Genomic DNA, 144179 nt, shown 5'->3' with positions numbered 1-144179 from the left:
GAGTCTGCCTGACATCCTCCCTGCTCATTTGGGGTTTTTTTGACAGAAAGGCAGGCCGGTAAACTTTGCACTCAACCAGATTGTCCACAAGGAACCCTTTGTCGACCATTATTGCCATGTCTGGTGTGAGCAGGCTCACGATGCCAGACAGCTTGAAAATCTCCCGGTCACTCATAGATCCTGCATACAGGCCAGACACAAATGTAATGGCACCATGTGGTGCCATGCCGATCATGGCCTTGAATGTAGCATGAGACTTGTATGTTGAAAACACCTCACTCTGCAGCAGGAGAGATGATGGAGTCTGGCAGAATACTTCAGTGCAGTCAAGCACCACTTGTGTGTCAGGGAAAGCTGAAAACTCTGGTGGAAGGTGAGCTCTGACAACTTTGCGTGGGATCCACAGACGTTGGCTTCCAAGCAGTTGGTACAGGAAGTGTGTCCAGGTGGAAATAATTCTGCTGACTGGTGCCGTGAATGCCAAACCGTTCTGCTAGATCCCTCAGATGTAGGCCCACTGACAGGTGCATGAGGAACAGCAGCAGCTCATCTATGGGTGGAAGTTTCTGTGAAAACAAATAAGTGTTAGGCATACTGTAGATACTGTTATAGGGAGACCGGGTACAGTTGTAACACATTTTCCGTGTGTGTGTGTGTGTGTGTGTGTGTGTGTGTGTGTGTGTGTGTGTGTGTGTGTGTGTGTGTGTGGAATGTGTGTGTGTTGTGTGAGTGATGTGATGCACTTGTTAAACGGTGGTATAGTGCGCAGCGTGCATAATTATTAATATACATCCATGCTTGTATGCTGCATACCGTTGTTGTTGGTTGAGAGGAATCCGAGCTGCTGGCAGAGGATGCCTTGGCGTTGGTGATCCGCACCATCTTGGTGTTGGCTGCTGGCTCCACCAATTTCCAAAAGGCAAGGAAATGCTTGTATGTGGCAAATCTAAGAATGTAATATTGTTCATGTTAGACATTGTTTTGTTTCTTAAATTAGCTTCCCCAAATGAAAGGTGTTTTTCAAACTAGTGGCCATAACAACATCCTGATAGCCTTATAAACAAACCTGGTGTAGAAACGAATGTCCTCGTCCGACCCTGCCAGGCGTTGTATCCCGAAATGAGATCGCAGTTGTAACACTTCCAGCTGGTGTTGGAGCTCCCTAACCTGCATTTTCAAGGCTTCGTTCTCGTCGGCCACCTGATTTGCCATCACTGCCGTCGCTGGATTTAAACAGTACTCATGATCAGGCAGCGCAACTGTTTCCACCTCGTACTCAGCTGTCAAGTCCGGGGTGGGGCTCTCTGCCCTCGGCCGACGCTCCCAAACATTACGTCTTGGTGTAGGTAGCTCGTAGTTATTCCATGCAAAGAGAACAGGTGTAGCTCCTTTCTGTACTCTGTGCAGTCCTCCCGCTGTGACCAATAAGTCTCCTGGTCGAAAATGCCTACTGCACACACGGGTATTTTTTGTGGGGCTGAAATTGTCCCTACGGACCTTGATCAGCCACTGAGCCTTTACCTCAGCATCAATGGGAAATGCATGAAAACTTATCTCCCGATTATAACGGGCCGAATTCGTACACAGTGGCACACAGCAATGTAGTGCCGACTTTCTTACCCGCTGGAAGGCCAATCGCTTTTCTTTACCCCGAAATCCGCTCATTCTTGCTCTTGGTGTGTCATAAGAAACTGTCAAACTGTCAAACTGTCAAGCTGTAAAAACTCTGTACTCAAACCGGAAGTACTCGCCCCCACACCCACCCGCCGGAAGTTGCTAGACGCCATCTTGTGCACAGAGCCTATAAGAGTTGTGTCTAGCAGCTCTCTCTCTCTCTCTCTCTGCTCGGGAACAGCTGATCGCCCTCCCTCCCTCAAGGTGTGTGTGGGTGTGTCTGTGTGTCTCATTCAATGTCCCTCAGGTTGTAGCATGTTTCGATTGCCAGTTTGTGGCTTGTATGTCTTGTGAACGCAACGCTGGCATGATGTGATGTGGCCTGCTGACATGGCCTCTAATAAACACACAGGACTAAAATAATACGTGTTTAATTCAGCCCAGATGCGGTGACTGCAGGCCAAATCAATTAATGCGGCATATATTGAAGGTGTTCAAAGTTGCACCGGTATGAAGCGCAGTGAGAACCACGCACCTGTTGTTGGAGTAGAACACTTTTCTGGTGGCTGAATAGCCCCACTCTCCGCGCCGTTCGTTGGATGAGGCTGGATCTCTATTAAATTAAGAAAGGAATTGAAAACACCGGAATCAAAGTTATAACAAATTATCTGAGTTTACTTCTAGTAGGAAACCAAACACATATACAAGTTATACAGAGTACTCGAGCACTCCGGACTTTCAGGTTTGTGATGCGATGCGGATAAATGCGTCAGGATCAAACCACTCATCAAACCAAAAAGAAATTGGACTTCAGGTTTGTGATGCGATGCGGATACAGTTATCAGGACCTGCCAACTCACCAAACCCAAAAGCATTTTTACACACACAAACATCAGTATTCATATCTGTCCTTGGGGCGGAGATGGGTCATCTCTTCCTTCCCACTTTACTCCCAAGCGAATCAGAGAGCCCCTGGGGAGGAGCTGTTTAAACTGACCACCTCCCCCAAGTGCCCTGACTGGCTGGATTCGCTTCTGGCCGGGTTCAATCAGAGGTCTGACCAGAGAATGAGATCCCAAGCCACCCCAGGTCAAAAGTCAATGTTTATCTTTACCTTATCTTACTCTACATTCCTTTCCCAGGGGATATTTTCACCTAAACTATCCTCCTTCAGACATTTAAACTCTTCTCCACCTATTTAACGATGTCTTTTAACGACTTAATGACCGCATCTGGCTTTTATGGATGATAAGAAGGATGTTGGTGTGTTGAAACACAGAATCTCTGGATCAGTGAGTTTGAAAGTAAGAATAACATTCCTATTCTAAGTGACTTATCAAAACCCGTTTGTGATTACCTAAAACAGTTCAAACAATACATGTTTACTTCAATACAGTGTAGAATCATATCTTTTTACTTCAATCCCTCTTTTGATCTCACCTCACGAGATCAACATATAGCATTTGAAACATTACCACTGTCAATTTTCTTCTTACTGTGTCTGTCCCAACATTTATATAAACCCATCAGAAGTTGGGATATAGAGCACTTTAAACCTTTAGGAACAGTCCACAACAACAACTTATGACAGTGGAGGGAGAATAAAATATGTCTAAAAAGCAAAGTCCTTGTCAGCTGAGTCATCTTTACTCTACCCTCAATGGTGGAACTGATGAGTCTAATGAGCAGATACAAGGCACACAACAACAACCACATGTCACTAAAATGGCAATAAAAGTAGCCACAGAAATTAGAAAAGACATTATCATACTTTTCCCTCTTTTGGTAACACATAGTTCTGTAGAATAAAAAATACCAATCCCTTAAATTGTGGGATATAAAAATAAAGTTGAAAGTTCCTCCGAAAAATGGATTGTTCAGACAAAGTTCCACACCGGCTATATCAACCTGTTTCAGCGGGAAATGGAGTTCCCTGTGCCGTCTTGGTTTGCCATGTCTTCGTCCCCCCAGCCCGCTGACGGCGGCTTCTGGGGTGCCTGCTAGAGAGATGTGGCCTGATTGTCCTCCCCCGGCCCGCTGATGGCGGCTTCCGGGTCGATGCTGGAGAGATGTCCCGATCCTCCTCCTCCGGCCCGCTGATGGCGCCTCCTGGGTCGACTGCCTTGACGAGAGCCAGATCTGTTCTGATGTCGTCTAGGGTCCTCGCGACGAGGGCCAACTCTGTCCTGATGTCGTCTAGGGTCCTCGCAGCTGTTTTTCCCGACCGCACAATGGCTCCAGTGGTACCAGTTGTCTCCCTTTCCATCTAGGCGAACGGCATGGGAGGTCCCCTCCAACCAGACGTAATCTGCTGTGTTGGCCTTGTGTTTCTCGGGTCCCCCTTTTAGCGTCAGCAGCCTGTGTGGAGAAGTCTCATACCAAGCCCTTAAGTTGCTGGAAATATGGTTTTGAAATCATCTTTTCTACTTCTTTAGTGTTTATTGGCGGCACCAACTAGACTGGAGTGTGGACAAGAGACTATGCAGAAAATAATAAACAAAAAATAAAAATAAAAAATAAAAAAAATAAAAAATAAAAAATAAAAAATAAAAAATAAAAATAGAACAAAAATAAAAATAAAACAAAAAAGGAACAAACTAACAAAACAAAAAATAACCAAAGCTAGATTATTTTAAATGTATCAATTTCTCTTAAAAGCAACAAATAAAACAAAACAAAAAATACCATAACTAGTATTTTAAATTGATAAATTTCTCCTAAAAACGTAATAATCTCACATACATATTGTCTGATGTATATCCTATCCTTTTCCCCCTTTTACTGAAATAGAACGCCGTTAACGGTGTTCCTATTTTCAGAAATATCGAGCCTTATACATCAGTTATTTAATATCAGCTATATATTTATTATTACTATTACTTATATATCAGGCATTAAATGTCAGCCTTCTTCCATGATTGACCTCGTCTACATTATCTGACTTATATTGATACGTGTCTGTTTGTATTTATTTAATATACTGGGCAATTTATTGATAACTTTTTGAATCTCCCTCTTTTCTTAACAACTGGAGCTATGGCTACTTTGAAATCTGACTTGGTTAAGAGATGATTTGTTTATTGGTGAGAGGCACACTCTTGCCCTCGTGATTGGGTGGGGGTGGGTAGTTAGGGAGAGTTCCTTACAATCTCCAGATCTTCCTCTCTAGAGGTCATGCCTGTCTCTGACCCTTTGTGCTGCTGTGAATCTGCAGTACCTCAGGAGTAGAGAAAGGGGGAGATCTCTTCCCAAAAGTGTAAGCTCCCACATGAGCAACATAGCTCCACATTTAACTCTCCCTGATTTGTTTGTAAAGCGTTCTTTAACCTGTTTCACACCTTCCCCCCGGTACCGGGCGGATAAACGCGTCATTTGCAGGAAACAACGTCTAAGGAATCTTAATATTGAATAAAACTATGAATGTGTTATATCCATGTAACGGGAAGAAACTCAGCTAACTGATCTTTTTAATTTTTTTTTTCAAAAAAACCCCACAATGCTAGCACTCAGCCTCTGAATTAGCCTCGACGAAAAAACGTAACCTACAAAGGCACATAAACTCACTCAGAACTCCCTTATTACTTATCCTAGATGCACAACCAAACACTCTTTTTTGGTGTCCTGGAGACACTGAATCTAACGGTGCCCTCCTCAACACTCAGTGATAAACATTCGCGACGCTCTAAACGAAAGCGTACATCATCACATGTGGAGCTAAGAAGCTAAACAGTAAATATGGCTTACCTTGGTCAAAAGTGGTCTTCAATGGCATTAAAACGATAAAAAAACGATGCTGCAGTTAATCCATAGGTTCATCCTATGTGTCTGTGCCTTCTTTGAAATTATTTCTGATAATCCATAAGCAATACAACTGCGTTTTAGTTTCCAAACTCCAGAAGGAGACATTCCTCTACTTTGGTTTCGTTTTCCACACGCGAAGCAACCACATTTTTTCTTTACAACCTGTCTGGGTGGGAGCCTCCCCCTTCGATTCTATTGGCTCTAACGGTCACAAGGGTATGTCAACCAACCAAATCGAGCAAGGGGGGCCAGAGATAGGTCAAATCCACCCAAATGACCCCAGATGGCCCAGTTTTTGGCTAAATCTCTCTAAAAAGGTCAAATTTCACTTGTTTTGCATCAATCTTGATACAGGGTACTTATTATATGTTGTACTTTGGATTCCTAAAGCTTTTAGTCTACTAACCCATCATCCAAGGGTAGTTTTCACTATCTGTAAAAAATAATTTTTGGACGGACACTATAATTTACAGTTTTTTACTATGTAAAATCTGAATTTTCTTTAAAATAAAAAACATTTATATTGATTCTGACACTTCTACATCCAACTCACAGGTTTATCATTACTTTGAGAACAAAGATTATTAATTTAACCCTTTTAGAAGGGAAGATATGGTCATTTGTTCTGGGAATGTCATTTTCGAGCCTGAGACCTGAAAAACAGGCTCAGAGTGGAACAGGTTAAGGCCTGAATTGAGTCTTCTGTTGTGTAACGGAAAATCCCATTTCCAAAAAGGGTCAGTTTAATAGTCCTTATCATATTATCGCTCTGTGCTTGCATGCTAGGACCTATTGTCTTTGCCAGAGCTGCTGCTATTCTTTCTACATGTATTAGCTCCATATTAGCAGGGTTCACTAACATGGTTGGTTGATCCAGTTTAAGATTTTCAATATCTTCCATTACTATTTCCAACATTCCTTTTCCCTGAATATCAGGTCTAACAATGTGTTTTCTTTTAGGAGTATTAGATGGGACACTCATAAGTGGCATTTGTGAGCTATTATCTCCGTAGGGTGGAGGTAGGGTCTCAGACATTATACCACCTTCTTGTTGCTCTCTGTGTCTATGTCTTCTGCAATTCTTTACCCACAGTTCTTTTTACTGGATTTGTCTCTCAAGTATTACACAGATTTGACTTAAAAAAAAAAAAAAATCACACAGAGCTTTTCATACCTTATCATATCACAGTCAGGCAAATTTTTATTGTGCGATGTTTATTTCAACAGATAGCGTGACTTCCAGAAGCAAGCTTCTACAATCTCCTCATGGTGATTGCGACTTCAGGTCAAGAGTTAAAACTCAGTCAACAAAATCTCTTTATCGTCACGTTTAATGAGCCTGATTATCCCCACAACAGTTTTGTGATGAGATACGGTCGTTCCAAATAATTAGTTGGAGGTCGCGTCTCTCTCCTCCTCTATCACCCACCATATAACAATTACAGACATTTTATACATTTAAAGCACCACGAAAGGTAACCGCATTAATCACCCTCGTAGTCTCTAATAGAAGCACTGCAAAGTAACCGTATTAATCAATGTTATTTTGACTTACGGGGAATTTAACCTATACTTCTTTTACCGCCTTACAGTCTTCGTATTTAGTGAGTGAAGGGTCGGGACTAATCTACCCGCCTCTCTCAAACACTATTTTTGCTCTAGATCCAGGACTGAATACCCTTCTCTAAGCACTTCCCCAATATCCCCAACTTGTAACATGTATTGTATTTCCCACCGTGACTAAGAACAGTGAGAATGCTGCTGACAACTCTAAAGTTTTAGTATAATCAATCACAGATTTTTGATATTCAAAACAGGTGTCTGCTCAGCTTTTGTGTATAGCGCGCTTGCAGTTGTCAACAGTGTCTCTCTGTCCTCCCCCTGGACTGGATTCTGTCCCCTGGCTGTCGGCGTCCCTTTCTAGAGATCAGCTCACAAACGTCGGGGTCACCACTTGTTGGAGTAGAACACTTCTGCTACGCGCCGTTCGTTGGATGAGGCTGGATCTCTATTAAATTAAGAAAGGAATTGAAAACACCGGAATCAAAGTTATAACAAATTATCTGAGTTTACTTCTAGTAGGAAACCAAACACATATACAAGTTATACAGAGTACTCGAGCACTCCGGACTTTCAGGTTTGTGATGCGATGCGGATAAATGCGTCAGGATCAAACCACTCATCAAACCAAAAAGAAATTGGACTTCAGGTTTGTGATGCGATGCGGATACAGTTATCAGGACCTGCCAACTCACCAAACCCAAAAGCATTTTTACACACACAAACATCAGTATTCATATCTGTCCTTGGGACGGAGATGGGTCATCTCTTCCTTCCCACTTTACTCCCAAGCGAATCAGAGAGCCCCTGGGGAGGAGCTGTTTAAACTGACCACCTCCCCCAAGTGCCCTGACTGGCTGGATTCGCTTCTGGCCGGGTTCAATCAGAGGTCTGACCAGAGAATGAGATCCCAAGCCACCCCAGGTCAAAAGTCAATGTTTATCTTTACCTTATCTTACTCTACATTCCTTTCCCAGGGGATATTTTCACCTAAACTATCCTCCTTCAGACATTTAAACTCTTCTCCACCTATTTAACGATGTCTTTTAACGACTTAATGACCGCATCTGGCTTTTATGGATGATAAGAAGGATGTTGGTGTGTTGAAACACAGAATCTCTGGATCAGTGAGTTTGAAAGTAAGAATAACATTCCTATTCTAAGTGACTTATCAAAACCCGTTTGTGATTACCTAAAACAGTTCAAACAATACATGTTTACTTCAATACAGTGTAGAATCATATCTTTTTACTTCACTGTCAGACCAGACCTTTATATATACAGTCTATGTGTCAGACTAGCGAATGGGCACATTTCAATTTCAGGAGAATAATGAAGATGTGATTGGTTGTTCCACTCTCCGTTTCTCACGAGACCAGCGCGCTGCTGTTTACATTAGTGTGGACTGGACCGACTGAAACTGACGGCAAGGTTAATTATTGTGGAAGGATGGACCCCCATCCTGCAACAAAAGTCAGCGAAATGTGCTAAAATCAATGATTTATTCAGAACCCCCTGTATGGTATAGAATGATGAAGCAGAAAGTAAGTGAGCGAACATTATGAGCCACTATTCTTTCTATATTGTAGCCTGATGTGCACATCGACTGTCAACAAAACAGTTTCTCAGTCCAATGCTAAGTTAGTGGCAGGCCCTGTGTGACTGGAGACTATAATGGCACGTTTCCACTACACGGCCTCGCTCGGCCTCGCTTGGCCTCGTTAGGACCAGCTCACTTTATGGCGCGTTTCCATTACAGTTTAGGAACTGGGGTAGTATCTATAGTAACGCAGTGTAGGCGGAGCGACGCTGCTTAAAACTGCCGTGACGTCATCTTCAATGCGACAATGCGACACAACACACAACAATGGAGGATGTGGAAAAGATCGTTTGCTTGTTGCTTGCTGTGTGGTTTATTATCACAAGAAATAGGCAAGAGATGTTTCGAAAGAGGCGACTTGTAGCAAGACGAGGTATAGAAGAAGCTGATGCGAGAGTTCGGGCAGCCCTACGCCGCAGAGACTACAGGACGACTCGAACTACTACTACTAATACTTCTTCTTCTAGACTACAATGCTACTTGGTAAGCTAACGTTCGCTAACTAGCAATGTGTTTAGGCTCACGCTCCCTATACGACCAAAGTATTTCAAGTATTTAATTAATTGTAGCTACCACTTTTACGTATTAAAATATGTATGCTTTTGTTTGTGTATTTCAGAAGTTACGTCGCCGCCCTAGACCATGTGTTTGGATGCTCGACCGAGCTACCGAGTGGTGGAATGTGATTGTTCCATCTTTCACACACACTCAGTGGGTGGAGAACTTCAGGATGTCTGAGGAAACCTACGTCTACCTGTGCAACAAACTGCGGCCAGCGATGGAGTGACAGGACACACCATTCCGCGAGTGTATACCTTTAAAGAAGAGAGTGGCCATCGCACTGTGGAAGCTTGCTACCGGCTCAGAGTACAGAAGCATAGGACATCTTTTCGGAGTGAGCAAGACAACTGTGTGCCGGTGTGTGCAAGACTTCTGTGCTGCTGCAGAGACTTTGTTAGTACCGGAACTAATTCGTTCACCAGACCGGGAGAAATTTGCAGAAATGGCTGCCTACACTGAGAACAGGTGGGGGCTCCCTCCAACCCAGTCTCACGGCATTTTGTGTTATAGTCACGAAATTAATTTAATCTATTGATTCGTGTTCACCAACACGATTTTCACATTTTTTTCGTGTCACACAGAACGATTTTAAATGCAATGTATTTCTATTGGTAGTATGTTTCGTGCCTGCAACACGTATTTTTGTCCGGTCGGGTCTTGGAAGACCAGAAGCTGTGTGGTTCATAAACACATTTTCTTACTCAATATCTTACCCTAAGCCTAACCCTATCCCTTTTATTTTAAATTGTATAATGTCTGAGTTTTTTTGCCGTCCGCGAGGAAAATAAATGGGGCTCAGAGCCTCAGAATACTGAAATCTGTATTTTTTGTCATCTTTTTTTCCTTCTAATTTGTTATTATTTGGTGCAGGCACGAAACATACTACCAATAGAAATACATTGCTTCTAAAAATCGTTCGGTGTCAGAATACTGAAATCTGTTTTTCCTTCTAATTTGTTATTATTACATTGCTTTTAAAAATCGTTCTGGGTGACACGAAAAAAATGGCGAAATCGTGTTGGTGAACACGAATCAATAGATTAATTTCGTGACTATACCACGAAATGCCGTGAGACTGTGTTGCTCCCTCAGTGTGTAGGTGCTATTGATGGGTCACACACACCCATCTTGGCACCACAGGAATACCACTGTGACTATTTCAACCGTAAAGGCTGGCACTCCATCATCCTTCAAGGAGTTGTAGATGGAAAGGGACATTTCTGGAATGTGTTTGCAGGAATGCCTGGGAGCTTGCATGATGCTCGGGTTTTGAGACTGTCCACATTTTGGGAGTTGGCCAGTCGTGGCAACTACTTTCCAGCTTGCACCAGGAACATTGGTGGGGTGAATGCTGGCTATTACATCCTGGGAGACAATGCCTATCCCTTGCAAAACTGGCTCTTAAAACCCTTCCCTGACACTGGACGGCTAACAGAAGAACATGTGACATACAACAAGAAGATTTGCAGAGCACGGGTAGTGGTAGAAAACGCTTTTGGTAGACTGAAGGGAAGGTGGCGTTGCCTCATGAAAAGAAATGACTGTGATGTGAAACTTGTGAAATCAATGGTGCTGACATGCTGTGCTCTGCATAACCTCTGCGAGAGTCATGGAGAAACCTATGATGATGGGTGGGATGCACCAGCAGCAGCAGAGCCAGGGGTAGCAGTGGCACAAGGTGCAGAGGAGGAGGGCAGGGACATACGAGAGGGTCTGATGCGCTACCTGAATACCTAAATATTCATTGTATGGTATTGAACATAAATAAATCTTTTTTTTTTCACATACATGTGTTTGTCAAATTATTTAAACCCAAAACATGTTATCAGAATTGACTATTTAGTAAATATTTGAATTTCAAGCACCAGTACTTACTGCCCCATAATAATAATAATCTAAAAAATTAAGCAAATATCAAAGCAAACTATAAACATAAATACAAAAGTGTAAAACACAGCAGAACTATATTCAGCCTCAAGGTTCAAGGTTTTGTATTGTGTCATACGAACATAGCAACAGTGTAGTTATGACAATGACAATCTTAGGTCACAGGCTCCTCCAACAGTGCAACACAATAACCCAGATAAACAGAAATATAGTGCAAGTAAATATTAAGCGCTGTGCACCGCTCTCTTTGTATAGGCGTTTTCTTTTGTTCTCTTCTCTTTTAAATATATAAGCAATGTGTTTGAGTCTAGCACAACGAGGGTATTACAATTGAGCAATTTTTACTACATGTATTATTTATTTATCATGTATTCTTAATACCATTACAAAATATGTAATGTTCTGTTTTAGAGGAGGACCTCAAGCTAGCAAACTCAATTTCAAACAGTATGCAGAGTTGTCCTGCTAAAGACTTCAAATGTATTATTTAACCAAGTATTTATTCTCTTATTTGCTTTAATTGCAACAGATAAAGGTTTCACTGCACAGTGCTTTGTGGACGATGATGGTGTTTATGATATTTCTGACTGCAGAGGGATGCCTAGATGATGCCATCTTTCTGTGTGATCGCTGTTGGGTGCAATTATTTATCAACAAGCAATAAGATAAGTCAAAGAAGTACTTTATTTAACACAATTTGGGAAGTGTTTTCTTGCAGCAGCATAAAAAGACATGGCATTGATTGTAAAAATAAACATATTTTTTTAAAGATAAAAAATAAACAAGAAAGTACAAATGTAAATAAACAATATCATCTCAGCCAGAGGTTATTTGTTGGATCACAGAGGCGGAGGAGACGGGGCTCGTTGGCTGCCCGTTCCCACTAGCACCTGGTAGTGATGTGACGTTCGCGAACGATCCGATTCTTTTGAACGGCTCTTTGGTACGAACGAAGGGAACCGAGTCGTACTTGGTGAGAGCCGTTCTTTTTATCGTTGGTTCGCTGCCTGCTATAAATCCACTCGCCTTTACGGGAACTTGCTTTCCTGAATGTAAATGTTCCGTAGATGATGATGGCATAACGCATGCTGCTTGAGTAGTAGTTTGGCTGACAGAGATGCAAGTTATACATTTTCTGTGAGTAAAAGAAGATTTCTGGCAATACAGTCAATCATTATCCTGGTGATTATTTTGCAGATAAATCTATTAACCCCGCGCCCTTAAAAAAAACTCTTTTGAACGGCTCTCGGAAAGGAACGGAGCCATAAGATCCGGCTCCCTTCAAAGAGCCGTAATTCCCATCACTAGCACCTGGCAAAGAGTGCGCAGGAAGGATACATTAAAGCTCTCTGCGTGAGCGATCTCCTCCCTTCTCAAGGCTGCTTCCAACAGCCTCGCCTCCACCAAGGTCTGGTTCATGTGCTGAGCCTGCAGGGCCCGGTCTTCCTTTTGCTGGGCCCGGTCTTCCCTCTGCTGGGCCAGGTTCTGCTCCTGGTGTTCCTTCTGCTGGGCCAGTTGCCGTTCCAGCAGGGCCAGATCCTCTCCTCCTCGGTTCCTCTTGCCTGGGTGACAAGATAATTATATAAATAATAATTAGCAATAAGAATGAAAAAACACAGGACAGGTACAGGTCACACAAGGATATAAGAATAAAATGTATAAACAGAACAACAGTAAGGATGAATTAAAGAAAGTTCTGGCCCTAGATACTAGCTGCTTACTAGCTAGTTACTTTACTTGTAACAGAGCATTCCCACACAGTGGTACAGCTTATTTTACTTACTGACGATGGATGGTCTAAAGTTTTTTTTAAAAGTCACAATTCTAGCCTATTTCTTACCTAGAACCACACGCAGCGGTGTCGAGCTGGCACTCGGCGTTGGTGTCTGTGCTCGTGTTGGTGTCTGTGTCTGTGGTCGAGCTGGAGTTTGTGCTGTTGATATGGAGGATGTCGATGCAGAGGACGTTGTTGGGAACGGTTCCTCCTCGCTAGTCCCAATGTAATCATCTAGAACAGAAACATGACTTGTTAATTCCACAAACTACTGCAGCACAATACTATAAATAGCAACAACAACTATAGAAAAGACAAACTGAACGTAAACAATGGCATATATGGTGTTAGCAAACAATAGCTCTAGCTAATGCTATCTGCCTTAGCTAGCTAGCTAGCCTTCGGGGCTCCATAAAAGCATGGGTTGTCGAACATAAATGTAAGGATAAAATAGACTTATTTGTTAGAAGTGAGCTTTAGAACAGATAGGGACACAAAGCTTTACAATACAGACATTGCAGCACATCGTTTCACGTCTTTGTACAGCCTTTCTCAGCATTAAAGTGCAATGTGTTGGCGAACCTTTGTTTCCTCCTGACCAGCTCATACTGACAGTATACCTTAAAGGTATACTAAATTCAATTCAATAGCTTTATTAGCATGACCTCAGTTACATATAGTATTGCCAAAGCTCTGTATAGTTGCAACATCTATACAAAATATATATATATACAATAACAGGGATGCAAACTTGTCACCTTTCGGCGAAATTCGCCGTTTTGAATCCAAAATAGGTAGTTTGTGTGATTCATGTAGATCTGCAATAAAAATATTTTTGGGGTATGGGGGGGGTCTGGGACCTGGAGTAATCTGCGGCCACGAGCTGTTATGTGCCATCATGACACGCATGGTGTTCTTTTTTTATATATTATAATGAAGCGTGAGCTGTGTGCTCGAGTCTTCCTGCCTGTCGGCTCTGCTCATGGATGTATAATAAGGCTCTGCTGCTCTGCGATGATGGTCTAGCTTCAGCAGCTACATTACCTACGGGTGCGTTCGTTAATATTAACTGTGCGGTCCGGAGTCACTGTGGCACAGACTGGACCGCTGGTGAACAGCTGTTAGAACGGGCCGTTCAGGTGTTCAGATCAGAGCTCCTTGTCGGAGCGGCAGAGTGTGATGTGCACTGAAAAGTGTTCCTGTCGCAATATTATCGTTGAGCTAGCTAACTAGCATACATTGTCACTATCTGCTAACGTTAGCTTTAGCCTTCGTTTTCAAATAGTTTTTTTCATAGGCTATAAACGGAGGTGGTATAAGTATATATCTTGTACTTGAGTAAAAGTAGAAGCACTCAGATCTTGTACTAGAGTAAAAGTAGAAGTACTCAGATCTTGTACTAGAGTAAAAGTAGAAGTACTCAGGTCTTGTTCGTAAAAGTAGAAGTACTCAGATCTTGTACTTGAGTAAAAGTAGAAGTACTCAGGTCTTGTACTTGAGTAAAAGTAGAAGTACTCAGGTCTTGTACTTGAGTAAAAGTAGAAGTACTCAGGTCTTGTACTTGAGTAAAAGTAGAAGTACTCAGGTCTTGTACTTGAGTAAAAGTAGAAGTCCTGCATTCAAAATGTTCCTCAAGTAAAAGTAGAAAAGTATTCTCATCAAAATATAGTTAAAGTAGCGACAGTAAAAGTAGTCGTTGTGCAGATTGGTCCATTTCAGAATAATATATATGATATGTTTTATAATGATTGATCATTAAAGTGTTCTCAAAGCTGGTAAAGGTGCAGCTAGTTTGAATGACTTTGTATACTGCAGGGTAGCTTGTGAATTTACTCCAGGTGGAACTAAAGTCCGATTTAACACTTGATTATATTTCACATCATTCATCCACATCTGTAAAGTAACTAAAGCTATTAAATACATGTAGTGGAGTAGAAGTACACCATTTACCTCTGAACTGTAGTGGAGTAGAAGAACAAAGTAGCAACACATTGAAATACTTAAATAAAGTACAAGTATCTCAAAATTGTACCCAAGTATAGTACTTGTTGAGTTTATGAACTTAGTTACTTTACACCACTGGCTATACAGATAGAAAGACTAAGCCTTGCACAGAGGCATGAAAATACATTTTCAAAATGCTCAACAGTGCTGCCAAAATTATAAACTGACTGCTACACAATTCAAATAAATGCTTTTATATATTTCTATTAGATGTGACTCTTTGGCGTTTCTGTTATTAACTGCTTTAGTTGTTCTGACTGCTAAAATCCTCTGTTATTCCTCATTTTAAAGCCGATATTCCGTGGGGTCGGGGGGCTCGGATCCTTGTCACCTTTTTCACGGACCGTCTCCACAGCAGCGTTAAAAAAATCTTGGAGGTGGGCGTATCTGAGGCTTGGGGATTTTTTTGCGATCAATCAATCACATGAATCTCCCACCCGCGACATACGAAGCCAAAAAGCCCGAAGTAAACTGGATATAAACTCCCCAAAACAGGCGAAAACATACCACTGTCTCTGCCACCTCCCTCCATGCCTGGCTCCTCCGGTTTATATCCCGGTAGGTCTGGTCATAAAGCACCGGGTGATTGATTCGCTACCGCTAATTTCTCCTCCATTTTTTGGAATATGAGGAAATGACCTGTCTCTCCCAGCATACACGCCGTTTGATTGGCTAGAGCTTGAACTGCCAGATTTGCGTACACGGGATTTGATTGGCTGACGCTTCCTCCTCAGCTTCAAAAGTTGAACATTGTTCAACTTTGGATCTTGAAAATCCTGAGAATCTCCGCTCGCCTGCCCACAATGCATTTCGGCGAAAGCGAAAAAAAGTGACGTCACCCCATTCAAAGTGAATGGGCAGAAGCGTTTCAAGATTTTTTAACGCTGCCGTGGAGACGGCCCGTCATACCTGATGAGTTTGCATCCCTGAATATATATATATATATATATATATATATATATATACTCCCCCTTGTGGCCCAAGGGGGACACAACTCTTGTCTTCAGATGTATGCTTGAGTGTAGCAAAATGTAGCACATCAACTAAACATCATAAAACAATACATATTTTGTAAACGGGACATTATAATCTCCGCACATTAACTCTATATTTGCCTCTGCCATGGTGCCAAAATGAAATGAAATAAACAATATATATTCTCTGAACTTCTATGTATACTGCATCCCTCCAAATCAAATCAACCATAAACAAATACATAAAGTCGTGTTCACTGCAGCGATCTATTTCACACACAAAACTATATGAAAACTTGGTGATATACAGTGGCGTTTTCTCCTGGAGACCAAGGGAAGACAGGCTTCTCCTGTTTTTTCAGCCTTTGTTATCATTTTGATAATTAAAAATATATATTCTTGTCTGTGGTTGTTTTTGCATTCAGGGCATACAAGAGGTGTAACATTATTTTAATACCAAAACTATATTGAAATAGAGTCTAGCTTGAACAGCAACGTAGCTGTAACATTACTGGGTTATTTGGTGATAACTACCAAAGTAAAGTAACTTCAGACGCAGACGTCACGTAGCTTCTCAGACGAGAGGGGTGGCGACGAGAGTGTCACGTTACTTCTCTCGCGGCATAGTTCACGGCATGGTAGGCGACGATCGACATGATTGTCTGCTCAGTGAGTTCGTTCATTGGCACAAATCACACCTCATAGTGTTCGTTCATTGGCACAAATCACACCTCATATGTGTCCGGCATCACGTCTTCCTGGTCTCCAGCCTGCTCTCCGTCGCCTTGGGTGAGTTCAACTCAGGCCGGAGAGCTCAGTGCAACTTTAGAAAGAGTTTTAACCAGTGGCGGCTGGTGGTCTTTTATTTTGGTGGGGCTCTTGACGTACCGGAAGTGACCTGCCGGAAGTGACCTACCGGGGGGGTCCGGGGGGTTTACCCCCCCGGAAAAAAAATTCGAGAAATGACCCCTTAAATTATGACTTCTGGTGATGTTAGAGGGGTGGGGAAAGGAGAAATCGAGGCTTAAAAATATGAGAAGACTGATCAATACCTCCATAATCTTCAGTGTGGAAAATATTATTTATCAACCTGAACATCTAATACTTTACCAGGAATTTGTATTCTCAGAACTGGTCCGCATTTTTCTTTCTTAAAACTGTTCATGTTTTATGAACCAACACCTCCACCAAGTGGCTTTACAGTGAACTGCATGTGGGATATAAAATTAATAGCATATTTTCAGTAGCATTAATTATAAATATTTAAGTGGTTCAATACAAGTCACTACAGCATTTCAAACTGAACTGTGAATAAATGCAATTTAAAAAAAATAACCACAGCACAAAATGTCATAAATTGTGTTTTTTCTTTGTTTCTCTGAGGATTATTTACAAACAGGTTTATTTACATATAGCAATAACTCAGAAATGAAAAAGCTACATCGTCTAACACGAACAACCAGTTAGCATAATGATAATATATGTGTTATGTACAATGTAACTGGCAAGGCTAGAGCAAGAAAGAACATAAAGTTTGCAAAAGGTTTAAATAACTTCAAGTATCTGTCTTCAGATTACGTGGAGGTTTTAGTCCGATGGGAAGCAGATTTTAAGCGACACCGAAGATAAACCAAAGATGTGGTGGAGCTGCAAACCGTGTAGTGTTGCTGGGACAGGAGCTATAACCGTTGGAAAATACATCACAGACAATGCAACAAACGTGGAGACAGAACAATCACTTCTGTGATAAATGCCCACTTATTAATAAACTTCTAACAACCATGGGAAACCTACTCTCTACATATAAAGTGATATCCAGCTTATTGGCCTATAGCACCTTTTTTACTGCTTTGAATAACAAAATGTGCAACAGGCAGAAAAAAGACAAAAGGAAACAAGAAACAACTGTTCCTCTGGGGAAAATGAGTCGAACGCAACAGGTTTCCAAACAGTACTCATGTTCCTGGACTTTGTGGTTGAACAAAACATCTTAGGTATCCAAAAGTAACTTCACAACATTCTGCATTAATTATGCATTAACATTAATTGTCTCTCTAATGAAACGCATTTTTTTAAGGGTCGGCCATCTGTGTTTGCTGCGAGAGCTTGTGTGTGTGTGTGTGTGTGTGTGTGTGTGTGTGTGTGTGTGTCTATTTGTAGAGGAATTTTGCCCTTCTCTCCTTCTGAGTGGCAAACCTCTCAATGACTCTGGTGTTGAAGTCAGGAATGCTCCTAATGAGTTTTTTCTCAATTGACAGCATAGCCAGAGCATTCAGGCGATCCTGTGTCATGCTGTTCCTCAAGAAAGTCTTTATCCTTTTCAGAGTGGAAAAGCACCTCTCTGCCTCAGCCGTAGCCATGGGTGTGGTTACAAGAACCTTCAGAAGACTGACAGTCTCTGTAAATGTCTCCTGCAGATTATTGTCAAGGAAGAACTGGAGCAGAGTAACAGCACCACTGCAAGCCCTGAACTGGTCATTGTCATAGACGAGGGACAGTTCCGTCTTGAGCTTTGCCTTGTCCAGTAGAGGGTAGGCCTCCACAGTTGTTTCCAGCGCTGCTTCAGGGAATGTTCGGCTGTGCTGCTGGAACAGGTCTCCTTGCAGGAGGGTGGAGCTGATGAGGTGTTTGGTGAAGGAAAATCTCTCCTTTGCGTGACTCAGTATGGTATCACATACCTATGAAATAATGCACAATGAAAAAATCAAGACATAATAAATAACAGAATCACCTTTTCACATCTATCAGTCATAATGTCATTAGTGTCCCCTATAAGATGTGTAACAAACAAAGAGCTTTCTTGTGAATGGAACCTATCAGAATAACAGGACATCTATCTGAGCATCAACAGAACAATATTACTGTTTAAAATTAAGTCACTACAATATATACATTTAATGACTATGTTTACACTTCATTCATTTATTGTTGGGCCCTTTCTGTCCACTGTGGTTGCTTCTGGAAGCCTAAACCTTTTCTGATCTGTCTTGATCCCCTTTGAAATGTAGAGACTGTGGGACACTTTTTGCAGTTTAGGCCTTGTTAAGTGTATACAATTCAGAATGTAATAAGCAATAGGCCTTTCCATGTAGATATTTTAACTAGCCTACCTATTTATTTAATTTACAGAAAATGGGCTTTCTTGTGAAATGTATCATTATTGTGATATGAAATGACCTATATTATGAAAGGAGCTTTTAGTCATAGAACACGTTCCTATTACTGCTTACCTCTCTAGCCAACAGCTGTTGCTCTTCATGTCCAAGTCCCCTCCGTTTCTTTGTGGGCAGCTGCTGAGATCCACTGCTTTCACCAGAAGGAATGGAGTCCCTGATCCAAACCACAAGTAACCATGTACAATTACTCATTGTGGCAAGAATTGACAAATTAACTTGACTATTTGAAATAGTAGTCAGAGATACACCTTATAAACGTTATATAATATATACATTTCCAGTAAGCCTGTTTAAGATATTTAAACAAGTATGTGTGAGTTGGTCTATTGTGTTCAGCTAAATCACATTTAGGTTTCACAGATTTCCTATAATAAGCACATCTCAGCCATTGTAAATAATGATTTACCTGATTGTTTGTATGCTGCTGGTGAACCTCTTGATGAGTCCTGTGATGTAGACAGAGTCGATGTTCCTCTTCTGCAGTTGGCTAAACAGCATGTCTACATGTGGCATGATCTTGTGGAACAATGTCAGGAAAAAGCAAAAAACTTCATCTTCCATCATTCGCACAAAGCCCCCGGCTTCTCTCACTGTTATGGGATCAAAGTCACCTGAGTCTCTGATCGTCTGGAAACACCTCAGGATGTTCTCCTTGTGCTCATATACAGTGTTAACAGCACGACTGTGAAAGTTCCATCTTGTTGTGGAAGTGCCAGGAAGTCTGTGTGCCACCACTTGATCCAGGATCGCAGTTCGCTTGAATGACCTGGAGAAAAATGCAGCAAATCCACCAAGGTCTGAAAAAAATGTTCTTATCTTGGGGATGTGGGATGTTGCCTGCTGCATAATTAGGTTCAGCTGATGCGCATAGCAGTGGATGTAGTGCGCACTACTGTACACATCCTTCACTTTCCGCTGAACTCCACCTTTAGCTCCCCTCATCACCGCTGCACCGTCATAGGCTTGGGCGATTAGTTTGCCCTGTTGTCCATCGGGGAGGATAGTGCCCAGCCTCTCCATCAGCGCGGTGGCAACTGTGTCAGCATTCGCATTCTGAAGAGGAATGAACTCAAAAAAACGCTCCTGGACGTTGTTATGCGGGTCGATGTAGCGTAGCACAAGCACTAACTGGCAGTGGGTGGAAATGTCAGTTGTCTCATCCGCCTGAATAGCTAAATAACTGGCATTTTTTACTTCCTCCAGAATGTAGTCTTTACAAACTGATAACATGCAGTCCAAAAGTTCATTTTGCACCGTCTTTGAGGTGCCTTTGAAAACCGTAGCCGTTTTAAGGTGATCCTCCAACACGCTATCTAACGAGGCCAGTAGATTAACTAAACCCAGAAAAACGCCGGGGTTGTCGGATGTGTCAGCCTCGTCGTGGCCACGCAAAGCCAGGTCAAAGCCCCCACAAAATTTCACACAATCAATTATTTTAGACAAGACGTGCCTATTCTTGTCCACTTCTTCATTGTGCTTTTTCACCGAGATCTTGTACCCTTGATCTAGCTGTGCGGCTATGTTAGCTTTGCCTAGCATGGCTAGCTTAAAGGTGTTTGTCATGTGTGCCTTAGTGCACTCGTGCTTTTTAATTTTGTTGGACAAATGCTTCATATCGTTTACTCCTATCACAGTCCACGGGCACATTGTATCTGTCCCCGGCTGTTTGAAGAGCAAGCATGGGAAACAAAAGACAGCATTTACCTGTTTGCATCCAGCTAGCCAAGCCTTTCTTGTGTACCAGCTACTTGTGAAGCCTCGTGTATAAATTTTGTCTTTTTCACGAGATTGCTGCGATATATTCAAATCGGGTTGATCCGGTCCAAGGTCTTTAAGCAACAATTTATCTGCCAAACTTCTCCTTTCGAAAGGATTGGAGATTAGCTCTTGAACAGAATTAGGCGAGGACCGAGGTCCGGAGACTCCACCTGCACACGAAGCCATCCTCATCAACTACTGCGTCAACCGGATACGAGTCACTGTCCAAACTACTCCCAGACTGCACTGGGCGCTGACATTGGCGCCCGGTGACCGTCATCTTTGACGACGCTGATTGGCTGAAATTATATTTTCGCGGCATAGTTTACACGTTACAGATAGCAACAGTCAGCTGCTGGTGGCTGCTGCTGCACTGGTTGAAGGCTCCTCTCTTAGCGCCCAGACGAGAGAAGGTGCATGGGCAAGGCCAGGCAGGAAACATGTGACTTATCAGTAACTTTAGACATCGTAACACAATTTTAAACGAGATTTTATTGTAGATTATACATTTTACTGATACCAATTATATAATATTTACCTTGTTCATTAAAAATAAAAATAAAAACATATATTTTTTTAAACATATTTTTTTTTTAATTTTAATTTTAATTATTATTATTATTATTTTTTTTCAATATGGGAAGAGGTGGGGCGGCGCCCCTAGCGCCCCTATGGACCGGCCGCCACTGGTTTTAACTGAATTATAAAACTGCTCTTTCAACGTTTTAAAACTGGCTTACACACTTTAGCGGTGTCTTGTTTTATGCTCATTTTAACTCGTTGTTTAGCTGACTTCGGTTGCTTGTTGTATGTCTTATCGTTGGTTTTCTTGGTATTTAATTTCAGTTTCTTTGTTACTAATCGTGATGGGTATTAAGCGCAGTTAAACTAAATGAACGGTATATTTGTTTTATTTCCAATAAGAAACATACTCAATTTCATTGTAATTAAGTAGCCTACATGCACTCAATTACTGTACTAAAAAGTAAGTTATTATAGGTTAAAGGAGGTGGGGTAGGTAAGTTTGAGAAACCGGCTCGAGATCGCTAGAATTTGAAAATACACGACCGGAGAAAATCTGCCACTTCCTTATAGAGCCCCTCCTCCAACACACACGAACGCGCACATGACCAATGAGGTCACGAGATAAGTTTGTGCACAGATGGAAGGCTGACAGGCAGGTAGGCCATCCAGTTATTTTAGCCGGGCCGGCTAAAATGATTGGTCGTGCTTTTTACAGTATTACGGCTTCCACAGATGACATTTTTAAGATTCTTAAGATATTCATTGCTATCGGGATGTTAAGAGCATTCCGTGGAATATAACAAAAAGTGTATCTCGAGCCGGTTTCTCAAACTTACCTACCCTACCTTTAAGTTAGCCAGTAGTAAAACAAAAGTAATTAAAACTGCGGTCACAGGAGTGTGCGCAGTGATGAGCGGGCCCTCGCGTCCGTGCGCCTGTCGGGGAGGGCGGCCAGTCCTCCCGGCGTCAAGCAGACGTGCGCGAGTCCTGGGAAATGAGCCGTTTGTCATTTCTCTCATTTTCGCGTCCCAGGGTCCTTCTCAGGTCGATTAAATGGAATCCTTGCGTCCCTCACTTGCGTCGTTTCCCTGCGTTTAGTCCCTTCCACCAGGGAAGCATGGAGAGACGCAAGGAAACCACAAGAAGCAGGGAAATGAGTTTTAACTTTTAAGAGCAATGGAACGTCCTTTCCTCTGGAGCGCCACGTGAAGCGACGTCCGTTTGTGATGACGCCGCACAGCTGTTCGTCTGACAGCAGCCAGCTCTGTCCCCGTTATTTTCACAAACACCCCCGCCTCTGTTAGTACACATTAGGCTTGTTTGAGACAAGCGAGACCTGCGCAGACCTGCGCAATTGAGATCAACGTCTTGCTAGTGCGTTGCATGATGGTTAGTCATTTTGTCCGACTTGCTCTGGAGGCTCGCCTACATGAGACGTTGAAATCTCGCGGGACAAAGACGCCCGCAGACTTGAGAGCGAGGCGCGGCGAGGCGGCGCAGTTTCTCTCCACGGGCTGCGGAAGCGAAATGCTTGATGGGAAACGACCAAGCCCCCAGGAAGTGCGCCGGACTATGATGAAAATATTCGTGCTGGCCAAACGGCGGTACTACACTTCCTTTTGGTTGCCAGGCCCGGAAACACTTTTTCCCATTGACTTACATGGGGAAAGAGTGGTCTGTAAATCGTTGGATAATTTTTTTTAAACTAAATAAACTACCCAGTATGAACACTTGTATAGCCCTTATTAAAAACATTCGTTCCTCAAGTTGTAAAAATGTGCTAATAACGTTATTCTGCAAGTTATTTCCCTCTGCATTATGAACGCGCATCTAACCCACGGGACCGCGCCGCCTGGCACGTTCATGTTACGTGTTCAGCACTACATGCGTTTATCTTTACCCATGGATGCACAATAAGAACGGACCCATATCGCCTTACTGCCAGCCCACGGAGCTGTAATAATGGATATATTGCACATGTTTGCTGTAATTCATCATTTGTAAAATATTATACTACATGGGCTGTATGATTAAATCTTGTACCGTAAATGTTGTATTAAATAAAGTTAATATTACCGACGTAGATTAACGTCCCTGTAGCTTCTTATTGCACTAAGAAGCTTATTGCACTGTGTGTGTATATATATATATATATATATATATATATATATATATATATATATATATATATATATATATATATATATATATATATATATAATATATTATACTATATATATATATATATATATATATATATATCATATATCTATATATATATATATATATATAGATATATGATATATATATATATATATATAGATATATGATATATATGACATGTGTTGTTGACCAGAGATGTAGTTCATTGAGCGTTTCACACAAACAAATGTGTTACTTCACAGTTTTACGACACATTTTTTTTTTTTTTTACTTGCAAAATTATCTTTTAAATTGACAAACATCATATGTGTAATTCATGGCACAATTCAAACGGGATCGAAAGATACGTTTTCTCTCCCCATTGACTTCAATGCATAATTTTTCCGAAATAAGGTCCCATTACCCGGAAGTAAGTGGGCGTGACTTCGCCACTCTATTATACATCCATGGAAACGACTTGCTGGTATCTCGAGCTGAGCGCTCATTGGTGGGTTTTACCCCGTGCTGGGGATGAAACTCTCCATTGGCTCGGCAAAAGTGTGTTGTTTTGTGTCAGTTTTACGTCGCCACTTCCATTCACATTATTCATCATTGTTCCACAATGTTTATCATCATTAAATTAATATCTATATATTTGTATACTATACTTGCACTGCTTACCGTTGTCATACTTTATATATCTTAGCATATTCATACAACACACTGTTCATACTGCTCATAGACTACTGTGTATAGTGTATTCATACCCCTCACTGTTTATTCATCATTCAATTCATTCTATATTTTATTCTGTAGATTGTGTACATTACTTTTCACTTTACTGCTTTATGCACTCCTGGTTAGAAGCTAAACTGCATTTCGTTGTCTCAGTACCTGTAATCTGTGCAATAACAATAAAGTTGAATCTAATCTTGAGCAGGAACAAATGTATTTACTTAGTACATATCTGACATTAACGATTAAACACATTTGTCCATTCTTTATCAATCAATCAATGTTTATTTATATAGCCCAATATCACAAATGTTACATTTGTCTCAGTGGACTTCACAGTTTGTACAGAATATCAGTATGACAATACGACACCCTCTGTCCTTACGTTTCACATCATACAAGGAAAAACTTCCAGAGAAAAACCCACAGTTTAAAGGGGAAATGGGAGAAACCTCAGGGAGAGCAACAGAGGAGGGATCCCTCTCCCAGGACGGACAGACGTGCAATAGATGCCGTGTGCATTTATAAATGCAAACCGAGTCAAGCCGACTCCGGAGGTGGCGGTATGCACCTTAAAGTTGTTTGAAATCCGCCAAAAAACCGAGAGAAGAAGAAGAAGAAGAAGAAGAAGAAGCCGACTCCGAGCTGTCCGACTTCAGGCGAGCTTTTTGAGACCTCCCCCGGCTGCGATCGGCTATTCTCGTCTACTTTCGAGGCAAGCCGCAGCTCGTCTCAAACAAGCCTATGTACTGACACAAACATTTGTATCATCTGTTGTAGACCCAAATAAATAAAATCAAATAAGAACTCATTCTCAAAAAAGATAAACGCCATTCTTAAAATGTATAAACGAACATTAGTTAGATTAATATTGATTAGAGTGCACAATAGAAATAAAATAATTCAGAGAAGAAAAAGAGATGTTATCTATCAAAACCCAGTTAGATTAACATTCATTGGATTGCACACTTTGTTTGTGTGGATATGTAGCAAATTAACATTTTAAATAGTACTTAATGACTGACTGAATGGAAATGACAATAAATGAAAATGTAAAACGAAAAAGCGATCATGAAAATGTTTCCAATAAATGAATAAAATAATTTTTGACCACTTTGTTGTTCAGATATATCACATATTTGTAACTGAATGATGCATTAATTGAAACAAAACACAGTATAAACTGAGGAGTGAGTCCCGCAGGGTCTCTCATGTCTTTGCTTACGGGAGGGGGGTCTTTAATGTCCCCAAATATGGGATCTGTAGCAATTTTTACTTGCCTTTCAAGGAATTCGACAATATCCTTGAAGGCAGCTCTTTGGTGGTGTTTTTCCTGGATGTCACATGCTACAGTTCTCCATAAATCCCTCAGCCTATATGGAAGTTTCTTTAAAATGGCTAGCATGTTTGCTGGAATGTTGAGCTCAAACATGTAGTTGACATCTTCCATCGCATTGCAACATCCTCTAAGGTAGACCGTGTATGCCTGTAGAGCCCTTGTGTCCTCAGCCCTTATTAATGACCATGAAAGAGCTCTTTCCATGTATGCTGTAGCAATTTTATGTTCATTGCCAAAGTTCTGTTGTAGTAACCATTTGGCCTTGCTGAATCCACTGTCTGAGGCCATATGTTGGCAACTCCGTACAAGGTCTCTGGGCAGTCCTGTTGTATATTGCTCCAGGTAGTAGAGGCAGTCTCTGGGGTTATTGTTTTTGCTTTCAATATTGAATTCGAAAGATCTCACAAATGTTTGGTACTGAAGTGGGTCACCATTAAACACTGGAATGTCTTTCTTGGGCATGGATGATAGACACTGTTGCTGGATTAATAAAGCGGTTATTTCATTTTGTTTTTCCATGACTGAAAATATATTGCACTTGTCACTGTTGCTTGTGGCAGTTACTGGATCTGGAGATGTTACACGTAGATGTTCATCTAGATTCCTGCATTGGGTGTTAGGGGAGCTGTATCAATGTTAGTGACAGCTCTGTCTGTGGTGGTTATGATTGGTTGTTTTAATGTTACAAACTGTATTTCCCTTTGTCCCGTTTCAAAATATGACTGCATGCCATTGGATGATATAGAACAATTAGCTGATCCCCTGGGGGCTGCTAACACTTTCATTTTTGCAATGGTGGCAGCAATGTTTCCTTCTAATTCCATTTGCTCCTTTTTCCTCCTCAATTCCTGCTTTTTCCTCCTCAATTCCTGCTCCTGTGCTTCCAGGACATGTTTGTCCTTTAGGAGTTTTTGGAGTACTTTCATGGCTGCCACTTCGGCCTCAGCTTTTATGTGTGCAGATGCGGTGCTGGAAACTCTTGATCTTGAGCTTTGCCTGCTTTTTGTGCTACCAATGTTTGATATGCTGTCACCAGGTTGTATATCATCTTGTGTGCATGATGTAGCCTTCATGTTTGACGGGGGAAAGAGAACGTCCTGCTGAGCCTCAGTGTGTTCAAATTGCTCCTTTACATTGGCAGGTGCCTCGTCTGGTAGAATGAGAGGAATATCTGTGTTTGCAGCGATTGGTTCATTGGCAGTCACATGACCTGTTTGCAGAAAGGGCCTCCTCCCAGTTTCCAAGAGCCATTGTTGTACATCCTCCATAACATAATTGTTATGTTTTGTTATTTGTTGAAACCAGTTATTTTGTATTTCCAGGTCGTCTTCGGAAAGCAACATAATAACTGATTCATGTGCTGTTTTTGCATTTTCATATTGATGAATTCATTTGTCCAGTTTGAGTTTAACATCCTTTGCATTTTCATCATTTTTCATTAGATGTTTGATTTCCTGTGTACGTCCTTTAATCTTCTGCACGTTTGACTGACATTCTTTTTGCAGTTGTTCGATTTTGCAAGCCAAGGCTTTACTAGTAAGCTTGACAGTCCTTTTTTCCATTCCATCGTTTGTGTCACTCATATTTGATGCTGTTGAATTATGAAATGTAATATATGAATTCTGTTTATTTAGTACTCTTATACTAATCACTTCCTGTATTCCCGTGATAAAAGGGACATGCGCAATAAAACGTGTCACTTCCGATTGAAGCACAGCTGATGGTATACGTGTGTATTTATTCCTCTGTCACGTTAAACTATGTTCACGGTATTCCTGCTCTAAGATCATGGCATCGCTAACAGGTTATGGGCCCAGGAGGGACCATGGAAGCCGGTGGAACCGTTTGTGTTTCGACGGAGATGAGAAGAACTACGAGTTATGGGAGACAAAGTTTTTGGGTCACCTGCGACTGCTAGGATTGAAGGCTGCCATCCTAGAGGAGCCAGGTGTAGAGGATGAGGCTGATGATGAGAAAAACGAAGAAGCCTATGCGGAATTGATCCAGGTACTGGACGATAAAAGCCTTTCACTGATCATGAGAGAAGCAGCGGACAACGGAAGAAAAGCGTTACAAATACTGAGGGACCACTACGCTGGGAAAGGGAAACCACGGGTGATCAGCCTCTACACTGAACTAACGTCGCTGCAGAAAGCCGCTAATGAGAGCGTCACTGACTATATTATTCGTGCCGAAACGGCAATTACAGCACTGAGAAATGCTGAAGAGACTCTTAGCGACGGGCTGCTGATAGCCATGATTTTAAAGGGGACTGCCAATCTGTTTTAGGGCCGTTTGCCATCCACATTACACAAGGGGATGAGAAGCTAACTTTTGGTGAGTTCAAAACAAAGTTGAGGAGCTATGAAAGCACAGAAAAATACAATGCCAACTTGAGTGAGGAATCTGATAATATTATGAAAGCGAGTGGCTGGGTGAAGTGGAGAGATGGCCCCAATATCACCTGCTACAACTGCGGTCAGAAAGGACACCGGGCTCGTGAGTGTCGAAGTGCGAGTAGCAGCAACAGCAAAGACCAGAGACAGTGGTGCAGTTTTTGCAAAAATTCCACACATATGGATGCAAACTGCAGACGCAAAGAGAGAGACAATGCTAAACAAGCAACTGACGTTGAGGACCACTCATTTGTTTTTAAAGTACGTGACAGTCCAGTAACCGGAGTTACACATAAAGGGCTGATGGTCGACACCGGAGCAACGTCACACATAATAACGAACATCGACAAGTTTAAAAGGTTCGATGAGACTTTTCAACCGAAAGACCACTTTGTTGAATTGGCTGACGGGACAAGAACAAGTGGTGTCGCTTTGAAGAAAGGAGAGGCGGAGGTCTGCCTGCAAGACACGGAGGGACGACGAGTGACAGCGATGCTGAAGGACGCGCTCTATATACCGTCCTATCCACAAGACATTTTCTCTGTTAAAGCAGCGACAGCCAACGGAGCATCAGTGAACTTTCGTCAGGGTTGTAACCAGCTGATTCACCAGAGAGGTAAAATATTTGACATCAAGGAATATGATAGACTTTATTTTTTAAACACTGTGGACTGTGAAGCTGAGGACGATGCATGTTATGGATGTTATGACATTCAAACATGGCATGAAATACTTGGTCACTGTAACTATGATGATGTGTCACAACTGGAAAAAGTCACTGAGGGGATGAAAATTAAGGGTGGGATTGATAAATCTAACCTTAACTGTGAAGTGTGTACTCGAGGTAAATTTGCTCAGAGTAGGAACAGACAACCAGATGCAAGAGCTAAAGCAGCGCTCAATCTTGTGCACACTGATTTAGCAGGTCCCATTGAGCCAGAGGCTAAGGAGGGATTCAGATACACATTGGCTTTTACAGATGACTTTTCAGGGGCAGTATTTGTGTATTTCCTAAAAGCTAAAAGTGATACTTTCAAAGCCACAGAGAAATTCATTGCTGATGTCGCACCTTATGGTAAAATCAAATGTATAAGGTCTGATAATGGTACAGAATTCACCGGGACAAACTTTCAATCGCTCCTTAGACAACATGCAATACGACATGAAACTTCAGCACCTTACTCACCCCATCAAAATGGGACAGCTGAGAGAAACTGGAGAACACTTTTTGAAATGGCAAGATGCATGCTTCTTGAGAGCAATTTACCAAAGAAGCTATGGACATATGCCGTCATGACTGCAGCTGTAATACGTAACAGATGTTACAACAGACGTGTAGGACAGACACCTTATTATATGCTGACAGGACGTAAGCCGAACCTCTCGAAAATGAATATATTTGGATCTGTATGCTATGCATACAAGCAGGAAAAGAAAAAGTTAGACTCGAGGTGTGAGAAGGGTATTTTTGTAGGGTATGATAAAAACAGCCCAGCATACCTAGTCTACAACCCAGACACTGGTAGTGTTCGAAAACACAGGCAAGTGAAGTTTGTCACAAAAAGTATAGTCGAGCGACATACAGACTGATTTTGAGGCAAGTGATGACGATTTTTATGAGAAAAGGTTTGTATCCATCAAGCCAGAAACCCAGGGGACTGACTCGTGTCCAAAAGAGACACAGGAGGCTCGAACTGAGACAGATGACACAAACTCTCAGACAGGAAAGGGAGCAGAAGGTCAAAATAGAAGCTATCCCCAAAGAGAAAGGAGGAGACCTCAGTATTTAGAGGACTATGAATGTAAAGTACAGTGTGACGACCAGAAGTATGTAAATATTGACTACTGCTACAGAGTAATGTGTAATGTACCAAACACCTTTAAAGAGGCCATGAATTCAGCAGAGTCAAAACTCTGGACTGATGCTATGCAGGAGGAAATGAATTCTCTTAAGGAAAATGACACATTCACATTGACCACACTACCAGAGGGCAAAAATGCAGTGGGGGGTAGATGGGTCTATACAATCAAAGAAAACACAGAAAAGACTGAGATATATAAAGCCAGATATGTTGCAAAGGGATATAGTCAAGTGGCAGGAATAGACTATAAGGAGACATTTTCCCCGACTGCAAACATGACATCAGTACGAAGCTTGATGCAATTGGCAGCTCAACATGACTTACACCTACATCAGATGGATGTTAAAACTGCGTATTTACACGCTCCAATTGATTGTGAGCTCTATGTACAGCAACCTGAAGGTTTTGAGGTCAAGTCAGACACAGATGAAAAGCTAGTCTGCAAGCTGAATAAATCACTGTATGGGTTAAAACAATCTGGAAGAAACTGGAATAAAATGTTGCATGATCATCTCTGTGAGAACGGTTTTGCACAAAACCCAGCTGATCACTGTGTCTACAGTAAAGGAATAGAAAATGAGAGGATCATTCTGATTATTTGGGTGGATGACTTAGTTATCGCAGCTAATGATATTCACACAATTAATACTGTGAAAGAAATGTTGAGCACAAAATTCAAAATGAAGGATCTTGGGAAACTTAAACATTTCCTAGGCATTGACTTTACTCAGGAAAAAGGAGAAATAAAGATGGGTCAAAAGAAATTCATTACAAAAATACTGGAAAAGTTTGGTATGAATGACTGTAAGCCAAGGTCCACCCCATGTGAACAGAAACACAACTTTGATGATGATGGTGAAGCTGTTGATGCAACACAATATCGTGAAGTGGTAGGCAGCTTAATATATTTAATGACATCTACACGGCCTGATCTAAGTTGGATAGTCCGTAAACTGTCACAGCATTTTTCAGAGCCAAAAGAACAACACTGGTTAACTGCTAAACATGTATTGAGGTACTTAAAGGGCACAATTAATCAGGAGCTATGTTTTAAACAACAAGATGAAAAACTGAAACTTGTTGCATACTGTGATGCGGATTGGGCAACAGACCAAAATGACAGACGGAGTATAACAGGGTACTGTTTTAGTCTAACTAGCAATGGGCCTGTTATTTCTTGGAGATCAAAGAAACAGCAAACAGTAGCTTTGTCGACATGTGAGGCAGAGTACATGGCACTGGCTGCCACAGCACAAGAGAGTTTGTATCTTGTGCAGCTAATAGAGAGCATGGATAGTGAGGGTCAATATACTCCTGTGAAAATCTTTGAAGATAACCAGGGTGCAATTGCTCTATCCAAGAACCCAGTATGTCGTCAACGATGTAAACATGTGGATGTCAAGTATCATTTTGTTCGAACTGTACTGAGTGATAACATGATAACCATTGACTATTGCCCTACAGCTGATATGGTTGCTGATATTTTCACTAAGCCTGCAACAAAGGTCAAAAGTGAGAAATTTGTAAAGTATTTGTTTGGAATGTAAATAACCCCAGAAGTTTCAAACACTGTGTTATTGTGCAGGTGTATAAGGTGTTTACATTTGAATTCATGTTGAGAAATTGTGCAGTATAAGAGTAAGTGGGGGTGTTGAATTATGAAATGTAATATATGAATTCTGTTTATTTAGTACTCTTATACTAATCACTTCCTGTATTCCCGTGATAAAAGGGACATGCGCAATAAAACGTGTCACTTCCGATTGAAGCACAGCTGATGGTATACGTGTGTATTTATTCCTCTGTCACGTTAAACTATGTTCACGGTATTCCTGCCCTAAGATCATGGCATCGCTAACAGATGCAATATGTGTGGTGCCTTAGCATTTAAAGTAACACGACAGTGTTCACTGGTATGAAACTTAAACCAGCGGGGCCCGCCCGCCACAGCAAAACAAACAATTCGAAAACTTCCGCCGCTCACGGCATAACAAGCACACACAACCGCCGCTAACGGCACAACAAGCGCACAACAAAAGCCAAAGTCCCCAATGGACAAACGGTCACGCTTCCCAAACTGTGTCCAGCAAAAATACACAAGAAAGGATATAATCGTGCCTACCGCTTTCAGCTTGTTGTGCGCTGCAGTCAATGAGTGTCCATCAGTGAGTCCTCGTGGCTACTCCAATCCATATCGATTTGGGAAAAACGGTCCGAAGGTTCCAAAGGTACAGAATGTTAAGTCCGTTATCCGAAGCGTCCAAGCGATCCGTAAGCTTAGGAAGCCGGCCGGTCCGTCCAGTTCAGTCTCTGATGCGAATCACCGTTTTTTCTGTTGACTTAATGTGGCGGCTCAATCCCCAGTTGCGTTTGAGTCGCCGAGAGGCTAAACTTGGCTATAAACTGTGACGCGTTTTCGAAGAGAAAGTCCATAGTGAAGCAAGATAGTTTTTGGGATATTTAATAAACAAAATCATAACATGGACAAAACGGTCAACAGAAAAAATGACAGCACAAGCTCACCCTCTGTCATCCGCACTCGACATGAAACAGGTGACTTAAATACACAAACCACACCCATGTGACAATTACCGGAAGTACTCAACAAACAAATAAAAGTGATGTAAACAAATAATAATACAAATAATGAACTTGGGCTAAGTAGCATTATGGCACCTACACCTTTTATATTACGCTGTAACAGGATCTAGTGATATCCAAGCAACAGAGCTTCATTTAGCATGAAAGAATTATTGCACTGTATATATATATATATATATGTATATATATATACACAGTGCAATAAGCTTCTTAGTGCAATAAGAAGCTACAGGGACGTTAATCTACGTCGGTAATATTAACTTTATTTAATACAACATTTACGGTACAAGATTTAATCATACAGCCCATGTAGTATAATATTTTACAAATGATGAATTACAGCAAACATGTGCAATATATCCATTATTACAGCTCCGTGGGCTGGCAGTAAGGCGATATGGGTCCGTTATTGTGCATCCATGGGTAAAGATAAACGCATGTAGTGCTGAACACGTAACATGAACGTGCCGGGCGGCGCGGTCCCGTGGGTTAGATGCGCGTTCATAATGCAGAGGGAAATAACTCACAGAATAACGTTATTAGCACATTTTTACAACTTGAGGAACGAATGTTTTTAATAAGGGCTATACAAGTGTTCATACTGGGTAGTTTATTTAGTTTAAAAAAAATTATCCAACGATTTACAGACCACTCTTTCCCCATGTAAGTCAATGGGAAAAAGTGTTTCCGGGCCTGGCAACCAAAAGGAAGTGTAGTACCGCCGTTTGGCCAGCACAAATATTTTCATCTGAGTCCGGCGCACTTCCTGGGGGCTTGGCTAGAAAGGGAAAAGCGCTGGTGTGAAAGCCGCATTAGTGGAGGAAAACAATTGTGACATCACTTACTCTGGGATTTGTAGTCTTTCTAGTTGCGTATTTTTCATAGTCTTAAATTTCAACAGTTTTACGACAAACTGTGACTTTTTTGACATGGAAATGATTTTTTAAGATTGACAAACATCATATGTGTAATTCATGGCACAATTCAAACGGGATCGAAAGATAAGTTTTCTCTCTCCATTGACTTCAATACATTATTTTTCCGAAATAAGGTCCCATGGGGCGGAAGTAGATGGGCGTGACTTCGCCACTCTATACAGCGGACTACAACATGGATGTTTAATAAGAACGAGGGACTACTGTAAACTCATCTAGAGACTCTGCACCGTGCTCTGATGCTGTTGTTGTATGCTTTATGAACGGGGACAACAGAGAAACATATTCTTCATGACCAAAGTTGGAATTGAAATAAAAAAGGAAAGTGAAACTTATGCTCGTCACCCTCTCCCTCCGGTCCTCATTAATACAAATGATCCCAATACGTATGATTGCATGAAAAGATCTTAAAATCAATACAAATGTATTTATTATAAACGTTAGTCCTTAACATCTATCACTGTGTATATCACCATTCAAACATCTTTTAAAAGTTGAACAAACCCCACACAGCTCAGTAAAGACTGTGAAATGTTGACTTTATTTGATCATTTCAGTAAAAACTAACGTTCATATTTCTCTTTTTGATTATAACACTGATGAACGTTCAAAACAAAGCACTTTGGCAACTTACCACATACGTTTTAAAATGCTTAATAAGCACCGTAACTTTCATGATATCATTTCTCGTTCATAATCGGTTGTTTCCGTGAACGGCCGACTGTTGTGTGACGGCAAATGCCGCGGCCGCAAGGCATTGTGGGGCAGCATTTTCTCCTCTCCTTTCGGTTAGGGAGGTCCAGTGGTTCCTAGGCTAAAGGAGGTTATAAAGGAAGTTTGAAACCTCCTTTCCTTTTAATTTAGAGAATTCGAACGGCACTTATCATGGCTGCCACTGAGGGACTTGAGCTGCCCGGATTATAACAGACAAAGACTCATTCTGAAAACTGCACTGGAACAACTCAACATCAAGGACATGGATTTCAAGTCAATATACGAAAGTAAATCAAGAAATGAAGCAAACAAGCTGATCTTCAAATTCCTCAAAAGCACTGGTCTGAGGACAAGGATTTAATATGAACATTTAATAAATCAACAGTAGGTGGCGATATATGCTCCAAGTGGAAGCGATTCGCCATTAAATAAAAGAAGAAGAAGAAGAAGAAGAAGAAGAAGAAGAAGAAGAAATGTCACATGTGCCAACCAACCTCTAAAGCACTGCTGAATTTGCATCCATCTAGTTGCTTTTAGGTAAATAATGTTTTAAGAAAAGCGTGAGGAAATTTATAAACGAGCAATAAGTCATGAATCGGTGTTGTTTTTTTTTAATGACCGTGGCTTATTTATAATGAATACGGTCCATTTGAAGCTCAGGACCTTTACACTTGTGTGTATTAAAGGCAAAGCTCTGTCTGCGGCTGTCACTCGCTGTGAGTTTACTCTCCACCGGACTTTCTTCCAGTTATTCCGCACAATGGCTACGAATCATAGTAACACCCCGGAGACGAGGCAGCTGCTGGGACCGAAGAAAGCCAAGCATTTGGGCAAACTGGGCGCTCACGGACCGTCCACCGTGTACCTGCAGGTGGTCGGGGCTGGGAGCAGAGACAACGCTGCCTCCCTGTATGTGTTCTCCGATTACAACAGGTACTGTACACACTAACATGTCAGCAGTTAGCCATGTTGTTATTTTGAAACCAGGGCTGTGTAAGCATCCTAAAACACATATCTGTAATTACAAAGTGGTCAGAGGTTGGAGAAGTACTAGAGTAGAAATACCAGAGTGTAGAAATACTCTGTTACAAGTTAAAGTCCTGCATTCGCCATGTTACTAAAATAAAAGTACAAAAGTATTAGCATCAAAATATACTTAAAGTACCGAAAGTAAAAGTACTCATTATGCAGATTGGTCCATTACAGAATAATATGATATGGTTTGAGTATAATGATTGATCATTAAAGTGTTATCAAAGCTGTTAAAGGGGCAGCTAGTTTGAATGACTTTGTATACTTCAGGGTAGCTTGTGAATTTACTCCAGGTGGAACTAAAGTCTGATTTAAGACTTGATTATATTTGACATCATTAATCCAAACAAAATAATACAAAAAGTTGTTTGGATTATTTGAAGCTAATGCACCTGCAGCATTCTTGCTGTTCTGAATTCTTAATCTCAAAGTGAGTGAATGTATAGTATCTTCGGATAAAAGATTTAGTAAAACAAAATGTAACATAATGATGTATAGGACCACATAATGCAAAATGACATTACATTACATATCAATTAATTGAAGCTTTTGTTCAAAGCGATTTACAATAAGTCAAAAAACCATGAAGAATCAAACTCCGAACAACAAGGAAAGTGAAGATATATTCACTTCAAGCAAGATCATATCATATTAATTGCTGGTGAATTAGTTACAAGACCTTTTTTTCCCAGAAATAATTTAATTGCTAAGGTACAGTCAAAATAGATGCGTTTCAGTTTGCGACGGAATATATGCAGAGTTTCTGCTGTCCTGATGTCAATGGCGAGCTCATTCCACCATTTAGGAGCCAGGATAGCAAACAGGCATGATTTTGAGGGGTACCTGGGTCCCACTCGCAGTGATGGAGTAGCAAGCCGATTGGCTGACGGCAAGCATAGTGCATGTGCTGGAGTACATGGTTTAACCAAGGCCTGGATGTAGGAAGAAGCTGTTCCCTTCACAGCTCTGTAGGCCAGCACCTGTGTCTTGAAGCGGATTCTTGCATCCACTCGCAGCCAGTGGAGGGAGCAAAGGAGTGGTCTAGTGTAGTTTAGAGTGCTTTACATGTAAAAAAAAAAAAAATGTGCAGATAAATATAGATATATCCATACACCGATTCCCTGATGGAATACTACTCTGATAGATAACCTTGATAACAGCAATCAATTAATCTTAGAAGCTCTGCCAGAGTGATATAAAGATGCATAACACGTGCAAACTGATGGAGTGCCCCCCCCCCCTCTCTCTACTGCAGATACCTGTTCAACTGTGGAGAAGGAACACAGAGACTGATGCAGGAACACAAGTAAGTAACACATTTTATACTGTCCATAGGTTAAACAGATGTTGTTTATCTAAATAAGTCTGATGGGTGAGGTCAAACATAGTAAATATTGTTGTGTTTTCCTCTGACAGACTGAAAGCTGCTCGACTGGACAACATCTTCCTCACCAGGATGAGCTGGGAGAATGTGGGGGGGTTATCAGGTCAGTACCAGCCCTCAGCCTTACAGAGCTTTAGAGTGACTTTTTTTTGTTCATCCATCTTGCATGTTACTTTACTCTGCCATACTATATCACCAAACATTCATAATCAATGATTATGTTTGTACTGCTTGATGTGTGGATAAGCAACTTGAAGAGCAACACACAATTGCAAAAGTTTGACCTTTTTATAGTAATATTCTTTAAAAAAGTATTTTGCGGTTTCAATTAATGCAAGCAAATTAATACTTCTAAATTGAATGCTTATTTTAATCACTTTAATCTTACATTTTAATTTATTCAGATATTATGTCTTGCATGTCCATTATAACATTGAACAAATATTTTCTTGAGTAATCGTGTGGTCTATTAAATGTGTCAGAAAATATTGAAAAGTGTGCATCCCAGTTACAATACATTATGGAACCGAGGAAAGCAGGGACATTAAATATTGGAAAAAAACGTGTTATATTTGCAGCGATTTAAACTTTTAACCCTTTATCAAAACAATTATTGTTTACAGTTGCACCTCTATAGTGTAAAGGATTTCCTATTCCTGTTTTGAGTGATGAAGACACATCAGAGACTGAACATTTTCATTAAATGTTTTTCTTTCCGCTGCAGGGCTGATATTAACTCTAAAGGACACAGGTGTGCCAGAGTGTGTTCTCTCTGGACCTCCACAGCTGGTGAGAAACTCAACCCTGCAGTATGTAGGGCTGAGAAATATGAATAAATCATATATCAAAAAATGTATGACCAAATACCTCAATATCCAAATTGTAACCATACTAATTCACACATTTTGATAAATAATCATGCATCTTCTTCGCTGCCTTTTTCCGTCACAGGAGAACTATGTGAAAGCCATCAAGTCGTTTTCTGGACCACTGGAGGACATCAAGCTGTGTATGTTACATATCCAAACTTATTAGCGTTATTTATTATCATGTGAGTCCTGTTTGATGTTGACTGTATTATACACTCCTAGCTGTGCGACCGTACACCGAAGAGATGTACACGGATGAAACGATGACAGTTTATCAAGTGCCAATATTTGGTGAGTCCTTCCTGATCCTTTTGATGTTCACTTACACTTCCTCTTAAGTGCTTTTGGGTTTGCAGCTAACCCGTTCCTGTCTTCACTCTGCAGCGCAGTTGAAGGGTGACGACAGATCGTTCTCCCCCAAATCAGGGAGGAGCAGCCCGTCCCACAGCCCTCCCTCCCCTAGGAGAGACGACTCCTACAGCAACAGCCGTGGAGACAGTCCAGGTGAGGCCAGGAGACTAAAACGCTAACATTAGCATGCGAAAGTATGGATGTTTTGCAGGTATATTGCTTAACGTTTACATTAGCCTATTAGCAGTGAACAAAAATACAGCTGAGGTTGATACCTAAGAAGGTTTTGGTTCTTAAATTGATGTACTGGACAGCATTTTACCCAATAATTGTACTACATAAGAGTCAGAGGATGGCCAGAGTTATTACGAATCATCATGAGGGGAGCATTGATGTGAGTTTCACATTTTCTAGCTGCTAACATGACTTGAAAAGATTCTAAATATGTCCACGTTTACGATTTTATTTGGTCTGATATCAGGCTAGTAAAGGGCTGCAACCAACGATTATTACATTATTGTCTTATTGTACTACTTCTAAACAACTTGACATTTAAAATAAACGTTAGCCTCTGCACTTTGCTTTGCTGTTTTGTTAGTCAATGTTTCAAATGCTGGAAAAGAGGCATCGTCATTTCCTGTAATTCATGATGTGAGCTATACAAGGTCCTATCATAGAAGACATGAGTCATAACATAAAGCCCACCAATGGATAACGAAAACTCATTGCCAACATCTTTGATAATCGATGAGTTGATGTTGCAGCCCTAGTATAATAGGAAGTCTCAAATCATTAATTGGGTGTTGATGGACGCTGTTGTCCCACAATGCAATGCAGGGTGGGAATAAATAAGCTGAATTCAGCTGGAATTAACTGATATTTCAGTGATATCAGTGATGTGTGACTTTTGTTTCTTCTAATGTCTTGTAGGTGAAAGACGAAAAGCTACTAGAGACACGTCTTTGGTTGTTTCCTACGTCTGCAAGGTAGGAAACTTCAGAAATGATGTGTGAAGTTCACAGCAGGGAAAGTTGTATCTGACTTTCTCCTTTCCATCCACAGCTTCATCCAAAGAAAGGAAACTTCTTAGTCGCTCAAGCCAGGGAGCTGGGTTTGCCTGTGTGAGTGGACTTTAAAAAAAATACAAAGTCAACAGAACAGATGATTGATCTGTTAATAAGGGTACTATGCAGACATATGGGTGCATTTTCACAGATTTGATTTATTTCAATATTAACAAAAGCTATAAATACAAAAAGCTTGAACTCAGTGGATAGCGATCCGATCTTACTTCTTAAACACTAATATTAATAATAATAATAACAACAACACATTTGTTAACAGCTGTATAGAAGTTTATCACGACGCACTTTTCCCCCTGATTTTATGGTTTTGTCAAACTGAACAATACTGAATATTGTTATTATTTACCATAGCACTTTATAGCCACATTTGTTTAATCATCCATTCATGTGACTACAAATTATAAATGTTGTATTCATCTGCCGACTCTTTTTACATTAATCAATTAACTGTTTGATGTAGGGCTGTGCGATTATGGCAAAAATCATAATCACGATTATTTTGGTCAATAATTGATATCACGATTATTAAAAACGATTATCCATTTACTTTGAAAACATCCATTTATTGAAAAATAAAATTGGAACAGTATGTTTTTAACAGTTGATTACCCTGAACTTAAAGTATAATTCAACTGAAAAACCAATAAAAAAAATATTTAAAAAAAAAATAATTACATTTTTTTTTTTTTTTTTAATAAAAATAATAATCATTTTATTTCGATTACGTTGTTTTCGTAATCGTTGCAGGCCAAAATCGTAATCGAGATTAAAATACGATTAATTGCACAGCCCTAGTTTGATGCATGAAATGTCAGAAATTGTCCAGTTACCTATTCAAAACCCTCAAATATTTAATTTCTGATCTTTTAAAACAGAAACAAGTTGTATAATTTAAAATCCTGAACAATAATTCTGTATTTCACAAAGTTTCTTTAAACTTTAAATAACTATTATGAAATCTTTTTTCCCCACAGTGGCACAAGAGTGATTGGTCCTCTCATAGCATCTTTGAAGTGCGGGAAAAGCGTCATGTACGAAGGCAAAGAGGTGCTGTATACAGATGCTCTGTCTGATATGAAATACAATGTTTTATCCTGTATCTATAAACTATTTCGGGTCACTTATTCCTCTCTGTTGTCTTTAGATCCGGCCGGAGCAGGTCTGCACTCCTGCTGACCCGGGACCGACCTTTATTATCGTAGAGTGTCCGTCTGAGGACTTCATCGAGGCGGTTTGCTCCAATCAGCAGCTGAGAAGGTTATAATCAGTCAAATTGATTTTGAAAACTCAGTAATGCTCGTTTCTTTATGTGAAATAAAAGTATTTAAATGTTGTCTCTAGATACCAGACAGGAGGGACAGAGGACTCTGCAGTGATGGTCGTCCACATGACTCCAGAATGTGTTTTGAAAACAGATCAATACAGGAAGTGGATGGAGAGGTTTGTGATGCCGCACTATAAAGCCAGACTCCATTAAGCTGTTGTGCTTTTTTTTAACATTCAGTTAAGGCGAGATAATAAAAACCCATTATGGTGCACTTTTACATTTTGACAGTTTCTGCTTCCATGACATGTTTTTATTTCAGACTAGTTGAATATCTAAACTATGTGTTTGTAGATTTCTACTAAATTCATTAAACGTTTGCATTAGCATATTAAACTCGTATTATTGTATTACAGGTTATGAACTGGGGACATTTCTTGAAGATATATAACTCCATTTACCTTTAGGGTCTTGCAAATTGTATGAATTTCACAATATATTTGAAGGCAATCTAAACTCTTAATATTTTAACTCTAATATGTCAGCAAATTTAACTAGAATGTTGAACCTGACTTTATCCAATGTTCACATTTCTGTTTGAGCTTGATTTAAGTATTTAAAATAACATTTTAAAAATATTGTTGTACAAAGAAAAGTGTCTGAATGTAAGTCATTAATTGGGGAAGTTCATGGAGATATCTATTAGTTAAAAGACCCCATTCACCTGAAGCCTCCCCCCCCCCCTTTAACAGTTTCCTGTGTTTCTGCAGATTCCCCTCCACCACTGAACATCTGATCCTTAATGAACACAATCGCACGGTCCACAACGTTAGAAGTCACAAAATCCAAGCCCAGCTGAACATGATCCACCCGGAGATCTTTCCAGAGCTCAAGACTTTCAAAACAAAGGTAACACAAAACAATACGCATTGTTTTATTACGCAGAAATTAGTGGGCATTTATCAAGATTCACTGTTTCCAGCTTCTCTAATATTTACATTAACTTATTTTCTGTGTTTTATACCTATATATTTTATAGACTAAATTGGACAAAAAAATAAGAATATACAAACATAAAGGATAAAAAATATATATTTGTAAATGTCTCCATGGAGTCTAATAACGGGGTAATTAATATGAATTAATTGTAACCCTAGTTCAATAAGCACAGACGGAGCCCTCTACTGGACTCTATGGGTACTACTCTCATCAATAATACGCAAGCGTTCACACACTGAAGTTGTATAAACGTAGCCGGCCAATCAGGGCGAGCCTACCTGAATGCGCGCGCAGGCACACAGTATATAAGGCGGCCACGCCTCCTGACTGTCATCCTACACCCTCTTCAGCGAGCATAGGAAAGACAGGGCCCCTAGGTAGAGGGCTCCGCCTGTGCTTATATAACTAGGGTTACAATACGTAACCCCCCGTTATATCTCACACAGGCTCCGCCCTCTACTGGACTCTATGGGTACAGTGGGTGGAGCCCCGATGGATAAACGCCCTGTCGTCTACAACACCGACCCATCACACTGCCCCTGACCGACCTTTGGTTAACAGCCACCGCACCCCAACTTCCTCTCATCCGGTTGTGACCGTGGAGAAGTCGGGACCGCAGCATACTTCGCTGGGTAGAGCCTAATTGGTCTGAATAAGCCCATAGCTCCACCCTGCAGGTGCCAGCGCAAGTGACTAACACTGCACACTACGTTTCCCAGGTCCCTAAGGAGCATGGGGAGAACTTAAGTGCACCATGTCCCCCACACTCACACACGCTTACCTCGTGTAGAGTGTGCATGGACGATAGTGGGGAAGGCTCTCCCCGCCATGGGGCTTACTGCGCACCATGTTTCCCTGGGTCCCTAAGGAGCATGGGAAAACATAAGTGCATTATGTCCAGGGGGGGGGTCAGATACCTACTGTCCTACAAGCCCCCCCCCCCCCCCCCCTCACCAGTCCTGTGTTGCCCCAGCAAGCACAGACGATGAATAGGAGCCAGACATGTCCAAAAGATAAAACCTTATGAAGGTGCCTGGCGTAGACCAAGACGCCACCATGCATATGTCCTCCACACTCACGCCGTTGAACAAGGCTGTTGATACAGCCATACCACGTGTAGAGTGTGCATGGACCCCAGTGGGGAAGGCTCTCCCCGCCTGTCCATAGGCATGTGAAATGCACTCGCAGAGCCATCCTGTCAGGCGTTTCTTGGGCAGAGCTTTACCGGCCACACCATCACCAAAGCACACAAACAGCTGTTCAGTGCGCCCAGTGGCGTTTTTATATGTACAAAAGTGGTGGGGCACAAAAAACGTAGATGTCTATATATAAGCTTCTGCAGTGACGTGCAGTGAGGTTCATGGCTGGTGAGGCACTGGCACTGACTCTTCAGGTTTACAAATATTATATTTTGACCTAAACCAAAATATAATATTATTTTCAAAAGCTTTTTTTGTCTGATGCTTCGATTAATTTTAAACAGACAGTTCAACAAAAGGATACCCAAAAAATGTAATTTTATCATTTAAATATTGAATTGTTCTCTCTTAGTAAGATCCCATTTTCAATCAAATTGCGGTCTTACCTTGACTTGAAGATGAAGTCCATTTGCCTATCCTTCTGGACAAAAATGTCTATAACTTTTTTGTAAAAGTCCTCCTTATGTTCTTGTAGTTTCAAAAGTCTATCATAAATCTAATCCATAGATTTATGATAAAAAAATTATAAAAGTAGGGTAGACATGTGGATGTTATCCGGCTGATCAAAACGTGCATTTATCTAACAGGTACGTTTCCCACAGATCTTATTTCCAGCTATTTTCTAAAATCCTCTGGAGAAATCTCATTGCTTTTTTGTCGAGGGAAGCCATGCGCAGCTTACTTCCTGGTTTTAGGACGCGTCACTGCAGCTCTCTCGTCTCCTCTTCACACACCACACTTTTCGCGGCACACGTACTTACAGCCAATCAGCTCTGAATGATTTGAGATGACGTATGGTGGGGATGGTAGCTCCATGCCCCTCTGGTCATTATTTTTTTGCCACACACATTTCATTACAAAATACTCTGAGCATGCGCAGTGTAGTTTTTACAGTCACGTTCACTTCACAGCGAGAGGAAGGGGCATAATCAGGTTTTGTCCCACATGGCTCTAAACAGCTCAATAGGCACACACTGTGACTGTAGACACACTAATTAGAAGAACACAGACTAAAACAGCAATGTACAGACGAATCAGATGATTAAACATGATCTTAAAATATATTTTATATATTTTTTTATTTATTTTTTTGCATTTTTGTAATCATTATTTGTAATACTTTCTGCTGACACTAGGTGGGGCTGTGCCCCACCTGCCCCTAATGACCAGTCGCCACTGAGTGCGCCTAATGGGAGCCGTGCGCCCTATTTAACATGCCAGCGCACGCACCGGGCAGAGGAAGTGCAATTTAGCCTCCATGTCCCCAATATGGGGTGGAAGACTAAAGCCGTCTAGCTGTATAGCCCTCAACCTGAACGAACTCCTTTGGTTCTTGGGAACAAAGGAGGGGTTCGGTCTGAGTGTCGCCCCGCTACGGTCACCCCGAATCAAAAGGCAACTCGGGTGCACCAACAGAGCGGTCAGCTCGCACACTCTCTTCGCCGAAGTCAAGGCAAGCAGCAAGGTTGTTTTCAATGATAGTGCCTTCAGGGAGGAGAGCTCAAATGGTTCTGTGACCAGAGCCTCAAGCACCAACGGCAGATCCCATTGCGGGGCGGAGGCGTGCACCACTGGGCGCTGTCTCCTGACCCCCTGCAAAAAACGTGCCATAAGCGGTTGACTAAAGGCTGACCTGCCGCCAAATCCCTCATGGCAGGACGAGATGGCTGCTGCATACACCTTAATTGTGGAATGGGCAAGCCCCCTGTCCACCAGTATCTGTAAATAGGACAGAATAGAGCCCAACGTACATGATAGAGTCTCTAGACTCCTTTTTTCACTCCACAGCTGGAATCCCAACCACTTCGTCCTGTAACAGGCTGTGGTGGATCCTGCTCTTGCTGCCTGGATAGTCTGAATAACCTTGTCAGACAGTCCCTCCCGTCTCAGCCTGTCCCTCTCAGGAGCCAAGCCTGGAGAGGTTGGCCCAGAGTGGGACTGGGCCAACTTGCTTCCTGAGACAACACCCCTCAGACCTGAGGAACCGCCCAGTGCTGGCCCACCATCATCTGTGTCACCTCTGCGTACCACGGTGCCGAGCGGCGACCTGGGGCTGTAGTCTGTAGTCTGCCTGCATCGAGCAAAATCCCCAGATATTCCACCTGCTGGTGAGGTATGGGACTGCTCTTCTTCCAATTGACCGCAATCCACTTGGATCAATTGGGCTGTGTTTGCCCCTTCCCTGGACCTGGCCATGACTATGAGGTCGTATTAGAAAACCCTCATGCCATGGTCGCGAAGCGGCTGAAGCGCTGTGGCCACACATTTGCTGAACGTGCGTGGGGATAGGGAGTAGCCAAACAGTAGTCTGTTGTACTCGTAGGCTACACCCTGGAAGGCAAAACGCAAATTCTTTCTGTGCTTTGGAGCAATTTTCGACATGAAAGTAAGCGTCCTTCAGGTCGATGGTTGTGAACCAATCGCCCGGCTGCCCTAGTTCCAGTAATTTGTTTACATATGGAACTTTTTGCATGCAATGTGCTGATTCAGGCTGCGAAGATCCAGAATGGGTCTGAATTCTGCTGTGTTCTTGGGAACCAGGAAGTACATGGAGTAAAGCCCCTTTTCTCTGTCCTGAGAGTGCACAACAGACACAGCCTGTTTTTGCAACAGGGCCTGAATCTCTGTTGAAAGGAAACCTATTTTCTCCTGGGATGATAGATTTGCCTCTCTTATGCCCCTGAATGGAGGAGGGACGCTGCAAAACTGGATTGAGTACCCCAGTTTCAGTGTCCTGTCCATCCATTCTGTCAGTACACAGCTGAGCTTCCATTCCCCATAAAACTGTGTTAGGGGACCTGCAAGCAGCTGGTGGCCCACTCCGCCGCCAAACCTTCCATAAAAGGAAGATTGGCCCATAGGGGGCTGACACAGAAAGGGCCGATTTTCTACTGAGGTCCGTGAACGCACCGCGGCACGCTCTCGGGGGGCCGCGCGCCCCGTCATAATGCCGTCTTCACACAGACGGGGAAATGCATCAATCGGAGCTATTACACTAGACGAGGTGTGTTTTCTGACAACACGCCGGCCATAATGTCCCTGCACCCGCATAGTGCTTTGACAGCACTTCCCGCGGTTTATCACACTCACATGAGCGCGCCCACTGGCTGCCTCATTTACTGGAGTTACAACTGAGGCGGCGAGTGGGGAATCGTGTCTCATAATGGGTGCCCAATTAACATCGTATGAAACGGATCTTGCCGATTTCAACGAGACATTATGGGGAAATGTGGAATTGTGGAGAGAGATGACTCTTACTCTGGGATAAATGCAATAGTTTTTATTGAATGCATTTTTCACACACACATCACTCTAGAACTAGGGTTACAATACGTAACCCACCGTTCTTGCAACAGGGCCTGAATTTCTGTTGAAAGGAAACCTATCTCCTCCTAGGATGATAGATTTGCCTCTCTTACACCCCTGAATGGAAGAGGGACGCTGCAGAACTGGAGTGAGTAACCCAGTCGCAGTATCCTGTCCACCCCTTCTGTCAGTAAACAGCTGAGCTTCCATTCCCCATAAAACTGTGTTTTAGGAGACATGCAAGGAGCTGTGGAGCCGCAGATAAGAAGCTGTGGTACTCTCTGGTGGCCCTCTCCTCCGCCAAACCTTCCAAAGGGCCGATTTTCTGCGGAGGTCCTTGAAAGCACTCTCGCTTTGCCGCGCGCCTTCGTATTGACGCTGTGTTTCACATTAACGCTGTGTTTCACATTAACAGTGAAATGCATTAATCGGAGCTATTATACCAGACAAGGTGTGTTTAGCGGGGCAGAGGTTCTCTCCGCCGCCATGGTCATCACCAGGGGGAAGTCCTGGCGGACAGACCTAGGCGGTGGACTTCCATGGACGCCGGACCCGGAAGTGCCCGACAACGAGAAGTACTCCTCATCCTCCTCCCCGGCAAACAGAGCCATCCGCCCCGCTGTAATTAGACCCTCCAGAAAAACGTGATTATGCGATCGCATAATTTACCGCATAATCAGCAAAATGGCGCAGATTTTTAAAAGGGCACATATTTATTAAAAGGGCGCATAATCCCCACATTTTTCCACACAAAATTGAGAAAAAAAAAAGTGAACTCGTCTTGACGTGAAGTAGTGATGATGATGATGATGACGCAACGTCATCAGCTCGTGCATCACAGAAGGTAAACGACACCGTAGAGTGAACGTGTGGAACTCACACGAGAGAGAACACACCAAGATGAAAAAATCTAATCCATCTCATTTACCGACGAACATTTCTGCTAAAGACCGGGCAAAGCAGTACCCCGATGTCTTGCACGAAAGTGGGGGGAAACTATTCTGCACCCCGTGCAACTGTGTGTTGGAGCATAAGAGAAAATTGACGGTGACGACCCACTTTGATTCATTCAAACATTCGAAAATGCTTTCTGCTGCTGCGGACAAGAAAGCCAAACGACTCGCGTTCACCGAGGCATCAACCTCCAAAACCCTTTCGAGGGCTACAAGAAACGAGGTGAGTAGCCTACAAGATTGAAGCTGGTCAGATAACGAACGAGTAAAGGAAAACAGGTGTGTGTGTGTGTGTGTGTGTGTGTGTGAATACATAAATAACACTTTCTGTGATGTAGCTTGCTTCTAGTATGCTTGTTTATCATAGGAACTCTTTAAAAGGGCTCACTTTCATTCAGTAGTAGCCTAGTAACAGGGTGTGGGAGAAGAATCACCTTTTTTCCGCTTCCCGTATATTTCGCAACTTCCCGCAATTTCACCGCATAAAATCACATAAAAACCCTGCATGTTTAATCGCATAATCAAGGATTTTTGCCCGCGTTTTTCTGGAGGGTCTATGGAATGGCGAACGTGAATGGCACCGCCTCGGCCATATCCTGGTCCCCCAAACACTTGAAGCAGAGGTGGTAGGGATCGGCGCCCGCTATTAAGCCAGGCCAGGAAGGACAGGCCCGGGTCTCTAGACATGGCGACTCCATGAGTCTTCTTCTTTCAAATGTTTTACTTTTCTCTGTCAGGTGTTGTCCTGCTCGCTGAAGAGAAAAGGATGACAGTCAGGAGGCGTGGCTGCGTTATATACTGTGTGCCTGCGCGGGCATTCAGGTAGGCTCGCCCTGATTGGCCGGCTACGTTTATACAACTTCAGTGTGTGAACGCTCGCGTGTCATTGATGAGAGTAGTACCCATAGAGCCCAGTAGAGGGCGGAGCCTGTGTGAGATATAACTTCTGCATTTTATTATTTTCTGCCATTTTTTCAAGACATTGATTGGAAAATAATTGGTAGAGTAAGATGTATCCCTTTTAGTGTTCTGCTGAACTGTCTGTAAAGCACAATTTGAGGAACTACATTTATTTAAAAACGTGTTGAACTCAACTTAACCGATTGGAGCCATCTCTCCCCCTGGGTTTAGGTATGTTATTTGAAATAAATCCACTAGATGTAGCTGTGTCTACATATGAGTTTTTGTAAATTGGTAAAAGGGAGTGATGTTATTTGATAATTAAAGGAATGCTTGATTGCAGCTATAATACATTTAAGTCACGGTGAAAATGATTTATATAAAATGACCCAAAAATGATGATGATTTCTTTACTTCAGCAAAATCTGCTCTCATTTGAAAATAAATAGTATCATATTTTAGGTTTTGACCATTGTAAATATTTAATTTCTTTTATCTCAGTTTTGTTATGGAAATGGGTTTTTCAATGGCTGATGGCAATATTCAGAGAGGAGTGTTATTTATTTTGCTCATATTATTAATAATACTAAATGTCACAAAATGGCTGCATTTAAATGAACATTCATTTAGGAGGTTATCGTCTCTGTCTGCTTCAATAGCTCTTCACTTAATTTGCATTAATGCACTTTTTGTTAATGTATCAACTGAATAGTTTTCTGCACATCATCAAAAAAGATTGCAAACAATGAACAACCTATTTAGGCAAACTAAATATTTTAAGTGTTCTTAGCAACAGCATTTATCAGCCGAAATACTAATAAATATATATAAAGTTTCAGGACAGGATTTACTGCAGTGGCTTTCGATAACTATTTTCCCTATGGCTTTGAAAGCAGCCTTCACAAAGGGATAACTCAAGTATGGTCCATAAAAAGTAGTTTATAAGAAAACATGAAAAGCTTTGGTCTCATCCCCAGGAGGCCGAGGCAGCGCTGCACGTCTCCAGCGTCAGAGCCCAGTGTCTGCTCAAGTTCCAGCTCAGACCCGTAGTGGAGTGGCAAAGGTCAGTCTGTCCTTCAATCCCCCCAATTTAGCCGACATTACTCTGCTGCCTTGTCACAGAAAACAATCTGGAATGGACCATTGCACTCGGCCGCTCTCTTCTTCTTTCTTCTTCACCTCGTCTTCCAAGTGTCAGTGTTTTCTCCTCGCTGTTTCTGTCAAGTTCTGTAGAGGCGCATCAAGGTCAGGAAGAATCCCCTGCCAGTGTTGTTGCAGGCAGTGGTGTGTGTCTTCCTCCTCCTCCTCACTCTGTTTCTCATTTGTTAGAGACGCCATCCCCTCGTGCAACACGGAGGAGTTTGTGAAAGAGGCGTCGGAGGTCCCAAACTTTCTGGAGGAAGTGGACAAGTGCAGGGAGATTTGCTCCACTGCCGCTGCTCAGCGTTCTGGTGAGTTCTCCTCTCTAAAAGCCCAGAAGGGATGTTTCTTACTTCAAAGCCTGACAAACTGTTTCCTACTTTTTAAGTGGATGGTCTTGGCGGAAAAAAAGAGTTTAATTGCGTATCTTTTTCTATCTGCAGGGCAAAGAGAGAAATCCTTCGAGGTGGTTTTCTTGGGAACAGGATCCGCTATTCCGCAGAAGATCAGAAACGTCAGTGGCACTTTAGTGAATATCAGGTATTGATCACAGGTTATAAAATAATGTACTTTTAATATTTGAACTTGGATTGCACCTGCAAATCATCCCATTATGTCCAACCTTTCATCCGGCACACAAACATCCACTTGGCCCTGACTAAAGCTATAACACGCTTCATATGATTATTTCAGAGAAATTGCATAAAATGATTGTCATTTTAGCTTATGTGCACAATTTATTATTTCCTTCCCTTGGTGTGAACATTTCCTCAACGAGAACATGACAAAAAATGTCCTTCAACAACCTTTCTTTCCACGACTAAGACGAGACCATGAAAAAAAAAATCAACATTCAATATAGTTATCAAAACAAAAGACCAAAACAAAGTTTTAAAATAAACCATATCACTTTATTTTCACAACCTCCCTTCTCTCTTTCTCACAAACACACACCTATCAGCCTGAGTCTCAGTCCTCAGTCTTATAATGTAGCAGCAGTCAAAACTCAGTAGTGCTTTGTGTCGCTTCTGTTTTTCATTATAATGGTTCTGCATATGTGGATTTTTCAAACATGTAAAAAAGTGGCCTTTTCACAAAGGAAAGGCGTACACTTTGACTGTACACACCTAAAAAGTTAGTTTCCCCTGTTCACATGGCAACACTATTCCACTCACTCCATTTTCTGAGACATAAAAGAGGCCAAAGCAGATCGAAAAGCTATGCTTACAGAAATAGTGCTGTAGGTAGGGATAAGGCCTTAAAGGTGACGCAATGTAATGAATTTTGGTCGACTTTGAATAAAAAAACGATACATCTTCCGTTGCAGGAGTAACTCCACAATGGCAGCAAAAACAAACGCTCTCCTCATGTCCTCTCTCTGTGTAGCCCGAGTCAGTCCCTGATGCTGGACTGTGGGGAGGGGACCTTCGGGCAGCTCTGCAGACACTACGGAGACGCCGTGGACCAAGCTCTGTCCAAGATCTCCACCGTCTTCATCTCACACCTGCACGCCGACCACCACACGGTAAGCAGCTGCGCGTTAATACATGTCAGAAGGGATGTGTTCGCACTTCTACATCTTATCCCTTGGATTTTATATCCATGAATAAAATCAGTCAATCATCTCTATCCTCTTAGGGGCTGCTAATGTTGCTGTATCAGAGGGAAAGAGCACTGGTATGTAAAGGAAAAAAACGCAATGAGTCCTAAAACATGGTTTACTTTTGGTCATTTAATGTTTTAGAATAACTTGAAACAATGTTTTTGTGCTTCAGAAAGCGCTGGGGAAGCCGTTCACCCCCGTGTTCCTGGTGGCCCCGCTGCAGATCATGTACTGGCTCAACCAGTACCACGACTACTGCCAGGAGATCCTGCACCACATCAAGTATGTGCACACAAAGACTCCAAATATAACAATATAAACTTTACCTTTTTATGATTCGAGACCATGGATGTGTGTGTCGGCAACATTTAGTTTGGTCTCTGGTTTTTTCTCGCTACCTATGGCCATTTCCATTTTTGGAAAAATGTACAAAGTTGCACCGTAACTCTGAATGACCTGACATTTTCTTTTAATTAGCATAATTTTAAAAACAGTGAAATATTAACTTAAATTTCAATTTTTAGTTTTTCAACACCAAACTTAGTATACAGCATCGTTGGAGGGTCAGATGAGCATGTTCAGTCGATAAATATGGCCGCCATTAATCAAAACGTATTCGCAAAAAGGCGAGAAAGAAATGCTCATAACTCATCAACAATGCATCCAAATATCACAGATTTTGGTGGATAGGTTCAGTCTGTCTTGGGGAATAGGCACACCAAAGCATTTTCTATTTGGACAATAGGGGGCGCCAAAAACACCACAAATGTATAACTCAAGAACAGATGGACGAAATAATTTTTTTTAAGACATACTCTGGAGGTGAGTATGCACTTATATTTAAAGTGTCGCAACGAATGACGAATGTGGGCGTGGCCTGTACTTTTTTTTTTATGATGTGCTAAAATGTGCTTTGGAACACAAAACTTGGGACGTCACAGCCCACAACCTTTTCGAGAATGTAAAAAACAAAGAAATCTTAATTTTTTTTGTTAAAACAGCTCAGTAGCGCCCCCTATTGTGTGGTAGTCACATATAGTTTCTCCGAACTTCATGAATTTTGGCACAGACATTCCTCATGGAATTGCGGACATATTTCTAATTGGGGTAGAATAAGATCACATCTGGATTCAAATCATCACGGCTGCTTTCCTTTGTAATATGATATGATGTTCACTCAATATTGATGCCCTGGGTAAGTATCTTGAGTTTATATAGATATAAAGAAAGGAATTAATAAATATAATATTTATTATAAATAATTCAAGTTTATTTATGTTCTGCGAAAACCATGTACTGATGCATGTTCCTGTTTCTATGGTTCCCCTATGTTTTAAGTAGAAACACGTATATGAAATGAATCACTACAACCCCTCTGTTTCTTGTTTCAGCCTCATCCCGAACACATATCTCTGTGCCGGTGCTGAGATGCCCAAGCAGGAGGTAAAGTCGTTCATCCAAGCGCTGCTGAGGAAGAACGATCTGGATAAGGTGTGTTACCGCTGCATTTTCCAATATAAAAAGCTGCCCAGTTTATTTGAAATATACTCATATTTTGTGTTTTGTGTTTCTCAGTTCCAGACGTGCACAGTGCATCACTGTAAGAACTCCTTCGCCTGCAGCTTCACACACACGTCAGGCTGGAAGCTGGCCTTCTCTGGCGACACCATGCCCTGCAACGCCTTCGTGCAGACCGGTCAGTGACACTCAGAGAAACCACTGCACGAGGGGGGAAATATGCCATAATGTTGTAAAATTGTTGGATAAATAGACATAAATCAAAGGGGTCTTATTATGCTCTTTGGGGTTCCCCCTTTCCTGTAGTGTGTCCTATCTCTGTGTTCCCACAAAATACAAATGTGAACCTGAAAATGACGATTATAGGGCCCCTTTAAAGTGTCCTTGGATCAGCTGCTTTTACTATAAAAAAAAATAGTTTTCATAATGTTAGCCATGTCTTTCTTAAAACAAATAGGGCACCAATTAAAAACATAGAAAATCATAGATTTTTCTACTGATACTTTCTTTAAACTAATTAAAGAAAGTGAAAAAATAATTAAGAAAATATTCTAATAAATAAAAAGGCAAATCACAAAACCAGAACGAACACACAAAAAAGTTAGAGGCAGCAACATAAGGCGACAAGAGTCCAAACCCAACATTTCCTAAGTTTTGAACTTACAGCCCAAAAATGTAAGGGCACGACCACATAACATGGCCATATGTCCTACAGCTATAATGATGCATGATATTAAAGTTTCACTGAGGTGCATCCACAGCGACCTACGGTATGTAAGAGCAAATTGAGCGTATGCTTTCAATATCCCAGAGATATAAGGTTATCTAGCTGAAGCTTGACTACACGGGTTGGGTCTGAATAATTGATCAGATATTTCTTAATGCTTTCGATCACTCTCGCAGCTGGCAGCCTCCCTAATGGCTCCCGCGGGATCCTTCTTCATTGACTCTTCTTAAATTGCTTGACTGGATTCCGTCCAAGCAAAGCCTCCGATACGTCCCACGCCTGTTCATTACAGACGGCGCGGCAAACAGGGCGCGCCCATGTCTTGATTACGCCCGAGTACCTGATTGATTTCCTGCGGGACAGGAAGTTCTTCTCTGTGATGCAGGCACTCTGATTGGTTTGTTTTGATTTTGCAGGAAAGGATGCAACCTTGCTGATCCACGAGGCCACGCTGGAAGACGGGATGGAGGAGGAGGCCGTGGATAAAAGACATAGGTGAGAGAAACAAAGTCTCACAAACTGCCTCTGCAGGGCTTTAATGGTGTTTTTATAAATGAATAAAAAGGCAGTTAGTCAGGCAACATAATAAAAGCACCTAGTTGACTCAGTTTTGAGTGCAATGTCAAACTTCTCCACTTTCCACAGAAATTGACATTGATGTTTGCAAAAATGTCTTTATGTCCGATAGAAAAGCAATATTCCCATGGTCAGTTTCCCCCTGCAGCTCTTGAGTTCCAGCTTCAGTGAGGAGGCAGTACATCTCTGACTCTCTGCTCCATGTTCTCTGACAGCACCACCTCCCAGGCCATCGGCATCGGCATGAGGATGAACGCTGAGTTCATCATGCTGAACCACTTCAGCCAGCGCTACGCCAAGATCCCTCTCTTCAGCGAGGACTTCGGCGACAGGGTGGGGATCTCCTTCGACCACATGAGGGTACGTGTCACTGTACAACACCATGGTGTTCATTATAATCATTATAGTCATGCACACGAGGCAGCGTTCCCCCTTTGTGTGTGGAAGAGGAGCAGTTATTTTGGATTGTATTTAAAAACAAAAATATTTAAACATTCAATTTCACATTCTTTTTGAAACCTTATTGCTAATAATAATTCCTTATAGCGCTTTTTCCATGACCCAAAGCGCTTTACAGATACACATTACACATACATACATGTAACGGTCATGTACTGTGGACAATACCCACAGGAGCAAATTCAGGTGAAGTGTCTTGCCCAAGGACACAACGGCTTTACAGACTCGGGTTTCGCCCCCTTGATCTGATGATCAATGCACAGCCCACTGCGCCACACCGCCCATCTTCACACCTCAAAGTCATCAAGGCGCTTTACAAGTACACATTAATATCATACATGTACTGTGGACAATACCCACAGGAGCAAATTCGGGTGAAGTGTCTTGCCCAAGGACACAACGGCCTGACGCAGTGGCGGCGGGAGCGGGTTTCGAACTGGAGTTCCCCAACGCCCCCTTGATCTGATGATCAAACGCACAGCCCGCTGCGCCACTCCGCCCCGGAGTGTAATAATACAATACAATACTAAGGGGGTTTGTTGGCATGACCACATTTGAAACATAGTATTGTCAAAGCATTCCGCACAAGGCGTTATAATGTTAACTGCTAATATGTGTACAAAAAGCCAAAGCAAAAACTCCCCACAACAATGGAACAATTTGAAATAATAAAGTAGCACAATATACTTTTTACTCCTTTACGTCTTATTTTTTTGTATTGTTTATTTAATTATTTGTTTGTTATTATAGTTGCAACTAATCACAATGATGGCAGGACACACCCTGCATGTTATATCTTAGTTAAGCCCGGATTGGATGTCTCTCATCTATGCTTTGTGTCTTTAAAAAAAAAACATGACAGCCATCTACTGCACTGAATCACACATTCATTTCAGAGTTGAGAAGTGTTTTTCTGGTCCAAATTATTGCACCTGAATGCATCATTTTAATAGTATTTAGTCAAAGTTTTCAGTTGTTTATATTCAACAGAGGTACAGTATCTTCGTATTGTAATACAAAACAGATTCTCTCTGTTGCACAAGTATCAAAAACGTTTTAAACCGGTATCCAAAGGGGAGATTCCCATTCTTGTTATTTCTAATCTAAAATCAGGAAACTTTGCTAGTTTTAAACATGAATAAGTTTAAATATGCAAACACAAGTTCTGAGTTGTATTATCCTCAAACTAAGAACACAAATAAATACAATATATGAAATACTGTGGGAGCACTTTTCCATTCTCTCTGGCTTCACAATTATACCTCCATAAATGTGTTCCTTGAGTGAATCATCGCTTATCAGTCGACATAATAAATACCTTGTAGAATACACAAGCATTAATACAAAACATCCACAATAATATACAGTGTTTGTTTAAACAGTTGAAGGTATATTCTAACTAAAGCATTTGCACACAGCCAGTTTATTTTTATAGCGCCACTGCCAAACTAAGTCAGAAAATGTCAAACAAGATATGACGCGATAAACGGTCAATTAGACAATAATACACTGTGGACCATAGCAATGACGGTACGGTAAAAGCTATGCTAGTGCTAAATATGATGTATTAAAAAGGCAACAAGAAAAGTTTTGAGCCTCGATTTAAAGGGGACCTATCATGCAAAATGTACTTTTGTACGTCTTTTATACATGAATATGTGTCCCCGGTGTTCTAGGGAACTCACCAAGTGTCAGAAAACACAACCCTCTCTATTTTCCTCCATACCCAAATCTCTAAAAAAGGGGCTGCAACGGATCTGATAAAAACTGATCCAGATTTGAACACTGTCCTGACGTCAGGACAGTGGCGCTACGGCTATTGGGCCAACTCTCCACCTATCAGGGGAATGTGGGGTTGGGCCATGGCCGGCCATTGCCGCTCGAAAGCGCTGGAGACGCTGTAGTACATATGCCAGGCCTGTAAGTGGCGCTGTAGTCTGCCACAAAAGCAGCGAAGAAGACTTCCCGTGCATGGTTGCCATGGTTACCCTTCTGTTTATTCTCCGCTGTGGCTTTTTTTCTCCCTCCCCGAGGCAAGCGTTTGCTCCCGCTGCTTTAATTCAATGCAATCCCTCCCCGTCGAGGCAAGCACTGTAATTCTCTCCGGTTAGTCCACCAGCAGATGACAAACACCCACCTCTCCGCCTCTTCCAAGGAACGAGGGGACCGTGCGGCAGAGTTTCAGTTAGGTTTTCTTTCGCCGGTCAAGATGTCCGTTAAAGTTTAAATCTTCCGGACAAAATTTGAAAAGTGCCGGTCAAAGGTCTTCTTTGTTATTTATTGAGCTTTAAAACAAATGAATAACGACTCTATAGGCCTATAACAATATAATAAAACACGGAGGACGAAGATCTATTTTTCTCCCCCTCTTCTGACTTGATCAGAGCACGCTCCCCTCTCCTGCAGGGGCGCGTGGTCAGCTGCAGCTCACAGAATCAGCCCCCTGCAAAAACAGGGCTGGAGAACAGCAAATAGAGCGAAATGAGGCATGGCTAAAATGCATGATCTGTTTGGTATTTTGAAAACGGAAACGTATAAATATACCTTATATAGGTATGGCCCGACAATATATCATTTAAATATAGCATGATTGGTGTCCTTTAAGAATCTCACACAATAAATTGTCTGCAGACAGTTTGCTTGCACTCCTGAGCTTTATATTGTTTTCTTCCACTGCTGAGTCCCCTTCCTCAAGTACATGAAGATGCTTTCCTTTGTTAAAAGCCACCGGAGTTATATTTCACCCCATTTACTTTATCCACTTTCTTTTTGTTTAGATGCGCTTTGAGGACTTTAAAATCCTTCCCAGGCTCATCCCAGCTCTGAAAACCCTCTTCGCCGATGTCATCGGTGAGATGGAGGAGAAGAGAGAGAGGAGGGAGCTGAGAAACCTGAGAGGAAGCAGCTCCGAGGCTTCCGGCGAGCAGAAGATGGCCGACGAGGGCCGAGGTGCCAAAAGAGACCAGGAGGAGGCAGCGCCGCGCAGCGTGGAGACCAAGAGGCTGAAGACCGTCTGAGGCTGAGGGATCAACTAACACTTTCCCTGAGAGAACTCTTGAGTTTTTTTATTTAAATCAATTTGAGTTTTTGTGTGCTTGTGTGGTTTAATTCGAGAAAATCATGTATATTTCCTGCAATGCAGTGTATAAAGCTAAGCTACAAATATAGTTTTTGTTTTTCATTTAATTAAATAAAGTGATACCACACAATCTGTAGTTTTCAGGGGCCTCATTTATAAAGGGATATACCCTCAAAAAATGGCGTACGCCAGTTTCTACGCAATGACCAGCTTGCCCGCCAGGTGAGCAGAGAAATCCTGGATGTGAGGGACCGGGTAGCGGTCTGGCGTAGTGGCGTCGTTAAGGCGGCGGTAGTCGCCACACGGTCGCCAGCCACCGGCTGCTTTAGGGACCATGTGAAGCGGCGAAGCCCAAGGGCTGCCTGAGCGGCGGATGATGCCCAGACGCTCCATGTTGACGAACTCCGACTTGGCGACTGCCAGCATGTCAGGGTTGAGCCGCCGGGCCCTAGCGTATACTGGAGGGCCCACAGTGTCAATGTGGTGCTCTACCCCGTGCTTGGCGGTGGCAGCGGAAAAGGTGGGCTGCGTCAAGTCGGGAAACTCACTGAGAAGGTGCTGAAACTTGTCACCCTGCGAGAGTGAGCTGGAGAGCCCGCAGAATGACGCCTCGCCGCGGGTACATGTGAACGAGGCAAATGTCATTGCGTCCACCAGGCGGTTGTTCTTGACGTCCACCAGCAGCCCGTGAGCGCACAGGAAGTCTGCGCCGAGGAGGGCGAAGGAGATGTCAGCCGTGACGAAATCCCACCTAAACTGCTGACCCTCGAAGCACAGGTCCACTGTCTTTGTGCCATAGGTGCGAATAGGGGTGTCGTTAGCGGATGTCAAAGGCGGGCCGTGACCCCCACCGGCGGCGTCCTCCACGGTAGCCGGCAGGACGCTTCGCTGGGCTCCTGTGTCACAAAGGAGTCTGCGACCAGAGAGGGTGTCCCTGATGAACAGGAGCCGGTTGGACGTACCCACGCTCGCGGCCACTACCGAGCGCAGGCCTTGGCGTTTCCCGCTACCTTGTAGGTGCAGGGGGGACGGCACATCTTCGCTTTCGCCCCGTAGCGTGCATGGTAATAGCACAGGCCAGGGCTGGAGTCGCTGACGTCGGCCCTGGAGCTCCTGCTAGGCGGCATGCCTGTACCCGGGAAGGCGCCGTTGTGTGTCGGGGCCAGCACCTCAGGGGTAAAACGCTGGGTCGCCAGGAAGAACCGGTCAGCCTCCTCGGCCAAAGCGCGGGGCTCGGTAATAGCTGTATTAGCGAGCGCTGTCTGCACATGCGGCGGCATGTGCCGAAGAAACAGTTCGATAAACAAAAAATTAGGCTCCTCCGTACCCAGCAGGCTGAGCATCATCTCCATATGGTCGGAAGGCTTGTTGTCCCCCAGGCCATGAATAGCAAGTAGGCGTCGGGCCCGCTCCGACCGTGACAGCTCGAACGTCTTTAGCAGGAAAGCCTTGAACGCTGCATATTTATCCTGGGCAGGGGGAGATGTGATAAAACCCACCGTCCGGGTCGCAGTGGAGCTCCCCAGCGCCGAAACAACGTGAAAATAGCGTGCTGCGTCATCAGCAACTCCGCGGAGGGCGAACTGAGCCTCCGCCTGAGCGAACCATGCAGCCGCAGATGTCTCCCAAAACTCCGGCAGTTTGAAAAAAACGGCGTTATTTGCCATGTTCTGAACAGTCTCGGATCCTTCAACGAGACTTTCGTCGGGGTCACCAATGTGGTGCCGAGAGACGGGAGTCGGAGGCGGTGTATCGAATGAACAAGCTAGACCTTTATTTTGCATCTGAACTTCATGTCACAACAACATGCACGAGGAGAAGAATACCGGCGGAAACCCTAAGTCCGCCTCACTCAAATGTCCGTGTGAAACAACACAGTACAGTAGATCTGTGGGTGGATAATGTCAATCACCACAGCATCATCTTAAATAACTTTACTATTATACAGTATATTTCTACCAAACTCACTATTTGCATTGTTGTTGTTAGCATATGGTTAGCTAGCTGCGCTAACGGATATTAGAAGCTGTTTCTAAAACAAGGAGAGAGAGCTCTCTGCTGTCAGACTGAGAGAGATAACTACAGCTCTGTGAGGTACAGTGGCGACTGGTCATTAGGGGCAGGTGCCCCACCTAGTGTCAGCAGAAAGTATTACACATGATTACAAAAAATGCAAAGAGATGCAAAAATATATTTTAAGGTCATGTTTAATCATCTGATTCGTCTGTACATTGCTGTTTTAGTCTGTGTTCTTCTAATTAGTGTCTACAGTGCCGTTTTGAGCCATGTGGGACAAAACCTGATCGTGCCCCTCCCTCTCACTGTCAAAGTGAACGGTGACTGTTAAAACTACACTGCGCATGCTCAGAGTATTTTTCACTCTGTGGCAAAAAAAAAAAGACCAAAGGGGCACAGAGCTGCCATCCCCACTATACGTCATCTCACATCATTCAGAGCTGATTGGCTGTAAGTACGTGTGCCGCGAAAAGTGTGGTGTGTGAAGAGCATGGATGTATAATAAGAGGAGACGAGAGCTGCAGTGACGCGTCCTAAAACCTGGAAGTAAGCTGCAAAAAAGCAATGAGGTTTCTCCATAGAATTTTAGAAAATAGCTGTAAATAAGATCTGTGGGAAACGTACCTGTTAGATAAATGCACGTTTTGTTCAGCCGGATAACATCCACATGTCTACCCTACTTATATAATTTTTTTATCATAAATCTATCGATTAGATTTATGATAGACTTTTGAAACTACAAGAAGATAAGGAGGACTTTTACAAAAAAGTTATAGAAATTTTTGTCCAGAAGGATAGGCAAATGGACTTCATCTTCAAGTCAAGGTAAGACCGCAATTTTTTGAAAATGGGATCTTACTAAGAGAGAACAATTCAATATTTAAATGATAAAATTAAATTTTTTGGGTATCCTTTTGTTGAACTGTCTGTTTAAAATTAATCGAAGCATCAGACAAAAAAAGCTTTTGAAAATAATATTATATTTTGGTTTAGGTCAAAATATAATATTTGTAAACCTGAAGAGTCAGTGCCAGTGCCTCAGCAGCCATGAACCTCACTGCACGTCACTGCAGAAGCTTATATATAGACATCTACGTTTTTTGTGCCCCACCACTTTTGTACATATAAAAACGCCACTGGTGAGGTAAGGGTGATATACTTTGAATCTGGATGTAGCTCAAGTTGATGGTATCCAGCATTCAGATCCAGCTTGGAGAATACTACAGCTCCATTCAGGTTGTGGATGAGGTCATCTACAGTTGGTGTGATGTGGCGCTCTCGCTGTATTGCTGTGTTCGGCAGGCGCATATCCACACAGATGCGAACTTTGTCAGGGTTCTTTGGTTTTGGTGTAGCAACTATCGGAGACACCCATGGCGTTGGGCCGCTGATTCTCTCGATGACCCCTTTTTCCTGTAGCTGGTTTAATTCTGATTCCACTCTTTTTCTCATGTGGAAAGGAATCCTCCTGTGTGGCTGTGTCACAGGTTGCACTGACTCATCAATGTGTAGCTTCACTTGAAAATATTTGAGTTATCCTATGCCTTGAAATATGTCTTGGTACTCATGGAGGAGCTGGTTTGGGGATGAAATAGGCATTTCTGTGGACATAGAGTTTACAACTTTCAGAAGTCCTAGTTCTGTTGCTGTCTTTCGACTCAGCAGTGAGCCATGGTCACCCTGTATCACATAGAATGTAGCTGCATTCACTGTTGAAGTAGTTGAATGGACTGCAGCTTTACATTTTCCTCTCAAAGGAAGAGCAGTGGATGAGCCATAAGGATAGATCTTGGCAGCAGATGGTTGCAGTTCACAACTGGCTTTTAGCTCTTCATAGGAAACATCATCTAATATGTTCACTGTCGCACCAGAGTCAACAATAACATTTATTACTGTGTCCACAATTTGTATTTGTGTACGTTTGTGTTCTGCTTTGTCTTGCAGTGTGCATACAACATACACATAGTCATCTTCTGCTGAGCTGTCTGGAGTGTCTGGTCTCTGTGTCTTTTGCTCAGTTTGTTTCTGCACCTGATGCACTTTGTATTTTGGTCGGTAATGTTGTTGTTTTTCTGCAGCTTTAGGGGTATAATCTTTGTTTTGTGATCTGCAGCATCTTTGGAAATGATTTAATTGTCCACATGCTTTACAATCTTTCCCCTTTGCTGGGCAGTTTGCTTGTCCTCCCTCATGAGGAAAATGTCCACCACAGTTGTTGCAGGTTTTGTATTCATGCTTCACATTATTATATTTATTGAATTGTTTATGACTTTGGAAGCTTTTCTTTTGTACAGCATGCACTGGGAATTCTTTTTGTGATCTTCCTGTCTCCATACCTGCAGCTTGTTTGTCTGACAGTTTTTGAGCTCTGCCTGCATCCAGTAGTTTTTGAAGTGTCATATCGCTGTCCTTTAGCGCCGCCATGCGGAGGCGCACGGAACTGCAGCTTAGAATAATCTGTGACTTTATTTCCTTATCAGTGTCGGTAAAGTCACATGTTGACGCCAACTGTCTCAGTCGCGTGTGGAAAGCATCCAATGTCTCACTGTCATTTTGCCTGGCTTGTCTGAAAATATAGATCTCATATTCAGTGTTTACTTTGGGGCAGAAATAGGTTTGCATGCTCGCTATGGCCGTATCGTAATCATCAGTGTCTCCCGTTCCTGGCAGCGTGTCAAATATGTCATACACGTCTGATCCAGCATAGTGCAGCAATAGCGCACGTTTTTGTGTATCCTCCTTTATGTCTAATGCCACTAGGAAGTTGGTGAATCGTTGAATCCACCTTTTCCACCTCGAGCCTACAGAGCTGGGTTCAGTGTGCACATCAAACTGCGGGAAATGTGGGAGATTGGCCATGGTGCGTCTCGTGGATGGCTTGGCTAGCTTGTTAGCCTTATGTGTTAGCCAGCGTAGTTCGCTTACCGCTTATCCAGAACATTCTGCGATGTGTTGCGGTATCCTCGTCGCCAGTTATAGTGTTGTCCTTTTGTATGTGTATCTTGCTTTATTATAGACAACTCAGGAGACAGTGAGTATCGTTAGCTGTGCTTTATTCACGCTCTACATCATAACTGGTGTCACTCATAACATTCCGGGTATTCACAACTCCGGACCAAAGAGTATGTCACAACATTACAGTCAGTAAGTCAGAGATGTGCAACTATTTTTTACTTTTTGTTTTAAATTTTTTTTTTATAATTTATTATGGGAAGTGCCCTTTTTCTCACTTGAGCTCCTGCCCCCCAAAATGTCTGTGCACGTCCCTGGCCCGAGGTGATGGGCTGTCTCCGGGGAGAGTTTGTGGAGCACTGGATTTGTTTTGACCCAGTTTAAGCAGGAACACCTGATTCTTTATTGTTATGTAGTCTGGAACCAAAGGACTGACATTAAAAAAATACATTTCCTCATTAGAATTGTTAAAAATGACCTCACTTGTGTTAGGCTATATACATGTTGATGTGAACTGAACCTAAAATATCCAAAATATTTCAGCATTTTTTTAACCCAGAGAAATCCGTAATTATAATCAAGGTATTGGTACGTTTAATTTGTTATCCTGTGATGGCGTCGTTTCTCTTTCGAGCATGCGACAACATTGTCTGCCACAGCTCACGTAGACTAACTTTCTATCTAGTTTTCCCTTTTTATATGATCTTTGAATCTTTTTCTTTACTAGATGAAGGATTTTTGTCACGGGCATTTGGATTTTGAGTAATTGGAGAAACAAGCTGAGCGAATTTCAGAAAAACACAGATTTCTTGAGTGAAACTGCTTTATTCAGTTTTATTTTTACTGGTTTTAAGCACTGAGTTTGTTTGTCTACATAACAATGTACATACATATCCTCATGGGCTTTGAAATGCAACACTTTTCACATCACAAAACCCGTAATCTTATTAACAACATATCATATCTCATGAGGTTGTTTTTGTTCAGCTTTATACTTCCCTTTTTTTTAAGGATGAAAAGATGTGGAGGTTTCTGTTAATGCTGAGAAAGTATTTGAGGCTTTAAATTCAACACACAGTGACATCTGGTGGTTTGCTAAACGTACAGCAGCACTTCACATCACCAGTTATCTAATATACTGTATGTGCCGTAAAAATACCTTTTACAGTAGGATATTACTACATGTACATGTGATGTACAAAAAGCCTAAATATAGAATAGACATTGTTTTTGTTATTGCACAAAGTTTATTGACATGTTGTACTGGTGGTACATTCACACATATCAAACAGTAGGACAAAATAAAGGAGAATACAAAATGAAGTTGCAAACTGAAGCATAATTTCAACATTTGTACATGGGGATTTAAGCCTAAGCATGTTGGTTAACCCTTAGATGCATAAGTGGGTCTTTTTTGACCTGGTGAGGTGGTTTTCTTAGAGTATCTTTGTAATTACATTTTTTTATCATTTCATATTCCAGCTATTCTTCAAAAAACATGTTTTGGATATCATGCCATTCTCATTTTAAATTTACATTTTAAGAAAATGTAGTTTTTGTATTACTACCCCAAGCTTCCATAAGTGGGTCTTTTTTGACCCGGTGAGGTGGTTTTCTTGAAGTATCTTTGTAATTACATTTTTTTTAATAATTTCATATTCCAGCTATTCCTCAAAAAACATGTTTTGGATATCATGCCATTCAAATTTTAAATTGACATTTTAAGAAATTGTAGTTTTTGTATTACTACCCCAAACTTCCATAAGTGGGTCAAAAATGACCGGCATGCATTTTCTATGGAATCCTATGGGAAAATGTTTTTTTCAAAATGTAAAAATATTTCTAAAATTATAAATAGTGAAACATTTAATATAACATATTTCTAGTGTGAACCAAAATATAATACTAAATATTATACAAGTGATTTTTCTTAACCAAAATGACAAAAATGGCATAAAAACACATATTATTCTAATGCGGGTCCTTTTTGACCCACTTATGGAAGAGTGTAGGGTCCAGTCACTCGTGCATCTAAGGGTTAAAGTGTCATCTGTTTCCTGTTTGGTTTTCAGCCCGAGCGAATAGACCCCAGTGCATCCAGGCAGGGCTACGACATCCGCTCAGACGTCTGGAGTTTGGGAATCACACTGGTGAGTCTTCACTTCACACTCATGGAGTCAAATCATAAATAAATAAGATAGAAAAATAATAAAAATAGCTTTAAGCTCTACCATCTAAGGTGCCTCATACACTTGGATACCCATTACTCCTAAACGATTAATTAAGATTGAGGAAAACTGTGTACATTTTAAAGATGATTTAACATCAAAGTTTGTAAAAAGAAAATGTCCTTATTGCTCAGTATTGACAATCACAATGTATGCTTCATTAACTAGTTTCATATCATTGTAAACAACATGCATCAATTTATATACTGTTTTCATTATAATCAAGTACTATAGTAAAGTAACATAACTGTATGCTAGAATTTACATATTGTAAGGAAGTAGGGTCTCTAATAGTGAAAAAGCAGGAAATGTTTCTGTTATAGTGTACAATAAAAGGAGTTTTGGAATAACTTCAAAGGTTGTCTTCCTGTCAAGAACCAACCATTATTATTTTACACCTGCTTTGTATCTGCAGTTTTCCTTGTATACCATATGTAATGGCTATGTTGTGTTTCTGTACGAGCTGACCACAGGCAGGTTCCCCTACCCGAAGTGGAACAGTGTGTTTGACCAGCTGACCCAGGTGGCGAGGGGAGACCCCCCACAGCTCTGCAACTCTGAGGAGAGGCGCTTCTCTCCCAAATTCATCTCCTTTGTCAACGTGTCGTGAGGAAACACTGCTGGGAACACATTTTGCACAAATCTGTTTAGGGCTGTACTGAAGAGTTAGAAGCTTTTAAGCTTTGTTAATAACTTTGATTTACTAGAAGTACCATAAATAACATTTAAAGAACCACATTTTGTATTTATGTGACCAGAAATCTACATTTAGAGGACTGATAACGTCATAAAATAGGATGACGGACATTCAAAGCTTCATTTGAAAACCTCCTTAGCATTTCAAATTGTAAAAAATGTGTTACAGTTGTAAAAATTGAAGAAGTTTTGAATGTAAATTATGTAAATTATGTTTTAATGTCAGGGTATTGAACATGTTTTGGCTCCAGCTGTACCGTATGTCTCCCTGGTGAACATGGCTGAACTGTACCCTCTTTCTGTTAACACTTTTTATATTTGTCATCCTTCCTCTAGCCTTACAAAGGACGAGTCAAAAAGGCCAAAGTACAAAGAGCTACTGGTATGTTCTGTATACTGTACATTCATGAAGTTCTAGAGATGAAGGTTTAGAAATGCATTTTTATTGACTTAAATCCAGTTTCTTTTTGTACATAGTCTTACAAATTTGGAAAAAACTTAACTTGAAGGTATAAAGGTTAGAAATATGCTTTAATTCGCACAAACATCCTGAAAAAATCTTGAATTTCAACTAAATCTGTAGTTGCACCAACACATCACTGGTATAATAATAGTATAATCTATTTGTTATATTTGGCAACTCAGCAACATAAAAAAAAGCATTTTTGAATCAAAGTCATTATGAACAGCTGGTAAAATAAACAAAGTGATATGATATATTGACTGCTAAAGAGGGGTGCTGTAAACAATTGAAAATACATTTATATATGTATTATATTTATATTAACAATTTATATTTGACTTTCGAATTAATAGGTAAATTAATACATTAAGTTGAAATAAACATAACAATTCAAACATGTTTTTAAACTATTTAAATTATTATTATTTATAATAAACAAATTCATTCAATTAAAGTCTTTAAGAATCTGTACATTTTTAGATTAGTAACCTTGAAAGTGCTTGAAATGTACTGAGTCTGAATAAATACGAACCCTGGTGGTCGTTATTTTTATTTTATGTTTTGTAGGAGGTGGTATTTATCTATATCTCCTCTTGTTTCCCTGTCCACTGCAGAAAGATCCGTTCATCCAGATGTACGAGGAGCGCTCGGTGGACGTGGCGAGTTACGTGTGCCGGCTCATGGATCAGATGCCGACGTCTCCCAGCTCACCGATGTATATGGACTGATGGCACGACAAGACACACAAACACATCACTAAATATTCACCATGCAGTCTGCAACAATAGAAGCATTAAAAAAAAAAAGAAGAAAACAAAACAAATCCTTGTGTACATTTGCTTGGTCCCCTTATTGCAGTGTTAAAAGAGAATTGTAAAGCCTAAAAAAAACAACACACCATTTGCAATAACAGTGGTGTTATGTCTGTATAATATATCAACACTTCTGTTTCTCTCTTGTTCACAAATACAGTTATGTAAGTATGATAGCAGCTGAATCAAACAATCATCTAAATGAGGAAACATCTCAGTGGTTAGTATAAGGAAATAATAATAATAATGTGGAACTTGTATTTATATTTGATTTGGAGATTCTTCAACATACTGGAATCATGCTCTTTTGTGAATTGTCGCACCTCTTCCATGTACGTAACTGAAAGCATTGTGTTTGGTATGTTAATGAAACTTTGTTTCTCTGGGTATAAAGCAGTTTAAAGCGTGTTGGTGGGCAGAATCGTGTTAGACCTGCAGTCCGTGCTGAGGGGCTGCAGCCCTCGCTGTACAGTGGACTATATGCTGATATATATGAATAAAGACGGAGAGTGGAGGTGTGTGTTCTGTCTCGTGTTTTTCCCCATTCATTGAACATAAATAGTTAAGGCTTTATATCATTTTGTTTAACTTACAGCAATGCATTATTGTAGAGATTTGATTTTTAACTTGGTACTTCGTGAGGTTTCAGTTCCCTCCTGGGCACTGCCAGGGGCCATTGAGCAAGGCACTTGGCCCCCACTGCTCCCCAGGCTCCTGGTAACTTGTTAACTGATTTGAACTGGAAAGGAAGGGTATGAAAAAGATGTAATCTGAAAAATAACTAAAGCTACCAGAAAAGTAACATAATATAGAAATGTTGAATAAATAATATAAAAAAACATATTTGTCTCTATTCGCATTGTTTTTTTTTTATTATAAAAAAATGTATAATTATTTGCTTTTTTGTTATCAGCTCTCTACTAATACATATTTTAAATAGGTAATTTCATGATACACTTTGTTGATGTCAGCTCCTGAATTGTGCTGTGTATTTGCCTGAATTCTTAGCCTGGAATGATTCATATTTATTTATCTTTAGCAAAATTAGGTTTTCATTTTGTTTCAATAACAAATGACGGAAGGGAGTTGATAACAACTACAAATATAGACGCATATTTAAACAGGAAAGTGCAATGAGGGAGAAATAAATAATCTTAACCAAAACAGTTGATAATGTTGAATTTAGAACGCATTATATTGCCATGGTTACTCCATTCAAACGTGGTTTTGAAGCATAACGGCCGAACGTTGGTGAATATTGACAAAAAAAGTATCTCATAACAGTTCAGCTTTCTTGATAGTTTATCTTTCTATAAAGTGAGTGAAGATGGAGGAAGCCCCGGAGCAGGCAGTGAACGACAGCAGCAGCAGCAGCAGCGTCAAAGGGAACGCTTTCGGCCACTACGTCCGGCATCATGTCTTCTTGCTCTCCAGCCTGCTCTCCGTCGCCTTGGGTGAGTTCAACTCAGGCCGGAGAGCTCAGTGCAACTTTAGAAAGAGTTTTAACTGAATTATAAAATTGCTCTTTCAACGTTTTAAAACTGGCTTACACACTTTAGCGGCGTCTTGTTTTATGCTCATTTTAACTCGTTGTTTAGCTGACTTCGGTTGCTTGTTGTATGTCTTATCGTTGGTTTTCTTGGTATTTAATTTCAGTTTCTTTGTTACTAATCGTGATGGGTATTAAGCGCAGTTAAACTAAATGAACGGTATATTTTTTGTATTTCCAATAAGAAACATACTCAATTTCATTGTAATTAAGTAGCCTACGTGTAGGCCTACTCAATTACTGTACTAAAAAGTAAGTTATTATAGGTTAAGTTAGCCAGTAGTAAAACAAAAGTAATAATTTAAGGCATTACGAGTACTTTTACTGTTGGTACTTAAAGTGTACGTTAACTAGACCCTCCAGAAAAACGCGGGCTAAAATCCTTGATTATGCGGGCTAAAATCCTTGATTATGCGGGCTAAAATCCTTGATTATGCGATTAAACATGCGGGGTTTTTATGTGATTTTATGCGGTGAAGTTGCGAAATATGCGGAAATATGCTAAATATGCGAAAAGTTGCGAAATATGCGGGAGGCGGAAAAAAGGTGATTCTTCTCCCACACCCTGTTACTAGGCTACTACTGAATGAAAGTGAGCCCTTTTAAAGAGTTCCTATGATAAACAAGCATACTAGAAGCAAGCTACATCACAAAGTGTTATTTATGTATTTATATATGGGCTATTTTAATCACTCTCTCTCACACACACACACACACACACTCTTCTCCGCCTCATTCTGTTTTCATTTACTCGTTCGTTATCTGACCAGCTTCAATCTTGTAGGCTACTCACCTCGTTTTTGTAGCCCTCGAAAGGGTTTTGGAGGTTGATGCCTCGGTGAATGCGAGTTGTTTGACTTTCTTGTCCGCAGCAGCAGAAAGCATTTTAGAATGTTTGAATGAATCAAAGTGGGTCGTCACCGTCGATTTTCTCTTATGCTCCAACACAGTTGCACGGGGTGCAGAATAGTTTCCCCCCACTTTCGTTCAAGACATCGGGGTACTGCTTTGCCCGGTCTTTAGCAGAAATGTTCGTAGGCAAATGAGATGGATTCGATTTTTTCATCTTGGTCAGAGCCGTATAATAGTATAATAGTATATAATAATAATAGTATAATAGTATATAATAATCTATATGGCGCTGATCTTGTTGTTTTCTCTCTCGTGTGAGTTCCACACATTCACTCTACGGTGTTGTTTACCTGCGCGAGCTGATGACATCACTACTTCACGTTAACTTTTTTTTCCCTCAACTTTGTGTGGAAAAATGCGGGGATTATGCGAACTTTTAATAAATATGCGCCCTTTTAAAAATCTGCGCCATTTTGCTGATTATGCGGTAAATTATGCGATCGCATAATCGCGTTTTTCTGGAGGGTCTAGTTAACATAAAACGCCTCATTCGGTTGCCAAGGTAACGAATCTGATTTCTCCTGGTTAAACAGCCCCCTCTCGCGGACAGTCTGAACCATTGCATTTTATACTTTTCTTTATTTATATTAATGACATTTTTCAAACTTTATATTATTAAAAAAATATTAAACATAGATACATCAGAAGGTTATATAAATAAAAGTGTATGTGTACTATTTTCAGTGAAATTAATATATTAATAAGCATCATTTATTTAATGTTTTTATTGTATTTGGAGACACATGATCGATTGACATATCATTCTATTGAGTGACCCTGAAATAGCAAAATAAATAACAGACAATTGGTGATAATAACAATAAATAGAGAGAAAATGCAAACTAAAAACAAAACAAAATAGCACACAGGGGTTGTTTTCAGTTTTATGAAAAAGAAATGAAGAAAAACAAACATTCTGGTCATAATAATAATAATAATAATAATACTAATACTAATAATAATAATAATAATAATAATAATAATACATGTTATTTATATAGCGCTCTTCCAGAGGCCTGAGGCCTGTACTACGAAGCCGGATTTTCGCTTAGAGAGCTAACTTCAGGGAAAACTCTGGGTTTCCGGTCCTACGACGCCGGTTCTCTTCTTACCGGGCTAGATCTCCATGGTAACTTATGCTGAACGGCAAACCTGCTCCGGAGCAGATAAGAGATCAACTCAGTGAAAGCACCGCCTGCTGACCAATCAGAGCTCAGTGTGCGGAGTTTAAAGCTATCAAGTCATATTACAGGATAAAGGAAATACAGAAAAACTGCCATTGCAGGAAAGACGGCCGGCAAAAATCAACTGACTGTGTGAACGTGAAAATTCATAGAATATCCCCTCCCATCTTCAGAGCAATCTGACAATTATAACATTAGCGTCACCTGTTACGCACGGCCCGCCCGGTACCGGGCGGAAAAACACGTTATTTGCAGGAAACAACGTCTAAGGAATGTTAATATTTAATAAACTATGAATGTTTTATATCCATGTAACGGGAAGAAACTCAGCTAACTGATCTTTTTAATTTTTTTTCTCCAAAAAAACCCCACAATGCTAGCACTCAGCCTCTGAATTAGCCACCAGCGAAAATAATTAACCTGAAACGGCACTTAAACTCACTCATAACTCCCTTATTACTTATCCTAGATGCAAAGCCAACCACTCGTTTTCAGTGTCCTGGAGACACTGAATCTGTGGGTGCCCTCCTCAACACTCAGTGATAAACATTCGCGACGCGATAAACGAAAGCGTACATCATAACATGTGGAGCTAGGTAGCTAGAAAGCTAATATGGCTTACCTTGGTCAAAACTGGTCTTCAATGGCATTCAAACGATAAAAAAACGATACTGCAGTTAATCCATAGGTTCATCCTATGTATCTGTGCCTTCTTTGAAATTATTTCTGATAATCCATAAGCAATAAAACGGCTTTTTAATTTCCAAACTCCAGAAGGACAAAATCTGCAAAAATAGTTTCATTTCTAGACGCGTAGCCCCCACCTTTTCTCTTTACAATGAGTGTGTGAGTGGGCCTCCCCCTTCGATTCTATTGGCTCTAACGGTCAGAAAGGTGTGTCAACGATCCCAATCGAGTAAGGGGGGCCAGAGATAGGTCAAATCCACCCAAATGACCCCAAAAGTGGGGGTTTTTGGCTAAATCTCTCTAAAAAGGTCAAATTTAACTTGTTTTGCATCAATCTTGATACAGGGTACTTATTATATGTTGTACTTTGGATTCCTAAAGCTTTTAGTTTACTAACCCATTATCCAAGGGTAGTTTTCACTATCTGTAAAAAATAATTTTTGGACGGACACTATAATTTACAGTTTTTTACTATGTAAAATCTGAATTTTTTTTTAAATAAAAAACATTTATATTGATTCTGACACTTCTACATCCAACTCACAGATGTAACCTTGCTTTGATAAAATAAATTATTCATATAACCCTTTTAGAAGTTAAGTTGTAGTCATTTGTTTTGGGAATGTCATTTTCGAGCCTGAAACATGAAAAACAGGCTCGGTGCTTAACAGGTTAAGAAAGCTTACTTAAATATCTGCCACAACATAAATAACCGGATCAGAGTAACATTAAGTACAGTCCGCGGCACTGTGAGTGCAGACGTTGATGTGTCCCATTATCATTCATATCATATCACATCATAATGTATCATATATTTCCTTATTTGAGTCAGCTTCTTGAGCCGTATCTGGCCGTGCAACACTCACAGTGTCACATACTGTATGCAGAAGTATTATTTTAAGCAACACATTAAGTTGACGAAACACTCGAGTGAAATTCTCCTAATTAAAGTCAGATCCACTCGTGTCTTGGACGGGGCAGTGATATCATAAACCTGTTAATGTACGCATTCAAACGCTTTTTCTTTTACCAGCTGTATTCACCTTGCAGGTGCAGCTATGTGGCTTTTATCCTGGATAAAGTGTTTAAGTCATGGTCCGTGGCTGGCCCAACACACGAAAAAGGACACACTTTGGACTTAGTATTATCGTTTGGACTGTCTGTATCTGTGGATGAAATATGTGCAGCAACGCGTATCTCAGACCATTTACCGGTTCTGTTTACAACCTCGATCCCTTCCGCAGGAGTCGAATCACGTGCCCCTGCGCGTCGTCTGCGTTCAATTAACCCCTTGACTGCCTCACAGTTTTCTGATGTTTTTAATGCTTCTCCTATCTGTAAATTAGAGGTGAACTGTGTTTTTAGTGCTGATGAGCTTATCTCCATGTTTGACTCAACATGTACACTAATACTGGATTCTGTTGCTCCTTTTACGCTTAGACGCACCAAAGTTCTCTCAGAGCCATGGCTCAATGACTGTACTCGCGCTCTTCGAAGCACCTGCAGGCGTGCAGAGAGAAAATGGAAAAAGGATAAACTCCATGTCTCCTTAGAAATCCTTCGTGCTTGCCTTTCTGACTACCAGACGGCAGTCAAAGCAGCCAAAACAGAGCACATTTCTCTGCTAATCTCCAAAAACAGCCATAAACCTCAAGTTCTTTTTAATGTCCTCAACTCTATCATTAATCCCTGTGACATTTCTTCTATTGTCCCATCGACTACTCTCTGTGATAAGTTTCTTACATTTTTTATGGAAAAAGTATCTGCTCTTAGGCTAGCCCACACTAGTGCTATCCCAGATCCTGCTCCTTTTCTGTGCCCTGCTGTCCTCGACCACTTTGAGCCTGTGGCCGACAAACTGCACCTCAGACAGCATTCCCTCTCGCCTTCTCAGAGATGTTTTAGGATCAGTTGGAGCAAGTATTTTATTACTTATAAATACCTCTCTTAGCTCAGGATGTGTCCCAGCTGCCTTCAAACATGCCGTGGTTAAGCCACTACTTAAAAAGAAAAATCTCGACCCTTCCATTCTCGCAAATTTTAGGCCCATCTCCCAGCTACCTTTTTTATCAAAAGCCCTGGAGCGAGTAGTCTACGCCCAGCTGCAGTCTTTTTTAACCACGCATGGAATCCATGAAGAGTTTCAGTCTGGCTTCAAACCCATGCACAGTACTGAAACAGCCCTTTTAAGAGTTTTTAATGATCTGCTCCTAGCCGCCGACTCAGGTAGCCCAGCTGTCTTGGTGCTGTTAGACCTGACAGCTGCCTTCGACACTGTGGACCATAGCATCCTGTTGTCACGGCTTGAACAGTCCGCTGGCATCACAGGCTCTGCCCTTGCATGGTTCAGGTCCTACCTGACAGACCGTAGCTTCTCAGTGCAGCTAGGTGCCTTCTCCTCAGCCATAGCCCCTCTTACCTGTGGGGTTCCCCAAGGCTCGATTTTGGGCCCCATCCTTTTTCTACTGTACATACTGCCCCTAGGTTCAATTCTCACAAAACACAACATCCCCTTCCACTGCTACACCGACGATGTACAGATCTATCTGCCACTCAATTCAAATGTTAACTCATTACAGCTATTGATGGACTGCTTAGCAGAGATCAAATCCTGGCTGAGCCAACATTTCCTCAACCTCAATGAGAGCAAGACTGAGGTTATTTTTTTTGGACCCCAACCTCTAGCCTCCCAGGTTGATATTCTGGGCTCCCTCAAAAATAATATCCTCCCCTCTGTCACGAACCTTGGAGTGACCTTCAATAGCGCTTTTAAATTCGATAAGCAGGTCAGCAGCGTAGTCAAAACCTGCTTTTTTAAAATACGACTATTGGCCAAGACTAAGTCGTTTTTATCATTTGAGGACCTGGAAAGGGTTATTAATGCCTTTGTTACCTCGAGGTTGGACTACTGCAACGCTCTGTACGTGGGTATGGACCAGGCGTCTATTAAACGCCTGCAGCTAGTCCGGAACGCAGCTGCACGTCTACTCACTGGCCACAAAAAGCGTGACCACATCACCCCAATTCTGGCCTCACTGCACTGGCTTCCAATTCGGTTCCGAATTGATTTTAAACTCCTTTTATTTGTTTTTAAAGCACTAAATGGGCTGGCTCCGGCCTATATAGCTGAACTCCTCCAGCGCTACACCCCAACAAGAGCTTTAAGGTCTGCTGACCAGCTGTTGCTGATAGTGCCCAAGACCAGGCTCAAAACCCGAGGGCACCGAGCGTTCGCAGCAGCTGGCCCGAGGCTCTGGAACACTCTGCCCCTCCATGTGAGGTCGGCCCAGACTCTAGGGGTTTTTAAATCTACTCTTAAGACACACTTCTTCTCCCTGGCCTTTTAGTCAGAGCGGAGCACGACTCCTGACTTTTCCCTGTGTTTTCTTTTTAAATATCTGTTGTAATTTATTGTCTTTTATTGTGCTTATAGAAATGTGTTTTTATGTGATTGTAGTTATTACATGTACAGCACTTTGGCCCGACCAAAAATCGCTTTTAAATGTGCTCTATAAATAAACCTTGATTTGATTTGATTTGATGGATGTTTAAAGTTTAACTTCTTCATATTTGACTAATATTAAAGGTGGGGTAGGTAAGTTTGAGAAACCGGCTCGAGATACACTTTTTGTTATATTCCATATATCTTAACATCCCGCTAGCAATGATTATCTTAAGTGCTTTGAAAAAAAATCCATAAAAAAAATTCATCTGTGGAAGCCGTAGTGCTGTAAAAAGCACGACCAATCATTTTAGCCGGCCCGGCTAAAATAACTGGATGGCCTACCTGCCTGTCAGCCTTCCATCTGTGCACAAACTTATCTCGTGCCCTCATTGGTCATGTGCGCGTTCGTGTGTGTTGGAGGAGGGGCTCTGTAAGGAAGTAGCAGATTTCTTCCGGCTGTGTATTTTCAAAATCTAGCGATCTCGAGCTGGTTTCTCCAAAATTACCTACCCCACCTTTAAAGTTCACTTTTCATTCAGGAAGTATGACGCTGCGCTGTCAGTACGCGTGTCCATGTTTGAGATTGGTCAAATGCTCCAAATACCACCCCTTTCATGTGAACGCGCACCTAACTAGATAGGACACGGCTGGCTTGAGCGATCCACTTGATAACCAGCGTCGTAGTGCAGTTTAGCGAGAGCGCGTATGTTTTGGATTAGGCCAACCGGCTAACTCAAACATATCCAGGTTAGGAAAATCCGGCTTCATAGTACAGGCCTCAGGACATTCGGGATCATGGAGTTTGAACACTTGGACAGTTTCCCCCTCGGAGGAGTGAACAGGAAAAGCCACAATTCACCGTGGCCGCAGGCGGAAACTGATTGACTGGAGCACATCACAGCCAGTTGAGGCGGTAGGCACAATTGCGTTCATTCTGTGTATTTTTATTTTGGAACACAGTTTGGAAGTGCTGCCGTTAGTCCATTGGGGACTGTTATTTGGCCTGTTTTGTGCGTGCTGGTTATGCCGATATCGGCGAAGGTTTGGATTTCGGGAATTGTTTGTAACGTGCACAGTTGTGATCACTGATCAGGCACCACGCACCACATCTTGTGACAATATTGACATTTGTGAATACTGTTGTGTGCATATTGGAACATGAAGTGCACTGTAAAAAAAGATCGTAATTTTACAGGAAATAACTACATTTTTATAGTAATTATCATGTTTTTTTAAATAACTTGCAAAATCCTGTAAAATGACAGATATTAACTATAAATTAACAACCCAAAACATTATTTTAAGTCTTTTGACAATAACAACAAATAACGATTATTTCATTTTTTTTACAGTAAATTTACTATATAATATTTACAGTATTTTTGCACTTTCAGGAAATACATGCAGATGTACGTAAAATAAAAAGTATTATCTGTAATTAAATATGTAACTCGTAATATAAAAGTGTATTACTATTATAAGACTTTAAGATATTTCTTTGTAATTTTAAGGTAAACATAAAACTGTAAAAAAAAGCGTCAAACAAAAAAAATGTAAAGTAAAACATTTTTACATAAATCATTTTCTCAATATTCGATTGAATCCACCACAAACACAAAATATCCAATGTTGAAACAAAAGTAAATAAATATGTTTTCATTAAATTCCTAACTTACTATATTGTAAACATCTACAGTTGACAATATCATTAAAATAAAAAATAAAAATCTTAGAAAGTGGAGAAATCTCTGCAGGGAGGACCCAGGTTTAAAACACACACTGTTATTTACTCAACAATAAGTCACAGTTATCCTTGTTTTATTTATGTGTTCTGTTGCTGTGTTTTTTTTCCCATTGGTCAATATACAGTAATAAGCCTTAGTCTTTCATGCAGTATAATGTGCATGGTTTTCGGATTCTGGCCGACAGCCAGAGCTACGGCACTTGAATTGGAATTCAGCCATAACACGGCAGACAAGTCAGGCATGTTTGGAATGAGTCCACAACACTCCTGATTGGTTAATATAAACGTCATTGAAGAAACCTGCCAATGAGAACTGCCCGCGCCTGTTGTTCACATTTGAAACATTCACGTCAGTTAGAGCGGGTCTCCTCCTGCGGACGGAGCTACAGCTGTCTGCCCCTTTCACACCGGCGCTTTTCCAGCTCCGGCTCGGAGCTGCAGGAGTTTATGGATTAATGGATTAATATCGGGATCGTTTTACATCTACACGTTAAATATGAGCATCGGGACGTCAACAAAGAACAGAAGACTTGAGATCTGGTGAGTCCTGCAACTGTAATGGAGTTAAACATGTATTTAGATAATCCTTAGTTTGTGAATGTTTTATTTTTTATTTAAGGTTACGTTTCTTCTTCTAGTTAGCTGAGTTTGCATCATTAATAGGTTGTTAAATGTTAAGAAGCCCTGAGATGCTGTTTCTTGCAAGATGTTGCGCCCAAACCTGGTTTAACAAGGTGGCTGCTAACGTTAGCTTACAGTTTATTGCAGTGCTGCCGCTCCACCTCTCGTCTCCACACGGGAGAATTACACATAAACATGCTGCGGGGTGTCACAGTGTTGTCGCCAAGTTTAATGTAAAGTTTCACAGCTTTCTTACAGCGGAATCCAGTTTGTTAATGTTAAGTAGCCAACAGCTAGCATAGCATAAACAGCTAACCGCTAACGTTCGGCTAACTTGCTAGTTAGCTCTGCTCTATATATTACAAGCTAACATGACTAGCTAATGTCACACTGTGTGAACTAAAATACTTGTTGTATTACTACATCATACATGCTTGGTCCAAATCACTGCTAAAATTAATTATTTTTGAAAATGTATAGTAAATAAATACTCAGCCATGCATGAAATAACATAGCAAAAGAATACGGGCAATGTTTGACCCATGTTGTCCCTTAGAAGTGTAGTGATACAAACATGATTTTTATTCAAAAAGTAAGAAAGTAAAAATTAGAATCAACCAAGCATATCTTCCCCCTCGAAATCCCAGTTGTACTTCGCTAACATGGACTAGGTCATGTTAGACAAGCAATCCAGTGGTTAGTTTTAGGGTAAGCTCCATTGTTTTTTTTGTTTTTTATTCACTTTAAGAGAAAGGGATTTCAGAAACAAGTATCACAAGTTTGGCTCAAGGTAAAATTAACAAAAGCTAACTGTTGTTAGACTATTGGCGCGTTTCCACTACAGCGCGCAGCCCGGTTTAAGAGGGCTGTGACGTCAGCGGCCCGTTTGTGGTTGCGTTTCCACTTGGCCTAGTACCGGCCGGCTGGTCCTAATTCTCAGTTTTTCTGGCCTCATAAAATCGTGGGGCCAGGGCCAAAGACAACCGGGCTGTGTTTGTGACGTCAACGCTCTCGGCTGCTGATTGGTCGGAGAGAATCGTCACAATCTGCGCGCGAGATAATCCATTTTTACAAACAGCATTTTTGTTAACGGAGGAGCTACAACAATGGCAAAGAAAAGCACACCATGGTCGGTCGAGGAAGTGACGACGTCCATTATATTGCAGATGATAAGGTCCAGCGGGTGCTCGACGGGACAACTCGCAATATCAAAGTCTTTCAGGAGGTCTCTACACAGACACTGGACTCTCCAACGGCGTTACTGGAGTCTGCATGGTACGTTTTTGCTAACGCTGTGTTATTTGCTTGAAAGCTTTGTGTCCCTGCTTTGTGTCCCTGCTTTGTGTCCCTATCTGTTTTAAAGCTCACTTCTAACAAATAAGTCTATTTTATCCTTACATTTATGTTCGACAACCCCGATGGAGCCCCGAAGGCTAGCTAGGCAGATAGCATTAGCGAGAGCTATTGTTTGCTAACACCATATGTGCCATTGTTTACGTTCAGTTTGTCTTTTCTATAGTTGTTGTTGCTATTTATAGTATTGTGCTGCAGTAGTTTGTGGAATTTACAAGTCATGTTTCTGTTCTAGATGATTACATTGGGACTAGCGAGGAGGAACAGTTCCGAACAACGTCCTCTGCATCAACAGCACAAACCGAGGAGGAGACGATCTGGCCCTGCAGGAACGGCAACTGGCCCAGCAGAATCAATGCCATGTCTTATCTTATTGCTTGTTGATAAATAATTGCACCCACCAGCGATCGCACAGAAAGATGGCATCATCTAGGCGTCCCTCTGCAGTCAGAAATATCATAAACACCATCGTCCACAAAGCACTGTACAGGGGTTTATGGATTTAAGAGAATACTTATCACAGTGAAACCTTTATCATCTGTTGCAATTAAAGCAAATAAGAGAATAAATACTTGGTTAAATAATACATTTTAACTCTTTAGCAGGACAACTCTGCATACTGTTTGAAATTGAGTTTGCTAGCTTGAGGTCCTCCTCTAAAACATAACATTACATAATGGTATTAAGAATACATGATAAATACATGTAGAAAAATTACTCAATTGTAATACCCTCGTTGTGCTAGACTCAAACACATTCCTTATATATTTCAAAGAGAAGAGAACAAAAGAAAACACCTATACAAAGAGAGCGGTGCACAGCGCTTAATATTTACTTGCACTATATTTCTGTTGATCTGGGTTATTGTGTTGCACTGTTGGAGGAGCCTGTGACCTAAGATGTTCATTGTCATAACTACACTAGCTATGTTCGTATGACAAAATAAAAAACCTTGAACCTTGAGGCTGTGTCTTTCAGACAAACCATCATAATCATATTATTTTATGCTGTGGATACTTTAGCCTCCATCCATGTTAACAATTTTTTACACTTGCATTTATGAATATAGTTCTGTTGTGTTTTACACTTTTGTATTTATGTTTATAGTTTGCTTTGATATTTGCTTAATTTATTAGATTATTATTATGGGGGCAGTACTGGTGCTTGAAATTCAAATATTTACTAAATAGTCAATTCTGATAACATTTTTTTGGTTTAAATAATTTGACAAACACATGTATGTGAAAAAGAAAAGATGTATTTATGTTCAATACAATGAATATTTAGGTATTACACGTAGGTTTTCCTCAGGCATCCTGAAGTTCTCCACCCACTGAGTGTGTGAAAGATGGAACAATCACATTCCACCACTCGGTAGCTCGGTCGGTAACTTCTGAAATACACAAACAAAAGCATACATATTTTAATACGTAAAAGTGGTAGCTACAATTAATTAAATACTTGAAATACTTTGGTCGTATAGGGAGAGTGAGCCTAAACACATTGCTAGTTAGCGAACGTTAGCTTACCAAGTAGCATTGTAGTTAGTAGTGATTCGAGTCGTCCTGTAGTCTCTGCGGCGTAGGAGGACTGCCCGAACTCTCGCGTCAGCTTCTTCTATACCTCGTCTTGCTATACGTCGCCTCTTTCGAAACAACTCTTGTCTATTTCTTGTGATAATAAACCACACAGCAAAAAACAAGCAAACGATCGCTTTCACATCTCCATTGTTGTGTCGCATTGAAGATGACGTCACGGCAGTTTTAAGCAGCGTCGCTCCGCCTACACTGTTACTATAGATACTGACCCGGTTCCTAAACTGTAATGGAAACGCGCCACAAAGTGAGCTGGTCCTAACGAGGCCGGGCGCGGCCAAAGGAGGCCGAGCGGGGCCGAGCGAGGCTGTGTAGTGGAAACGCGGCATATGTTCCCCCCTTCTAAACTTATGAAATAATCAATGCCCTTGGGATGCTCTCGTGTGTGTGTGTGTGTGTGTGTGTGTGTGTGTGTGTGTGTGTGTGTGTGTGTGTGTGTGTGTGTGTGTGTGTGTGTGTGTGTGTGTGTGTGTGTGTGTGTGTGTGTGTGTGTGTGTGTGTGTGTGTGTGTGTGTGTGTGTGTGTGTGTGGTGTGTGTGTGTGTGTGTGTGTGTGTGTGTGTGTGTGTGTGTGTGTGTGTGTGTGTGTGTGTGTGTGTGTGTGTGTGTGTGTGTGTGTGTGTGTGTGTGTGTGTGTGTGTGTGTGTGTGTGTGTGTGTGTGTGTGTGTGTGTGTGTGTGTGTGTGTGTGTGTGTGTGTGTGTGTGTGTGTGTGTGTGTGTGTGTGTGTGTGTGTGTGTGTGTGTGTGTGTGTGTGTGTGTGAGATTTAGGGGATCTATTGGCAGCTGCTGATAATAACATCCATCATTATGGTTTACTAATAGTTATCACTTCACTTCCTCCTCCAGCACCTGGACACAGCAGGAACCTACGCCAGGATCCTGTTTGTGGACTTCAGCTCTGCCTTCAACACCATCATCCCAGCTCTGCTGCAGGACAAGCTCTCCCAGCTGCAGGTGGATCACAGACTTCCTGTGAGGCTGGGGAAACACGTCTCTGACCATCAGCACCGGTTCCCCTCAAGGCTGCGTTCTTTCCCCTCTGCTCTTCTCCCTGTACACCAACAGCTGCACCTCCAGTCACCAGTCTGTCAAGCTCCTGAAGTTCAGACGACACCACGCTCATCGGACCCATCTCTGGTGGGGACGAGTCTGCCTACAGGTGGGAGATGGACCATCTGGTGACCTGGTGTGGGGAAAACCACCTGGAGCTCAACGCTCTCAAGACAGTGGAGATGGTTGTGGACTTTAGGAAGAACGCAGCCCCGCCCGCCCCCATCACTCTGTGTGGCTCACCATCACTCTGTGTGACTCCCCAGTCACTGCTGTGGAGTCTTTCCGCTTCCTGGGCACCATCATCGCCCAGGACCTCAAATGGGAGCAGAACAGCAGCTCCCTCATCAAAAAAGCCCAGCAGAGGATGTTCTTCCTGAGGCAGCTGAAGAAATTCAACCTGCCAAAGACGATGATGGTGAACTTCTACACCTCCATCATGGAGTCCATCCTCACCTCCTCCATCACCATCTGGTACGCTGCAGCCACAGCCAAGGATAAGGGCAGGCTGCAGCGTGTCATCCGCTCTGCAGAGAAGGTGATCGGCTGCAATCTGCCATCCCTCCACGACCTGCATGCCTCCAGGACCCTGAGGCGGGCAGGGAAGATAGTGGCCGACCCCTCCCACCCTGGACACAAACTGTTCACCCCCCTCCCCTCTGGCAGGAGGCTGCGCTCCATCAGGACCAATACCTCTCTCCATCAGGACCAAAACCTCTCCATCAGGAACAAAACCCCTCTCCATCAGGACCAAAACCTCTCTCCATCAGGACCAGAACCTCTCTCCATCAGGACCAGAACCTCTCTCCATCAGAAACAAAACCTCTCTCCATCAGGACCAGAACCTCTCTCCATCAGGACCAGAACCTCTCTCCATCAGGACCAGAACCTCTCTCCATCAGGACCAGAACCTCTCTCCATCAGGACCAAAACCTCTCTCCATCAGGACCAGAACCTCTCCATGAGGACCAAAACCTCTCGCCACCTCAACAAGGCCCCCCCACTGACACTTTACCTCATCCACAACGCAGACTCTATGCATTACATAATGGAGATCACAGGATGGTAAATAATGCAATGTTTAAATATTGCTTACTGCACATATTTTATATTCTATAATTTATTGCATTCTATTTCGATGTATATTACTGCTTTATTTTATTGCTATCTTACTATATTTTTATTACAGTGTTCTTAATATAGTTCGCTATCTGTGTACTTTTTTTTATTTAATTTTTTTAATTTATATGTGTATGTACGACACCTAGTCAAATTCCTCATACGTGTGAAAAACCTGTTTCTGATTCTGATCTTTTTGTCCTCTAGGTTGCACTGCCACGTCTACAGTAGCGCAGAATGGACAGAGGAAACATGATTGGGCCTCAAGTTTTTTGCAGCCAATATACATTCTACAAACTTGGGATAGGAGGGTGAGTGAACAAGTTATCCATTGGTTGGAACCTACATCCCCATTGTTAGACGTACTAAATCCTGCACACTGCTCCTTCAAATTGACAATGTGAACATATGTCGCCATTTTGTAATTTCTGTTATTTTCAGTTGAGAATGTTTCAAAGTACTCTTAAAAAATTCAACTTACTTTTTGTTTCTACTGTTTATAAGTATGATGTTTAAATATGAAATGCTGTATTCATTAGTTTTCATATTTTAAGTTTTCAGAGTAATTGTTTCCGACAGAACATTTTGTGATGTCTTTTCATTGAATGTCTTTGATTGGAAAATGTTAGAAAAAAGCTGTAAAATAACAGTATTCTACCTGTAGAACTTTAGGTTCTGTATTTATTTTAGTGTTTGATCATACAAATCTAATAAAAAAAAAAGTAAAAAACAGTTTTTCTCATCCGAACTTTATTTAAGGTATTTGAATGTAACATTTTAAGACAATGGATTTTGAAAAGAGAGGAAAGTTTCCTGTAAAATCGTTAAGGACAATTTCTGTATATTAATTGCTTTTGCACTTTATTTGAGTATTTTTACTTTAATTTTATGGTTTTTGTTTGGCAGCCGCTGCTGCCAGTACTTTGACCGTTTTTTTACAGGTTTTTTGCACGTTAAAGTATTAGTAATGTACTTTTATTAAAGGTTATTGACTGTAAAAAGAGAGGATAAATCTGTAAAATTAGAGTATTTGTACGTTAAAGTATTAGTAATGTACTTTTATTAAAGGTTATTGACTGTAAAAAGAGAGGATAAATCTGTAAAATTAGAGTATTTGTACGTTAAAGTATTAGTAATGTACTTTTATTAAAGGTTATTGACTGTAAAAAGAGAGGATAAATCTGTAAAATTAGAGTATTTGTACGTTAAAGTATTAGTAATGTACTTTTATTAAAGGTTATTGACTGTAAAAAGAGAGGATAAATCTGTAAAATTAGAGTATTTGCACGTTAAAGTATTAGTAATGTACTTTTATTAAAGGTTATTGACTGTAAAAAGAGAGGATAAATCTGTAAAATTAGAGTATTTGTACGTTAAAGTATTAGTAATGTACTTTTATTAAAGGTTATTGACTGTAAAAAGAGAGGATAAATCTGTAAAATTACAGTGTTTTCCTGTAAAATCTTTAAGGGCAATTCCCGTAAATTAATGGCTTATTCACTTTATTTCAGTTAAAGTATTTTACTTTAATTTAAGGGTTTTTGTTTGGCAGCCGCTGCTGCCAGTACTTTGACCGTTTTTTTACGAGTTTTTTTTTTACAGTGTGGTTGCCTGTTACAAATACCTAGGTATCTGGCTTGATGATTGTCTCACTTTTAAACTTCAGGTCAATAACCTGCTTAAAAAGCTGAGGGTTAGGCTAGGTTTCTTTTTCAGAAACAAGTCCTGTTTCTCACTTGAAGCCAGGAAAAGGCAAGTCACTGTGACCTTTTTACCTGTGCTGGACTATGGTGATCTGCTTTGTATGAATGCACCTGCCCATTGCCTGAACAAGTTAGATGCCGCCTATCACAGCGCACTGAGATTTGTCACAAATTGTAAAGCACTTACACATCACTGTACACTGTATACCAAGGCAGGTTTGCCATCACTTACTGTACGGAGGCTCAGTCATTGGTACACGTTTATTTATAAAGCCATGTTGGGTAAACTCCCGTATTATATCTGCTCTCTGATAACACAGAGAGTTGCAAGCAGCTATTGTCTGAGATCGCATGATGTAGTGTTGTTACATGTGCCACGAGCAAGGACTGTCTTAGGTAAGACAGCTTTTCTGTGCACAGCTCCACTTGCTTGGAACAATCTTCAGCAAGAATTGAAACTGAGCAATTTCATTCCTCTGCATGTTTTTAAAGCTAGGCATCTACTTGATGCGCCGGTGAAGATGGCCGCATCGTCTTTGTGCTCCTCTCCAACTTTGCCCCTTTTCGTATTTTGTACATATTTATTTTACTTTTGCCGTTTTACTTTTAACATGGTTCGCAACATGCAAGCCGACCGCACCTACTCTGCCATACAATATAGCAGAGAGGAACTTCTTCAATTGCGAAACTTCGTGGACAATAATAACCCTCCGACAGACAATGGAGATTCGCCATGGCTACCTGTTGCTGTTCTACCTGAGAGACGCAAGAAGAAGACAAAGCGAGGGTGCCGGGCCGGGCTGCTGGTCAGACTGAGGAAACGAGAGAATCGACCCCCTCTTCCGAGTATTCTTCTGGCTAATGTTCAATCCATTGAAAATAAGCTAGATGAACTCAGAAGCCGCATTGCTTTTCAACGGGACATTAAGAACTGTAACGTGTTAATTCTCACTGAGACTTGGCTCAACCCCGCTATCCCGGACTCCGCCATTGTTCCTGACGGATTCTCTATTTTTCGTCAGGACTGGACTGCTAACTCGGGGAAAAGTAAGGGAGGCGGTGTGTGTGTAAACAACTGGTGCACAGATGTGAAGATTATTTCTTCGGACTGTTCCGCTCATCTAGAGCACCTCATGATCACATGCCGAGGGAATTCACATCTGTTGTGATAACAGCAGTGTATATCCCGCCGCAGTCGCTCGCCGACAACAACACGGCACTCGATCAGCTGTTTGGGATTATTGATAAAACCGAGACTTCACGGCCAGATGCGGCGTTCGTTGTGGCCGGAGATTTCAACACCGCCAACATGAAGAAGGTCTTGCCAAAATATTACCAACACATCAGCTGCCCGACGCGCGGGGGAAACATACTGGACCATGTTTATTCCCCTTTTCGAAATGGATATAAGGCTCTCCCTCGCCCTCCCTTCGGCAAATCAGACCACATCTCACTGCTGCTGCTGTCTGCTTACAAGCAGAAACTTAAAAGGGACAGACCGGTAACAAGGACAGTACAGCGATGGTGCGAGGAGTCAGATGCAGCACTGTAGGATTGCTTTGCATCTACGGATTGGAGTGTGTTTGAGGACAATAACATCAACACACACACGGACACTGTCATCTGCTACATTGGGAAATGCATCGATGACGTGGTACCGAAGGTTTGTGTACGAACATTCCCAAATCAATAGCCCTGGATAAACTGCGAGGTGCGCGGCAAGCTGAAAGCGCGCACTATCGCGCACAGAGCTGGAGATTTGGAGGAGTACAGGAAATCTAGGTACGATCTCCGGAGAGCAATTAACAATGCAAAGAGACAGTACAAAGAGAAGGTGGAATCTGACTTCAAAGGCTGTAACACCAGGAATATGTGGGCGGGACTAAGAACAATGACAGACTACAAAGGAGCAGCGGGGGGTGCGTGCGCATCTCTCCCAGATGAGCTGAACAGTTTTTTTGCACGCTTTGAGAGCAGCCAGGCTGTGGAGGTACAGAGCGACCAGGAGCTACCCTGCCCTTTTGTTTTAAACAGGGCAGATGTGTGTAAATCCTTTAAAAGGGTTAACCCACACAAGGCTCCTGCACCTGATGGCATCCCTGGCCGTGTTCTCAGGGTGTGTGCAGTTCAGCTGGCAGAGGTGTTCACAGACATCTTCAACAGGTCCCTGTTGCAGTCTGTAGTCCCCACATGCTTCAAACACTCCACTATCGTTCCTGTCCCGAAAAAGACAATAATCACCTGCCCCAACGACTACCGCCCAGTAGCACTCACTTCCATCATAATGAAGTGCTTTGAGCGGTTAGTCAAATCATTCATCACCTCCTCCCTCCCTGACTCTCTGGACCACCTGCAGTTTGCCTACAGAGCAAACAGGTCCACAGACGACGCCATAGCCCTCACCCTCCACACTGCCCTCTCACACCTGGACCCGAAGAACAGGAACACATATGTGAGAATGCTGTTCATTGACTACAGTTCAGCCTTCAATACCATTGTGCCCTCCAAGCTGGCCATCAAGCTCAGAGACCTCAGGCTCAACAGCGCCCTCTGTGACTGGATCCTGAACTTCTTGACGGGCAGACCCCAGGCAGTGCGGGTGGGAAACATCACATCCTCCACCCTGATTCTCAATACCGGTGCCCCTCAAGGCTGCGTGCTCAGCCCTCTCCTCTACTCCCTGTTCACTCACGACTGTGTGGCCACACACAGCTCCAACACCATCGTGAAGTTTGCTGATGACACGACCGTCATCGGCCAGATCACAGACGATGATGAGACGGCGTACAGAGAGGAGGTCGAAAACCTGACATCTTGGTGCCAGGATAACAACCTCCATCTCAACATCAGCAAAACAAAGGAGCTGATTGTGGATTACAGGAAGCAGCAAGGAGAGGGACACGCCCCCATCGCCATCAATGGGACTACGGTGGAGAGAGTCAGCAGCTTCAGGTTCCTTGGGGTCCACATCACTGAGGACCTGACATGGACTCTTCACACCACAACCATCACCAAGAAAGCTCGACAGCGGCTCTTCTTCCTCCGCAGGCTGAGGAGGTTCACAATGGATTCCAGGATACTCTGCAACTTCTACAGGTGCACGATAGAGAGTATCCTGACTGGCAGCATCACAGCCTGGTACGGCAGCTGCACCGACCTCAATCGTAAGGCTTTACAGAGGGTGGTGAAAACTGCACAGCATATCACCAGGACGGAGCTGCCATCCATGGAGGACCTTTACTCCCAGCGGCTCAGGAAGAAATCACTGCAGATTATCAAAGACCCCCATCACCCCAGCCACAAACTGTTCTTTCTGTTGCCGTCTGGCAGACGTTACCGCAGCATCCTGGCAAAGACAAGAAGATTCAGAGACAGTTGCTTCCCGCGGGCAGTGAGACTGTTAAACAATTGAACTGCTGAAACAACTTCAAAACATTCATCTGCTACTCAGTAATATGTATCTAATATCTAATATATATCATTCCAATAACTTGTATATAGACTCGTACTGCACTATTCCACATGCTCACTTTATTTTATAACTATTTTTCTTTTTGTATTGCTCTTGCTATCTGTATTGTTATTATGTTGCATTGTTGGAGAAGCCTGTGACATAAGATTTTCAACAACATAATTACTCTGTAGCTATGTCAGTTTGACAATAAAGAACCTTGAACCTTGAACCTTGAAGTGAAATGCTCATTGAAACTATGGGTACTTGTAAATGTCGATAACTGTAAATGTAGCCTGTAAATATAATGTATGATGTCCTTTATTGTTTTATGTTTGTTTTATGTTTCATGTGGAACCTATTTGCTGCAGGTCTCCCTTGAAAAAGAGATCTATGATCTCAAGGGACCAATCTGTTTAAAGGGGACCTATCATGCAAAATGCACTTTTGTACGTCTTTTATACATGAATATGTGTCCCCGGTGTTCCAGGGAACTCACCAAGTGTCAGAAAACACAACCCTCTCTATTTTCCTCCATACCCAAATCTCTAAAAAAGGGGCTGCAACGAATCTGATAAAAATTGATCCAGATTTGAACACTGTCCTGACGTCAGGACAGTGGCGCTACGGCTATTGGGCCAACTCCACCAATCAGGAGGAGACAGCCACGGCCATTGCCGTTCGAAAGCGCTGGAGACGCTGTAGTACATATGCCAGGCCTGTAGATGGTGCTGTTCTCACTGAATCTGCCTAAAGCAAAAAAATGTCAAATTGAGCAAAATGAGGCATGGCTAAAATGCATGATCTGTTTGGTATTTTGAAAAAAAAAAAAGTATAAATATGCCTTATATAGGTATGGTTCTACACTATATTATTCAAATATAGCATGATAGGTCCACTTTAAATAAAGGTTTGAAATGAAATGAAATGAAAAGCCTTCAAGTCGTTTTCTGGACCACTGGAGGACATCAAGCTGTGTATGTTACATTTTCAAATTTGTTAGCATTCTTTATTATAATGTGAGTCCTGTTTGATGTTAACGGTATCATACACTCCTAGCTGTGCGACCGTACACCGAAGAGATGTACACGGATGAAACAATGACAGTTTATCAAGTGCCAATATTCGGTGAGTCCTTCCCCATCCTTTTGATGTTCACTTACACTTCTCCTTAAAGATCTCCTATCATGCTATTTTAGGCATATATTATGGGTCTCAGATATATAACAATATATAAAAAACATGTCTATGATGTGTTTTGCTCAAAATACCAAACGGATCATGCATTTTAGACATCCCTCATATCCCTTTATTTCAGCCCTATTAGAGAATGACTGATTATGGGTCCTTAGCTTAGCTTGTGCCTGCTCAGAATTCTACGAGATACAGCTAAATGCTGCCGTGATTAAATGCCATATAGATTATTTCTGAAACAGTATGGAGCTCAAATGCTTTTTCTCTTGCGGGTTTTCCACAAGGTGAGTTCTTTTTTTTATTTCCTGATTTTGTACACATACTCTCTCCAGTACAGGTTAGCTCTGAGTGTTAGCGATGCTTGCTAATGTAAACAAAGACCATAATATGTCCAAAACATGTCACACATTGTTTCTGATAGCAAAGTTTCTGATAGTGCCGTGGGCGTAAAGCCAGCCCACATTTCAGATATGACGTCATATCTGACGCAAATCTGGATCAGCTCTGTTTTTAGAGATTTGGGTACGGAGGAAAAGTGAGAGGGGTTTTGTTTTCTGACAATTTGTGAGATCCCTGACGGTGTGTCAGGGCCAGGGGACACATATTTATGTATAAAGGACATTAAAAAGTTGATTTTGCATGATAGGAGACCTTTAAGTGCTTTTGGGTTTGCAGCTGAGCTAACTCTTTACTGTCTTCACTCTGCAGCACAGTTGAAGGCTGACGACAGATCGATCTCCCCCAAATCAGGGAGGAGCAGCCCGTCCCGCAGCCCTCCCTCCCCCAGGAGAGACGACTCCTACAGCAACAGCCGTGGAGACAGTCCAGGTGAGGCCAGGAGACTAAAACGCTAACATTAGCATGCTAAAGTATGGATGTTTTGCAGGTATATTGTTTAACGTTTACGTTAGCCTATTAGCAGTGAACACAAATACAGCTGAGGCTGATACCTAAGAAGGTTTTGGTTCTTAAATTGATGTACTGGACAGCATTTTACCAGAGTCAGATGATGACCAGCGTTGACGTGAGTTTCACATTTTCTGGCTGCTAGCATGGCTTGAAAAGTCTAACGGCAGACTCTAAATATGCCCACTTTTTCGCGTTTACGATTTTATTTGGTCTGATATCAGGCTAGTAAAGGGCTGCAACCAACAACTATTACATTATTGTCTTATTGTACTACTTCTAAACAACTTGACATTTAAAATAAACGTTAGCCTCTGCACTTTGCTTTGTTGTTTTGTTAATCAATGTTTCAAATGCTGGAAAAGAGGCATCGTCATTTCCTGTAATTCATGATGTGAGCTATACAAGGTCCTATCATAGAAGACATGAGTCATAACATAAAGCCCACCAATGGATAACCTATCAGGCTCTCCTCTCCTCTTTCTCTGCTTCGATCTCTCAGGCAAAAAGCACTTTCTTTCAAGATAAGATCCAATCTTCCTATTCCAATCCCAAAAAACTATTTTCCATCTTTTCCACCCTCTTAGAACCCCCCAAAGCCCCTTCCCCCTCTTCCCTTCTGCCAAGCGACTTTGTTAACTACTAAAAAAGGTTGATGATATTCGCTCTTCTTTTTCTGACTCACCTTTACTCACCGCTGGGTCACCAGACCCTCCCTTCACCCACACACTAACCTCTTTTTCCCCTCTCTCTCCAAGTGAGGTTCTTCCCCTCATTAGAATGCCCGTCCAACCACTTGTCCTCTGGACCCTATCCCCTCAAACCTCCTTCAGACTATCGCATCTGATATTCTACCGTTTCTCACCCATTTCATCAACACTAATCTAACTTCTGGTCACTTTCCAAACAGTCTCAAGGAGGCAAGAGTAAACCCTCTCCTAAAGAAACCCACTCTCAACCCGTCTGATGTTATAAACTACAGGCCTGTCTCTATCCTCCCGTTCCTGTCTAAAACACTTGAACAAACAAACAACTCTCCTGTTATCTCCATCAGAACAACCTTCTGGATCTGCACCAGTCTGGTTTCAAGGCAGGTCACTCCACAGAAACTGCCCTCCTTGCTGTCTCTGAGGAACTGCACACTGCTAAAGCAGCCTCCCTCTCCTCTGTCATCATCCTTTTCGACCTGTCTGCTGCATTCGACACGGTGAACGATCAGATCCTCCTTCGCACTCTCCAAGAACTTGGAGTTTCAGGCTCTGCACTTTCCCTCCTCACCTCATACCTCAAAGACCACCTACAGGGTAACTTGGAGAGGGTCCGAGTCCGACCCTTGTCAATTAACTACAGGGGTCCCTCAGGGCTCTGTACTTGGTCCCCTCCTCTTCTCCTTGTACACAAACTCGCTCGGATCTGTCATAAGCCCGCATGGTTTTTCATACCACTGCTACGCTGACGACACCCAATTCATTCTGTCCTTTCCCCGCTCAGAGAACCAGGTCGTCGCACGCATCTCTGCTTGTCTAGCGGACATCTCTCAGTGGATGTCTGCTCACCACCTCAAGCTCAACCTTGGCAAGACTGAACTGCTTTTCCTTCCGGGAAAAGATTGTCCCACTCTTGACCTAACAATCAACATCGGCACCTCTATTGTTTCCCCGACTCAGACTGCAAGGAATCTGGGTGTGACCCTAGATAACAAACTGTCCTTCACTGCAAACATCGCTGCTACAACCCGCTGCTGCAGATACACGCTTTATAATATCAGGAGGATACGTCCCCACCTGACCCAGAAAGCGACGCAGATTCTGGCCCAGGCTCTCGTCATCTCACGCATAGACTACTGCAACTCCCTCCTGGCTGGTCTACCTGCGTGTGCCATCCGACCTCTGCAGCTCATCCAGAATGCAGCGGCTCGTCTGGTCTTCAACCTTCCAAAATGTTCCCACACCATGCCGCTCCTCCGCTCACTTCACTGGCTTCCAGTTATTTCTAGAATCCACTTCAAGACAATGGTACTTGCGTACCATGCTGCGAAAGGATCTGGCCCTTCCTACATCCAGGACATGGTTAAACTGTACACCCCAGCACGTGCACTCCGCTCTGCATCGGCCAAACGGCTCGCTGCACCAGCACTGCGAAGGGGACCCAAGTTCCCATCAGCAAAAACACGTCGGTTTGCTATCCTGGCTCCAAAATGGTGGAATGAGCTCCCCATTGAAATCAGGACAGCACATACAGATGGAGCATCTTATTTCAGACAGTTTGAAACGCGAGGGTCGTGATTGGTCCGTGATTGGTCCGTGATCGGCCTGTGATCGGTTCGTGATGAAGAGCCGGCCCCCAGTCTGACTTGATACCGCCCCCGTGATAAATACATTTAATTATTGTGAAGCCAGCTGCAATGGATCATTGATCCACCAGGGGGTGCAGTGGGGTTCCACACTGGAGCTCATGTGAAATCAACTTCGATACAGTAAGCTGGATGTACAGTATGTCTGGTACTAATGTATAGCGGATCTTTGTTAAGATCCATATGTCACGGATAGGATCATAGTCTGTGCTAAATAAGACATGTAATCATTTACAAAACATCACCATGTTGTTATTTAACAAAATAATGTTGTTTAGTTGAAAAAAACGAACGAGAGGAAATGCAGCCGGCTCTCCCGATTTTTAATCCTAATTTAATCATCATCTTCACCACGATCATTTATGTTTATGTTCGCCGAATTGACATGAAATCACTGACAAATATGAATATTCTGTATTCAACTTCATTGAAACGATCAGGATGGGTGTTATTTTTCCCCACAATGACCAAGTCGCTGCAAATTATCCCGTTTATTACATGGCCACATTCTCAACAAAGTAACGACATGACTCCCTATCTTAATTGAAATGCTTTTATGGATTTAGAAAATGTTTTTATTGATTTAAAAAATAGTTGTATGTATTGATTTAAATTGACATGCATCCGCTAAGAGAAATAGTCACTAGACACTTGACACAGTGGCTTTAGGCAAAGCAGAAAAAGAACACTCAAACCGAGAGATGAGTTATTATTACAACGTGACTTCACTATTATTTAACAACTGTTTTTATTGGGTTCTTTTATTTGGGGTTAAGTATAGGTGAATTGCACTAATGTGGGAAGATCGTGATGTCTCCTCCGATCTGCTTTATGATATTCTTTCTCCCGCTGTGTAGATTGGGGGACCGCCGTCCTCTGTCTTCAATGTTCGACATCGCGTGAAACAGAGGATTTTGACATTCTGTATTCCTTGCTTACTTCCTTAAACCTTTTCTCCTCCTTATCTCTTTCATGACTTTTTATTTAATGCTTTATAACAGCTGTAATAGTTCGTTTAGAAATCCTAGAAACACTTTTACGGCAGCTCTCATTTACGGTAACTCCTTCTGACGTCATAGCTACCCACGTATAATATATAAACAAAGTCTTGGCTTTCAGAATATGAAACTTTTATTTCCAAAATCACACGATAAATACATTTGTGAAGCTTGTAAAGGGAAGATGACAGGCACCTCTCACTCGCAATCTGCTCCTCCGCAGCGCCGCCCCCCTCCCTCCGGCTGAAATTATGAATGTACAGTAAGGCATAGTAATCATAGATAACACGGCAGGGTCCGTTACAGTTTGTTTTCATCTGATTTCAAATAAACAAAGTCTTGGCTTTCAGAATATTAAACTTGTTTCGGCAAATTTAGATGATAAATTCAACTATGAAGCTTGTAACGGCATAATTACTTAAGCGGAGAACGGAGTAATTTAACGTTACAGCAGCCATAACAACAGCCGGTGTTTATTTTATTATTATATATAGTCGTTATTCATTTGTTTTAAAGCTCAATAAGGAAGATTTAAACTTTCACACACGTTGACCGGCGAAAAACTCTGCCCGGTTCCCTCGGCCCGCACCACGTTGAATAAACAGAAGGCTGCTTTTGTGGAGGAAGTTACAGCGCTACGTACAGGCTCGGCATATGCAGCTTTTTCCAGCGGTATCCATAAATCTCTTAATTTTGACCTCAAAGTGCACCAGATTGATGCATTTAACTTCAATATAAAGAAAAACATCTTCTGTTGTAACAACAATAACATTATAAATAGTAACATAGCTGAACATGGTATTGCACATTTAGCTTTCAGTGTTACTGACCTGAGATGTTTTTATTACATGAATTAAGGTGACTGAGGCTTTTTAACATAGACTTTTCAGTGTCCCACATACCCACATACCATTCACCATCCCCCACCCCCCTACTGTATGTTGATTTTTGACTGTTTGCCTACATGTAAATGGGTGGCATTTAGTACCTACCCCCCTCTGAGTGAATACCTGTTGTACCTGTCCGGGGCTAAGCCCATAGGATGATGCTCTGATGTCATCACCCTCGTACATTTGTCATATGTTTACAAAAAACGATGTTAACACTTTCTCGTTCTTAATATATGCTATATTTAGGGTCGATATGTGTTGAATTTACTTTAAAATAGCAGATCACTGTGACCGGATATAGTTTTTTCGGCTTAGTGAACGTGTGTTCCTTCCCCCCCGTTGACAATTCACGAGCGTCTAACTCTCTCTCTAACCCCTGGCCTCTGGAGCAGAAATGAAAGAGTTTTAAAAAAAATTACGTTTTGGTAAGTTTTTAGGGAAATGTTGTAATATTGCAACGTTGGCCTTAGGTGGGAGCAGAATTTCTGTATTTCTACTCACATTGTCTGAATAAATATATTGAACAACTAAGGGTTAATTTGCAGGATTGATTGCTTACTTAGCCCTATATCAGTATATATCATTTATTAAATAGTAAGTCGCTTTGGATAAAAGCGTCAGCTAAATGCAATTTATGAAAGCCTCACTCAGGATTTTTTTACCAAGTGTAAAGTTATTTAATATATAAAGACTATATATTATTGAATTACAAGATTATATATACTTTATTTGTTCTAAAATATTGATGTGTTCAAATGCTCTTCTAAACAAAACTGAAAGTCCATGAAAAGCTGTCGTCCTGTTTCTGTGAAGGAAGCGCCATCTCCTGGTTAAATCCTGAAATTGAAAATCTGGCAACGCCCTCTTGGAAAATAGTGGGAGGGCTTAACATTCTCAGATACTGGTCTTTGGCAGGTCTTAGGCAGGTAACTGCAGGTAGTAGGCAGGAAGCAGTAAGCTGGAGTCTGAAATAAGATGCTCCATCTGTAGCTTGCACATCTTCCGGCGCAGACTGAAAACTCATCTCTTTCGACTCCACTTCGAGCGATAGAATTACTAGCAAAGAATTGCTAACAAAGCACTTATATACTAATAAAGGACTGGCTTATCTAAAGCCAGTTGAGTAGCACTTGAAATGTTTTAGCTATATGAAACCTGATGTACTTATATGATTCTGTTTTTTTCAAGTTTGTATCTTGTTGGTCGAATGCACTTATTGTAAGTCGCTTTGGATAAAAGCGTCAGCTAAATGCAATGTAATGTAATGTAATAACGAAAACTCATTGCCAACATCTTTGATAATCGATGAGTTGATGTTGCAGCCCTAGTATAATAGGAAGTCTCAAATCATTAATTGGGTGTTGATGGACGCTGTTGTCCCACAATGCAATGCAGGGTGGGAATAAATAAGCTGAATTCAGCTGGAATTAACTGATATTTCAGTGATATCAGTGATGTGTGACTTTTGTTTCTTCTAATGTCTTGTAGGTGAAAGACGAAAAGCCACGAGAGACACGTCTTTGGTTGTTTCCTACGTCTGCAAGGTAGGAAACTTCAGAAATTATGTGTGAAGTTCACAGCAGGGAAAGTTGTATCTGACTTTCTCCTTTCCATCCACAGCTTCACCCAACGAAAGGAAACTTCTTAGTCGCTCAAGCCAGGGAGCTGGGTTTGCCTCTGTGAGTGGACTTTAAAAAAAATACAAAGTCAACAGAACAGATGATTGATCTGTTAATAAGGGTACTATGCAGACATATGGGTGCATTTTCACAGATTTGATTTATTTCAATATTAACAAAAGCTATAAATACAAAAAGCTTGAACTCAGTGGATAGCGATCCGATCTTACTTCTTAAACACTAATATTAATAATAATAACAACAACACATTTGTTAACAGCTGTATAGAAGTTAATCACGACGCACTTTTCTCCCTGATTTTATGGTTTTGTCAAACTGAACAATACTGAATATTGTTATTATTTACCATAGCACTTTATAGCCACATTTGTTTAATCATCCATTCATGTGACTACAAATTATAAATGTTGTATTCATCTGCCGGCTCTTTTTACATTAATCAATTAACTGTTTGATGCATGAAATGTCAGAAATTGTCCAGTTACCTATTCAAAACCCTCAAATATTTAATTTCTGATCTTTTAAAACAGAAACAAGTTGTATCATTTAAAATCCTGAACAATAATTCTGTATTTCACAAAGTTTCTTTAAACTTTAAATGACTTAAATAACTATTATGAAACCTTTTTTCCCCACAGTGGCACATCAGTGATTGGTCCTCTCATAGCGTCTTTGAAGTGCGGGAAAAGCGTCATGTACGAAGGCAAAGAGGTGCTGTATACAGATGCTCTGTCTGATATGAAATACAATGTTTTATCCTGTATCTATAAACTATTTCGGGTCACTTATTCCTCTCTGTTGTCTTTAGATCCGGCCGGAGCAGGTCTGCACTCCTGCTGACCCGGGACCGACCTTTATTATCGTCGAGTGTCCGTCTGAGGACTTCATCGAGGCGGTTTGCTCCAATCTCAGCTGAGAAGGTTATAATCAGTCAAATTGATTTTGAAAACTCAGTAATGCTCGTTTCTTTATGTGAAATAAAAGTATTTAAAAGTTGTCTCTAGATACCAGACAGGAGGGACAGAGGACTCTGCAGTGATGGTCGTCCACATGACTCCAGAATGTGTTTTGAAAACAGATCAATACAGGAAGTGGATGGAGAGGTTTGTGATGTCTCACTATAATTCATTCCTCAAAAGCTGTTGTGCTTTTTTTTTGTGTCTGTAGATTTAAATAAAATTCATCAAACGTTTGCATAATCATAATCAGAATCCTAGGATTACACAAACAAGGAATTTGCTTTTGTATATGTGGTGCATACAAAGACACAGAAAGAAGACTAAAACTAAATATAATAAAAATAGTACTGCATAAATAATTATAAATAAACTTATATTAAAACAGTAATTTTTTTGTATTGCAGGTTATGAACTCCATAAATTCTCTATTTACCTGTTGTGTCTTGCAAAATGTAGCAATCTGACGAAACGTATATTTGAAGCAAATTTAAACTAGAATGTTGACTTTATCCAATGTTCACATATCTGTTCTGGAAATAGTAAGATAAAGTATGTATTTCAAATAACATTTAGACATTTGTATAATACATTACATTACATTACATTACATTACATTACATGTTACTTTTATCCAAAGCGAGTACGAAAAGAAATGTCTGAATGTAAGTATTCAAGAAAAGGGAAGTTCATGGAGATATCTATAGTTAAAAGGCTATACCCCATTCACCTGAAGGCCCCCCCCCCTAACAGTTTCCTGTGTTTCTGCAGATTCCCCTCCACCACTGAACATCTGATCCTTAATGAACACAATTTCACGGTCCACAACGTTAGAAGTCACAAAATCCAAGCCCAGCTGAACCTGATCCACCTGGAGATCTTTCCTCAAGACTTTCAAAACAAAGGTAACACAAAACAATACGCATCGTTTTATCACGCAGAAATTAGTGGGCATTTATCAAGATGCCCTGTTTCAAGGTTCTCTAGTATTTGGAATAACTGCTTTTCTGTGTTTTACACCTTTTAATGAACTAAATATCTTTGGGTTTTGGTAAAAAATGATATACAAATATAAAGAATAAAACAATTATTGACATTTTTTGATGACATTGATTGGAAAAATAATTAGTATAGTAAGATTTATCCCTTTTAATGTTCTGCAGAACTGTTCCGTAAAGCACAATTTGAGGAGCTGAATTTGATTTAAAACGTGTTGAACTGAACCTAACCTGATGGAGCCATCTCTCCCCCTCGATTTAGGTATGTTATTTGAAATAAGTCCACTAGATGTAGCTGTGTCTACGTATGAGTTTTTACGCTCTGAAAAAATGCTTTATTTGTCATTTTGGTAAAAGGGAGTGAAAATGATTTATATAAAATTATCACAAAATTATGATTTTTACTTCAGCAAAATCTGCTGTCATTTGGCAAAAAATACTATAATATTTTTGGTTTGGAGTTTATCATTGTAAATAGTCCATTTAAAGTTAAGTTATGGAAATGGGTTTTTCAATGGCTGATGGCAATATTCTGAGAGTGGAGTGTTATTTTTTTTGCTCATATTATTAATAATACTAAATGTCACAAAGTTGCTGCAGTTAAATGAACATTCATAATAGGTTACGTCTCGGCTGCTTCAATAGCTCTGCACTTAATTTGCATTAATGTATTTATTTATTTGGTTTAAACAAATGTATAAGAATAATTTTCTGCACATCAAAAAATTGTAAACAATTAAAAAGTTATTTATGCTAACTGAATATTTTAAGTGCTTTTAGCAACAGCATTTATCAGTGTCTCCTTGTATCTGAGAGACAGGACAATTATGTGGACTAGCATCAATAAAATAAACAGTGTTATGTATTGTCCTTCCCTGGTGTTGGCTCAATGAAAGTTTCACCACATAATTTACTGCAGTGGCTTTCTATAACTATATTCCCTATGGCTTTGAAAGCAGCCTTCACAAAGGGATAACTCAAGTATGGTCCATAAAAAGTAGTTTATAAGAAAACATGAAAAGCTTTGGTCTCATCCCCAGGAGGCCGAGGCAGCGCTGCACGTCTCCAGCGTCAGAGCCCAGTGTCTGCTCAAGTTCCAGCTCAGACCCGTAATGGAGTGGCAAAGGTCAGTCTGTCCTTCAATTCCCCCAATTTAGCCGACATTACTCTGCTGCCTTGTCACAGAAAACAATCTGGAATGGACCATTGCACTCGGCCGCTCTCTTCTTCTTTCTTCTTCACCTCGTCTTCCAAGTGTCAGTGTTTTCTCCTCGCTGTTTCTGTCAAGTTCTGTAGAGGCGCATCAAGGTCAGGAAGAATCCCCTGCCAGTGTTGTTGCAGGCAGTGGTGTGTGTCTTCCTCCTCCTCCTCACTCTGTTTCTCATTTGTTAGAGACGCCATCCCCTCGTGCAACACGGAGGAGTTTGTGAAAGAGGCGTCGGAGGTCCCAACTTTCTGGAGGAAGTGGACAAGTGCAGGGAGATTTGCTCCACTGCCGCTGCTCAGCGTTCTGGTGAGTTCTCCTCTCTAAAAGCCCAGAAGGGATGTTTTCTTACTTCAAAGCCTGACAAAACTGTTTCCTACTTTTTAAGTGGATGGTCTTGGCGGAAAAAAAGAGTTTAATCGCGTATCTTTTTCTATCTGCAGGGCAAAGAGAGAAATCCTTCGAGGTGGTTTTCTTGGGAACAGGATCCGCTCTTCCGATGAAGATCAGAAACGTCAGTGGCACTTTAGTGAATATCAGGTATTGATCACAGGTTATAAAATAATGTACTTTTAATATTTGAACTTGGATTGCACCTGCAAATCATCCCATTATGTCCAACCTTTCATCCGGCACACAAACATCCACTTGGCCCTGACTAAGCTATAACACGCTTCATATGATTATTTCAGAGAAATTGCATAAAAATGATTGTCATTTTAGCTTATGTGCACAATTTATTATTTCCTTCCCTTGGTGTGAACATTTCCTCAACGAGAACATGACAAAAAATGTCCTTCAACAACCTTTCTTTCCACGACTAAGACGAGACCATGAAAAAAAAATCAACATTCAATATAGTTATCAAAACAAAAGACCAAAACAAAGTTTTAAAATAAACCATATCACTTTATTTTCACAACCTCCCTTCTCTCTTTCTCACAAACACACACCTATCAGCCTGAGTCTCAGTCCTCAGTCTTATAATGTAGCAGCAGTCAAAACTCAGTAGTGCTTTGTGTCGCTTCTGTTTTTCATTATAATGGTTCTGCATATGTGGATTTTTCAAACATGTAAAAAAGTGGCCTTTTCACAAAGGAAAGGCGTACACTTTGACTGTACACACCTAAAAGGTTAGTTTCCCCTGTCCACATGGAAACACTATTCCACTCACTCCATTTTCTGAGACATAAAAGAGGCCAAAGCAGATCGAAAAGCTATGCTTACAGAAATAGTGCTGTAGGTAGGGATAAGGCCTTAGAGGCGACACAATGTGATGAATTTTGGTCGACTTTGAAGAAAAAGATGATACAATTTCCGTTGCTTGAGTAACTGCCACAATGCAGCAAAAACAAACGCTCTCATGTCCTCTCTCTGTGTAGCCCGAGTCAGTCCCCTGATGCTGCACTGTGGGGAGGGGACCTTCGGGCAGCTCTGCAGACACTACGGAGACCAAGCTCTGTCCAAGATCTCCACCGTCTTCATCTCACACCTGCACGCCGACCACCACACGGTAAGCAGCTGCGTGTTAATACATGTCAGGACGGATCATCTTAAACTGAGCCGCGTCAAAATGACAAGAGGTTCAGGCAGATCCTGGGCCTGTTGTCATTTACAGGTACATGGAGAATACATTACATGTTACTTGTTAGATGCTTTTATCCAGCAATTTGGGGTGAAGTGTCTTGCCCAGGGACACAGCGACATGCTGACTGCAGTGGGGTTTGAACCTGTGACCATCTGATCCCCATTCCAAGGCTCTATCCACTGCGCCAGCGCCACACACCTCCCTAGGAGATTCCCACATGGAGAATAAAAACTGAACGCTGCATGTTTAGTTTTGACTCAGAAAGCAGACCCGTTCCAGACTCTTGACTTGTTCTTGTTTTATGTGATGGTCCTGTCCCGTTCTTTTATAACCTCAGGGACCAAGTTGGAAATCTGTGTTCGCACTTCTACATCTTATCCCTTGGATTTTATTTCCATGAATAAATCAGTCAATCATCTCTATCCTCTTAGGGGCTGCTAATGTTGCTGTATCAGAGGGAAAGAGCACTGGTTATGTAAGAGGAAAAAAACGCAATGAGTCCTAAACATGGTTTACTTTGGTCATTTAATGTTTTAGAATAACTTGAAAACGATGTAGTGTGTGCTTCAGACAGCACTGGGGAAGGCCGTTCACCCCCCTATTTCAATAATTAGACAATTATTACATCCGACAAAAAAAACAAAATTAGTAGAAGTGGGAGGGCAGAAAGCATAGCTTATACAGAGGTAGCCCTCCCGTTAGTCATCCAGTTGCAGGATAAAGAAAAAAAGATAAATCAGTAATTTCCTTTCTCATCCTATTTTTATATAAACTATGATAATTAAGATAATTCTGATAATAGTTATTATTATTATTATTATTATTATTATTATTATTATTAATTATTATTATATTAATTATTATTATTATTATTATTATATGACGTGTGAAAAAGTTATATCCAGTTACATGGCGATATTGGATATTTAAAAACTGTTTATTTGCTGGATTATCTAAGGACTGACTAGTTATTTTATCTACAGTTTCTCAATGGAAGGTTGTGAAATATATATGTTTTATTATGAACAGTACACATGTGAGTATTACAGCCGCACTGCCAGCATGGCTTTAGGTTGGTGTTTTGTTTTTATTCTCATGAACTGAATAGTTAGAAAGGCTAACTGATTCAACTAAAATAAATCTCTGAAAGACTTTTGGAACCTTATAAGCATGGAAGGAGCTGCCTTCTCCCTGTCATGTATTGATAGGGAAGATACGTTTATGGGGTAGAATAAGATAATTTCTGGATTCAAATCATCACGGCTGCTTTCCTTTGTAATATGATATGATGTTCACTCAATATTGATGCCCTGGGTAAGTATCTTGAGTTTATATAGATATAAAGAAAGGAATTTAAAGAAATAATTCAAGTTTATTTATGTTCTGCGAAAACCATTTACTAATGCATGTTCCTGTTTCTATGGTTCCCCTATGTTTTAAGTAGAAACACGTATATGAAATGAATCACTACAACCCCTCTGTTTCTTGTTTCAGCCTCATCCCGAACACATATCTCTGTGCCGGTGCTGAGATTCCCAAGCAGAGGGTAAAGTCGTTCATCCAAGCGCTGCTGAGGAAGAACGATCTGGATAAGGTGTGTTACCGCTGCATTTTCCAATATAAAAGCTGCCCAGTTTATTTGAAATATACTCATATTTTGTGTTTTTGTGTTTCTCAGTTCCAGACGTGCACAGTGCAATCCACTGTAAGAACTTCTTCGCCTGCAGCTTCACACACACGTCAGGCTGGAAGCTGGCCTTCTCTGGCGACACCATGGCCCTGCAACGCCTTCGTGCAGACCGGTCAGTGACACTCAGAGAAACGACTGCACGAGGGGGGAAATATGCCATAATGTTGTAAAATTGTTGGATAAATAGACATAAATCAAAGGGGCCTTATTATGCTCTTTGGGGTTCCCCCTTTCCTGTAGTGTGTCCTATCTCTGTGTTCCCTCCAGAGGGAGTTTCTCTCCCACACACTTCAACCGCCCCACTCCCCCCCCCTGCCTGAAACGCCTCCATTGGACTCCTTGGTTTACTTCCATAACATAGTGACATCACTACATAACACTCGCGCTTCTATTGGCTAGCTCTCAACACATTGTACATGGTAGGCTAAGGGGCGGGACATCTCTAAACGGCTGACCAATCACATTAGAGCCGGCCAGCTAACCAATCAGAGCAGACTGGGCTCTGGTTTCAGACAGAGGGTGAAAAGAGGTGATGCAGCACAGGCAGTATGAGAAAAAGAAAGACCTTTTTGAACATTAAAGCATGGAGACATGTCAGAGTAGAATAATAAATACAGATATGAACCTGAAAATGAGGGTAATAGGACCACTTTAAAGTGTCCTTGGATCTGCTACTTTTACTATAATGTCCTTATACAACAAATTGCTTGTTAAAAAACTCCTTTCTTTAAACTAATTAAAGAAAGTGCAAAATAATAAAAAAAAATCACAAAACCAGAACGAGCACACAAAAAAGTTAGAGACCGCAACATAAGGCGACAAGAGTCCAAACCCAACATTTCCTAAGTTTTGAACTTACAGCCCAAAAATGTGAGGGCACGACCACATAACATGGCCATATGTCCTACAGCTATAATGATGTATGATATTAAAGTTTCACTCAGGTGCATCCACAGCGACCTACGGTATGTAAGAGCAAATTGAGCGTATGCTTTCAATATCCCAGAGATATAAGGTTATCTAGCTGAAGCTTGACTACACGGGTTGGGTCTGAATAATTTATCAGATATTTCTTAATGCTTTCGATCACTCTCGCAGCTGGCAGCCTCCCTAATGGCTCCCGCGGGATCCTTCTTCATTGACTCTTCTTAAATTGCTTGACTGGATTCCGTCCAAGCAAAGCCTCCGATACGTCCCACGCCTGTTCATTACAGACGGCTCGGCAAACAGGGCACACCCATGTCTTGATTACGCCCGAGTACCTGATTGATTTCCTGCGGGACAGGAAGTTCTTCTCTGTGATGCAGGCACTCTGATTGGTTTGTTTTGATTTTGCAGGAAAGGATGCAACCTTGCTGATCCACGAGGCCATGCTGGAAGACGGGATGGAGGAGGAGGCCGTGGATAAAAAACATAGGTGAGAGAAATAAAGTGTCACAAACTGCCTCTGCAGGGCTTTAATGGTGTTTTTATAAATGAATAAAAAGGCAGTTAGTCAGGCAACATAATAAAAGCACCTAGTTGACTCAGTTTTGAGTGCAATGTCAAACTTCTCCACTTTCCACAGAAATTGACATTGATTTTTGCACCGGTTTTAGTGCCAGAGTGAGAGTCTGTCTTCACAAAAATGTCTTTATGTCCGATAGAAAAGCAATGTTCCCATGGTCAGTTTCCCCCTGCAGCTCTTGAGTTCCAGCTTCAGTGAGGAGGCAGTACATCTCTGACTCTCTGCTCCATGTTCTCTGACAGCACCACCTCCCAGGCCATCGGCATCGGCATGAGGATGAACGCTGAGTTCATCATGCTGAAGATGTGCTTTGAGGACTTTAAATCCTTCCCAGGCTCATCCCAGCTCTGAAAACCCTCTTCGCCGAGGACATCGGTGAGATGGAGGAGAGGAGAGAGAGGAGGGAGCTGAGAAACCCGAGAGGAAGCAGCTCCGAGGCGTCCGGTGAGCAGAAGATGGCCGACGAGGGCCGAGGTGCCAAAAGAGACCAGGAGGAGGCAGCGCCGCGCAGCGTGGAGACCAAGAGGCTGAAGACCGTCTGAGGCTGAGGGATCAACTAACACTTTCCCTGAGAGAACTCTTGAGTTTTTTTATTTAACCTGTTAAGCCCGAGAGACCCCGGTACCGGGGCACTGCCGCAACATCTTGCAGGAAACAGTGTCTGAGGGCATGTTCATTTAATAAACTATGAATGTTTTATATCCATGTAACGGGAAAGAAACTCATCTAACTGATCATTTTTTTTTTTTTTTAAAAGAGAACCCACAATGCTAACACTGAGCCTCTGAATTAGCAACGAGCGAAAAAATGCTAACACCTTACTGCACCGAAAATCACTCACAAAACCTTATTATTTATCTTTTCCCACCACATCCAACACATCGATTCACATCGTGAGGTGACACAGAATCGAAGGGTACCCTCATTATCACTGAATTATACGAATTTACGACGTTATAAACAAAAACAGACATCAAAACAGGTGACGCTAGGTAGCTAAAAATGCTAACATTTTTACCTTGGCTCTGTAGTCTAACCAAAGTGGTCTTCAATGGCATTAAAACGAGAAAAACGCTGCAGAAGTTAATCCATAGGTTAATCTAATGTGTCTGTGTCCCTTTGAAATGATTTCTGATAATCCATAAGCAATAAAACTGCTTTTACGTTTCCAGATGTCAAAGCTAGAGATAGGTTCACTCTGATGCAAAACTGCATGCGCGAAGCCCCCACCTCTTCTCTTCACAATGAGTGTGTGTGGGGGACTCCCCCTTCGATTCTATTGGCTCTAACGGTCAGAAAGAGGTATCAACCATCAAAATCGAGCAAGGGAAGCCAGAGATATGGAAAATCTACCCAAATGACCCCAGAAGTGGTTTCTTTTTGCTAAATCTCTCTAAAAAGGTCAAATGTCACTTGTTTTGCATCAATATTGATACAGGGTACTTATTATATGTTGTACTTTGGATTCCTAAAGCTTTTAGTCTACCTTACCATCATCCAAGGGTAGTTTTCACTATAAGTAAAAAAGAATTTTTGGACGGACACTATAATTTACAGTTTTTTACTATGTAAAATCTGAATTTTCTTTAAAATAAAAAACATCTATATTGATTCTGACTTTTCTACATCCAACTCACAGGTTTATCATTACTTTGAGAAAAAAGATTATTAATTTAACCCTTTTAGAAGGGAGGATATGGTCATTTGTTCTGGGAATGTCATTTTCGAGCCTGAGACCTGAAAAACAGGCTCAGGGCTTAACAGGTTAAATCAATTTGAGTTTTTGTGTGCTTGTGTGGTTTAATTCGAGAAAATCATGTATATTTCCTGCAATGCAGTGTATAAAGCTAAGCTACAAATATAGTTTTTGTTTTTCATTTAATTAAATAAAGTGATACCACACAATCTGTAGTTTTCTACAATTATGTCTTAGTCAACAGTGTCAGAGAAAACACATGACATGTTCCAGTCATATTTTGTTTTAATTGATTTAAAAAAAGATTTTATTTTAGGCCAAACAATGTTACGATACAGTTTAGTTTACTATAAGATAGCTTATGACGTTTTCTTCGGACTTGCCCCCTTGGGATGGACTGTAATGTCTTCCCTTCTCTTCCTACATAGCATCATAATCAAGTTGAAAATGTAACTCTTACAATTTATTTTCTTTTTAAGGTTATTTAACCTGGACCAGATTACTTTGTAAGAGGATGAGCAGTGTAACAGATGTATAAAGGGCAGCCATCGTCCCTGTTAGGCTTTTAGATTCAGGTTGGAACAGCTGAACAAACAATGGATTCAGGATAAACCATATTTACATTTTAAATTCCCATCAGACTTGAATGCATTTTGTGTTTTCTGCTGATTAGCAAATGTTAACAAGTTAAACTAATCTGGTGATCATGATCATTTGCAGCATACCAAATTGCACTGTCTTTTTTTTTACTTTGAACACAAACTGCATCTGCCTTCACAACAGTATTTCTGTTGCACACAGTATACATACAGACGGGGCGTAATACTTTGTCATAGCATACCACCTCATGCTCAAATATCTGCAGCAATGGGGATTATGGGTTGGATTTGCTTAAAAATAAGGATTTTATTTTACAAATTGCACAGATATAATTGCATATATTGACAAAAAGAATTACAGTGCAAAATGTGTAAGGGCAAACAAACATGCGAGAGATATAAAATAAGCTAGATAGAAGGCTGGCATGCATACCGCAAAATGTGACCAGAAGCTTAGGACAGGTGGTAACTATGGTATGGTGGATATTGGAAATACACCTATTGAACCTGCTAAAAGTTGGCATATTAGCATGCAGACATTAAATGCAGCCTGCGTTGATGGAACATCACTTGGACTGACAGATTTTCAAGTATTCATTAGTTACTTTTAACGAACTGAGCTAAAAAAGAAAATGTCAGACCCTCACACACTCAGGTTCAGGTGGTATTGTATTGCTGATAATAATTGTAAAACTTTTAATAGTGTTTTCATAACAAAGTTACATAGAGCTTTACAAGATAAAATGTAAGAAAAACTGATACAATTCCATTTAAATCAGTTTAAAGTTATACAACATTGAGCAAAGGAGCTTCATATAAAAACTACTGCAATAAGGTGAATATAAAAAAAAGGAAATAATTAAAAAAGGGAAGGTAATGGAAGTGTGTTTTAAGATATTAGGTAACATCCCCTGTCAGAGCACATCAAAACATGTATGACATTACTTTTGATTAAGATGTAAAGATCAGCCTCACACATATTTGTAATCCTATTTGAGTGTCCATGTTACTCTGAAACACACATTTATACTTTTTTTATTTAACTAAGCTACTCCACAGTAATATTCCTTTCAAACACATTTTATTTCAGTTTTTTAAATAAACCTCCTAAATTCTTAACGGCTTTGGTTGTAATGATGTAGTCATTGTTTGCTTTTCTTAGTTTGACGCTTTTCTTAACTCAACTTTCCCAGCATCAGATCCTGTCCAATCACTTAATGGAAAACTTTTGTGTATTTGCTGCAGAAGAGAGCGGAGACCTCAGTGTAGTTTCACCATTGATGTTGAAAATGTCCACCTCAGTCCACACGGGGGCTTCAGAGAGCCACCAGAGCTCACATCACAGCTACTGGGGTATAAAAGGAAGAGAAAAATCAGCCAAGATGTTAATAAAGCTCATGAAGAATGAATTATTATTGCCACTTGAGGGAGCGATGGCTGCAGGAATCTTCTCTGTCACAGCAACAATGAGGGGGAGGGGTCCGAGGGTCAGGAGAGTGTGATCGCAGCTCTAGTAAAACTATTAGGAGAGACTGAAGATATTTGTTCGGTTGCTCAGTAAGGATTGTAGAAGCATCCTAAATGTGGTTTGTTTAAAGTATCCTCTTGACTTGACATGTCCTGACAGTGTCTGCAGGCCTGAATGACCTTCAGGGAATGACCTTTCAATCATAGAGCGGAAGTTTTCTCAGAGAAAACACTTTCACTGCCTTGTTTTTACGCACTTTTCTTGCAGTAACTTTGAAAATGACTGCCATTAAATGATCATTTTAAAGGGACACTACAGGTGAATAATGTTACAAAATGTAGCCATGAAACTTTCCCTGTTGATAACATATAATACCATTTTGTTTTATTTGATATGTTTTCTGAAATGTTATGTTTGAATAAGTAAATGTCCTAATGCTAACTTTTGGTGAATACTGGAGAAATCTACACAAGCAAACAGACCAGGGGCCTCATTTATAAAGGGATATACGCTCAAAAAATGGCGTACGCCAGTTTCTACGCAATGTTTGCGATTTATAAAATACTAACTTGACGGGAAAATGTGCGGTCCTCCACGCAAACTCTAACCCATGCGTACGCACTAAGCACACAAACGGGAGAGACGAGAAACTGCGACACCGTTGGCAGAAGGAAGAATGGAGAGAAATATGTGGAAATAATACCATAAATAAAATGTTACCTCTCATTTATCAAATATGAAGAATTCATTTTCAAACATTGATTAAAGCCAATCTTAAAATGATTAAACAAACGCCTGTTTGAGACTCCTCAGTGCACACAAAAACATAACTTGGAGAAATAAATAAATACGGATATGCTATTTAAAACCACCTCGAATATGTTGTGTTAATGTTATGAAATGTTTTCTCATAAATGATGCGGTAAGCAGGAGGACAGAATTACGTCTAAACTGACGGCGTTTTGCATTTCTATAGGTTGTAGATACGAGCATGGTTTTATATACTATCATGTTTAATCGTGTTTTATGCCGTTTGCCAAGACTTGATAAGTCGCTCATAAAACACAGGAGGTATGGAAACTAAGAACACCATATGTGGTCAATTGTACAGCTAATATAACACAATACATTAGTTGTATTTCCTTTAACTGGTGGATTATGGATATATAGTTGCTGATCGACAGCTGGAACACAAACCACCAAATACAACAAAATAATTCAGATCCAGTCGTCATGACTCCACTCCGGAGGGATTCCCCGATCATTTCTTACAGTTTCTCATCAAGGGGGTGTCTCCTGTCCCTGGTACAAACACACTGCCTGAGGAAGGTTATGTGTATTTTCTTTGTCATTAACTTTTTTCGGACCACTTATTTATTTATTTTGGTGACGATCCGACCTCCATGCTGTTACTCTGGTTCAAACTGCATCCACCAAACAATATGATTTATCTCGACCTCCCCAAAATAACCTAAATCTGACACGGTGTGAGATGTCTTTTTTAGCTGTTCTATCGTCATTTCCTGCGATCTTCTTCATGCAGTCAGTCAAAATGAATGAACGAATGGGCGTTTCTTTGACTATTTATAGGCAAATATGGGCGTTACGAGTCGATTGTGATTTATAAAGGGAAACAGGCGTAGGAAGTGCCGTACGCACTTCCCTCGCCGGTACGCAATGTTTTGTGAATCGGAAGATGGCGGAAAATGTATGTACCTATTTTTGTGCTTTGTACTACGTAAGCAACCTTCCTACGTCAATCCTACGCAAGGCGTTATAAATGAGGCCCCAGGTGAGTAAGAAAATATACTTGTGCTTACTTTTCAATATTTTGACAGGAGATGTTACAGTAGCAAATTGACCAAAACAAACCAAACTTAACCATTGCATGAAATACAAAATCCATTTAGCCTAGGGTGTCTCTTTTAGAAGGGGTCTCTTTAGGCTTCTGGGGTTTTCCCTTTCCTGTAGTGTGTTATATAGGTTTGTGTGCATGTAAATGGTCTGCAAAGGCTCAAATCCCAAAGTTCCCTACAGAGGGAGTTTCTCTCCCACCCACACACCTTTTACATATGCGACATAGTGACATCACGCTTCTATTGGCTAGCACTCCAGCACATTGTGAAAAGAGGTGCTGCAGCACAGGCAGTATGAGAAAAATAAAGAGCTTTTTGAGCATTAAAGCAGGGGAACAGTAGAGGCACAACTTACAAATATGAAACCTGAAAATGTGTAGAATAAGGCCCCTTTAACATGAATAACATTGAACAATATTAATTATGTAAAGTATTTATTAAAGGCGAGTAAGACCAGTTGTATTTGTTTGTGAACCAATGTACACAATTGGATTTTAAGGCCACTCAACAATACATAAATAATTGCCATAACCCATTGCAATGTTGCACAACATGAAATACATAATACGTATCACATAATCACGATTAGGACAAACATTAAAAAGAAAAAAATGTAGAAGATACAAATGTGAAACAAACAATTGAACAGTACTATTAAAGATAAAAGATAAGTATTATTAAAAAGTGTTTGTGTTTATCAGGACTCTCAACCCAGGCATTTCAATTACGCAAGAGAACCTATTAATTTTTCAAATTTTTGATCAGAATATTTTTTGCTTTGGCTTGTTATTTTTTAATAACTATTCTTTAATTGTTATTTATTTTTTTATTTTATGAAGTTGTATTGTCCTGATTACATAAAAAATATATAATATAATCTATATTCTACTCTAACTTGAACTCCAAAGGTAAAAGTGACTTCTATGAGAGGACCCTCTTCTGCTCAGATGAGACCGGTGCCAGATCTCTGCAGTAAATGTGACTTTTTAGAGATTAGTGGGTTGGGCGGTGGGCCGACTATTAGCCTATTTTCTGGAGTGTGAAGCAGAGAGATGGAGATGCATCGCTCCTGAGCCTGGAGTCCATTTAGGGAGCCTCTGTACAGAGGAGGCATATAAATGATAAGCAGGGAGGAGGCACAAATAGGTTTTTCATACAAGCACTGCAGAGTCAGAAGGGTGGATTGATAAAACTAATCATCACTTAACCAGCTATGGACACAACAAACAAATATTGACTGCACAATTCAGAAGTATTCATCATGCTGGAAAACCACCAGAAGCTTCATAAAACTGGCCTGTTTTTTTCCCTCTGTGTGATGATGTTTTGGGGTCACGCATGCTTTAAAGTAATTCAGGTTTATTACAATGTAGGGCTTTATTTCGGCCCTTACATGCTAACACTGCACTCGCCTAAGTAATTGTTGAGTTCTGGGAACACGGCAGTATTGATAAAATGAATTCTGTCAGACATCAGGCGGGTTTAAACAAGAAAACAGTGCAGAGTAACTTAAAAAAAACATGTTATATGTAGTTAAACTCAAAAAGAGCCACATTTAAATCAAGAAGTGGGTCTTGGGAGATTTTAGCTTGTAATTGAACTGCTTTGTGATTTTCCTAAACAGCATGTTTATTGAAATCCTGTTTGGGCTACAATGTGTATGTCACCATTCTCAGTAACTGTGGTTTTATGCCTTGCCCAAACAGTTATGTTGCAGTTTACATCCATATTTGTCTAAAATGTCATCACTTTATCATTTTATCTCATTAGAAGTTTAGGTTTTTTCAGGTCACAGAGACCTTTGTCCATCAAATGTAAAGTTCATCCATGAATCAAAATGAAAGTTTGTTACAAATGTAATGACATTAACTCAAGGTGTTCGTGATATTTTGCGTCATAAATTGGACTGACGGGAGCTCAAAGTGACCTTTAACCCCTAAGATCTAATCAGTTCATCCTGAGTCCAAATAGTGCCAAACTCCCCCAAGGCTTTTCTGAGATGTTGCATTCATGAGTATGAGGCGCATGGGGGGACTGCCCTAACACAAAAAAAAAAATCATTTTCATTTGTATATTGTGATGTTATGTTTTTATACTTTAATGTTCAAAATTGCTTTACTTTTCTTTTCTGTCTGAAACCAGAGCCCAGTCTGCTCTGATTGGTTAGCTAGCCGGCTCTGTTGTGATTGGTCAACCGCTCAGAGATGTCCAGCCCCTTAGCCTAACACGTACAATGTGTTGGTGCCCTAGCCAACAAAAGTGCGAGTGTTACATTGTGATGTCACTACTAGAGAATCTCCCTGGTGTGAACTCTGGGATTTTAGCCTTTGCTGCAGACCATTCACACGTACAATAAACTATAAACACACTACAGGAAAGGAAAAACCCCAGCAAAATAGAGCCTCTGGACTCTAGAGTACTTAATGCTTGAATGAAGCCATGAAAAATATTATGTGATTCACCACCTAGTGCTGAGACTGACTCAGCAAATGAGAGAGGAAGTCTTTAAAAAATAACATCATCAAACTAACTGGCATCTGCGTTATTCATGTTTGTCATTGTTTATTCTGTGTGGAATGAAGGGAGACAGATCCAAACAGAGCGGGACGCCTCTGATCAGATACAGCTCCTCCACCTGAATCCAAAGTCAATTATGCTGCTCGCCTCTCCTCACATTTTCTGCCTGGCTGCTGATTCAGAGAGCAGCCCCGTTCTGCTCTGGCAGAAAGAATCAAAGTGTGAGGTAATCTGAGGGGACTTGTGTAAAAAAAATAAGGAGGCACAGGAGGATCGGAGCCTCTGAGATTGGAGGTCAGCGTCGCACGGACAGGTGGGTAATTGTGGGCAGAAGATCTCTCCCTGCTGATTGGACCAGGATTCCTGCATTACTGTCTGTCAGCTGCCACCTCACATTAAGATCTTCATCCAGGCCGCCCTGACACCTTTATCTGTCCTGCAAAGCACACAAAAAAAAAATTGAGATCAAAGATCCAAGTGAGACCTTAGAGATTTGTCAATACTGTGAAAAGTTTTTCTTTTTAGAGCAAGGAAAGAAGAGGTGGTGCATTAATATTCCACGGCCTGGGTTACAACATGGCTGCCATTAACAGACTGTCAAAGTAAGAATCCCCAGGAGGAACTAACCTGGCCCTGCATGTGAACAAAGTAAAGATCTTCCCCCGCCCGAGAAAACAATCAGCTGTTCTGATATTCGTAAGCGGTCCCTGCTGAAAACACACCTGCTTGCTGCTTCTTAGATGAAAAAAAGCCGGATACAGAGAGAAAACAGAGGAGGCGGCATTGAAAATCTTTGTTTCTACATGGTGAGCTGGATAAACTCACATTGATTTTTCTTTGTTTCTTGTTTGTTTGTTATTTTGACATTCAGATAAAGACTCACTGAGGATTAAGCAGCCCGTAGAGAGACCGTCAAAAGATGCTTAACGTGCATTATTCTTCTGAAATAAAAGTTCCCACGAGAGTTTATTTGCAATGTGTAGATCACGGAAATTCTCTTCAAAGTAACACTCAATCTGAGGATTATGAGGCAGCTTTTTTGGGTCAAGTTTCAATTTTTTTTATAATGCTTTGTACATCAAGGAGAACATCGTAGCTGATGCTTCAGAATATCGAGGGTTTGAGATGTGACTGACATTGATGCGGTTTGTGGTTTATTCTGCGGGGAAATACTGATGAATTTAAATAACGTGGTACTGAGAAAATGACAGAACAAGATGTAGCAATTTCCACAGTGGAACAGTCAACTATCCTATAATACAAAAACAACTTTTAATTTGTACTTTTAACTCCTTTAACATAACTATCATAACCTCTCATGCCTTGCAGATGGCGGCGAAGAGGCTTCTCCTGACAGGAAAGGAATTATCTAATAGTATATAAGTGATCATTATATTATTGACTGAACATATTTTACTTCCCTCATTTAGTCAGACTAGTATTTTAGTGGTTCCCGATATTATTCATGGCTTTCCTGCAGAAATCACGTGTTTATTGTTTAAGCGCACTTCCTGAAAATAAACCACAAGAAATCATATAAAGCAGATCATCTCTCTGCTGTATTTATTGAACCATTGGTACAATAATGAGCATCATGCATAAATGTCTGTTATAGTAATTGACGTTCTGCTGCAGCCAGTTATGTACTCATTAATAAAATGTGTCGTGAAATAAACACGAATCAGGCCACGGTGACTCATTCATGTACTGTAATAAGTAACATGTCTTTGCTGTTGCAGTAACTCAACAGCTCCAATGTATTGATTTTCACAATCCAATTATGCCCCTGAATCTTTTAATAAAAATCCATAATGGTCCTCTGTGACTCATAAAAGCATTTTCTAAACCCATTGATTAAACTTCTTGGCATTTATTTGTCACTTAAAAGTGCACTTGCACCTTATTTAAACAGTCTTGTTTGGTTACTGCATCATTCCAAACTATTTACACGTTGTAGCATATTATGTATTCCTTTAGTATATGTTCATAACCTGGTCTGCCTCCACTTACAATGAAGGCCAAAAAGGTTACACATCAACAGAAAAAAGCAAATGTTGTCCAAATGCTTGCGATACTTCGTACTGTATTTATGAACTACTAATCTGTTTGTTTAGCTTCAAGCTAAAGTTAGCACGCTAGCATGTTGATAAATAGCAGGTACAATGTTCACTTTCTTAGTTTGCCGTGTAAGCATACTAGTGTGAAATGTGAAACACAAAGTAGGCTATACCTTCCTATACAGTGTCCTCATAAAGGAACATTGCATTTTGGATTCATTGCACTTACACTTATCTTACTGAACTCAAACCTTTTGTCCAGATGTAGAGGCTTTGCCATCTAGGGGGGCCAAGGCACAATAAACTTAGTAAAAACAAGATGGCGCTCATCTCGACTGTCATTCTACAGACTGCCCAATGTCAAAAGAAGCAAATAAGTTACTAAAATAAACATTATTATTGAAATATGTATTTATGCTTGTTTATAGTATTAGATGGCAGACATCTTGAACATTTTGACAAGTAAGACGAAAAACATATTCTGATCCTGAAAATCCACTCCCTTAACAGGAAAATAAACCGTACAGCAATTGGAGTAAAGTTGTCAGGAGAATACGGTGACATGGAGACAAGAAATGTGCATTAGGCCCACACAGAAGTGTCCTGCAGGAGAATCGGTGAAGAACCAGGGGATCTTAGTGATGTGTGAAGGTCGTAGCATCATGTGTGACAACTTCTTCACACCCTGTTGGCTTTCAGATGAACTGTAGGAAACACGTTGAACACAGTGTTAGGGAAACACTGCTAGCTTTGGTTGCAGCCTATAGAGACAGGGGAATGTAATATTAATGTGAGATGCATTGTTTTTGTTCTGACTCCACAAAACTGGGCTTTGGAAACCTGGATGAAGACATTGTTGACAGCTCCTGTCTGCCTGCTGACTTGCAGCAATTAGCTGGAGCATTGTGGACGTGTGTCTGTGAACTGGAATCAGACGGGAGGAGAATAATGGCAAATTGCACATCAAAAACATTCAATCTGCACTCGATGCAGGCGCTATGACAGAAGACATGTCAGTCTGTCCATCCTGAGGGAAGAGGAAACGGAGAACACATCTGCAGCTGTTTTAATGTGTTGCAGCAGGAACAGCCCAGGTGGATTTAATTACAATCACCAGGCTGAAGTCCATTTAGTTAAACAGGTCCTGTTTGTGCATGCTGGCTTTTCTGGCAGAGCTTAATGAAAATGTGATTAATTACACCTGTGCTTTCTTCTGCCACAAGACGTCATGAACAAGACGAAACGATTTTTACTATGGGGTTTATTTAGAAAGATAACACAGGTGTTATTTTATTTAAAAGAAGCCAAAAAAACGATATATTTGTGTGTCTTTCAACTTGATTTGAATCTCCATTTCCACTTCCAATTGCAATCATTTCTCCACTTTCTCATGCCAGCTCTGAGATAATTCGTTCAAATTAGATAGCTATTTTAATCTGAAGACAAACCAGGATGTAATAAAATGGATTGAATTTCTGGTGAATCAATTAAATCGAACTAGCTAAATTAATCTGCGCTAATGTGCTGCATGGTGAACAGAATTTGTGCCGTTGACCAATAGAAAGCTGTCAAGATGCTGAAAGAGAATGCAAAATAGAGGAAGCTATTATAGCTTTCTAGCTGTAGTCTGCATATTTAAGATCATACTTTATTTAAGTAATCTAGTTTCATGGTGATATCCATAAATTAGTCAAAATAAGTGTTTTCTCGTACTCCAAGCTAGAAATCTCCACTAGTAGCACTTGCATAAGACAAACTTTCCAGGGAGGGTAATAATAGGGAATTATTCAGACCTCGATAACATCACATTTCTTTCTTTAAATCTGGAAAGAATGGATTTTTTTATTGGCTGCTGACAGTATTTTCTGATCTGTGAATCTATGACCTTTGACTGTAAATGTCAACAACATTAAATAGTAATTTTGACCTGGCTGTATGTTCAGATTTCTTTTTTGGAAATGTATGCATATTAGCACATATTTAATAAAATAACAAAACATTTGGAAATGGACAATTCCTCATTTGCATATTTCAGACATAATAAAAAAATAAAAAATAAAAAGGGTAATAGACAAATGTTGTAATCATCTGGGGAAGTTGTATGGTCATATTAGTTAGGTAACCTATTCACCTGTTTTCCAAACTGTGTGTTCTTTTAAAGTTTGATTTTCCCATCCATCATTACTTTTGACAGAACAAAATGGAGAGCAATGGTAGACAAAATGCCAGAGGGAAGTAAACACACCAGCAGAGATCAAATTAAAATAAGCTCTGGGAGCTGTGACTAAAGTAAAAATGATTTAAAAAAACAGCCATAAATGTTTACTAAACTGCACATTTTGAGACACATTTATCAAGGTGTTCTTAATTGTGTCTGCTCTGTCACTGCCTTATTAACTTGACTGATAGCAGAGTTTTTCTGTTGTGCTCATTAGGAAAACACCTGAGTGTTGTGTTCTCTCAGGCAACAATGAGTCATATGGGAGGTATTTTGTTTCCTTTTACATTATATTTTTTTAAATAATCTAAAACCCAGAACCCCATGTTCTGCTTTGGCTGAGGTTGAACCGATCAACAGGGAAAACTGAGACGAGACTCAGCACAAAGAGAGGACTAAAAATGTCATCAGGGCCATTTTACCGAAGGAACTACACATAATGAAAACGTCAATTATGCTAAACAGAGAGTGAACATAGGGAGGCTTGTTAGCAGCCATGTCACGAGAGACATGAAGGCATCTCCCAACACAAAGCTTCTACCCAATTAATAGTGTTCTTTAAACTGTCTGCGTTCACTCCTCTGACTCCAACCAAACAGCCTGTGATCAGTTTGTGCCTCGTCTCCTCATTTATTCTGCTTCCCTAACGAGGACTACAGGTGCATGAAATGAACCTCGTTTAGCGCAGGAGAGCATCATCAAGAAGAAACTGCAGCAATTAAAAGATGTGACGCAAAGCTTCATATAGTTTCATTAGATAAATTAGATGGGATTAGTTGTTAAGTTTGAAACTAAAAGAACTGAGCTTTCTGTGAAAAAAGAAACACTTCTGAGCTTTGGTTACATGACATTTAAAGCATGTTTAGACTAGGGCTTAAACGTTTGCCTTAATCCACAAAGGAGCTTGTCATTTATATATTTGTCTAATTCCACAAAATTTGCAAAGCAAGGATTTTACCTGACTCTTTACCCTGTCGGCTAAATAATTACTTTAAATAAATGTTCAATAACGTTCTTATACAAACATTTTGTCATGGATCACTGTCAGAAATGCTGTCAGTGGTAAAACATTTAATACTGTACATCGTACAAAAGGAGCACATAATCCTTGAAATGATTTATGAAAAGTATGAAATGTACCCAAAAATTTGACCTTCTTTTATTTTTGCCTGTTACGTGCCAGGCAGGCTGTACTTGTGTGGTTTTCCTTCCCTCCTGATTTTCTCTCTTCTCCCTGGCCGTTTCTCAATGTTGAGTATACCTGCTGCAGAGCCACTATTTCAAGCATACTACGTCATTGAGTGGTGCCGAAGGACTGTTTAAATGCATGTTAAATGCCCAGCATTCTGCGCCACTCGATGACGTAATATACTTGAAATAGTGGCTCTGCAGCAGGTATACTCGCCATTGAGAAACAGCCCCTGGGTGTTTCTCAATCGCGAGTACGCTTGCTTGGTAGCACATGTCTGCCGAGCATCTTGCTTCAGAAGCGAGGCAAGAATACTTCCTGGCATTTGGAAAACAAAGAGTGGAACAGGCTAGCAAGTGTGCAGGTGTGCGTCATATGAGAGGCCCCGCCTTACATTTTCCGTCACAGATTTGGGGAAATTGGTCCGTGTGCAAAGCATTGTGGGGATTTTAATCTACTCATGTGCAGCCTCGATATTTCTCCAAACGGAGTACGCCGGGCTCGGTAGATTTCCAAGTATGCTGGAGATTGGAACAGTACTTCGGCGGCACTCTGGCTCTGGAGCAGCTTTACTCGCGATTGAGAAACACCCCCTGTCTTCTCTACAGCTAATCAGCAGCTGATCAGTACCTGTCTGTGCACCTGAGTCTGACGGCTGATTGGATCCTCTCACCCTCAGCTGGCCTATCAGCAGCCAGGGCCGACCATAAAGGAGGCACCCAGGAAGCTCTCACCCTGGGCCTGTTGCTGACTGAGGAGCCTGAATTCGACTGTTGTTAGAAACTGATACTACTTTGTATTTTCAGACCTTTGTGAATGTGTGTGTGTTGGGAGGTGGTGGAGTTTGGAGTTGGAGAGGTAAGTCTGGGGTACCCTGTACATTTCTCATCACGTAGGTAACTAATGTTAAACACACTAGGTTAGCGGATTTTTGCCACCCCTGTATTTTGCTTTTGTCCAGTTCTGAGTAGTTTAGTTAGTGAGGGTTTTTGTTTGAGTTTTGGTTTCAGAGGATAGATGTAGAGATAGGCCTGGTTTTGTTATACTTATTTCTTTTGTTTGGCACAATCTGCTTTGTCTCCTCCTCCTCCTCCTCACTTAAAGAGAATCTATGGTCAGTATTCTTTGTTGCACAAAGAATAAACCTTTTTGTTAACCTTTACGCTGACTCCCTCATTTTATTGGTTGTTGTGTGTTATTGTCTCCAGGTCCCCTAGACCTTAGTGGGGACGTAACATTGCCTGAAACTATAAAACACATTTCATCATATCAGGTGAAAATATTCACTACTCAGTTTTTTGGTGATGTTCATACTGTACCTGTGCTCATTTTTTGGCATTCAGTAAAATCATTTAGCCTTAAGATGTTGACTTTTAAACTAAACAAAACATCTTCCTTCATCGCAACTGCGGGCTAAACACTAACCTTTACTAAGCTTGTTTCTTTCATAAATGAGGTTCGAGGCATTTAGGGTTTATTAATCTGGAGCCAAATTAGTCCCCTGCTCTCCAAAAAAGATGGATCTTAAAACCGGTAAAACCCTGAATTAAAGAAGTCATATTTTCTTTTTCAGATTCATATTTGTATTCTGTGCCTCTGATGTGATAAGTGTACTGTATTTGTTCATACTGCCTGTCCTGCAGCATCTCTTTTCACCTTCTGTCAGAAACCAGAACCCAAATTGATTGGTTAGCTGGCCAGCTCTGTTGTGATTGGTCAACCACTTAGAGATTTCCCGACCCTTAGCGTATCATGTACAATGTGTTGGAGCGCCAGCCAATAGAAACTTTGGGACTTCACTTTGGGATTTGAGCCTTTGCTGACCATTTACATGCACACAAACCTTTATAACACTAGAGGAAAGGGAAAACAGAAAAAAGCCTAATAGGGCCTCTTTAAGCGGTTGCTAAGAAGTTGCCAAAAGCTAACATTTATTCATGCCAACTTCACTTTAAATGTCATCTACTGTACACAGTGAAATAACGGCAATCATGGCACTCTTTGGTTTTAAAACATGTCAGAAAGCAGTTTTTTTAAAAACCATTTCATGCTTCAGTTTTCACACTTGTCATCACTAAATCCCTTTTGTCCCTGACAGCAGCACCGAATCACTGCATTTATTCGGAAATGGTGTGTCGGATCAGATTTGCAAAGACACTCCGAACTACTTTAGCACAGTTGAGAATGATCCGAATAAAACATATATAAGAAATGTGAATTTAATCACAATAATATTCCAGAGTTTAGGTATACTTTCTTTAATGTTGGAGGAAAGGTGCTGACATCTTCATTATCTTCTTAATAAATCAACCTCTCACGTGTGTCGCTGTTAAAGGAGATAAGGCAGATCTGTCTTTGTCTGCCTATATTCCCTGGAGGAGGGATGTGTTTATCTCTTCACGGTATCTCCACACAGAAGCCATTGCCGAGCGTGATTATCCTTTTCTTTTCCTGCACAGCAGTATAGAAACGTTGTCACTCTATTTCCCCGGCTGCTCACTTCACTGCTGATTAGCATTTGTGAAGGAAATGCTCACATGCCTCCTTCTGGAGGGAAGAATGTAAGATCACAGCCCTCTTGTTTTCAGAACAATTTTCTTCTGACTTGCATGGGTTTTCCTTCATTTTTTTTTTTCACAGGTGTGAAGTAGCATCAAGAAGGAAGGGAAGCATGAATGCAGCAGGACTGCACAGCGGCCTGCAGGGAAATCAAAGCTGCGGAGGCGGACGTGGAAGCTGAAGGCTAGTGGAAAACGCTGAGTTTTGACACCCAGAGATGTGCAGTGTGGAATAAGAGGCGTAATTGGAGCTTCTTAACAATGTGCTTGTTACATGAGCCTGATGGCAGCAGGGATCTTCCATCACACTCACTTTCACATCAAAGGGAAACTGCATTTAATGTGGTTTATAGGCAATTAGCGACAATTACAGCATATTTAGACAAGGAGTACGAAATCATGTCACATTTTGGGACGATAGGCAGCACCTGTTCAAAATGGCATATAACAAAATAGGGAAAAGAAAAGAAACATTTAAAAACACATCTATGAAATATACTTTTCAATTAAATTCCTTTTGGGTGAACTTTTCAACACCCTTTAAGTTGTACTGAGTACATTAAAATGATGCTGAAGATATACATTTGTTTAAGTTTTGTACTTACATTATCCCATATGTTTTATTTAAAAACCTAGATAAATGTAATTTAAATCAGTTTAATTGTGTTTCTTCTGGTGTCATGTAATAATTATGTATCCCTTTTGAGCATGCAGGAGCAGGGTTGTCGTGATTTAATTTTCCTCCATGCTAAACCACATTTTTACCATATACTTTCGAGATTTTGGTTGTTTTTCAACACTTACACCAAATTAAAGTTTTAATTCATTGTACATCTTAGGTTTCAGAGAGAAATAAGATGAGCATATATAGCGAAACGGCGTTGGAGGAACACTGATTTTAAATGAAAAACTGCTTAAGCAACACAGTCTCACTCCCGGATAGTCCAATAGTGACGCTTAGTCAGGGTCCTTTGGTGTGCAGTTGTGACGCGCCGAGTCTCCTTCAGCTTCATAAACGGACGCAAAGAGCTTTCAACTGATTGCAATGTATTCCAGTCGGCGGCAGTATTTGACGCTCAGGGAAGCACCGCATCCGTCCATGTCGGCGGCAGTTAAAGGCAATGTGAGCGTCCATTCCCATTGGATAATGGAGAATTTTACACCCGGAAGTAAGTATTCTCCTACACCATGCGCTTTGCTCGACAAACCCAGTGATTAGTCCTCAAGCTCTGTGATTGGTTGACCTCCATATGAAAAAAAACGTTTCGTAAAAGATAAAATCATACTTTATTCAGCAATGCTTGCTTTACTCTTTGAAAGTCATCACATGAATGCATTGTAATAAATGGTTTGGCTGCATTAAATATTACACATCTGTCGTAGTTCTTTATTTATCTCCAGAGATCGGGCCTCAGAATAGGACCGGAAACTATTATTTTACCGTTCTGTTTTAATTTCACAATAAAGTTAGTAGTAATAATTTGTTTGATATTATTATTTTTTATTAACTAGACCGCTGGGTCATGTTAAGACCATCTTTTCTATGCTGCTGTGGGTTTTTTCCATCGCTTTTGTGTTACAAATATCAAAACAATATGTGTGGGAAAACACAATATATCCGTCTTAAACTAAACCGGAAACAGCAGTATATTTTATTGTGTTAACACTGTAAACTTGACAGCTTTTTAACCCAAACGATCTAGTGGTTAAAGCACGTTATTACACGTTTAGAGTAATTGCAATGCAGGTAGATTGTGTTGCTTTTTAATTACTGTTTTTAAATGCCTTTTTCTCAATGTCTTTCATTGTTGTAAAGCACTTTGAATTGCCTTGTGTTGAATGGTGCTATATAAATAAACTTGCCTTGCCTAAGGTCTGCTGCATGTTTTGTTGAATGTGTTATATTTGATGAAAACATTTAAATATTAAGAGTACATACAAAATAGGAGGAAGTAGAAGGTCAATGATAGAAATATAGAATAGAAAATATCAAGAAGATACTGTAAATGATATCTAGAATAAAACAGTTTAGTGCTGGATGTACAACGATATTAATAGGACGATGTGCAAAACAGACAAACTAATTAGGCTTTATTAAAAAATTAAATAATACTTTAGGTTAAGGTGGTCTTTTAAATACATGTAAGCAAAAAGTTTGTCAAGCAAAGCGCATGGTGTAGTCCTAAACGATAGCTGAGGATTATGGGTAGTGTAGTGTCTTCTGCTATCCTAAACTCCGAAAAAATATTTGTTTCTCCGAATCGAAGGGGAAAAATACAAAAGCATTGCACACAATTTAAACCAATCAATGTTGTGTAATTAACAAGGATAATCTGGTGTTTTTGAGTTGATGAGTAGTGCAGATATCACTGTAAAATCAATCGACAGTAAGGAGAATACTTATTTCCGGGTGTACAGTTCTCCGTTATCCAATGGTAATGGATGCTCACATTGCCTTTAACTGCCGCCGACATGGACCGATGCGGTGCTTCCCTGAGCGTCAAATACCGCCGCTGATGGGAATACATTGCAATCAGTTGAAAGCTCTTTGCGTCTGTTTATGAAGCTGAGGGAGACTCGGCGCGTCACAACTGGACGCCACGGGACCCTGACCAAGCGTCGCTATTGGACTATCAGGGAGTGAGACTGTGTTGCTCACAGAAAATATTTTATATTTAAAATATTTACATGGTATAGCAAAACATAGAATCTGTTAACTTGTGTTAATCACACCCCTTTTTCATGTTCAAAATACAAATTTATTTTGGGGCGATGAAACCACTAGTGAAAGAAAACCCTTATTTGGTTCCCGGTTTTAGGTCTCATTCCTACAGTACTCTAATGAAAGTAGAGATGGATAAGGCAATGCCATGAATCAAGGTCTATTGGCAGGGATTGACCGAGGTTGTTGCAATTGCATAGCGTGCATCTTTACTCTAATGGGCTAATGTCCCATATACAATATCTGATTGTTGTCATGCTACAGAGTGTTTCATTGAGAAATTGAGAGTTGGTTATTTATTCTATACAACGTCCATCTTGCCTTCACCTTTCAAAAACGCATTGGCATGAAGACAAATCCCTGATAAGAGCAGACACAACTCGTTTTTTAAAGTGAGTACAAACCGCATAGTTTGCTTTTTGTGTCTGCTGAATGAGGAATGTAGGTTTACAGAACAAATGAATGAACTCAGTCAAATGTTTCTGAAAAGACACACGCATCCACAGGGAAGTCAAGCCTTTCTGAGTCGGGGGAAGTTTTCATTTATCATGAGGAAGAATCAGAAATGGAAGAAAAAAAAAACCCTGACTGTTTCTATTGAGTCGAAATGAATGGAGACTTTAGCTGAGGTAAGGGTTCCTGGCTGTGGTGATGAATTGGTGGAGGCTTATTATCGTTGTACAGTGAAGTGATATAATCTCAGCCTTTCCATAAATCCCTGGCTGTGCCCTTGGCTCAAATGTACTATTTGCTACAAAAACTTTTACTGCGGCAGAGCAACACAGGAAAGCTTTTAGTCAGAGGGGTTTCTGCATGTGCAAGTCAAGTACACTAGGTTTTATAACAAAATACACGATTACCTCTTGGGTCTTTAATTATACATCTCCTGATTTGGCTCTAAACCGCGCCCGGTGATGCAATATGGCTTGAAGATTGTTTTCCCCCGAGCTTTGACAGGTGACTTTCAGCTGTGGGCTTGTAGCTGGAAAGCGGTGGTTATAACACCTGCTGTATCCACGATCCCTTGAGTTCCCTTGAGCAAGAATTAGGAACTCCAAAGTATTTCTTCGTGCTCTGACCTGGAAGAAATCCATATGTATGGACATTAGAAATACCGTGTGCAGGCGGACACAAACTTTAATAGGAAGTTGGGTGCACCTAAAACGAAAATTAAGATTTGGACTCTGGTCCCTTGTAATGGTGTTGTTTCACTATCTCGCCAAGGAGGTTATGTTTTATTGGTTTGAATTGGCCAGGATTCTAGGTAAATGACCAGATTTTCCAGAAACTTTGAGGGAGGGTGTAGGTAAGCCAAGGAAGAAAACATTTCATTTTTTAGTAGATTCAAATTATAACTGTTGGTAATTTCACATTTGTTAACATTGCATTTATACTGAATTCATTTTGAGTAGGAATGATTGGAAAGATGTGTTCCTGACTGAGAGAATTAAAGTAACTGCCCCTAACAACACAGAAACAGCTATCAACGTTTTAAATGATCTGAGCAATATAGAAAACACACTTCGTGGCATCCATTTTGTTTCCTATGAAGACTTAAAAAGCTTTGAATGCAGCATTGGCAGTTGACAATTGCACCCATGGGCATGAGGTGCTATATTTTAAAGATTATAGTAGCCAGCTGATATCCAGGCTAAAATCTGCTTTTCCGCGCACAGGTCATTTTTACGGCCCGATAAGCAACTTGGATAGATCAGGAGTGATGAGAATATTTCTGACTACACTCTCATAGATACAGACTACAGTATGTATAGATATAAGCTTACTCTACATACTGGTGAGGGTGGACCACCATTGATGGAGACTTATTGATATAGTTTGAGACAAAAATCCCTTTTTTGAAGGAAACTACATTTCTCTGTTCTCATAAGGTTCACAATAAATATAGATGTTGTCTTTGTCGGGTTGCCTTTCAAGCGCTTCATTATTCATTATAGCATCTATGTTAATATTTGATGGAGCTGTGGTCTTCAAAGTGATTTGTGAATGTTTCTTTGAGGTATTTTTATGCAACAACTGAAATAAAAGAGTTTTGTTCGCATGGACTGTGCTTATCATCATGCCATTCTAACTGGATATGGGGAAAAAAACTCAAATAAGTAGCAAAGGCACCTTGATTTGCACATAAAATGGTAATCAATGTATGAACATAAAGTTATTCCAACACAACTTTGTTACTTCATCATTGGATGTTCATGTTTTAGAACACACAGTAGCATAAAGGTTAAGTAAAGGTTTGTGTGATTGACAGGCTCCTTCCTCCACCAGATCAAACATGACACATCTGCCTAAGGGAACATATCTCCAGGTTTTGGCTTTTCTGCTGCAGAAGTTGTACTTGTTTATCGGCAGTAACAAGCACAAGAACCACATCTGCAACATTATGTAAAGCTCAGAATCTGTGGTTGTAAGAGACTCTGAGCTTTAAAGGATTTAGAGAAATGGAAACCATCCCAATTTTCCGAGGACAGACGGAGTAGCACGTTTAATGTCATGTAATATTATTTAAAGTATATTTGCTGAAACCCCACTATGATAATTCAGGTCCTTGTAACACATTTTGTCCTTACCAAACTTTTCAGGAATAGGAAGAGATACAGCTGCACTCCTGAAAGTTAAAGGTTTGGGGTTAGGGTTAGTTGGTCCTAAGTAGTTTGGTATAAGACACACTTTGTATCAAAGCACTGATTGTTCACACTCCACATTTGTTTGCATGGGAAAATAGCCAACACTGTCAAAATAAGCAACTGATATCAAACAAGGGTTTGAAACACATCATAGCTGGAGAAAAACCTATACAGACAGGAATATATAAACCCAGAGACACCCTGAGGAAATATGCTGAGCACAGTAAACACAAACAAGCAAACTAAAAGGAAGAGGGGGTTGAAAAGCGGTCTGAGAAAGCTGCTGGAAAACACCACAATAAGGGAACAACTTCCACCTGGTGTCTGTGGAAATGTACACTCATTTTGAAATGAAGTGGATACACTACAGGTCAATGTCAACCTGCAAGAGTACATTATGTTACGATTTACTTTCCCTCTACAGGGCCTCACCATGGACCACAACTCTGTTTTGCCGGCTCCTGCATAGAAAGCAGTTATTCCAAACCTACTAAAATATTTAAGGTCTAGTCGAGGAATAACAGTATCTCTGGTTCCAAAAATGTTTTAACGCACAGTTTGGAAACAGCAATACGATACGATACAACTTTTTCACTAAGACGTTTACAAAGTAGCTTGACATGATTTTTGCCTTAACGGAAAAATAGTTGATGCACTAAATGGGTCTTGGAAATGCATTTACCGAAGTTCTTACATAACCGACTAGTTATTTTGTTGTCTGCGTCTTCCCGGGTATTCCAATACCAGCATAAAACATGGGCTGGTCTAGTTATATTATGTTAGCCAAAGTAAGATAGAAATATGAAGCGGAAAATTTTTTATTTCTGAGGACTGTATCCATTTGTTTCTCATAGATGAGAATAGTGTTTACCGCTAACTTCTTACGAAACTACGCTTTACATACAATTATTGCTATACAAATTGAAAGGTTCACTGGAAACTTACCAACAATTTGCTGTACAATCAAGAGGAATCACTACTATTGATGCCGTCGAGGCTGTGTTGAATGTACTGCAGTAGCAAGTACTTGTTATATCATCACATATTTTCTTAATACCGAATTGCTTGCTGCAATTTCCCCCTTGAGGCATGAATAAAGTATTTTGAATTGGATTGAAACAGCAGCTTACATCTGTGAATCATGTACTCGGTGGGTTGTTGCTGTGTTTACTTGTGTTCTTGTCCTTGACAACAAACATGTGATAAGCAAAAAACTAAAATGGGAAACAGGGCCACATTCAGTTTCACAGTTCCCACAACAATCAACTTCCCCCCATCTCAAAGGAATAAACCTGTTAAAGGCAGATAAAAAGAATCGGTTCCCATTTTGTTGCTAGTGTGAAACATCACTTTTCCTGACATATAGTCTGATTGAATTTTGAAGTTTGACATGTTGAAATGTCATTTTGATTGGCAAGGGATTGTTTTTCGTTTACAGTCCACGATCAACTGCTACAGAGTTGACTGCATCTTGCGATATGTCACTCATTTTCTGCCTTATATTATATTCATGCAGGTAGATCAGTGGCAGTTTTATGTAGAGTATAATATTGTTTAGTTTTTTCCATCTCTCTTAATATTTGTTATTTTCTCACTAGGGGCTATAAAAAAACAGTTGCAGTTCATTTGATTAAAATCCTCCCATTTCCTCCCTGCACAGCCTGCAGAGTAAATATGATCGTTCTGCCTCATTGCCTCACAATCCAAATCAAATCGCAGACCCTTGATATTGCTACACTCCAAGTTGTTGTTGGCCTCGTTGGCCCTGAAGCAATGTTTCTCCAATTCACCCGTGAGAAACAGAACAAAACTGAAAAAAAAGATGAGATGGACACTGGGTGGAGAAGAGACAGTAATGATCTGGACTGTCAGTTTGTTAGTCTCTTTGCTGCCTGATATAATTGTCTTTTTTTTTTTTTAAGTTGTTTACTTCTGCAACAAAAATGTGGTTACTGCTTGTTAAAATCAAAAAGCCTAAAAGTATGGAGCAGGGCTAGTCCTAGACATTTAGGGCCCCCTTCATTGTAATCCACAAACTTGTGTCTCATATAGATTTGTTCATTTACATGTAAAGACAACATACTGTATGAACCTATAAGCAATATATTCACCCTCTTATTATATTAAAATCAATTGTCTTTACCATAGAATCGTGTCAGTGGTTGTTTTGTATGGAACAGTTACAATTACTTAACCAACCAAATAGTTTTGCCTCGCTCTAAAGTTATTGCTTGTCCATACATTGAGACGTAGTTGCTATGACGTCATCCTTTGGTTGTGCACTCTTGTTAACTTTTTTGGAACCAATAAAGACATGAGATGTGATAATAACTTTCATGAAATGGAAGCACATTATGAAAGGCTTAATCAGAATCATAAATCCTTTATTCATCCCACAGTGGGTACATTTACATTGCTACTGCAAATGGATGGTGCAGATAAAAGGCAAATAAAATGAGAAGAGAGATCTAATAAAAACAACAAGTCCTCCAACTCATACGACCAAATAGGTCGATTGTTCAAGCCCTTATTACGACCTATAATCACGTTTTAAAGTTTTCGACCTCTAGTGCTCCTGTTGACTGCAAACGCTCCGGAGGGTCGTTTATTCACAAATAACCCTCTCTGGAAAATCCTAAATTGTAGGATAGTTTGGCCATTAAAATGCTTTTTGATTAGATTTCGTGTTAATTACACGACATGAATTGGTTTAAATTGTGTACACTGCTTTTGTGTTTTTCGCATAGGTTTTTCCCTTTCGATTCTGAGAGACACATTTCTTTTTTCAAAGGTTTTGATACTACCCATAATCCTCAGCTATCGTTGAAGCTCGGTGATTGGATGTTTTAGCCGCAATGCACGTTAGGATATGGTGTTTATGCGATGTGAAATCCGAAAACATTTAAAAAAAAGAAAATAATACTTTATTCCGAGTGTGCTTGCTTTTCTCTTTGGAAGTCATCACATAACGGCATTGTAATACACGGTTCGGCTGCATTAAATATTACACATCTGCCGTAGTTCTCTATTTATAGAGCCCTGATTAGAAGACCTTTGGACAAACTGGAAGAAATGCCGCCGAAACTGAATATGTGACATAAATCATAAATATATCAGCAATTAAACAACATCTTCAATTTCTCTTCACACAATACGTCTCCTTGCAGTATCAATACGAATTTGGCTGATATTACTGATTTTCTTTGCGTTAAAGAATGTAAATACTGAGTTGAGAGAATAGTCAGGGGTTTTGGGTGATGGGAGACACATCTATGGATTCAGAATGTCAATAGCTTACCATGAAATGACGGATATACCTTTCTGTCTATGTTTTACAAATCAGATATTAATGTGTAGAACAGTGGCGGTGCTAGGGGGTGGCTACTTGGGCTCAAGCCCCGGATGTTTTCTGAGAAGCCCCGAATGTTTCACATAAAGCAATTTTAATTTTAAAAGCACAGTAAACAAATTTAAGATTTTCCAGAGAGGGTTATTTGTGAATATACGACCCTCCGGAGCATTTGCAATCAACGGGAGCATATGCCGCAAATTGTTGTTTCTTACACTAAACTGCTAAACTTTAAAACGTGACTCTAGGTCGTAATAAGCTGCTGAACAATCAACCTATTTGGTCGTTTTTTGGAGGAGGACAGGCTGTCCAAAACATGTGGAGTCGCCCCCCTGCTGGATATTAGAGAGAATGCACGTTTAAGAGATCTCCGCATTGGTTTCACTTTCCAGATCCAAAGGTTGCTGCTCAGTTTGGTCTCATTTGTTACAAAAAATTGCAGGACGTTTTAAAGAATGGCAATAGTTTTTTTCTTTTCAAGACCAAAAAAGACAGTGACTGATTGTATTGCTTGATCATTAGGGCTGGGAGAGATTCACCTGTGAAACCCCTGGACACAGTCTGGTAGTTCTTGTTAGCTTCTAAATTACATGAAATCGTAATAATTGTAGATCAAAAACTGTTTATTTTATTATGAATTATTTCAGGTGTATTTCACTGTGAAGGAGACCTATAGGGGACATGAGCTTGTCCAAGCAGAGACATTCATTTCCCTCCAGTAGGACCTGCATTGCTTGCAGTTTGCTATTTATACAATCTGCGGTTAAACCTGGACAAGATCTTAAAACTTAATGTCACAGAAAACCAACACATCATGACATGACAGCCTGGAGATGCAGGAAAAGGGATGCTGATTTGCTCAGATTCTGCAGTAGTAGTGTCCTTGGATCTGAACTCCATTTTTCTCGTTAGCTCCTCTGCTGCCCTGCTTGGGTTCTGTAAAGACTTCAAATGAGCTGCAATAGACTTGTTCTGCCTCTCTTAATGCTCGAGCCTCTCGCATAGAAAGGAGACGGATTAGATGATTTATTACGACACAAACTTCTCATTGATTCTGATGCTTTTCTCACAACTCGTTTGCATAACATTAATAACTAAAGAAGTGTTGTTTTGGTGATGGTTGTTTATTTTAAGGGTTGAAACCAACGACCTGCAATGATTTTTCACACAAGATCTTCAACCCTGAAGTTTTTCAGACGTTACCCGCAGGATCTGCATTTGAGAGGAACAATGTCCAAATTATTCAGACCGGAAATCAAGTGGACTTAAAGATGCCGAATCAAAGCTGGCATGAAAGAAAGAAAACAGACATTTAAGGTTGAAGAACAAGGGTAATTCACATAAATATGACAAAGGAAGACGAGACTCCGGGCCTTTTGTAGCCCACTCAAATATCACAAGATAAATTCAAGGAACAACAATATACTTATGGTTGACTAATTAACGTAGCGGCTACTTAACCCTTGTATGGTATTCGGGTCTGTGGGACCCGTTTTCATTATTTAGCTAAAGAAAAATGATATGATAAATAATTTTTTCAAACCAACACTCAATGGCCTTGGCTCAATTTCTGTGAAGAACATATATCAGAACACATTTTCAATGACCACTGTACCCCCCCCCCCCCCTACACATTTACATTACATACAGCCGTGTTCGGGTCACCTGTCTGCTCTCACATTCTCGCATTATGTTTTGCGGGAACCAATCTTTATTTGTTCACACTCTATCCCAGCTGCAAATTTGGGGCGGGACACAATAAATAAAGCTTCGCCAGTTTGGGTCCTTATCACAACTGATCAAGATGGCCAAAAGATTCTCTGCTCAGAGGACCTTGCAAATGATTTTGGAAGAGAGTGAACCATTTGATGATGATGTAGAGGAAGAGGAAGAGGCTTCAGAATGTGAGGATCACATTTCTGAGAATTCTGAGTCTGACAGCGACTTTGAAGAAGAGGATGAGATTGAGCATCAGCTAGTTACAACAAAAAGACGAGCCACGGGACCAGCCGGTCAGCGGGCAAAAAAAACAAGTAGCACTTTAAGTCATTAATGTGATCTAACAAATGTAAAAGGATAAATATTAACCATATATGCTGTTTATATTGCTTGTAATTGGGATGAAGTAAACATCTGTTGAGTATTTTAACATAAAATAGTTTGATTGTGTTGAATTGAAACCCAAAAAGGCAGCGGGTCCACCAGACCCACGAACACTGGCTGAGTAACAAAAATATGAACACCATACAAGGGTTAAATTATGTTTTATAACTGTCATGCTATGCCTCTTGCATGCTTTACCCAGAAAACAACCCTCGCCTAAACCAAAATAAGTTTTCCATTATGTGAGAATGAGTCTGGATATTGTCCGGAGTTCTTTAAAGAAAACAACTTAAGGCTTGTAAACTTCTCTGTAACAGCACTTTGGTCAACATCAGTTAAAAACAATTAACTTGGTGCAACTTCCAAACTTTACCTATTTTGCCACTGGTATGTAACCTATAAGAACTACAAAGTTTCCTGGTATGAGCATTATTTCTTCACAGTATCTCCAAAAAGGTGTAATGACAATGTGTACACAATATGATTCAATATGTTTTGTTTGTTCTTAATTAGATTCATCTATTGGTCTCCTGCAGAACAGGAGTAGCAAAGTGAGATAACAACTTCCACAGAAATCCAGAGAGATTGACAACTGGATTAAATCACCTCTGCTACAGATGTATTTTTCTCTCCTCTCACAATCAGCAGCTCGGCATACACAGAGTATTGCCTGTCCAGTGTAATCACAGAACTGTCTCAAAGCACAGGAAGCCTGGGCGTGCACTGGAGGCTGGATATAACAGACACATTCAAGATAAATTGCAACTGAGTTCAGACTGTGAAGGGAAAACACAACCCCATACAGTTAGTTGTGTGGCATTTGGAGATATGTTTGGTGTCGAGGTGAGGATACAAAAAATAATCAAAGTCAACATGCTAGTCTGAACTTTTTCCTATGTCCAAACCATTACCATCAAATATTCACTAATCCTGACATATTGGTATCTTTGGAAAATGTTTGATCTCTACTTCAATTTAACATACAGTTCTGTGGGTTTAAACAAACTTTGGTTGGACAGCATCTCACCATCTGGTACACTGCAGCTACAGCCAAGGATAATAGCCGGCTGCAGCGTGTCATCCGCTCTGCAGAGAGGGTGATCGGCTGCACGCCTCCAGGACCCTGAGGCATGCAGGGAAGATAGTGGCCAACCCCTGGACACAAACTGTTCAACCCACTCCACTCTGGCAGGAGGCTGCGCTCCATCAGGACCAAAACCTCTCGCTACCTGAACAGTTTCTTCCCCTCCGCTACCGGCCTCATAAACAAGGCCCGGCACCCCACTGACACTTTACCTCCACATCATATATGCATTACATTAATGCACACAATGTTGACTGCTTACTGCACATATTTTATATTCTATAATTTATTGCATTCTATTTCAATGTAAATTACTGCCTCATTTTATTGCTATCTTCCACATTTTTATTACAGTGTTCTTAATATAGTTCGCTATCTGTGTTCTTTCTAAAAATGTTGTTTAAAATGTTTAAGTATGCACCACGACATCAAGTCAAATTCCTCGTACGTGTGAACCTACCTGGTAATATACCCATTTCTGATTCTGATGAACTTGTACTGTCCCACTCGAGGGCAGTGATGTGTTTGCCAACGTTTAGGATGATTTCCAATAGTAAATGTATTCAATTCTCAGTGTGTGCTACATTGAGAATTGACAGAGTTCTCCTACTGGGTTGATGTATCATAGTACCTACACGCACAAGGATGCATTATTTGCAAGCGTCCCTAGGGTCCCCGTCGGCCATATTCTCTTGCACTGGTTTGCAACCTCGGAAGAATTCTTCGGTCATGTACACGGTCTTGTCGAATAAATATTGCTGTAAAATCAATCCTTTTCTCTTATGGCGCGTTTCCACTACAGCGCGGAGCACGGTTTAAGAGGGCTGTGACGTCAGCGGCCTGTTTTTGGTTGCGTTTCCACTTGGCCTAATACCGGCCGGCGGGTCCTAATTCACAGTTTTTCTGGCCTCATAAAATCATGGGTCTAGGGCCAGAGACAACGAGGCTGAGTCGGGCTGAGTATGCTAAACTAGAGAGAGAATCGCTGGCAAGGGGGCTACAACTACAACAAGATGGACATATTTGACCGTGATTTAATTGTAATACACGTTTCAAAATTATGCCGAAGTAACAACATACTGATACCGGTTAGTAAAAACCATGAATTAATGCTTTGACAAGTCTGCAGACAGACGGCAGGCGAAAAACCTTTTAAAATGCGTGTTTTCTAAATGGAGATTGGCTAAGCTAACGCAGTATATGCTCCGACCGTCCACACTCACAACAACTCACACAACATACAGACATAAATAAAGCAGCGACTGTATTCGCCATGACACAGGCAGTCTGTGGTTTGTACTTGTTTAACTTTTGTCTAGTTTCTGAACATATATGAGGAGCTGTGAGCTCTGAGTGCTAACAGCTAACAGCTGTGTTGTTTTTCTGGGGTTCTCATTGAAGATGACGTCACGGCTCCGCCTACACTGCGTTACTATAGATACTACCCCAGTTCCTAAACTGTAATGGAAATGCGCCATAAAGTGAGCCAGTCCTAACGAGGCCTAGCCATACCGAGCGAGGCCGAGCGAGGCCGTGTAGTGGAAACGCGCCATTACATCCTCTGCATTCATATTTTGTGATGCATAGTTTGTTGCTAGTTTTCTAATACTAGCAAAGAGAACAATGACATTCTGTATTCGAGCGGCATCTAGATAACTCACTTCCAGGCTACCCAGAGTTATCTTAAGATAACAGCAGAAACAGATTTTATAACAGGGGAAGCATTCTCGTACAATAAAGCACGCCCTAAGGAATTTATTGCTTCAATCGAATACATTTATAATCAACACAATCATTGAGTGCATGTTGGAGGGCCCAAACTTGTCAATGCCACGCAGTGACGTGCGGTGAGGTTCATGGCTGGTGAGGCACTGACTCTTTCACAGTCAGATTTACAAATATTATATTTTGACCTTAATCGAAATATTCTGTTATATTCAAAAGCTTTTTTTAGTCTGATGTTTTGATTAATTTTAAACAGACCGTTCAACAAAAGGATACCCCAAAAATGTAGTTTCATTTCATTCATTGGATTGTTCTCTCTTAGTAAGATTACATTTTTAATACAATTGTGGTCTTACCTTGAGTTGAAGATGAAGTCCATGCTATCCTTCTGGACAAAGATCTCTATTACTTTTTTGTAAAAGTCCTCCTTATCTTCCTCTAGTTTCAAAAGTCTAGTTTGTTGTTTGCGTCTACCGTCTCTGTGTAGAATAACAGTAGCAACAAGAACCTGTGGGCTCACGTGCGCCCCCTTCAGTGCGGCAGAGGTTATGGCTGCCTCCCCTGGTGCTTTTTCATTGCCGTCGTATGATGAGACCAGCGAGCCATATATACGTGAAATAAGTTATTTAGAGACTATGGATGGTGAGGATACATGTACTAAGGGGATCTACAAACATTACATTTGTGACCTACAGTGAGATGGTAACAGGCATGCGCTTAGTGCCCGCGCTCCAGCTAGTTTCTGTGGGGTGACGCATTCTGAGGTGAGGCAGATCTCATCTCTGCCTCACCTTACCCAACAGAAACTGTCTGGAGCGTAGGCACAAAATAAGTGCCCACGCTAAATTAGTGCCTGCGCTCCAGCCAGTTTATGTGGGCTTACGTGAGGCAGAGCTCGTCCCTGCCTCACTTCTCATCGCTCCCATGTAGTTGCAGCGGAGCTCGGCAAATTTGCCGATTTTGACTATAAAAAGCGATTGGGATCATACAGAAATCACATTTACAACACAGATCAGTATTTTTTTCTTTATTATTTTTTTCAACCCACTCTCTTCAGTCTGCGTACAAATGACACGACTTTACACATTGGAAATGCGTGTAATAGATAAGCAGAAGTCCGATTTTGCGTGCATACAGTAAGATACGCTAACCATTCCCATTGAGTTCTGAGGCAGAGTTTTGCCACGTTTTGTCCGGTCCGGTCTTGGTAGACCAGAAGCTGTGTGGTTCATAAAAACATGTTCTTACTCAATACCAAGCCACGATTATTGTTTTTATTTTAAATCGTATAATGTCGGACTTTTTTTGCCGTCCGTTAGGAAAAGAAAATAGACGTAGGCCTATAAGGGACATTTCGAGCATCATTGCGATACACGTACACTAGGGATGTTAAGATTCACCGATTCGCATCGGTGCACCGGCATAAACGTTCAAGATGCGAGTGCACCGGTTTAAAGAGTGCACATCGGCTACAGTTTGGGTTGAACTCGCGATGCATCGATTGTAGCGTCTTTGCATCGGTAAAAAAACGATTCATTCATATAATATCCTCTCATCCTGTCAGCACTCAGCAGAGACGATCTTTGATCTTTGCTTCGCACTACGGAGGCCGAGAGTCTCAGTTATCAACACACATGGAAGTCGAGGAGAAAGAGAAACACAGCGCACCGAAAAATACCTACAAATCAAACGTTTGGCAACACTTCGGATTTTTCAAGAAAGACGGTCAACTTGAAGAATCGCTCGCAAATTGTAAACGATGCCGTGCCGCTTTAAAGTACACAAGTAGTACGCGGAACTTAGCGACGCACATAAAGAGGCGACATGGGGTCTGCGGCTGAAAAGAGAAACCTGAAAGTTAGACATATGAGTTACATCACTCAGTGAGGTGTTCTGTCAGTGAGAGTGGTGTTTAGTTTACAACAGCCTGTGACTGCCAATAATAGTTTAAATGTCTTCCTTACAATTGTAAGCAGTTATGAAAGACCTGTTTGTGAAAGGTTATTTATATTCTTTATTGTTCATATAGAAACCACACCACTGCTTTCTGCTCACTGGTGAGTTAGCCTATGGATGAGTGTTAAACACATCAGGCTGGCAGTTGTATGGGCATTGCACTATGGTAGTTGTTATTTGCACATTGTTAATCATGGGCAATGCATCCTTAAATTGTTTAACTGTGAGGTGTTATGCAATTGTACTTTACTCTGGAGAGTTTTTTAAGGTAAAAAAGGTAACAAAGAAACAGCATGATGGGATGCGCAGTACTAGTTGAGAGAACCAAATATGTAAAGCACTTTTTTGTTAATCTATGATTTGCTGCATATAAGGAATAAAACAAAAATCCTCTGTCGTACCATATTGAAGTATCATTATTTTGCATCGTGTTGAATCGCATCGTATCGCCCCGTATCGCATAATGTTGAATCAAATCGTATCGAACTGTATCGCAACAGGGGTGAATCGTATCGTATCGCATCGCCTGGTGTTTCAAATGTATCGTTAATGTATCGTATCGTTGGCAACGTATCGAGATGCGCATCGCATCGGCCTTAGTGATGGAGATGCACATCCCTAACGTACACACCCGTGATACACACCCACTGAACTGATTACCCAAGATCCTCCGCTAGAAGCTCGGTGATTGGATTGTTTAGCCGCAATGCACGTTGGGATATGGTGTTAATGCGATATGAAATCCGAAAAAAAAATAAAAATACTTTATTCCGAGTGTGCTTGCTTTTCTCTCTGAAAGTCATCACATAACGGCATTGTAATACACAGTTCGGCTGCATTAAATATTACACATCTGCCGTAGTTATTTATTTATAGAGCCCTGATTAGAAGATTTCTGGACAAACTGGAAGAACTGCCACCGAAACTGAATAGAGAGGCGAAGTCCTGCCCATCTACTTCCGACCCATGGGACCTTATTTCGGAAAAATTATGCATTGAAGTCAATGGGGAGAGAAAGATTATCTTTCGATCCCGTTTGAATTGTGCCACGAATTACACATATGATGTTTGTCAATCTTAAAAATGAATTTCCATGTAAAAAAAGTCACAGTTTGTCGTAAAACTGTTGAAATATAAGACTATGAAAAATACGCAACTAGAAAGACTACAAATCCCAGAATCCCGGTCCCGCATGCTGGCTCTTACGGAACCGACCAACTCCCCTTTTGTGTATGTACAGCTCTCGACATGCCCAGACTTGTAGTGTTAAAGGGCCTATGTCATGGCCATTTCCACTGATCATAATTCCATTGTTGAGGTATAGAATAGAATAGATTTATATTGTGCAATTTTCCAAACTCACATTGGTTTCTCATACAGCATCTCTGTAAACTACTTGTATTCACTGAATTTCACTCTCTGCCTTTAACGGCTCGTTGTAGCTCCAATAGCTCCAGCCCCCACCCTCCCTGTGAGCACAGTGTGCTCTGATTGGTCGGGACGTTGTGAATCGCGCTGAGCTCCGTGGAGGTGTTGTTTCCTTGTTAGCGATACACAGCCAAACACAGCCAAACTCATCCTGAGCACACACAAACTCACATCCGAAGTAAAAACAATAAGTGTGGCTTGATATTGAGTAAGAAAAAGGTTGATAAACGCTGTGAGAATGGGTCTGCAGAGAGAATTTCGCCGCGATCCCAACTGTCTGTTATCAGCCTGCAGCCAGGGAGGAGAAATCAGCTGAGCTGCCTGCTCCCTGCACACAGATGTGTGTGTGAAGAAGTCCGTGGATTGGTCAATTTGGACCAATCAGCGGGGGCTTAACGTAACGGCTCCGCTGACGTAACGTAACGGCTCCACGGATTGGTCCATTTCGTTCCGGGTACGGCTTGACATCATGCCGTCCCGGAAGAATCAAATGGACAATGACGTATCTCCAACGAGGCGTTTTGGGGAGGTATTTTCTGTGTTAGAGTTTTACTCGCTACAGGGTGTAGGGTTTGTGACTCTGTACACCGTTTACATGCATAAAAACCTTCATAACACACAAGGGGACGGGTAATAACCGGAAAAGCATGACATGGGCCCTTTAAGAATAACAAAAAATTGCAAATTCTCTTGCAGATTGTCTCGTTTGATTATGAATGTAACGTTTATATAGTGGAATATAATATAGTGAGCATGTTAGCCTAGCTTGGTAGCTTCATCTAGATCGGGAGCTTGGAGCCCCGCCTTGTGTTTCAGCAGCAGGTCCCGCCTCGGCTCCGCCTCTTTGACCTTATGTGGATCAGGCTGGAGCAGGCGGGAGTTAGAATCTGACGTCACTGTCGAGCCGTTAGTGGCCGACTCCGCCTATGGGCTTCTCGGCAACTCTGCAGAATCCTATGGGTGACGTCACGGACCCTATGTCCATTTATATATACAGTCTATGTAAAAAGCCCAAGATTATAGAATTAAACGAATAAATAAAAACAAGGATAATTGTGTGTTGTTGTTGAGTAAATAACAGTGTGTTATTTAGAAAAGAATGACAAATTAGAAGGAAAAAAAGATTAAAAAAAATACAGATTTCAGTATTCTGAGGCTCTGAGCCCCATTTCTTTTCCTCACAGACGGCAAAAAAAGTCTGCCATTATACGATTTAAAATAAAAACAATAATCGTGGCTTGGTATTGAGTAAGAACATGTTTTTATGAACCACACAGCTTCCGGTCTACCAAGACCCGACCGGACAAAAAGAAGTGGTAGCGTAGCGTATCATATGCACACAAAACTCGGCCTCAGAACTCAATGGGAATGGTTAGCGTATCATATGCACGCAAAATCGGACTTCTGCATATCTATTGCACGCATTTCCAATGTGTAAAGTCGTGTCATTTGTACGCAGACTGAAGAGAGTGGGTTGATTTTTATCGTTACATTGGAGTATGACAGGGGAGGCTTTGCCTCCCCCTGTCATACTCGCTGATGCCACGGTAGGGTCAATTAAATGTGACCCCCACTCGTAAGCATAATCTATTTTACTTGAAATGGGACCATCATTATTTTTGATAAAGACTTGGTACTAGCAGTTGAGACCATAAACTCATTAAGAACATGTTTACTGGGTTATAAAACCCAAGTGAGAAGTAGGGTCATTTTCTCATAGACTTCTATACAATCTGACTTTTTGTAAGCACTGCCTGATATAAAAAAAGCAGGTCCTTTGAAGGATGTAGACTTTGCCGCCTTATAAAGACTAATTTAAAGAACTTCCCCTAAGTAGTTACATTTCCAAACAAGTATAATCTTGCTTCTTCTAGTTCTTATGTTGCCTTTGGAGTTAACAAGACATACTGCTGCTGCATAATTTCTTAGCTACAGACACAGCTCTCTTCAGTTCCCTTTGGCCTGCATCAGAGCCAGCCTCACCTCTTATCGTAAGACCACTCACTCCACATTACAGAGCCAGAAGACGATGGGAGCCGGGAGGACCATGTTCTAAAAAGTCTATTCGAAAGCTATTACTGACACTGCATCCTGAAAAGAAATATAATTTCCCATCCTCAATAACTCCCGGATTCTGGTCTCCTAAATTGTGGTGTGGGGATATTGCTTGTTTTCTCACTATAATAGGCCTTGCAGAGGAGTAATGGCCACATTGTTGTGAAGTTGCATTCCTTCTCCTCTTATCCTTCACTCATTATTCTTTCCTCTGGTATGTGCAGCGAGGCCAGGTCTCCTTTCATTGCTGGTCAAATCGCTGCTCTCTCCCTCTCTCTCCCTCTCTCTCCCTCTCTCTCCCTCTCTCTCCCTGTGTCTGTTTCTCATCGTGGGAGTCAGGGATAGAGGGCGAATCTCCAGGGGAAACAGAATCTAGACCAAAGCCTTCCTGTGCGCCGGCCTCATAATTAAATTGGCAGATTAAATTATTTCTTATTGTGGAGAATTTAATGAATATTCACTCCGCTTCGGATCGTCTGGGTGATGTGAGCTTTGCTTCAGTTATAACATTGACCCCATCACACTCCAGCCCTCCCTCTGCTCATCAGCTCAGCACACAGCCAAGACCTTTCCACTTAATGGATCTGCACTGTAATGGCACTTTGGTTTCCAATATCTAGTAACTTTGACTCGAAAACATCAAAGATTTATAGATTTATATATATTTTTAACAACAAATTAAATGTTGTTAAACCTTAAACCTTTTTTCATTTTCAGGTCTTGGAGAGGACTGTTTGGAAATGTCCGTAAAAAAGACTTAACAAAAACTATAAAGGCATTATTGTCTTAAATACTATGTAACCTCTTGCCTTTGTGATTTTATCAGCTGTCCTCTCTAAGCAGGTCACTTGATGTCACACCATTGCCAAACATCTCCAGGGAGGACGTAGGGGTTGATGGCCTGGTCACCCAAGTGTGCGACTTTGATGGATTTCACCTCGGTCACTCTTGTACCAACAGCCGATTTTGGTGTCTTTTAACCATGACAGCAACATTTTCCTAACCTCAAACATGTAATTTATTGGTTTTGAAGTTAACACTATTTTACCTTAAAAATGCCTTGTTATGTTTTGTGGTGTTCTCCCTGTCCTGTTGTCTGTTATATAGGTTTTTCTGCATGTAAATGGTCTGCAAAGTTCACACCAGAGGGAGTTTGTCTCCCACACCCCCCTCCCCTGGCCTGAAACGCCTCCATTGGACTCCTTTGTATACTTCCATATAATATCACTATGTAACACTAAGCGTTGACCAATCACAACAGAGCATGCCAGCTAACCAATCAGAGCAGACTGGGCTCTGGTTTCAGACATAAGGTGAAAAGAAGTGCTGCAGCACAGGCAGTATGAGAAAAATAAAGACCTTTTTGAACATTAAAGCATGAAAACATTTCACAGTAGAGGCACAAATTACAAATATGAACCTAAACGTGAGCATAACATTTCCTCTTTAAATGTCACAAAAGGAAAGCAAACGTTTTGGATTGATTGAGTACACATTTTGCATCTTCACATTGACTTTGTACAAAATTGTGTTTGGTTTGAACACCATTCGGGTTCAAATCCGTTACACACTAAAATCTTACTTAAATTGTACTTGTCGTACAGGTATAATAACACTGCAGCAGTATAAGCATCACAACAGAGATGGACGGCACTGGAAACATTCCTCTAGTGACAGTGCTGTGATTCTGCCTGACTGTGGATGTGGGACAGAGGTAACAGTGTGACAGATGAGTGTGTACTTGTCGCCCAGAGGAGCAGCAGTAGAAGGAGGACGGGTGGAGAGAGATGGGGATATTTTGGGACGCTCCTTTCATGCCATTATTACTGTCATTCTGATGGTTAGGCATTCATTAGGCTTGTCCAGCCGCTGCCCTGAACCCTTCCACAGTGGCAGTTAATATGTAATGTGATTTCCACTCTGTGAATATGATTATGCCGTGTGACAGACAGCGGAGGGCAGGATGCAAGGGCAGGTGGAGACAAACAGGGAGGAGGGTCATGCATAATGAGGAGGAGGACTAGCCAAAGAGAACATCAATGCTGACAGCAACAAGCAGTTCAGGCGGAAAACAAAACATTTGACGAGGAGCCCTTGACTGCATCAGAGAGAATCTGTGTGAGCAGGAAAGTGAAAGTTCCTGCAGGATGTCCTGTCTGTTGTGAGTGTTGCTGACAAGAAGGAGGCACTGCTGCTTTGACTCAGCTGCAAACCACTTTAATAGACTGCAGACAGGAACATGGAGAAGTTACAGATTGAGTTTGAGGGAGAATGTATCTCACTCCTGTATAAAAAGTGTTTTCCATCACTAGTACCACAGTTTCACTTGATTTAACGTGTCACTATAAAGTCATAATACCAAAATGCCACTAAAATATATGTCTATTGCAGAATTTAAACTTCAATGTTCAAACTTTTTTTTAGCTGCAACCAGCCTCTCTCCAAATGTTCCCCACAGTTTGGCCACAGTTTCTGCCCTAGGGTGCTGGCAATTTGCATAGAGATAAAGTGCTTGGGTGTAAAGGTGTGTGTTTGTGTTTATGCTATTTGGCAACAACAGGTCGTAGCATTGAGAGTTGCCTAAAACATGAACATAAATAACTTCTAAACAGATTCACATACCAAACTCATGACTGTTAGTTGTGTCTCTTGTGGGATGCAAGTGTTTGTTTTGTGAATGCATGCACATTTGGACGACTGCGCCTACATGGTCTTCCCCTACCTTAGAACATGCTTATTACTTATTAATTAACTAGGGTTGTTAAGCTTCTTTATATCTTAGCGAAGTTGAAATTTGATCCCCAACCATGACCTTTCTCGTTTCTTACCCTTCCCATAGCAGTGTCACATCACATTTTACATCTACATTCCATTTAGCTGACATTTTTACCCAAAGTGACTTACATAGTTCTATAAACCAAGAAAATACAACTTAAAACAGCAAAAATCCTGCACTATCTTTCAAGAAGCCGCCCATTTAAATGCTGAGTCATCAACTTCAAATGAACAAAACAGAAATGAGAAGGATTATTGTTACATCACAGTACACATTTACAAAAAATGGGTTCTTGATTGTTGTTTGGTTTTGAGGATTTGTTTTGCTGAATATTTTTACAGTTAGTGTACAAAACCTTCAAAATTGAGAAGTGATGGGCTGTGTGGAGAAAGTATGCTGAGTTTGAACTTTTCTCTTGTGTTACCCCCATTCCTCATACAATACTGTCCCTTTCTTGAGATCAAATGACTGCAACCCCCTCAATGCATCCTGTATCATACTGTATGTATTTCTGGGATTGATTTTCCAGCATAATCCTCATTGCTGCTTCGAAATCAAAGGGCCGAGCCTTTTCTGCTATTCAAAATAAATGGGCAATTCCTCGACCAACAGAACTGCAGTATTGAGTTTGCACCAATTATCCTCGTCTGCTCAGCGCGGGGTAGACTGGAGTTGTTTCTGTACTTGGTGACAAAGCACTCTTGGGTCCACCTCCTCTATTCCACCGCTGCATGGTTCAGTGGTCCGGTTAGAGGTGATAAATGATTTATTTTCCTCAGTGTTCACCACAGTTGCTCAACTTTGCCCGGGCTGTTTCCACTCATAACACTGTATGATTTATGTGGGAACATTCAATCCTTTAACTTGGGGCTTTCTCTTTAATGCTCTGCGGTGTGCGTGGACCGCAGTGGATGATACGGTGTAAATCCATGACTTCTGCTGCACAGTGAACACATCGTTTTTCATGAAAAATGCAGCAGTGTCTGGGTCAATCTGACAAGGGCTGCAGGGTGATTTCAGATGGATGTGCACTGCATCCCTCGCCACAATCAGTGTGATTATTGGTTGCCATGGTGAGACGCATCATTTCACAACATTTCGGCGAAATTGGATCAGCGGATAGGGCTTCGACGGGATGACACATCAAAAAATTAACAAGCAAAAAGTGTTGTCGGGATGATTAGAGCAATTTAGAAAAAGGCAGAAAAGATGTGCTCACCGCTCATCTACCAACAGGATTAGTGGCGTCTGCTATATTTTTCTCCCTCTGTGGGGTTTCTTTGGACCCCTACCACCTCAGCTGACGCGCTGGACTGATACTGAAAGGCGCTCTGCAGTTAATCGAACCATGCCTTGCAATTCAAATGAAGGTTATGAGTCAGACTTGGGCCTTGAAGGTACCTGAGCTTACCTTCAATATGAAAAATACTAAGTTAGCTCTTTTTCTCACATTTGTAGTCTTAGTTTTGGTCTATTGCGTTACTTCAACGGCAACTTGTAAAGCATATATCCAAGTAAGGGGTTTAATATATTACAATATTGCATTAAAAGTACCTATGTTGTATATTTTGTTGAGTTCAGTGCTTGTATTATCCCAAATGTTTCTAAAAAATTTGAATCGGTAATTTGATCAAGATTTTGGCATTTTCATTTGGTCTCCTGTAATGGCATCATAGTCTGTTTAGAATTAGCATTATTACTGCAAGAACATTTTATTGATTTATATTTTCTTTAAGTTTTAAGCCACATTTGAACAATACACAATTGAGGTTTTTGGTTTTCAGCCAGATAAAGTATTAAAGTAATTGAACGTCTGAATCTGATGTGAAACTGCTTTATTCTGTGTCTTTCCTGGTTTCACTGAGCAGGTCTGTTTGTTTGGGAGGAGAAGAGAACTTTGAATGTTATTCTGCTCATGGTAAACATCTCCTGAATAATGAACTCTTAAGGATTCCTAACCCTGAGACGCTAACCGCAAAGATACTTTAGGATGCCACCAATCTCCGTTTTTTTGTTGCTATATTTTTTATTTAAAGACCCTTTATGGCATAAGATTACATATTGTAAAGTCAACACTTTGGTACCATTGGTGTGGAACTAGTCTGAAATGAATACTGCAGACGGTGTTTTAAGGCATTTTCTTAAAGTCGTAGGCATGGAAACTTAATTTCTACCGTGGCTGATTTTATTGTAATTCAATTATTTTAAAACATATCCAGCACATATACAGTGCATTGTGTTGTATCTACCCTAAAATATTGCATAAGTTCTACTCATCAGACCTTTTCTTGCTCTCCTTAACCTCTCTTTGTTTTCTCTATAAGGGAAACAAACAATGACTAGTCAGCAGGTTCTTCTCCGTTCTCATTTCCCTGAGGGAAATATCTGAGGGATCAGAAGGTGCTACAGATTTATAGCTCCCCCGACTTGCAGTGACCAATCTGATTCAGCAGGTTATTGCTGAGTATGAGGCGTTATCAAGTGGACAACCAAGGTGCCTTGATTTATTACCCAGATTCTGAGGTAAACTTCATCAGGTGAGCTGTCAAAGCGAGAAAGAACAAAGGCACTGTAGTCGACTCCTGCTATAACTGTACAGAAATGAGGAAGCCACTGCTGCCAGGGGACTCTGTTCAACTCTCAGAGGCTGCGAAGCAATTAATTATATGGATACATGCCAGACTGTATGGGAAAGAAAGCGGGGGAAATTCAACGTGACACCATAAATAAAGCTGTAGTCTCTGTGAAATCTGAAGAAAAGAAAATACAAAGTGATCTGTCGAAGCAACACGACTCACATTACACTGTCTGATTGGTGATTGGCTATAGAAATAAATGGCACAATCAGCAGAGGTGATGGGAAACGTTTCAATCATTTATCTTTCATTTTGTGATATGGCAACACAGCGTGATCCTTGTACAGTCATCTTAAGTAAAAGTTATTTATTCAGGAATTAATTACCTCCAAAGAAAGTTATGTTAATGGTAAACAGATAAAGTATTCAATCTAGAACAAATAACTGTGACCTGCACCATGCACTACAGGAACATACTCCATTACACCCTGTTTCATTAAGACATTACAGGTGAGTTGAATACATTTTTAACTAATACATATCAACATAAAACTCCAAAATGTCCTTATTTTTCCTATTCACACATCTTAGTAGTGCTATGCACATGTATTTTCTTTCACAATGTTCCACTTTTCTAGCAGTTTCCTTTGTTATTATGGCTTATGTTACCGCAAGATACATAATCCATTACAATAAAAATTCACTGCACTCTACTGTGTACAATTATGTATGGGATGAATAAATCTTTCATCTTGAATCTTTGAAAAGCCCAACTAAAAAAGCACATAAAGAACTCATACTGCTGCTTTTCATGAAACAAAACTATTTTAAATCTGCATTAAAGTGCGTTGTTGAGTCCTGCGTGTGAAAAACTAGAGCTTTCATTTAAAGTGGCATCAAATAGCTTTTCGCTTTACCTTATCATTGTGAAGTTAATGTTGACAGCACAAAATAAGAGCTGCAGGATAATGACACCATATACATAGTTTCCCTATAAGCCTCGCTTTTGCTATGCGATTCTGTGTATCACCGAGTATGATCTCCTGGAAAATGTAGGTTCGATTTACAGCGCTAAGGAAGAGGAAAGCACTTGAGTCAGGTCCATACTGATGAAGGTAATACAATAATAACATGGAGACTCAGTAATATGAGCTAAGACAACCAACTCTTTATTGCAATCAAGAGCTCAACAGCAGCACATTATAGCCACGCTCCTTCACTTCTCACCTTTCACAATAAAAGCCCACGTTGACTTGCAACACAGTCTCACTCCCTGATAGTCCAATAGCGACGCTTGGTCAGGGTCCTTTGGTGTGCAGTTGTGACGCACCGAGTCTCCTTCAGCTTCATAAACGGACGCAAAGAGCTTTCAACTGATTGCAATGTATTCCCATTGGCGGCAGTATTTGACGCTCAGGGAAGCACCGCATCGGTCCATGTCGGCGGCAGTTAAAGGCAATGTGAGCATCCATTACCATTGGATAACGGAGAACTGTACACCCGGAAATAAGTATTCTCCTTACTGTCAATTGATTTTACAGTGATATCTGCACTACTCATCAACTCAAAAACACCAGATTATCCTTGTTAATTACACAACATTGATTGCTTTAAATTGTGAACAATGCTTTTGTGTTTTCCCCCTTCGATTCTGAGAAACAAATAGTTGCATCGGAGTTTAGGATGGCCAAAGAC

At 40.9% G+C, this 144179-nt stretch overlaps 3 protein-coding genes, 2 long non-coding RNA genes and 1 pseudogene across 6 annotated transcripts; 3 read left to right on the top strand and 3 right to left on the bottom strand.

The window, feature by feature from the left end:
• Positions 1-474: 474 nt before the first annotated feature.
• LOC117492250 lies at positions 475-1118 on the bottom strand. The gene is made up of 3 exons (XR_004556840.1): positions 1067-1118; positions 814-946; positions 475-566 (listed from the first exon to the last, which is right to left on the bottom strand). It is a non-coding gene; the product is annotated as an uncharacterized LOC117492250 (long non-coding RNA).
• Positions 1119-11766: 10648 nt separating this feature from the next.
• Positions 11767-16478, bottom strand: LOC117493135 (epsin-2-like). Its single transcript, XM_034143567.1, has 3 exons — positions 16474-16478; positions 12864-13012; positions 11767-12585 (listed from the first exon to the last, which is right to left on the bottom strand). The coding sequence occupies exons 1-3, from the start codon at positions 16476-16478 to the stop codon at positions 12305-12307; spliced, it is 435 nt and encodes a 144-aa protein (XP_033999458.1). The 3' UTR covers positions 11767-12304.
• A 1042-nt stretch (positions 16479-17520) lies between these two features.
• On the bottom strand, positions 17521-20697 carry LOC117492266 (zinc finger MYM-type protein 1-like). Its single transcript, XM_034142420.1, has 3 exons — positions 19358-20697; positions 19006-19105; positions 17521-18453 (listed from the first exon to the last, which is right to left on the bottom strand). Exons 1-3 carry the CDS (start codon positions 20596-20598, stop codon positions 17926-17928), a joined length of 1869 nt encoding a protein of 622 aa, XP_033998311.1. The 5' UTR covers positions 20599-20697; the 3' UTR covers positions 17521-17925.
• Positions 20698-34369: 13672 nt separating this feature from the next.
• elac2 (elaC ribonuclease Z 2) lies at positions 34370-56534 on the top strand. Of its 2 annotated transcripts, XM_034143835.1 has the most exons (25): positions 34370-34495; positions 34707-34891; positions 36246-36296; positions 36407-36477; positions 37099-37163; positions 37326-37383; positions 37466-37534; positions 37628-37747; positions 38525-38580; positions 38657-38715; positions 39654-39726; positions 39824-39936; positions 40021-40119; positions 40714-40852; positions 48278-48363; positions 48630-48751; positions 48884-48980; positions 49827-49965; positions 50079-50117; positions 50216-50325; positions 51435-51534; positions 51619-51739; positions 52705-52783; positions 53080-53224; positions 56101-56534. In XM_034143835.1, exons 2-25 carry the CDS (start codon positions 34719-34721, stop codon positions 56338-56340), a joined length of 2424 nt encoding a protein of 807 aa, XP_033999726.1. In that variant the 5' UTR covers positions 34370-34495; positions 34707-34718; the 3' UTR covers positions 56341-56534. The 2 variants fall into 2 exon arrangements, with proteins under 2 accessions (XP_033999726.1, XP_033999725.1); XM_034143834.1 differs by having other exon boundaries at positions 34386-34891.
• Positions 56535-64616: 8082 nt separating this feature from the next.
• Positions 64617-65612, top strand: LOC117493130. The gene is made up of 2 exons (XR_004556937.1): positions 64617-64676; positions 65372-65612. It is a non-coding gene; the product is annotated as an uncharacterized LOC117493130 (long non-coding RNA).
• A 1284-nt stretch (positions 65613-66896) lies between these two features.
• Positions 66897-102499, top strand: LOC117493128 (annotated as a pseudogene).
• The last annotated feature ends 41680 nt before the right edge of the window (positions 102500-144179 follow it).

This window comes from Trematomus bernacchii, unplaced genomic scaffold (genome assembly GCF_902827165.1).
Source record: "Trematomus bernacchii unplaced genomic scaffold, fTreBer1.1, whole genome shotgun sequence".
In the NCBI taxonomy this organism is placed as follows: Eukaryota; Metazoa; Chordata; class Actinopteri; order Perciformes; family Nototheniidae; genus Trematomus; species Trematomus bernacchii.
This window is presented reverse-complemented; position numbering and strand designations above follow the sequence as displayed.

What these genes read in the sequence shown, in the direction of transcription:
- LOC117493135 (XM_034143567.1), bottom strand. An exon ending in ACCGCTGCGTGTGGTTCTAG is followed by an intron (nt 12,586 to 12,863) that starts GTAAGAAATAGG and finishes CTTGTCACCCAG; the next exon opens with GCAAGAGGAACCGAGGAGGA.
- LOC117492266 (XM_034142420.1), bottom strand. Translation starts at nt 20,598, where the DNA reads ATGTGCCCGTGGACTGTGATAGGAGTAAACGATATGAAGCATTTGTCC. An exon ending in AGCAGCATACAAACAATCAG is followed by an intron (nt 19,106 to 19,357) that starts GTAAATCATTAT and finishes GGTTTGGATCAG; the next exon opens with GGACTCCATTCCTTCTGGTG. An exon ending in AACAGCTGTTGGCTAGAGAG is followed by an intron (nt 18,454 to 19,005) that starts GTAAGCAGTAAT and finishes ATTATTTCATAG; the next exon opens with GTATGTGATACCATACTGAG.
- elac2 (XM_034143834.1), top strand. Translation starts at nt 34,593, where the DNA reads ATGAATACGGTCCATTTGAAGCTCAGGACCTTTACACTTGTGTGTATT. An exon ending in TCCAATCAGCAGCTGAGAAG is followed by an intron (nt 39,937 to 40,020) that starts GTTATAATCAGT and finishes TGTTGTCTCTAG; the next exon opens with ATACCAGACAGGAGGGACAG. An exon ending in GGAAGAACGATCTGGATAAG is followed by an intron (nt 51,535 to 51,618) that starts GTGTGTTACCGC and finishes TGTGTTTCTCAG; the next exon opens with TTCCAGACGTGCACAGTGCA.